Genomic DNA, 144,179 nt, shown 5'->3' with positions numbered 1-144,179 from the left:
TCATTTTAACCACTTGACCAAAATAACACAAATATCACCTGGAGCAGAATAGGCCTGCTTCCTAGAGAAATGCTTGCTGTCATGTAGGCTTGTATCACTATTTTCTGGAAAGATTTAAAGCAGAGTGTGCTCTATAGATTCCCTGAAAATTCCCTCGTTGTTACTGCTTGTTTTTATTAAACTTAAGCAGAGGAGACAAAATCCAGCACCTTTGTTACCTCACCATTCTGATTAGCCTGCAGTGCAAGTGGAGGCTGACATGTTAGTAGGGCTCTCAAATCCTAGAGCAGTAGTAACAGCAGGGTGTGGACAGAAAATGCAGCAGGTCATGGAAAGGGACACCCAGTTGGAGATGGCAGAGTGAAATCCAGGTGCCTCCCCAAGTTACTAAATGCAATCTTATGAGGGAAAGAGAACAGAGAACATGAGAAAGACTTCCTTTTTTAGCTCTAACCAGACAGTACCTCACCTGTCTGAAATCCAGGTCTGGCCAAACATGGAAATCAATCACATCTGTTTGACCTGCACCTGTCAGTCAAGAAGATTCAGGTTAGACAGAGCAATCTGATTGCATGTTAGCTGAATTTTAAAGCAACTCTTCATTGAAATATGTGTAAGATCTACCTAAGGGCATTTGATCAGCAGGTTCTAACATCTATTCCAAAGCTGTGGCACTGAACAGAAACAGTCTTCCTCAATTATGTTATTCCTCGAGAATTGGCTATAAAAGTATTTGTTACCCTAAGCACCAAGTAGAGCTTAGGAAATGTATGTGGTCTCCCCACATTGCCTTTTTACATACTTCTTTATTTTTGTCTGTTACTACCTCTGTATATAAACACAGTGTGATGTGCAAGATAAAAAAAAAGTGGGATGAAAAATGGAGAAATAGTTGAATGAAGAATCGTTACACAACTTAACTCTGTTTTATTAATATAGTATTCCAGAAATTCAATACATGAAATCTCAACTAAGGGCACTGTCCCTGAAACAAACAACAAAATATCTGTATAAACAGCTCATCAAGCTGCAATGACAGAATGAATAGCACCATCTAGCAATAAGGTCCAGCCTATTAACATTAAATTCTTTTTTAATTGGGTTTTCTCCACTTTTCAGATAGCAAAATTAATACTCCTCCTTTACCTTCACTCAGTCCCTAACTCAACACTCATACTTTATTTTAAGAAGATAAACCACAAACTGTGCATAGTGTGAGGGTGATTATTCTCAGCAGCAGTTCTGGTAAGAGCAGGTTATTAAGCATTCATCCTGGTTTTGGCCATTTATTCAATTAGACAGGTAAACAGACTATGATTTTTTAAAAATATGCCTATTCCAATGATGTGCTTGATTAACTCATTTGACATCTGCATAAAAAAAAATCAGTTTCCATTCACTAGAACCCCTGGGGAGGATCGCTTATAATTAGGCTTGGGATTTTTTTTTAAGTTTTTAAGTTTACACATAAAAGTAAATAAAATGGAATGACTCAAATTTGTGCTCTTCCAAACTGGTGGGACTGCTTGTTCATGCACATGCTCATGCACAGAACCCCGATCTAAAAATACTGGTAGAACTAATCTTTCAGGATATAAGGCTGTATCTTTTAAAACTGAAAGACAGAAGGCTGTTTCTATAAATGGCAGTTGCGAAGTGAAGGAAGAACAGGAAGGCTGCTATATAATGGTCCCACCATTAATCTTAATATCCACTGATTTAAATGTGTTTGTAAATCCAAGTAGCATAGAAAGAGCATGATTAGCATCTATGATAACACAGGCAAATAGCTACTGTTAAAAAGTAAGGCCTCAGAGATGTTTCCTCTATATTTTAATCATGTGCAGCATTCAATGGCCTGTTGATTTGAGGACAGGAGCAAAATTTCAGCTCTAAATTTAGGAAGTTCCAGTCATTTCATTTATCAGAGACGCTCAAAATTGTCTTCATTTCCCGTGGGTGGTTCTCTCTCCAAAAGAAATGAAATCAGAATGAAACCATAATCTGTTACCAAACATGGTGTCTTAAAGGACAGGATCTTAATCCTGTAATTAGGTCAGCTACTTCATGCTTAACCATCTGTACAAAATTTGCATCAGACTCTGGCACAGTGGAAGCTGTACCATATTTCTTACTGGCAGAGCTGTTGGATGCAGGGGCAGAGAGGTACTTTCCATTGGGAAAGGCACATCCAGAGGCACGTGCAGGTGTCTGGGAGCTGGAGCATAGGTCGCTGCATGAAAAGCTCAGTTTGCATCTGTACTGCCTTTCAGGTTATAGCTGGACCTTTGGCAGCACCACTCACTGCCACCAGTGATCAGGATTACTTACAGGAAAGCCACAGCTGTGGCTTTTCTTTTCTTTTCTTTTCTTTTCTTTTCTTTTCTTTTCTTTTCTTTTCTTTTCTTTTCTTTTCTTTTCTTTTCTTTTCTTTTCTTTTCTTTTCTTTTCTTTTCTTTTCTTTTCTTTTCTTTTCTTTTCTTTTCTTTTCTTTTCTTTTCTTTTCTTTTCTTTTCTTTTCTTTTCTTTTCTTTTCTTTTCTTTTCTTTTTTTCTTTTCTTTTACAGAAATTTGAGAGAGGAAGAATCTCCATTAATTGTAGGAATTAACTAGTATCTTGTTAATATTGAAAGTAAATCCTTATATCTCCTTCCAAGATATCTTTTGGAAAAGCCCAGGCAGTTTTTCCTGCTACTGATCATTGACCTGTTCGGATAATAGTCCCAGAGTCAGCAGAATTCATTCATAATTTCCTAAATTCATATAAATCAGGGACATCTTGCAGGCCACTTACAAACCAAGAAAGGGACAGATTCTTTTCATTATTACGGTACAGATTTATGGCACCTAACTCTTTAAAAATATACCTGTGATAAAGATCTGAAATGGGAGAAGGATAAAATTAGCGTTTACATTTCTGTATGTACTGAATAGAACACAGTAGCTGTACTGACACAACCAGTGGTTTTCTTCTGCACTCTGAAGATCTGTGCTTCAATTATCATGGCTCTCAGCAGCTCTTATTTCTAGCTCAGTGTTCCCAGCTTCAGCTATAGCCTTTAATTGACCCTCTCTGACCCTTTCACATGTCATTGGAACACATACACGTAAAAGATGGATTTCATCAGCCTTACTGACTGACATTCTGCCACCTTCAGCATAAGCTGAAACATAAGCTCAGTGTTTCACTTATGGATATACAAATGCAAGTAGATGTTATAAGGTAAGCATACATACAAAACCATCCACAGAATATGCCTATTTCAGCACAGACTGTTCCTTGTACGACTTCAGGCAGTAACTCAATTGCTCCACTCCACAGTAAATACAGTTCAGCAGAGGCAGGAGCACACAAACTAAAAAATGGAAGATTGTATAATGTTCTTTTAACAACAACTTTGAATCTTCCCTTTCAATTACACCTTCCAAGTCATGCTTATTTAGCCTTCTAATCTAATGTTACCTGCAGCAGACAGAGAATGTGATCACTGCTTAACCAACATCATTGTTAATGGGCATATTGGTAATTGCTGTAGTCAAGTTCAATGCTTATTGCTATAGTCAAGTTCAGCTGGTAGAAAGGCAATCAGAGCGGCAAACAAACCAGTCCATTTCATGAATTGACTAACAGAATCCGTTACTGTATTTCTTTTACAGACACACCTAGATAGAGTTTTCTGTAATATCTTGCACAGAGACTTCTTCAGATTTTTGGGTTTCAGTGCAGGTTCCTTGTTCTCTTTGTTAGAAGGATATTTGGGGGCAGAAGGAGGTGTAACTGTTAAATTTTTGTCTGATTATTCTTTTTCCACACTCAAACCATCCAACCTCATAACACATACCCCCAATTTAAACTAGTGAAGACAGATTTACCTTTTATTAATCACAGAATCACAGAAAAACCAAGGTTGGAAAAGACCTACAAGATCATCCAGCCCAACCATAACCATATCCCAACTAAACCATATCCCTCAAAACAAAATCCAGACATTCCTTGAACACCTCCAGGGTCAGTGACTCCACTACCACCCTGGGCAGCCCATTCCAGTGCCTGACCACTCTTTCAGAAAAGTAGTATTTCCTAATGTCCAGCGTAAATCTACCCTGGCGCAGCTTGAAGCCATTCCCTCTGGTCCTATCCCCAGTTAAATGAGAGAAGAGGCCGACCCCCACCTCACTACAATCTCCTTTCAGGTAGTCATAGAGAGCAATGAGGTCTCCCCTGAGCCTCCTCCAGGCTGAACAATCCCAGCTTCTTCAGGCGCTCCTCACAAGGTCTGAGCTCCACACCCCTCACCAGCTTTGTTCTCTGAACCCACTCCAGGGCCTCAATGTCTTTCTTGCATTGAGGGGCCCCAAATTGGACACAGTACTGGAGGTGTGACCTCACCAGAGCTGAGTACAGGGGACAATCACTGCCCTGTTCCTGCTGGCAATGCCATTTCTGATGCATGCCAGGATGCCATTGGCCTTCTTGGCCACCTGGGCACACTGCTGGCTCCTGCTCAGCCGAGCATCAATCAATACTCCCAGGTCCATTTCCTCTACACAGTCTTCCAGACATTCCGCCCCAAGCCTGTAGCATTTCCTGGGGTTGTTGTAGCCAAAGTGCAGGACCCGGTGTTCGGCCTTGTTGAAGGCCTTGTCATCCCACTGGCTTCAGCCCAGCTCTCTAGCCTGCCCAGATCTCTCTGTAGGGCTTCTCTACCCCCAGGCAGATCGATACCTCCAGCCAACTTGGTGTCATCTGTAAACTTACTGAGGGTGCACTCGATGCCCTCATCCAGGTCATCAATAAAGATATTGAAGAGGACAGGCCATGCCCAGCACCGACCCCTGGGGAACACCACTCATGACCGGTTGCCAGCTGCATTTAGCTCCATTCACCACTCTCTGTGCCCGGCCCTCCAGCCAGCTCCTCACCCAGCCAAGAGTGCACCCATCCAAGCCTCGGGCTGCCAGCTTCTGCAGGAGAATGCTGTGGGAGACAGTGTCAAAGGCTTTGCTGAAGTCTAGGTAGACCACATCAACAGCCTTTCCCTCATCCACCAGATGGGTCACTAGATCATAGAAGGAGATCAGGTTGGTCAAGCAGGACCTGCCCTTCACGAACCCATGCTGGCAAGGCCTGATCCCCCGGTCACCCCGCACATGCCTCATGATCTCCCTCAAGACAATCTGCTCCATAACCTTCCCTGGCACCGAGGTCAGGCTAACAGGCCTGCAGTTCCCTGGGTTCTCCTTACAACCTTTTATTAAAATTGTCAAGAGAAGCACATACTTTTCTTTTTTAAATAAGGATGAGATTAATGGAAAATGCCTTTTTTTTTTCACAAGGAACTGGAAAAATCAGAACTTTGGACAAAGTTTTATAGCTTTCTCCTATGAAAAAAATAATTTAAAAAAATACTTAAAATCAATCAGCATGAGAACAAAAATACTACAATGCTCAGGATGATCTGCAGAAAAGAATGAGGATTTGCTACCATTTTCTTTTTTCATTTCTCTTCTCTCTCAAATACAGTTTTTGAAAATCCTTATGTCACAGTGTACATTGTAGCAATCAGTGTTTCTGCATGACCTCATAAATATAAATACAGTAATTTATGAAAATGAGTTTCCTCCTTCTCAGCTACAGTATAACCCACTTTCTGGGTTATAACAACAAAAATTTAAATTAATAAATTTAGATTTTAGTAGATTTTACCTTTTAATGGCCTATCTCACGGACACTGCTCTGTCTGAATCTGTTATAAACAGCAATTTTTGTATTCTTAATTATGTAATTACAATTGATTTAACCTCATTGGGATTGAAAAGAGTAACGCAAGACAATATGGAAACACACTGGGGTCTTGGCATATAATGTAGCAGAGGACAAGGAAAAAAGTGCCTCTCCTGCAGACCATGAGAGCAGTAGCCAGAAGGTATCCTAGATACCAGCTCAGGACTGTGGACTGCTTTACTGACTGCTGGGAGGCCATGTCCTTAAGGGAAAGGTGAAAATCGACTGCTATCCATCCCAGCAGTTTGTGTGCTGGTCCTCATGATGGACATACCCTTTCTACAATTAGATTGTAGCCGCAGGCATTGTTTCTCAGTTTGTGAGAATCTATAGGATCCAGAGCAGGGTGTAAAATATCAGTGATCTGCAAAATGCAAGTATAAGCAAGATGGTAAATTGTTGGAAAATTAATTTTTAGAACTTCTGAACCATTTTTATTTGATTGGAAATGAGATCCATGAAGGCAGCACCACATCATTTTCTCCTTTTGTACATTTAAAGAAAAACTTGATAGCCCTGGGATTTAAAAAGTTCCAACCACCCTGCAGAATGAGTAGCAGCAGCAGTAGCAGATTGATTGTCATCTTCCTACATAGTTCCCTTTGTTACGGGGACTATTCATATAAAAATCTCCTTCCAGAAACTTTCGTTTATGCCCTTCTCTGAAACCACAGATCTTTAAATAGGGAAAAAATGCAGAGTCTGGTGAGATCACTTCGCCATCTCTAGATGCTTTTGCTTTCCCAGACTGATTCCAGGTACTCCCCCAGAAGGTAGAGCAAGGTCTATCATCACAAAGTTTATTTGTTAACAGATAGGAAGATGCAAAGGTACATGAGCTCCTCTCTGGAAGTAAAGGAAAGGTTTCTTAACGCCTCAAAAGGAACATAGATACAAAAGATTTTGGTTTTTGATCAGGTTGCCAAGAGACAACATTCCTCTTTCTCAGACATCGTCCCTATTCGAAGAACCAGAAAGATCCTTTAAATCTATGTTTAGAAGAAAATGAAAGTAGCAAACATCTGATTTAATTAATAGAATATCAAATGCTTCCACTGTCAACATGGTATAAATGTACAGTTTCTGTGAAATCAAGTTTTAGTTTGGAAATTTTGTACAGGAAAGTCTGCTTAGGGGAATGAAAAAAAAAAAGAAAAAAGAAAAAAAAAGAAGAAGAAGGGAAGAAAAAGCAGAAACCAGTTCTAAAGCTGTGTCTCCTCACTGTCATCACCAGGCAAATTAGGAAGATGTAACAAACTCACAATTAATGACATCCAAAGTCTGATTTTCTTCAATGAATTGAAAAAAATACACTCTTTATTAAAATGTGTGCCTTACAGTTCATATTGTTTACACCTTCTGATTAACTGGCAGTAAATGAGATTTACTAAAAGTGTTAATGAAAAGAGAAGCAGTCTTCCCAGCCTCACAGGTGGTATTCCTAATACATTCCCCTTCCCTCCTGTAACAGAGTAGGGCAAACACTGGTAGAGTTGCTTCTACTTGCTCCAGCAGAAGAACCTTTCATCCTATTTTGTGTGCTTGTTTATTTTTAAATGAACTTACAAACAGAAGAAAAAAACAGATTTTCCCTTCACTCCCTCCCATTTAAGCCTACAATTCTACCCCAGCGTGCACAAAAATGCCAGTAAATCTGTACTATAAGTTCTGTGCTTGGGAATTTTTTCTGAATTTCTTATGTTTCAGTCATGAGAAGATAAACATAGAATCAGTATAAAAGTAGAGCTGGAAGGAATTTCAAAGAAGTCATCCAATTACATTCCTTTGCCCCAAGCCAGGAACATCTTTCTGTGCTGTAAATCCATGCATTAATTGTGATCTATTAAACCAGACTTGCAAACTACCAAATGCAATGAAAAAGTAAAGCTGTTTCTGTGTGAAAGCACTTGCAGGTACTGCAGGACAGGCTTCATGAGCAGCACATGCACCAAATTAAATACATACTATCTTGACAGCCCTTTGCTGAAGAAAAGCAAGAATACCAAAAATTTGATGGATACTAAACAGTTTAATGGGGCACTTGCTCACTACCCTCATCGTAAACATCAGCAAATTCATAATGAAAAATGAAATTGATTTTTATGGCTATATCTATTACTTCTACCCGTCCATATTTTTGTTACATTATTATTTCTTCTGCACACCTCTTCCGTCCACTTCCCCACCCATTGGACAGGGGAAAATATTCCTAAGCACATAACTAATACAGCCTGTCTGCAGAGCAAGCAAATAATCTTTCGAGATCAATGACTATTAAACAACGGAGGCTACAGATCTGTACCCTCAGCTCCTGCTCCACCTACCTCTGACAGCCTGCAGAAAAGGATTATCACTTCATGATGACTTCTCACCTCTCAAGGAATAATTCAGTTCATCCTAAAACACCTCTGTAGATATTTCTCTTATTTCTTTTTATGGTGTTCTGCAAAAAGTATTCCTAATTTCCCTGGGTAGCTTCTTTTATTGTTCATCTATCCTTAGGGCAAAAAGTTTTCCCACAATCTATCTCCAAATCTTTTTTTCTTCTCTTTTGCTGGAAGCTACTTTTAACCTTCCCCTGTATAGAGGTCATAGAGAGTGGTTTTCTGCCATCCCTTACACAACAGTCTCTTAGTTCCAGAAGACAGGTATTGTCTGTCTCTCTCCCATTTGTACTTTCAAGATGAACATAACTAAATTATCCAACCCTTCCTCACAGACCCTATTTGATAATTTCCCTATATTCCTGGTGTTGCCTCCTGCACCTTCCCCAGTTCACATTCATCCAGTGCTGTGCCCCAGGCGGGGCACACTGCTCACCAAGGCCCAGAAGTGATTTCCTCCCACATCATACATTTGATGTTCCTTTTAATATACTTTTGAGTGTAACTGCCTCCCCCTCCTGCCTCCTCTCCAACAGCACAGCTGATTCAGACTCAGTCTGTGATCTGCTGTATAGCTCTAACTCGTCTTTTCTTTGTTCACTTCATTTTTTTCTCCTTAAGCATTACACTGCATTTGCACTCACTGGATTTCATCTTACTGATGCTGTGCACTTTCTCCAATTTATCAAAATCATATTTAATTTTAATCCCATTACCCATCATGCTCTCAGCCCTTCCTAGCTCACCATCTGGTTTCTCTAAACATTTCCATTTTGCCATTTAAGTCATTAAACAAGACATTATCTTCCTGCTACAACCTGCTACAATTAACCCTCAGGACATCAGTAGCAACGTCCTCCCAGTACAAGGCAGCAAATACATCCAAGGGAATCACATTTATATCATGTTCTACTGTGTTCCAGAGAGACTTGACAGCAGCCTTTCAATATCTAAAAAAGGGCTATAAGAAAGAGGGGGACAGACTCTTTACTGGGGTTTGCTGTTACAGGACAAGGGGAAATGGTTTCGAACCAGAAGAGGGGAGTTTTGGACTAGATATAAGGAAAAACAAGAACAGTCATGACACACTGGCACAGGCTGCCCAGAGATGTGGTGGATGCCCCATCCTTAGGGACATTCAAGGTCAGGCTGGACCAGGCTCTGAGCATGTGACTGAGCTGTAGGTGTCCCTGTTCATTGCAGGGGAGTTGGATGAGATGGCCTTTAAGGGCCCATTCCAACTCAAATGATTTTGCGATTCTGTGTTTCTCTTATGCCCAACAAACCAGATACAATGGCAGGGAAAAGTGGTGGAATAGACCTGATCTTGTATTTACTGGAATAGTTTGAGGGTTTCAACTATAGCCCATGGATGTCGGTGAAATGCTATGAGTGCACTCATTTCTGCTTTGTTTGGTGGAGTGATTTTGGTTTGCTCTTTTGTTTATGATTCACACATGATAAAGTCATGCCTTTTTGTGGATTTCAGAAAAATGGAACACTGTTTTCTCTGGGGAAAGCTCAAGATAAAGCAGCAGATAGATGCCTGTGAGCATCACCACACTGGAGAACACCTCACTTCCTCCTGCCTCTGCAAAATCCTGTTGCTGCTGCTGGAAGAGTGAAGACAAGGTAAAAATAGAGTCAAAATGATCAAAGATATTGCTAACGGATACAGCTTTCCAGATTTCATCACTGAGAGTCAAAAATACCTTGCAGGTGTCCAGGCCTTTTGTCTCCTTTCCCCACTCTGTTGCCATTTTTAACTGCCCTGAATTAAACTGAAAGTGCTCTTCTATATTGTTTACCATTCAGCTTTTCTCCACATCTCTCTGCCTCTACTTTATAGTCTCTCCATTCACCTTCATCTGCATGCCAGCTACAGGATGCCAGTCTACACAGATTTTTGATCTGATTCCAAATTTTCCTGTTTTAGTTTGTCATGGTTCCTCAAACTCATGCAAAGTGTTTGCCAGGAGATACAATTAGACATTTACATCTCAGAGAGGAAGAGGCACTGTTTTTATTCTGACACAAGTCGTGTTTAGTTAATACTCAATGCAATAACCAGCAAGGTCCAGAACTTTGCCCTGTATATCCCTTGTTTTTGCAGTCATTTTATCTCATGCCCCAGCTTCAGTATCTCAGACCGCAGAAATTAAGATGTCCCAGACATGTGTTACTTTGTTTTTCTCTGGCTCTCATGATTTTGATTCAATCACATTTCAGTGCATAGGTAAGAAGCATCAGCAAGAGCTGGCCACTAATTCTGTCTCTTACGACAAAACTGCTATTTGCTGCACCGTGAGCAATGAGCAGCCTTGCTTTATTCTGGCTCTATCTTTATGATGAGCAAGGGCTAGATTATCAACAAACAACCAAGTTCCTGTTCTCTCCTCTTTCTTTATGATCTGGAAGAAAATTGGCACTTGATATGTCTAAAATAAGTTCCATAATGACAGTAAAACCGCTTAAATATATGCAGTGTGCTGAAAATATCAGATAAATGGCAGGCTTGGCTCATGTTAACAAGCTTTGCATTTTTTGTATTCTTTTCATCTGTGACAAAATTCAGCACTTACCAGCCATTAAGGTTGCATTGTGCAAGTCAAAAATGCAGACAGATATTCTTAGAGCATTTTAATCATATAATCACTGTACGAAACATTCATTCAGATGCTGTGTGCTCAGATATTTTTTTTCTCCTCCTAATAAAACATGCACATTGACAAAATCAAGCACTCTAAAAGACAAGATTTTACATATGTTCATCAGCACAGCTGGTTTGAAGATGGCAGGATCAGAGGCATTGTAAGGGACAATACTAAACAAAAAGTTCATATCCAAAACCAGAAAGAAAAGAGGTATCTGCTGTGATTTTTTTTCAAACTCCAGAATTCTACAAATGATGCTACAGGTGACAAGAACAATGGCACTACAGCAACCTATGCAAGCGGGCTCCAGATACGTTGCTTTTTAACTTCTGATATTTAGAACAAAACCAGCCTGAGGTGAACACAGCAAATGTCCCCTCTTGCAGCTACTCCTCTTGTTCACACGCTATTGAGACAGTGAGTGCAGCAATACTATCAGCACTAGCTATCATGTAACTTAGGTCATGAGGCAGCAAACTCACTGTGCCAGGTTTTGGTTTGTTTATTTCTTTATGATTCACACATGATCAACTCATATTTTTCATTGCTGATTTCAGAAAACTGGAACACTCTTCTCTCTCAAGATACTCAAGGACAACTGGAAAGCTCAGAATCACCAAATCATTAAGGTTGGAAAAGACCACTAAAATCATCTAGTCCAACCATGAGCCTATCCTCACTGCATCCACTAGCCATGTCTGTCAGCACCACATCTACGTGTTTCCTGAACATCTCCTGGGATCATAACTCCACAACTTCCCTAGGCAGCCTGTTCCAATAAGAGCCTGTGCAAACAAGAGCTGCAGGTAGATGCCCAGGAGCCATAACTTCACACTTCTGTGTGTGGAGACCAAAAAAGGAACATTCAAGGAGAATATGGGAAAAGAGTCTGAGAGAATAAAAGGAGATATACACAGGTTGCTCAGCATAGATCCTCAGCATCCTGTCTTCCTGCCACTCTGCCAAGGGTCCACAGCCTCAAAGATTTTTCAAACATCCTTAGAAGAGCACATGTACGAAGTAGGAGAAAGGAGAGGGCATAGCGAGGTGAGAAGAAAAACACCACATCCAGTGTCAGCCATCTTCAGACCTGTAAGTTTTACACAAAACTAAGCTTTATCTCTACTTTAATCTGTTCATCACTGCCTGGAAGACTTCACTCAGAGGGCGGTGAGGCCCTGGCACAGCTGCCCAGAGAAGCTGTGGGTGCCCATCCCTGCAGGCACTCCAGGTTGGATGGGCCCTGTTCTAACCTGACCTGCTGGGTGGCAGCACTCCCATGGCAGGAATTTGAGGCTGGGTGGGCTTTGGGATCCCTTCCAACTCAACCATTCTGTGATTGTATGAAGACATGGAGGTGATGTCCTGGTATGCACAACGCAAGAATGTAAACGGAATAAGAAAAGTTGATGGCTTCAGGTTATCTTCAGTTCTGCTTTTCTTATACAAGTATCTGAAACTCAAGCCAAATAGAAAGCAATTTTAGATAAAATGTAAGAGAAAAAAAAAAGAATCTCCCTCATAATCTGAATTTTCAGTCATCAGAAACCAGGAAGAGTAAAGCCCACTCCATGAAAGCAGAACCAAAAAAACTCTCAAAATCTAAAATATTTTCTCAGTAAGCAGAAAGAATGAACACCAAAAAGCTGGCAATATAGGCTCTTACATATCATTTTCAGGCCAGATAAGAGTCAGAAAATTCTAGATTGAGGATTTCAGAGCATTCAATCTCTTCTAAATCTTTGATGGGAGGAGCCTAGTTAGTAAAAAATGCTCTTAAAATACATAACAATACATAATAATTCTTGCTGTTTTTCTCCAGAGTACTTAAAAAGTCAGCCACTTTGCCTAAGTCAGCAGCAGAGCTCCTCAGAGAATTTGTTTAGTAAAAGCTCAGGCTCTCTGTTAAGTCCAGATATACGGCCTGCACAACCCGGCACCTGCGACAGAAGCAAGAGGCAGTTCTTATCACCACATTTGCAAGACAAAGACCTTTAGCAACCAGAGGAACAGAAAGCCGGAGCTGTTAGATCCGGCCTCTGGCATTTAGGTGCTGTATTTAGGATTATTCTGTAGGGGTGCATTCAGTCTTAACTGATTAACAATCACAAGATACTAATATTGTGATAGGCAAGTGCTATTAGTTTCTAAAACATTAAAACTGAAGAAGTCATGAGAAATTCATTTTCTGCTGTGATTGCAGAAGTTATCTTTGTTTATCTTGAGCAGTAAGGCAAGGAGACATACTTTCTCCTTAGGAGTACCTTTTTTGAATCCTTCATAGCACTACAGCATGCCTTTGTAGGCCTGTTTTTAGTTAACAGCATGGGTTCTATCAGGTGTTTGTTTCATCCCCATTTTATTTAAATTGGATGATTTTTACTGTAAGAATTCCTAAGGAGTCCATTCACATTATTGTAAATGTCAGTGAACATACATAAGTCACTCATTTGTTCATTTTTTCTGGCTATGACCTCTGGCTATCTCAGCTCTTGACATATTAGCCACAAGAAAGTATTTGCTCCCATTCCTACAGCATTTCTAGAAACATGTCTTTATCTGACTCTTCCTGTTAACAATTTCACGTGAGGTTCCCTGTGAACAGGAAATGAATTTTAGCCCTGACACAAGATGCCCAGAGGCTGTGGGATCTCCTTGGAGATTTCCAGAAACTGTCTGGACGTGGTCCTGAGTGTCCCTGCTGGAACAGAGGATGGGCCTGGTGGACCCAGAAGTTCCTGCCAACCTCAGCCATGCTGGGTGATGCCCAGTCATGATCATGCCTAGTCATGATCAGGTGAAATAAAATGTGATGGCAATACAAGAAAGAGAACAACAGAAAGCAAAACATTCTGCCGTTCAAAGAGAAAATAGCAAAATCTATGCATTACACTATCTATGCTTAAAAAAGTTGGATTCTGGACTGGTTAAGAGCAGGAGGTAGTGGTCAAAGAAATGACTTGAAGGAAGTTAAGAGGAGAGTCTAAATATGTGCACTTATGACCAGCAAGTTGAGCCATGTGGCTCTGTGATCACATTTAGAAGCTTTATGAAAATCTAGGGAATAACTGAAAGGGCTTTTTTTTTTCTGTTAGAGGGTGTATTTCAACCCTGCCATTTTAATCTAGAATTAGCCTTTAAAAATGAGGAACTATCCAAGATGTACAAAAACTTACCTGAAACAAACGTACTGCTCTTTTTGTGTCTGTACTGTAAGAGTGAAAGCAATAACAACAACAAACACTGTGCAGTGTATATTGTACACTGATTTATAAATTCATTGAAAATTCAAGCTGATCCAAAGCAAGACAAACAAGGAGTACCATATTTTCAATTACTATTTTGTCTGAAATTCCTGGTTTAAGAACAAGGCTGAAGGAATTCAGAGAAGGCCAGCTTTAAAAATAAAATAAAATAAAATAAAATAAAATAAAATAAAATAAAATAAAATAAAATAAAATAAAATAAAGCAGTTTAGAAAATGTATAGTCCAGCTTTTCCATTTTAGCCTTATGTGTATGGGGCACTTATGTAAAGACTGAGTTTCTTCTATTCTCTGCCACAGTATGAGATCCAAATGGACTGGCACACCAGTGGTCAGAAGTTAATGATTTTAACTGAAGCAACTGTCCCAAAAAGGTATCAGCAGATGCTGTCAGAAAGCTTCCTAACTCACCATGACCTTAATAAGCTTTGCTGGTTGATGTGGAAATAGGGAAACCACAATTTTTGCCTGCTGTGGCTCTTCTCTGTCTTCAACTTGCTGGTCATAAGTGCACATATTTAGACTCTCCTCTTAACTTCCTTCAAGTCATTTCTTTGACCACTACCTCCTGCTCTTAACCAGTCCAGAATCCAACTTTTTTAAGCATAGATAGTGTAATGCATAGATTTTGCTATTTTCTCTTTGAACGGCAGAATGTTTTGCTTTCTGTTGTTCTCTTTCTTGTATTGCCATCACATTTTATTTCACCTGATCATGACTAGGCATAGCAAGTTGCTGTTTTCCCACCAGACTTGTAGTAAGCAAAAAACTTTCCTTTTCTCCCTCTTTATATGCTATAGTAAAAATTCTTAAAGTAAAAGAATGGCATTGGGTTCCAGTAATAGGCGTTCCAGAGAAAAAATGGATTCTGTTTTTATTTTTACTGCTGCCAAGCAAAGCAAAGAAAAAAGCTATCTGCAAAATTTATATTTAACTTTGGGTATGAGGTTAGTTCTTAATCACATTTAGCTTTGATTTCTGATTTCTAAGAAAAACTCTGTCACAATTGCTGTTACCGTATGCTTCAAAGAGCTCATCCCAGGCTGTACTCAGAGCTAATCACACAAGCCTGATGCACAGCAAATCCTCCAGGCCACTGTGGAACCCAGAAGACACTGTTTCATTGTGTTTGAACAAATTGTATTTCACCTGCCCCTGCGAAAGCAATATTTGATTAGCAGTGGCACTATCGCAAGGCAAGCCAAGTGGCAGAGCCCTCTCCTTCTACCAGCCCTAGATCAGACAATAGAGCAGGGTCATATCAGGGGAATGAGGATACCTATGCCATTCCCTAACACTTCATAGATATATAGAAATTTCCTCTCCAAATCCTTATAGCTGCCAATGTGATGCAGAGAATCCCAAGGCAAGAAGTCTCAGCACTTTGTTGTGGTCAACGATAATCTCCAAAATCACATCTTCGCTTCTCTGAAACTCAGATGTAGCCATCTTTTGTTAACTGCCTAGTGGCAATCTTTTTGATGGTCAAGAGAAAAGACCCATGAAAAGTAACAGGAAGAAACTGGATTTAATTTCAGCACTCGGCTCTCATGCAGATTTAATGCATATCTGTGAGAAATTCATTTATTTGCTCACCATGAGCATCACCTACTAGAGACATCATAATGTCTCTAGTATTAAAACATAAATAACAGGTTATTTCAGGCCTCACTTGTTCACATTTTACAAAATTTAATCAGCTTGATGGTAGAGTATTCAAAAAAAAAAACATTATTCGGACAGTAGGAAAAGAAATAGACGTGCTTTATTTTGATAATAAGGCTGGTTGATCCCTGAAACTGCAAGATGCAAACAATGTCAAATTATTGCAGGTCCAAACATACCAACCATTTATAGGAGAAATAACGAAAATGACCAGGTTAGCTTAATTATTCAAAAATGAAAAGAAAGAAAGAAAGCAAATCTGAAAATATAAGAAAAATTCCCAAATAGCTGTTTTAATATTGCAAAATCTCATTAACTTAAAAAGCCAGTCTTTCTGGCATGAATGGTGTGCCTGCTGAAATGTAGCTCCGACAAACGAGTAAGCCTGCTGCTTGTGAGGAGCTTATCAGACACAGAAGTTTGGCATTAGAACAGGACACTTGAAGACAGCAGATATTTTGCTCAAACATGCTAATACTTGTCTGCTTTGCAAATTATCATCATGGACAATTGTTCCTAGGCAAGGAGAGGAATATTCAGTAGCAATTTCACCAAGCCTGGCATCACTGGAATGGCTTAGAATATACTGTCAGTCTATTGGATGACTACTTAGTAGCAATTTTACCAATTCTTGACTTAGAGTGGCTTAAAATACATTTGGCTAGCTATTGGCTGCCTTGCTTAACCGACAGTTCAGGAAAAAAATCGCAGTGTGTGATCATTTAAGTCAAAGCATTTGTACTCAAACTTATTCTGTAATGCCCTTGCACATTTACTAAGCACAATAAACTGAATTTCAGCCTTTTGCCATAAAAAATATGGAATTTTCCCATCACAGTCAGAAGCAGTTTTAAGATCTACTGAAACATTTCATAGATTACCTCTGCACCTTTAGAATGCCCTGGACTTTGGAGGCACAACCACAGCCACACGGCCCTCTACACTGGCCGTCAGAAAACTGCTGCTTGCTCACCACACTCATGAGGTCATGGCAGAAAGCTACAGTTAGCCCATAAAGCTGTATGGATTTTGCAGGGCTGTCAGTTATACAGGGCAATAAACATGCATGTAAGGGAAAAACTTCAAGGTGATCCATGTTCTGAAAAAGAATTATAAAGCACAAGACAGTGCTGGAAGTTTAGGAAGGAGGCAAATAAAACCAACCAACTATAATGACTTATTGTTCACTTTTTGACACAGAAGATGTTCACCTTAAGTGACATTTAGTCCTCCCAAACAGGCTGCTCTGAGTTTCTCATAATGCAAATGTGTTATAGTAGCCATTTTTACCATTATGCTAACATTATTTTTCAAGCTCTTGTTCTCCTCTTTGCTTAAATGTGACTTCTCTCAAATCTCAACCAATACAAAAAGTAAGCAGTTTTCACCAGGAAATATTCTTGTTATGAGATAATTGAGATGAAAACCCTCAGCATTTGCAGAGCAGAGACAAATCTGGATTTACAACCACATTACCCAACACAAGAGAAAACAAGGTGGCCATATGTTCATAAAAAGAAAGGTCATGTAAAACAGAGAAACAACAAAAGCTCTCAAAGGAAAGAGCCAAGTCCTTGGCTAGTGTAAACTGCAGCTTCATTAAAGTCAATGGAGCTATGCCTGTGTGCACCAGCAGAAAATATGGCTCTGGATCTCTGCTTCTACTAGTGGGGGCCATATGGTAAACCTTCACATGACTGAGTCCTCTTCATAAATGAACTATTGTATCTAAATAACTTCATACATATGAGTTTCCTGTCTGAGACTTGAGTAACATGCCATGAATAATTCATGATGGAAAATTACAGATTTTCAGTGTTTTTCTATCATTTTACCACAGAGCTCATACTCAGCACACTGATAGCATTATTTCCAGAAATTTAACTCAGGCATACATACTTCTCATGTAAGAATAAAAATATCTGGTTAAAACCTGATGTTTGCAATGCTTTTCTCACAGATGTTCTTTATTTCCTTGAATTTTGAAAACACAGTAAAGGAGAAAAGACTGAGAACAAAGAGCATGTATCCAGACCCAGGTAACTTTCACGAAACCTTTCAGGAAAAGGGATATTCACCAAAGTACCTGCGCAGCCTTCAGATGCAGCAGTAGTCAGTAGTGGACTACGGTGTGAAGGAAGCTAATGTCATGATGTCTCTCTAAAACAGAGTCACTCTCCAAGTGGTGTGAGCCCCAGCCAGCGATCTACCAGCCTCCATGACAGTGGAAATAACAAAGACCAGTGCCTGGTCTGGATTCATGAAGCCCTCGCTAAGTATGAAGAGACATGGAATGCCGGCAAGACAAACACGGGACTAGATCCACTGCTCCATCCCGCTGCTTTGTTCTACTCCACTGACATATGGCAAATATTAAAAGCACAACAGATGTAATTTCTTTCGCATTTTTTCTCTGCTCTGTCTCCCATTCAATATAATCCACAGCAAAGGGCAATCCACAGCACTGCCCGACAGCTTCATCTTTGCAAAACAGTCATTTACTCCACTCAGTTACAGCAGACAACATAATTCTTACTACACGGTCTTTTAGACAAAATGCACAGGTGTTCTTCCTGTAGAGCACACCATTCTTCTGTCATCCATCACTTTCCCCTTTCTCGTACCATTAACCACATCCGTAAACCCCATCCCTGGCTACAAAATGTCAGTGTGTTTATTCTAAATTTTTAACTGCAGCCATTCTGCTGCTTGTTAGGCTGGCAGAGTAAATAAATAAATAAAGGAAAGAAATATAGGTTTGACTGTGTGATTTATAAATGAACAGTGACAAAGTGTTAATCTTTTTTTTTTTTTTTAATTATTTCTTTTTCTTTTTTTTTCCCTTTCTCCCTTTTCCTAAAATGTTGGCCTCTTCTTAGCAGCTGTCCACTTCTTCGAAACGTACTTCTGTTCTGGACTCTCCATTTTATTGCTTTCCATTTTAGATGTATCAAAATTACCTCACGTTGTGAAAAAGTTCAGCATTCAGCCTTGGAAAACCAGACTCTCAGAATAACCAGTTACTAATTCTCTCTTCTTATTTTACTTTCCAGTAACTCTGCTATAAACTTCTTATTTTAAAAAGAAAAAGAAAAAAAGGATTATTTTTGTTTCTTTATATAATACTCATTTACTCACACACACACACACAAAAAGTGAACTTGAGTGAGACACAAGAGAGACAATGAGTATTAGCAATGAACTGTGAGTCAGACAGTACTGAGCCGGTGAGGAATATCTGTCTGGAATTGGTGCTCTACTAACTCCAGTCCATTATAGATTGATAAAGAATACCTTCATTATGGCCTGCAGGAATTCTTCTAAGAGGATTTCAATCAAAAATTAGGATTTTAAGGGAATGAGCAAGTTGGTGAGCCATAAGGTTTTTATAAATAAACTTTGAGTATTTGCAGGATGATCGTACTTTCTCTTGTTTTGAATTAATGAAAGTGGCTGAAATGTCCTTGGTGATAGACCAACAGGTCTTCAAAATAGATATTTTAACTAAGACCTTTAAAAATGCCCATCTATTTTGCATTATTAGGACAAAGTAAAGCAGTGTTGATTTTTTGTCTTCAGAAATACCTGCAGAGTCTTTTCAGTCCGGGTGTGTGTGCTCAGCGAGATGGGGTATGAATATTTTATCAGGAAAAGCAAGAGTCTCTTTGCCTAAGTATGACCTTCAGGGAAAAGCAGCTGGCCAGAAACTGTCATCTTTTCCCTCTAGTTGCAAATTTTCCTCTAGGAAAAATATTAGAAGGGAAAATGCTTATCATGAAATATGTGACTATGAGAAAAATTCTGAGCAATATCTCAGGCAGATTTCACCCCCAGTGAATAGACCTGGGAAATCACCAACTGGCAGAACATCTCCAGAATAATTAATAGCAATCAGAGAGTGTGCTCAAAGAAGACATAATGGGTATTAATAGACAAACTCCTACTTCAAGATGTTACATTATAACGCAATTTGGAGGAAACAAGGGTGCCTAGGAAAACTCATTCAGAGCAAGGTAGCATACAGAGAGCAAAGGACCAATAAAGGGAACAGCAAATAGAAGTTGAAGAGATTTGGGTTTTGTCATGCAGGCTGGAATTCTCACAAAAAAAAATCAAGGAATAAACTCTTCAACATTTTCAAAGCTAGGGTAAGGTAGGATAGGGTAGATGAGGAAAGGGCAGGAGAGGGGGACGGGAGGGGAGGGGAGGGTGCAATATGATACAAGTTAGTTAGAAGAGACCTTCACAGACCAAATCCAACTGCCTGAGCACTTCAGGGCTAATCAGCAGTTAAAGCATGTTATTGAGCTCACTGCCCAAATTCCCCTTGGCCACTGACAGCTGTGGGGCATCAGTCACCTCTAGGAAGCATGTTCCACAGTTTGACTGCTCTCATGGTAAAGAGATGCTTCCCAATGCCTGGTCTCATCCTGCCTAGGTGCAGCTATGTGCCATTCCTTTGTGTTCTGTCCCGCAAGGAAGCTGAGCCCAGCATATCCCTCTGCTTCCCCTCAGGGTGCTGCAGATCAGTGACCACTTCTCAGCCTCTTCCACATAGGACAACCCAGGTGTGCCCAGCCTCTCCTCATCGGAAATGCCTTCCAGACCTTCTACTAGCTTTGTTGTCCTTATTTCAAGTATCTTAACATCCTTTTTATATCATGATTAGCAGCCCTGTTTCTACAGCAGGGAGGCTGGAACTAGATGATCTTCAGGGTCCCTTCCAACTCAAGTCATTTTATGATTCTGTGATTCTGTGGAGCTCAGAACTACACACAGTATTCAAATTTAAGCTTCACTGATTGTAGACATAGAAGAACCACCTTTTTTGATTGACTATTCTGTTTCTATTATTCAGAATGATATATTAAGAAGAAAATGGTGTTCAGAAAGTTATATTCTGATTCCTTAAATTCTCTTAAATTAATAAATTTAGTTTATAATAGTTAGCTTCCATCACCTAATGCCTTTATAGTATTGAACCATTCAAGGAACATCTGGATTGCTCAAGGAGCATTTGGATTGTTCAAGCAACGTTTGGATCGTTCAAGGAATGTTTGGATTTCGTATTGAGGGATATGGTGTAGTGAGTACTATTGGTGATAGGTGGATGGTTGGACTGGATGATCTTGAAGGTCTTTTCCAAACTTGGTGATTCCGTGATTCTGTGAACCAGCAGAAGTCAAAGTATTACAGTAGTATCTATACATACAGGTGAATGGAATTTCTACTGAGAAGGGTTTATCGTCCCTGGTAAAGGAAATAGGAATCTATACCCTGCTCGCTCACAACCCTGGAAGAGCTGAGTTCAGATTAATTAATTAATTAATTAATTAATTGATTAAAGGCCAAGTGGCTAGTCAAAGCTTGATGCAAATTACAACAGTAAATTTACCATCTTCATTGTTTTGTTGTTTATGATAGAAAAACTGAGAAGATGTTGGATAGAATCAACACAAACTGTAAGTATATGTTTTTAAAAGTTCATATCAGACCGAAAAAGAAAAATCATAATTTATAACTACGATAGTTAAAGTAACTGAAACAGTCCTGAAAGATGTCAAACCCTATACCATGCACAGAGGAATGGAACTAGATTGCAACTCAAGGCTTTTGAAAATCTTGCATCTGGACATCCTCTCCCACAAGTGCGGGGATAGGAGGAAGTTTTTAATTCAATCATCAGGGCTTCTCATTTTCCCAGTTAAGCACAAGGATAAGCATTCGAGCAAATGAGGGCTTCGCTGTCTAGCTAAGACAAAACCACAGAATCACAGAATCACCAAGGTTGGAAAAGACCCTCAAGATCATCAAGTCCAAATGTCCACCTATCACCAATAGTACTCACTAAAACATGTCCCTTCCTTTTTTTTTTATCAGCTCTGATCAATATCGATATTTCTTTTGAACTGACACATAGAAGACATAATCCTAGACAGGACTGAAATAGACATAGTTAAATCTACTCAAATAACAAAAGTGAACCTACTTGGGAAAAAAAAAAAAAAAAAAAAAAAAAGTGAAGCTTATACAAAATATGTTTAGATTTCTGATTCCAGTATTGAACAAGTTTAATATATCTGATACCCGCTGAACCGTAGGTTGTTCCAAGATTATCTGTGCATGTGGTTAAAAAAGGACTGAAGTATTAAGTAGACTTACATAGGTTGGATTGAAATAGAACACAAAACAAGTATCTAATTTTCATATAGAAAACACATCTTAGGAATTTGCAGAATTCCTCTTTCTCTTCTTGAAAACAGATTCAGGCCCACTGTCCCAGAATCGGATGACATTTGCCTGTCATTCCCCAGGGCGTTTCCCCATGCACTAAGACCTCAACCAACAGCGAGCAGCTGCATAATGATGTCAGCCAATTCCTTCAGTGCACCTCTGTGCTCCCACAGGTCAGGGCAGTCATTCCCCTCTTAGTTTTGCTGCTCTCTTCCCTCAGGAGATGAAAACCCCAATCTTCCCATGGTCAAGGCAGATGAGGCTGTGGATCTGCCCTCCACCACCATCCTTTCCTTGCTAGAAACAAGCTACTCAACATTCGCCATGCTTTCCTTGTCACCAAACACCTCAGCCAGAGAAGGAAGTATGTAGTCCAGTATTATTTGCTTCACTTTTTCAAACTTGCTGTCATGCACAAGTATCTGCTATCCTCATCCTCAGGAAAATATCAGTATCTGAGCCTTCTCAGGCAGCAATGCCCTTGCCTTTTTTTCCCTTTTTTTCTCATCTCCTTCTGTTTCCTTTCCTTTTTGGTTTTAAGCCAGTGTGTTCTCTCAGTATTTCACCTTGATTCTTGAACTTTTGCAGTGAATTCCATTTTTAGGTTGGCTGCTGAATGCTATCACTCAGCTACACTGAAGATAACTCAAGGAATGAAAGCTTCAAAAGCAAAGTATGAAGGTTGGGGTAGTAAAAACTTACTATAACTCTTTTAACATAGTGCCACTGTTGCCTTCTCGTAACTCATAGCTCTCTTAATAAAGTGGCAAAGATGAAACAGGAAAATTTTTAGTAAAATAATTAACAATCTCATAACATTCTTCTTATTATTGTGTGTTCTGATGCTTGAAAGTATTTGCTTGTTATTAAATCCCAGAAGTTACTACCAGCGTTCTTCCTCCATACATCTAAACATTGACTTCTAGGTAAAAATTTCTTAGCTTTTGGACAGTGTTCTGTCAGATTCCAAGGCAGTGGAAAGATGAAATATTCTGCCATGGTTTAAATACTATACGGTTAATTCAAGGTTCTCCCTCTTCACACACAAGAGGTGAAGTGCAAATTTTTATACTAATCTCTAGTGGGAAGGTTTTCTACAGGTTTTGCCTCTCATGACAGCCCCTAAGTACATAAAGAGTAGTATGTAGATCAGCATGATGTCCACAAGTGTAGCTCTTCTGTTGCCAGCAAAGCATTCTTCTTGAATTGTACAGCTGTGGTGTCATCATTCCTCTGACTAGCCTATTAAATAGGCCTGTCCTGTTAAACAGCCTTGTTGTTTAACCTTATCCACTATTGGCTAGGGATAATACCTTGGTAATGCCAGCATTCAACCCTACCTGGCATTTGTTATAAACTTGAAGGAAAACAAATCTGCTGGGACTCTGGTCATCTGCTAGGCCTCAGGACAGTCCCTGTAGTCTTGCATGAGCATCTCTCAGGGGATAGAGCTGCTTCAGCACCTTTGGGAATTTGATCCTCGGCCCTCTGAATGACACAGCACAAGCACTGCTCTAGCAGCCACTCCTGGAAAATAACACAGAGTGGGAGAAGCACATGCAACCCATTCAATTTTTCCACTGCAGAAAAGGCTTCTGTAGTGTGAAGATCGTTATATAAAAATGGAAGCAGAGAGGCACTGAGAGAAACAGGAAAACTACTGGAGTGTTTAAAGAAGCCTCTGAGATAGCACAGGGAAAATTGCTTAGATAAGCCTAAACATGCCCCAGAATAGGCTAGAAATAGACAGTGTTTACATCAGGAGTCCATTAGTTGCCATTTTGTAAGTCAATAGGCTTAGGATTGATTTTGCTCATGTGTCTTTCATGTCTAACACAATGTGTTAGTAGAACTAAAAATATCTTCTGTATAGTGTATTGCAGGCACAAAAGTCCTCCAGAACTTTTCATGCCACACTTCATACAGCTGCAAAAATTCCATGAGCGTATATTTGTCTGTGCAACTTCACTCTGTGTCACCTGCAGTAGAGTTATTAACATGGTGAAGGTTTGCAGTGTCAGAAAGTGGAGAAATAAGAGATGCAGACAACACAGGAAAATAAACACAACTGTCTGAGTGGTGACTACTGATGGTGGTGGGAGTGAGCAGAAGATTTTAAAGCAAAGCACTGAAAAATCGTAGTCTGTGGAGATTCAGACAATGACAGAAAAAGTGCAAAAGAGAAAGAAACAGAGGAGAAGGAAACAACAGGCTGACAAGCTCTACTACAGCAAGTCTCTGTTCTCAAAAATACATAAGACATACCTTTTGCTGAGCGAGAAAATGTTTGAACCCCACTCCCACTGAGGTGCTGCTGAGTTTACTGAGTTCATCGGATATGGAGTTGCACTGTGCACTTATTTTGATAATATTACTGATCTTACTTCAATCACTGACGCCCAAAATCTACATGTCTTGTTTAGACCCTTAGATCAAAGAACCCTGTGAATCAAGCAGACCTCAGCAGCTGAAGTTTAAAGAGTAATAACCAGCAGAGAGCAAAACCTGTACTATACTTTCATCTGAAGAGCAAAAAAATGCATGGTTCAGGGGATAAGTAAGATTTTTTTTTCCTTCATTTTTGCCTTGCCTTCCTCTGAGGAAGTATCATGCAGAACTTAATAAGGATGAAATGAAAAAAAAAAAAACTCTGTAGAAATCCACCAAGTTCTATAAAAGTGACATTAAACATACAGATGAAATTTTAATACGTAACTTTTCTTTAGGTCAAATGAGCACATAGCAATATATCAGAATTACTCAGACAACTGCGTTCACTAGGGAGCCAACATCACATATTCTTTGGCAATCTCTTACAGAAGCCCCCAACAGCTGCTGCTCTTTGATACCTCCAAACACAGCTCTGCCTGCCCTACAGAAGCCTGCAGAAGGAATACAGGTTGCTTATAAAGTTTCTAAGAATATTCTGAATCCCTAACAAAAGATTACTGTATTTTTTAAAACTCTGAACTTCATATGGACATAAAAAGTATCTCTACTTTATTTATAACTGTTAACTTAATTAGAAAGCTGCCCTTTATCTAGCAAAAAGAAAAGTGGCATTTGATGTATTTCTACGTCATTCGACTTTCCATTCACTCATTAGCTGCACACATTTTTCACCTGTATTTTTCATTATTCAGTCTATTTTTACAGGAGTATTTTGACAACTTCTTAACTGCAAACGCTCGCTGATTTTCTGGCAGTCCTCTGCAGAATTTTTAGCAGGATATGCTTCCCTGGCTTAGTACCAACAGAACTCAGTGTTTGCTCTTCCAGCAATTTAATTCAGTGTATGAAACTCCTTTTGGGGGGGTTCTAGTTCTTCAGTTAAATTACCCAGCCCTCAGCAGGTGCCATTAATTCATACAATGGCATTGACCCCGCTGGAGCAACAGCAAATAACACATTATGGATTTCCCCTGCTTGGTTTACCATTTTTACAAGTCCCTGCTGTTTCTGCTAGCTACTTGGTTCGATCACAAGGCCCTCTGCTGCAACAGTGTGATGTGCTGGGTGTGATTAACTCATTATTACACACACAAGCTTATTCCTCCCACAGCTGATGACTTCTTGCTGGAACAGTCACAGGGGGACCTGTTTCCACTGAACGCCTGTTGGCTTCAGATGAACAAGCTCTTTTAGCTCTAATATCACACCAACACATGATTCATCTGCATCCATGCTACCTTCAAACATGAGCTAACAAACTAAATCAAAGCCTAAAAAGCTCTCAGCAGATACTGTCAAAAAGCTTCCTAAGTCACCACAACCTTAATAAGCTTTGCTGATTGATTTGGAAAGAGCAGATTGACCACACTTTTTGCCTGTTGTGCCTCTTCACTATCTTCAACTTGCTGGTCACAAGAGCAGGTTGTTGGACTCTCCTCTTGGTTTCCTTCAAGTCATTTCACTGACCACTGTCTCTTGCTCTGGACCAGTCCAGAATATGAACATTCTCAATGCAGAAATTGAAACATGCAACGTGTTGTATAAATGTGGCTCACTCATTGTCTAAAAAACTGACAAGTACATGGCTTTATCTTTTCACAGCTGAGTATTACAGTTTTGCTGCTGAATGCAAGAGTAGTAACAAAGACATCCCAGTCTCAAATTACGTGTATTTGCTGCTATTCCAAATTTGTCACAAGTTTCAGTGAAAAAAATGGAAAGACTGAGCAAGGAAAAAATAGCACTATTTTAAATAAAAATGTGGTTTTCAAATGTCTTATTTAAAACAGTCTGGAGAACTGCATAAAAACACACATATTTTAGCCTGAATTCTGCTTATTTTAGATTAAGATAATTTCCCTTGGTGTTTGGCACCACTGTAACTAAACCAGTTGCTATATTAGGCTTAAGAGATTCATTTTCTTCCAGTAGGCAGGTTTAGCCCCTTGACAAAGCTGCAGTGCTCCTTAACAGCCACAAGCTGTTAACAAGGCAGGGATAGCATATCTACACCAGTAATTTTGAGGTGGGTTTTTATTATTATTATTATTATAATTATTATTCATCAGTGAATAATTCATAGCAGCCATTGTGAATGAGATTTCTTTTTTCTGTTCCACAATCAGTCTATGCTTCTTTCTGGAATGTTTGTTGCTCCCCAGATTGTCTGTCGAATGCACTCTCTCAGCCGGTAGATTCATCATCTGGCAGCTTCTTGCCAGTGTTTGATAGACAGAATTCAAATGCATGATAGGTTTCATTAAGCAGACAGGGCTCAGGACAACTTTCTAATTGCAAAATTATAACTATGAGATATGAATTTGAGATAGAACTCATTCATTTAATCAATCAGGTGTGTATGTATTTAGGAAACTAAGGATAGTTTAGTTTTTTTCTTCTTCCCACTTTAGCAATGCTTGATGCAATCATGCAGCATGCAAGCAATCAGTATCCTGTAGGACTCTTGTCAGACCTGAACTGATGAAATATTTATTTTTTACAAATATATTCAAACATTTCTATTGTCCTTATGGAATTGTCCTTATTTGATAGAATATCTGCAGAAACAAAACAAAGGGTGAAAGTGTTAATTTTATTTGTGTAAGTAATGATAGGGTCGAAAAATACTGAATTTGGACTAGCTGGAGTAGCTGAACTGTATTAAACAAAACTGGTCCCTCTCCTGTCGAGTAGCCTAAATGAAATCAGAAATGTTTCCTCAAAATACAATCTGCAGAAACCACCTACTATTTTCAGTTGGCTGAGATCATAGCAATTTGTCTCGAGGCTGCCTAATATTGGATTTCCTTAGCTTTCTCTTCTCCACTCCACAGTGCCTATAATCCTTTGTTAGAAAGAAATATTCTCTCTCCAGGTCATGTCAGATATTTTTTTGAGGACAGTAAATGTAATTCTGGTTTTGTCTTCTTCATTTGTTCAACTCCTATCCAAGCCAAGTTGTTAAGCACATCAGCTTTCACATTAGATGTCCCCAGTAACTGGATAAAGCTTTAGGACATTGAGTTATGCCAAGGGCTAACGTACAATTTTGAAGATCCTCCCAGAAGATCTGGGCTTTTCTTCCTGTGAATTTAGTTAGGCTTAGCTTCTGAACTTTTTATGTGCATTTGGCAAAAAAATCAGTTTCCATCAGCCTCTTTTCTACTGAAGATCCCAGACTCTGAGATGATAGAACATCTTTCCTGTTTATATTGAAACGTATCAACCACAATAATATTTTCCCAAGTGGTGTTTCCACAGTTCTTGTTGTCTGCAGATGTATGGGGCAGGAGCGAACGAACACTCTGCATCTGATCTCCATTCCAAAGAGCCTACACATTTTTCGTTTCTCATCAATTATAAAAGCAGTTTTCCATCAAAGTTTGAAGCAGCCAATGGCCAAGTTGCCTGCTGTCACTGATGAACCCACAGAAGTGCCCAGCTTGCTCCTGCTGTGTCATGCCTAACTGCACCAGTACACTTAAGGAGGTCGATGGGCAGGGGCAAAGCAGTGGTAGCATTTCAGTTGTAGGGACAAATTCTGAAAGTTGAGTCAAGGACAGAGCATAACTTTGCTTTATTAGAAGCAAGGAAGAAAAGCATCTGAGCTCACATTACCAGTGCACTCTGCAATTTCTGCTTTATTCCTAAAGGCACACATGGTGTATAGCACATTTTTCTTTCCTTACATCAGCTCACTTAGAGGAGCTGCTCTGCCGTGGTTAACCAGCACATCTTCCTACTAGCAGCCTCCCATCTGAGTTATCTATGGTCATAACAACCCAGCACACTTCTGACAAAAATCCTTTTAAAATGAAGAAAATAAAAATAAAACTCAAGCTATCTGGAAAGCATTATTTAATAATAAAGGCTTAATAATAAATAATAAAGGCTTCCTTTTCAATACTTCTAACAAAAAGCATATATCAACAATAATTATTAGTAATAATTGTATTTATTAGTAACTATTAATTACTATTGTACTTCTTTTCCACAGCTATTTGTCAAGGAGTAGGAACACACAAGGTTTCATCTACAAGCAAAATGAAGTCTCATTCCACGTGTTGTCATTATGTTGCCTTTTTAAAAAACTTTTTATGCACAACAGTATGTTGTCTCACCATGTTCAAGGGTACACCTTGATGCTTGCTTGTCACACTGCAAGGGGCCAGAGCAATACTGAAGTCTGCATCTTGTAACAAGGCACTGAAACTGATTAAGGACCTACACAGCATAGCTGGAAGGCACACCACAGTTTCCAAACCCAGGATCGTATCATAAACCCTGAGATATCTCTACTCATTCTTCTCATAGGATATGTCTATCCCCTGCTAACCATCAATACCTAAAAATACATGTGCTTACTCCAACGCAGCCCTTTCCTGCAATGGGAGTAATTTGGTGCTGGCGGTAGCACTCTGGATTTTCATGAGCATACTGTTAAAGGAAGCTTCTGTTTTTAAAAATATATCAGACTTCACTTTTCTTTAGCAGATATTTAAATTCTCCCATTCTTAGGTTGCTTCTGGAGCATGACAAAACCCATTTGTCATTTGTCATATGCACGTCTGATTTAACTATTGCTTCTTCTGTACTGCCTTACTAAGAGGGCATCCAGCATCACATTATTTAAAGGTTCTCTTGAACAAATGCCACATATCCAGTTCATCTATTTCCTTCTAAAAACATGACCTTGGGTGAATGCCATTCTCACTTGTACTTTATCTCCCATGTCAGCATTTTACAGTCATTTCCCTTTTGCCACCGTAATCTCCTATGTGAGCCTAATCCTGCCAACTTCTTCCATTGTTTTGCTTCCTAACAGGCTTACTGGCATCACAGATTTTTTTTCCTGATATCATTTTGAAGAGGGATTAATTGTAATTCAGACAACATCACAGATTACATACCTGCCTGTTGTTGAGCCCACATGTATAGGAACAAGCTGCTGAATTCCTTCTCAATGCATAAGATTCTTATCTCCATTCATGAACATGGCCTTATCAGGGTATTTCATCCAAATAGATAGGTTGACTAGAATCAGAGAATCATAGAAGAATTAAGGTTGGAAAAGACCACTAAGGTCATCCAGTCCTACAATGCTCACTGACCACATTCCTAAGAACTGCATCCACGCATTTCTTGAATACCTCCAGGGACAGTGACTCCACCACCTTGCTGGGCAGCCTTTTCTGACCACTCTTTCTGAGAAGAACTTACCCTAATATCTAACCTGATCCTCCCTGGTGCAACTTGAGACCATTCCCTCTCATCCTATTGCATCCTATCACATGTCTCTCATTATCTGTGTCATTTTATCTCCTCCTTCCCGGGAGAAAAGGCCAGCCTCCCACCTTACCACAACCTCCTTTCATGGAGTTGTAGACAATGATTAAGGTCTTCCTAAGCTTCCTCTTCTCCAGACTGAACAATCCAATTTCCCTCAGCTGCTCCTCATAAGTTTCTTCAGACCCTTCACTGTTTCATTGCCCTTCTCCAGACATGCACAGCTGACACCAGGTGCCTCCTAGGACATTTTCTACTGAAGCAGAGAGAGCAAGGTGCATGGTCACTCCCTGGGGCTTCCCAAATCACAAGCTCAGCACAATGCCTGTGCATACAACAGTGTGATTTTGTTTCTTTTTTTGTCAGTATGCCACATCTTGAGGGAAATTTCAGCAAGAAGCGGCTTTTAAGGAATCAATTACCTGTCACAAATACATGCACATCAGCGAGATAATGCTATGCAAAAGAAGCAAGTTGCTGGAGAGACCAACACCCTTCGAGCCAGGCAGGGGCTCCAACAGCAGGTGTGGTTGCTATTGCTAAAACATGAAAATGCAATGAAAACTACGAAGAACACAGCCCTCAGCAGATTCTCCCTTCTGATGGAAGCTGAGGTGGGGGCTTGTCCAGAGGCTGGGACAGGCGCTCGTCTCCTGCTAGACCACATCTCTCAGTGCATCCCCTTTCGGCTGTGCAGCCCCAGGCATGCCTAAGGCAGTCATGTCTGCAGCTGGCAACGGGAATCCTGTCCAACTCACTTTTGCTCTATTGGAAATTGTCATTAATGCCAGTTTGCACAAGGTTCTGACTCCTGCCATGAGGTTTGCAAATTCAGTGCTTCCAACAGGCAAGTGAAAGGGTTAAGCCCACACGGCTGCTGCACAGGAGATGAGGCAGTTTGCCAGTTTTGCAGCCCTTGGTAAACCTGACAGAACTGTTTAGCTGGATAAATTGGGTGAATTATCTCTTACACAGATGCTGTTGTGGCCTTTCAAGACTTGCTTATGCAGTCTTTTCCTGTTTTAACACAACTCTTACCATGTAACTGTGATAAGCACCTGTGATATCTCACTCCTCCCATCTCTTTCCCATCTCTAAGATCAGAGGCAGCAGCAAAAAATATGTTATTCTTCCAGGGCCATGTGCTGGGGGGTGCCCTCCTCCTGTGGTGGAAATTGAAGACTTTGCCTGAATGTCAAACGGTCTTCCTTCATCTTTATTGAGCATTTACAGTAAGTGGCCTTCTGAAATGAATCAAAGCAGCACAAAGGTTGCACACAGCCCATAATAACCATATATTTGGAGCAGGGGTGTGTGGGAAATCATGCAATGCGCAGGACACCATAATCCCGGCAAATCAGCACTGATATTTTCTTAAAAATGATGCATTTGCTCTGTTAGGAGGTAAGGTGCCTGTCAGACCTCCCTACTCAAACGACACTGACATTGCCCACAATTTCAATATGAACTTTGGAGAGCATTTTTTCTTTTTTCTCTTGTTGCTTCCTCAGTTTTTCACAAACACAGCTGTCATCCTGGAAAAGAGATGCAAAAGTATACAGACAAAATTGCATTAAATCCAAATTGGTCCTACATGCGTCCAATGGCATCCAGTTTTCATGAGGAGTACCTTTAATGAGGATAAGATAGAAAACCTCCCACTATGACAGAACAATTGGAGGAGGGAATGCCTGCCTGTCAGCTGACAAAAGCCAAAAAAAGTCACTGCATGCAAAGCAGTAGCATATGAATACAAGCACACAACACACTCAGAGCCACTCCTGTGCTCTCTACTCAGGGCTTGTCAGCACAGCAGAAAAGCTGGCCAGCAGTGGGGATGACTTTTCCTCCTTAATGACTCCCTGTGGATAATATTCTTCCTCTTTGACTCAGTTCTGACACATTTCTGGCACACAGTGAGGTTTTTTGATAGAGTTTAAGAGGCCCACGGTCAGCAAGTCGAGAGAGGTGATCCTGCCCCTCTACTCATTGATGGTGAGACCTCACCTGGACCACTGCATCCAGATGTGGAGTCTTCAGTACAGGAGTGACATGGACCTGTTGGAGCACCTCCAGAGGGCCACAGAAATGATCCAAAGGATAGAACAACTCTCTTACGAGGACAGGCTGAGAGAGCTGGGGCTGTTCAGCCTGGAGAAGACTCCAGGGAGACCTGGGAGCAGCCTTTCTGTATCTAAAGGGGAGCTACAGGAAAGAAGAAGACAGACCTTAGTAGGGTCTGTGGTGACAGAACAAGGGGAAATGGTTTCAAACTAAAAGAGGTGAGATTTAGGTTGGATATAAAGAAAAGGGGGGGAAAAAAAGTTTTTTACAGTAAGCGTAGAGAAGTACTAGAATAATTGCCCTGTGATGTGGAAGCCCCGTGCCTGGAGATGCTTAAGGCCAGGCTGGACTGGGCTCTGAACATCTGATCTCGCTGTAGGTGTTTGTATTCATTGCAGGGGAGTTGGACTAGATGACCTTTAAGGGTCCCTTCCAACTCAAACAGTTCTATGATTCTATGACTCCGGAACTGAGAAGACTGCAGGAGACTTTACATTAAACCAGCCCTTGGATCATCAGAAAAGCATCCCTCTAAACCAAGGGTCTCCTAAAGCCTCTCTCTCTGTGCTATACACTGTGCTGCTATAAGCAGTGGTGGGCCCATTCCTTGCTACCGTAGCTGCTTTCATCACCACCATATTAACCTAGAGGGAGCAACAAGGGAGATTTGATAACACAGCTGAAGAGACAAAAATAAAAGCAGCTCCAGGCAGTGGCAGAAACCTCAGGGAGTCATTTCCACAGGCTTAGTACTCAACTAGATTATTAGGGTGCTTTGGTACTAGTTATAGCTTTGCCCAGGTTTAATGTATCTCAATGGAGAGAAAACGAGGGGCTGCAGGCAGACCGCAAGGAAGAAAACGTGACGAAACACCAAACTCAAAACATATAGCATGAAAATAATACATGGCAATTGGGGATCTCATGAAGGTTTTACAGCTGCTTGTTTGGGAAGATATACACCACCACCTACCTCCACCAAGGAGCAGTAAAACGAGTCATTGGATCACTCACATTAACAGAGCACCTGCAAGGTGCTTCCCCCTTCTGGCAAAAGGAAATGGTCTGTCTCACAGTAAGAGCTGAGCCCACTGTAGGCACCTCAGTACCTTCACCTGACTTGTGAGCATCGCTTCCACTTCAGAGAGAGATGGCCAACAGCAAGCCTGCCTACCAGGAAATCTGCAGGCATAAATCTAGAGCGGCCGTGCACTGTAGGTTCATACCAGGCCAGCACGAAGGCAATGCAAAGCTTTTCAAGCATAGTAGCCTACTTAACATGTTCAATGAAGTTTTGGGTATCTGAAGGTATCTGCAAGCTCATAAATACTGGTTGGAAAAAGATTAGTGGAGGGAAAAATGTAAAAAACTAAAAAACACTGACATTTTTATTTTGCCTCTTCTTTTCCATCTTAAAATGGCAATTAAAATGAAAAACATGGCATGTTGAAATGTCTGTAAGTGTATTTAGATAAATTTGGGCATCTAAATAGAAAAAAAAAAGTAATTTACTCTTTGTTGGTGAGAAACTCACTTTTACATTAATTTTACGTGAATATTTCCCAGAATCCCAGAGGCTGGCAGAGACTCCTCTGAGACCACCAGGTCTGGCCCCTTCTCCAGCAAGGACACCTGGAGCAGGGTGACTGTGTCCTGGTGGCTTCTGGGGACCTTCAAGGAGGAGACTCCACAGCCTCTGGGCAGTCTGTTCTAGGCTTTTCCCTAATTCTGATTTCTCAATGATGGTTATCATCACTGGGGGGGGAAAAAATAGAATGTCAAAGAATTTCATTTCAGACTGACAGACTGACCCATAATAAGTCTCTTACGCACTCCAGGGATAGAGGTAGTGTGTGATACCCTGCATCTCAGCTGGTGACTTCAGCATTCTGAATAAAGCGGTGGATGAACACCAGTGGAAGCATAGGGATCTCACACTCTGCTAAGTGCAAGCAGCCTGCCTTATTCCAATGCCCTGGAGGGAACAGGCCTTGCAGAAGAATGCTGCGATACACAGAGGACAATTGTTCTGCATCCCAGAACACAAACAAACAAAGAAATGACAATGAACCAAACAGCTGGAGAAGTAACAGCAAGAGAAACGTGAGCAGTGATTTTAATCACATTTCCTGAATGCATTTTTCATTGCTAACGGGTTCTCCCCAGCTTTAAGGGATGGAGGCAGAGTGCTTTCTGTGGTTGCAGCTCCGCAGCAGGAAGTGCCACCAGTGCTGTGTGCTCAGGGTTACCCAAGGGGATGGCTGACTCAGAGCGGGCCCTCCCTGATCTGCCTGGTCCTATTTTAGCTTGGAAGGGAGAGCAGAGCAGATGCTGTGGCTGAGCCCAAAGGAGAAAGGGGAAAGCAGAAGGCAGTTCTGAGGCCGGAGATGAAAAAAGTAAATCAATCACCTGTCAAAATTTTAAAAATGATTCTGCTTTGGAAGAGGGACAGCTAAAAAGCAGGGTGCCATTGACTCTGAGTGGGCTCAAATTCCTTTTGTCAAACCAAAAATGTTGTGCCTCTTTTCCACATGCATATTTGTATCTAAATAAAGTCATGCAAAAATTGACTGTACAACTTTCCAAATGCTGCGTGTGTACATTCTGACAAAGTTTGTATCCTTTCTCAGATCAATTTCTACAAATATTTCAGCCCCTTAAAGAACAGCACATATAAGGGTTAGAGCATTCTTCAGACAAGCCCATGAGTAAGCCCTTGGTTTTGTGTAAAACTTTATTAATAATCAGGAGTGTCTGAGTAAAAATTAAGGCTACAAAGAAAACCAGTAACAATTTGTTGCTATAAACAATAAGTCTGTACAGTGCTAAAGTAATTCAACCATCGTAGAATCATTAAGGTTGGAAAGATCACTAAGATCATCCAGTCCAACAGTCGCCCTTCCTCCCTCCATGCCCACTCACCATGCGCCTCAGTGCCACATCCACACATTTCCTGAGCACCTTCGTGGACAGAGATTCCACCACTTCCCTGGGCAGCCCGTTCATAGATACCACCTCCAGTCTGCCCACTGTGCTCTGCTGAAGTTTCTGTGCGTGGACACTTGCTGTGAGCTGCTTGGAAATGAGCTCTGCACCAGGAATTATCTATAGCAGAAGTCCCAGCCGTGGTACCCATGGTCACCAAGGAATTGGCACCTGCTCTGAGATCATCCACAAACAAGCAAACACACAAATGGATACAGTGATTTCCAATTCTTAATTAAATTCTTCTGTAATTTTCAGAGCTTTTTCAATATTGAGCTTGATGACGTTTTCTGAGAAGCTTGATTTTTTAACTAGCACAGCCTGACAAAGATCCACTGCAATGAAGTCTCAAATAAACAGCAATTTAGGCTGTCTGTTAAGAGTTATCGTTTCTTCTAAAATGGATAAAATTGATGCATTTTATCCAGTAACCAAACTTCAGCCCGTGTACTTCTGAAACCTAATTACTTTAAATCTTAGACTAGAAATCATGGGATCTAAAAGACTTGCTGGTTCCACTTGTGGCCCACAGAAACATCCTCTCTCGCACTGGAGCCAATGCTACATGAACCAGTAATAACCAGTTATTACTGAGCTATACAGCAGAGAAGTTACTTGCTAAGCAGGCATTTCCAAACCTGAGAAAAAGGATACAAATACAGGTAACTCTAAAAGCCAGCTGTTGTGGCCTTGGGGGTGAGGGTGGGGAAGTAAATAAAGAAAAAAAGAAAAAAAGACATTTTTCTCTGCGCCATGTGAAATTTTCTATATTCCAAGCCAGTTCTCCCAGCCAATAATTCTTTATTGATAAAAGAGGAGCCTTTGAATACTCTGTGAATGTGATCCATTCCTGTGAATGTGAGGAAAGAGTTGAGTAGAGATAAAAATGACAAGAAAAAATGTGATTCTATGACCAGAAGAAGGAGGAAAGGGAAAAAGGATCAATGAATCTCCTTTAACATACAACTATCTCACTGTTTAGAGGCAGCAGTATGTATTGGCATGCACACCACTGCCATTTGTGGCTCCATACCATGCAGCCACACAAGTCTAAAGGTGCAGTATGAAAGAAGCAGGGCTCTGACACTCACTTCGGCAATGAAATGTGGCACATGGGAATGAGAAGGTGCTGAAGTGATGGATCTGAGGGCATAAGAGGTGAAACAGGTTTTGTAGAAATGCAGAAATATCAGTGAGACCTTGCTAAGACAACACTGAGTGTTGTGTACACCTCTGGTGGACTCCTCTCACAGAGGATGGATTTAAATACGTGTTGCAGAATTATATTAGCGCAGAACAGTTTGAGTTGGAAGGGATCCTTAAAGGCCATCTGGTCCAACCCCTTGCATTGAACAGGAGACCAGCACTTCCATCAGGTGCTCAGAGCCCCAGCCAGCCTGACCTTGAGTGTCTCCAGGGACGGGGCATCCACCTTCTCACTGGGCAACCTGTGCCAGAGCCTCACTGACCCTTTAGAGGGCAAAAACCACATCCTTTTGATAATACAAGATCACATCCTTCTTATAACACATCTGAGTGTTTCCTTTAGATGGATTTTTTGCCTGTCAATTAAATATTAAAAAAAAAAAAAATGAAAGAAAGACATGTACACTGGGAGTATACGTCTGGGAGTAAATCTCAAGAAAAAAAAAAAAAAAGAAAAAAGGGAAGCGGGAAAGAAGGTGAACATTCAGCGAGAAAGCTCTTTACGCTAAGTGTGAGGTGGGGGGAGGTGAGCAGAGGCTGCAGGGCGATTTCTGACCCTTCCAGGAGCAGAGTTACGGGCGCAGGAGGCGGCAGCGGGTCAGCACGGAGCTGGGAGCATCCCCTCTTGGGTCCTGGGGCTGAGTACGGAATGCGGACGCACGGCGGGGCATCGCACCTCCGGCTTGCGCGGCTCTGAACCAAATCAGCGGCTGTGAGGCGAAGCGGGGACTTTCCCCAGTGCCCTGCAGACGCGCAGGCAAACGCGCATCTCCTCTCTGTGTTCTCCCGGGAGAAAGGTGTTCTGTCATAGAAACAACTGAAGAAAGTGCTCACGCCTCGCTGAGCGCAGCGCTCGGGTCCCACGCGCTGAACAACACGCGTCGGTGGAGCGGTCGCACGCAGACGGAGACACCCGGCGCTGCTCCCGAGGTGCGCCCGCGGGGGGGGGGGAGGTGGGGGGGGGACGGGAGCTGACACCCCCAGCTCCGCGCCCTACGTCTCCCGCTGGCCCTTCTCCCTCTTGCGGCGCTCGGCGCCGTCCGTCGGGGCCGTCCCGGGACGCGCCCCCGGGGGAGGGAGCGGGCGCTCCCGCAGCTCTCCATCCTCCCGCCGGGCGGGCGACTCCCTGCCGGCGGGGGCGGCGGCGACTACAAGTCCCGGCTGTCCGGGGAGGAGCCGCTCGCCGTCCCTCCCGGTGGGAGCGCAGCGCAGCCCAGCGACCGCCCGCAGCCCCGCCGCCCGGCAACTTTTCTCGCTCTCTCCGGAGCCGGGCAGGGGAGTGCGCCGGTGGCTGCGGAGCGGAGCGGAGCCGAGCTGGCAGACGGCCGGGGGACGGCACGGGGAGAGGCACCGCGCGGAGAACCGCTCCGGGGGCGGCGCGGGGGCCGCCCCGGGGCCGTCCGGCTGCAGCCCGGGCTCCGCGAGGGGCGGGCCGGGGGCTTAACCCCCCCCCCCCTCCCTCCGGCCCCGGGGCGGGGGCGCGGCGGCGGAGCCCCATGGGCGGCGGCGGGGGCGGCTCTGCGCCGGGTTCGCCCGCCGCGGCTGATGCCGCTGCCGGCCGCGCGCGGGGCGGCTGAGGCGGGGTGGGCCAGAGCCGGAGCCGGAGCCGGGGGAGGCGGCGGGCGGCGGCGGCGGGCCATGTGTCGGCCAGGGGTGCGCGGGCTCCTGGGCCGGGCGTGCCTGCTGCTGCTGCCGCCCTGCGCCCTGGTGCTGGCGGCGGTGCCCGGCTCCGCGTCCCACCCGCAGCCCTGCCAGATCCTGCGGCGCATCGGGCACACCGTCAGGGTGGGGGCCACCCACCTGCAGCCCCGCGGCCCCGCCGCCGCTTGGAGAGGGGAGGCGGCGGGCGGCGGCCCCGAGGGGGAGGTTGCGGCGGGGGCTCGGGGCCGCCGGCCGGGGGGCGGTGGGGAGCGGCAGCCGGGCCCCGCTCCCTCGCCGCGGGACGCGCTGCTGCTGGCCGTGGCTAACCTCAACGGCGTGGCCGGGCTGCTGCCCTACAACCTGTCCCTGGAGGTGGTGATGGCGATCGAGGCGGGGCTGGGCGACCTGCCCCTATTCCCCTTCTCTTCCCCCAGTGCTTCGTGGAGCAACGACCCCGTCTCCTTCCTGCAGAGCCTCTGCCACACCGTGGTGGTGCAGGGGGTCTCCGCCATCCTCGCCTTCCCGCAGAGCCGCGGGGAGATGCTGGAGCTGGACTTCGTCTCGGCGGCGCTGCGCATCCCCGTGGTCAGCATCGTACTGGGAGAGTTCCCCCGGCGGAGCCCGGTAAGGAGGTTGGGGGTGGGGAGGAGGGGGTGCAGCGCTATGCCCGCATCCCGGGAGCCCTGCGGGGTCGGGGCGCGGGGAGCGGTCCGGCATGGGGAACGCGCGCCGGTTTCGGGGCTGCCGGAGCCGTCCTGTACACTCTCCCCCTTCCGGCGTTCTTTCCCAGTGGTGGCAGCGCACGAGCATCCTGTTCCCGCACAGGAGACGGCGACTCGGCGGTGAGAGCGAAGTTGAGAGCGCGGCGTGGTTTGCCGTGCGGAGTTGCAGGGCTGAGATTAGATAGCAGCTCTTGCGGTGCAGCCCGTGCGGTGTAAGAGGCGATCCTCTGTAGAGGCTTAACTTGGCTTTTGGAGAAGCTTCCCACACCAAAAGAGGGTCGTTAGCGAAAAGGAGGGGGAGAAGGGGAAGAGAGTAATGTTTTTATTTATTACTTTATGTATTTATTAGTGGTCGAAATGCTTTGCAGAGTTCGCGTGGGGTAGTATCTATGGACTGCTCACCCGGTGACAGTTTTCAGGGAAGTTCTTCGCTCTTGGCTTTTCATTGAGCATTTCTGTTACTTGTAGCTCATGCATCACTGCTAGTTCGATTTGTGGAGTATTGTAATGCTTACTTAAAACAGTAGAATGGCTAACTCTGTCTGTGTTTCATTGTGTAGCTGAAGTCATAGTATCAGAAGTCAGTGCCTAACTGCCTGAGGCACAATCTAAGGCAGCATCCCAGGAGTGCTGAATTTTCTGCCATGCAGAGGTGGCATCCTTGTGTTATAAGCTCTGGGAAAAGGTGATGGTGGTTCAGTATGTTGCAAATGCAGGCTCAGTGCCGTAAGTCACGTCCGGGCAAAGGAGTGGGAAGAAAACACACCCTTCTGTGCAGCCCACATGAGGGAAATTGTGGTAAGATGGCAGAAGCTGCCATTTAAGTAGCCAGGTGGAGCAGTTCCTTTATGTAGAAGGAGATAGCACAACTTTGCACTCAGAATTTAATTAGAAAAAAAAAAAAAAAAAGATTACCAACTGAATTTTCTTTGCAAAAGCAAATAGAAATCCCAGCCTGGATCAATATTTTCTGTATATTTTTTGGTATTAAGACTGTAACAGAAAAGGTAGGAAAAGAGCTAGTTTGTAATTGGAGGTGTGATCACTGTGTGCTGCTCTAAACTCTGCTGGTTTTCTCTTGCTTGGCAAGAAAGGTAGCGGGTTTCTCTACAGATTATGCATAAACTCAAGGGTGATCCATACTTCTGAATGCCACTTGTTCATATGTGCTTGATGCCAGTAGCACCCAAGTTAGCTGAGTGACACCAGCCTACCAGTTACATTCCCTGTTGTACCTGAGCCAACAACCAAAGTTCCCTGAATACCAGAGACTGAACCATCTCATTGCTCTGTTAAAATCAGAATTATTTTCTCTTCCATGCCAGATGGGACTAAGTTCATCTGGAGCTGCCTGAGGACACAGCATATGTTAAACGCATATCATGCAGGACAGCAGTCATTGTTCCTTTCACAGACTTCATGGTTCCTGCTTAACTTTCACGCTCTCCTCAGTGTGGAGCCAACTGTTTTCATTGGATAAATCTGTCCAAATCAGGACTTTGTTCCTAAGCAGACGTTTAAATGTCATTGTCGTCTATGACAGTGAAATCAATGCCTGACTTTAAATTGTATTTAAGTGCTGAGGAGATTCAGGGTTTTTTTTTTCAGATCAGCTTAAAAAAAAAATCACTCTTCAAGGTTTTGTGGATATTAAAAAAATCTAATCTGTATTTAAAGGCCAGTATATTTGGCCATATATTTAGTAATACAAATCTATTCATCTCCAAGATCGGCTTGGAGAGCCTGCACATCCTTCTGAATACTGCTTCATACTTATACTTAACAAACACCATTCAGAAGCTAACTCACGTCATGTGTTTCCCAGAGTTGCAAGATTTCCAGCACCATCTCAGACCTGGGAGAGGCAGAGCGGTTGACCTGGGCAGCTCTGATGGCTTATTGCCCCAGGCAGGAGTTTTGTCTGTCCCTCCATCTCATGCTAGCATCTCATGGCCTCCAGACCTAAAAGCCCCAACACTGCTAGCTGACTGCTTTGGCACAGGCAGCATTAGAGCAGAAAGTTGTGGGTGGCACAGTGGTTAGGTGAGATAGGCTTTGCCACTAAATAGGCTGAGCAGCCAGTGTTTTAGAAGAGGAAAGAAATGAAAGGTGTTGAGGGCTGCAATCTCAGTCTTCCCCCAGGAGGGTGGTTGGGCCCTGGAACAGGCGCTGAGCTGCTGGAGCTCATGGATTGTTTGGACACCACTCAGACACTGGGGTTTGAATTTTGGGTGGTACGCTCTGGAGCCAGGAGTTGGACTCTGTGATCCTTGTGGTCACTTCCAGCTCTGGGTATTCTGTGACTGCGTTTCTGGTGTGGGAGCTGTCAGCCCTGAGAAGCCTCCCGTCCTGCTCTGCCTGGCGGAGCTCACTCTGCCTGTCTTCTCCTCACTCCTGCACAGCAGCATGGCCCAGGGCACGGCCTGCAGGCCTATGGCTTTCCATCCAGAATAGCAGTGAGCCCCCAGCGTGTTTGTCCTTGAAGTGCATTGCCTATCGCCTGTCCTGTTGGGAATGTTGCAGATGTGCGAACAAATATGGCATATGCTAGGTGCTGTCCTAACAGCCCATCTTCAGTATTAGTTGGAGCTTTTGTTAGAATTGTTTTAAGGGAACAGCAAGGTCTAGTTTTCCAAGTTATGCCATGATGGGAACGTATAAATATAACACCTGTGCTGAACATCAACAACCTTATTCCTTCATATGGAAGATTATAATAAGCAGCTATTCATTGTAATTGAAAAGTACTTGGATTTTTGAGTAAGTCTTCTGTAACGTGGCACAAAGCAATACTTGAAATGAAGAGGAAGGCTAGGATCTGGAACTGAAATTTATTTTAATAGCACTGGCTGTTGTCTTCATCACATGTGACGGTGTGCTTCAAACATGTGACATCAAGAGGAGGTACGCGGTGTCAGAGCTTTGCATCAGAAGCCAGTTGGATGATTAGTGCTTTTGAATGCTGTGTCTAAGCATCTTTTTAATGTCTGTTCTTCGTTAAATTCTTCTCTTCCGAAGTTCAGAGAATGACAAAGCTAACAGCGCTCCTCCACAACAATTAACAATGACTTGGCAACAACCATCACAGAGATACAGCATTGAGGGTTGTGTGTGTCAGAACACACACACAGCTTCAAGGGATGCTCTGCAGAATAAAATGTGGCATATTTTTCTTTCGTTTTGATTTCTATATGTGATTTAGTGACTAACATAGACTGACAGTAAATCCAGACACTGTTGTGACCTGAAAAAAGCTGTTTACTTTTCTGAGTTTACTGTCAGTCCTGTAAATTTTCACACTTTCAGTAAGCAAAAATAACAATTTATCACCATCATTCAGCAAGCAGAAAACCACTGGATTCCTTTACACGAATGCAGATCACATTGAAGCTTTGAAAGATCATTATTTTGGAGACGGCAGCTCACGAGCACTGATGTCATTAAGGCAGGATTTACCTTGTTAATTTTTTCATAACATACCACTTTTTCTTTTCAGTACTGCTAATGTCATTAGCTGTTTCTCCGGAGAGGAAATAGTGAACACTGCTAGGGAACATGAGCCACAAATAAATGCAGTGATAACAGAGCTAGGAGTTTGGGAAGGATAGCCTGTAATTTTATTTTACAGGTGATAGTATCAGGAACACAAGGGAGATAATGTTTGCAGCAGCTTTTGTCTGAACCTCAGAGCTAATGGACTATTTTCAGGGGGCTTCAGATAAATTGCTAACTGTAATGTTTTTTAACATTAGAAGGATCCTTTCCAGAGCAACAAAACAGAACAAAATAAATCTGAATCATCTTGGTTCCTTGGTTCCTGAAGTCCATACTTCATCTGGTTTCTGGAGTGACTGGAATTGCCAACACTTGTGATCACTGCTATGACTTCAGAAAGGGTAAAAAGAATACATAAATCTTGTGAAGAGTGTTAGTTTAAACAGTGAGTTTCCTGACAAATTAGCAATCTCATGCTCAGAGCAGAGGCTCTAAAAGAAAATGACCATTAGTATTTGACTTTAAAGGGATTAAGTTCTCTTTTGAAAATAAAAGGACCATGGGGGCGTGGAAGAGCTGTGCAGCTGATAGCGCAGGCACTTTTCCTCCTTCGAGCTATAATTGCATCAGAAAGTTATTTCTGATCTGCAGGGAAAAAAAAAAAAAAAAGAAGAAGAAGAAAAGATATCTCATTGTCCAGGGGAGACTGCAAAACACATGCCTAGCTGCAGCTTCTCGTACTTCATACTATCATCTCTAATCTGACTTGTTCCACATGTTGGAGTTTCTACCAGATGCTGAACAGATGAGCAGTAAGTATGCAGTCATCCCTGTGATCACCAGTCACCAGGAGTCACCTCGCTGCATAAATTGTGGCACACAGTGGCTGGGCACCTCAGGGGGGTTTGTGAGAGATGGAGTTGGATTCGTTGGTCTGTACAGGTCCCTTCCAGCTCCAGGTATTGTGATTCTTTGAGGTTTCCTGGGGGAAAAAAAAGGAAACAAAATCTGGAAATGGCATGAAAACAAATGTTCAGTTGGTGTCAGGTGAAGGTCTCAGTGCTGTTCTGTTCTTAAAACTTCATAGTTTGGACCGCAGATCTGCTATTAAGTGAAAGTCTTTTTACACTGCCTCCTAACGAAGTACCTCCTGTGGTCAGCTCTCCTAGAGCCATTCATTCTATCAAACACAAATTTCAGAGGTGTAATTCACATTTTGCTAGCAGTGTTGTTGTCGTAGTGCCATGAGTGAGATTTCTGTGTTGCAGCAACCCTCTGTTAAACGACAGCAGTGCCATGTTTGCTGACCCCATTTCAGACAAGGTGACCTCTGGTACCTTTTGGGTGCTGCCATCTCCTGCCTCTCGCTTGCTCTTCCTCCCTGGTATCCTACACTGTCCTCAGATTGTTACTTTAAGAATGGTTGAGAATGGTTTTTACCTGCGGCCCGGCATGTTGTGGAGCATCACAGGCTGAGACAAGCACAGCTTCAGTGTTTAATGAGTTGTCAGCTGAGGCCAATCTGTCTGTTACCATAAACTTGGCAGATGCTTTGTGCTGAAGGGAGAAAGTTGTTTGTATTCTGTCCCATCATCAGAAACTCCCAGGTTTTCTGAAAGTGGTGATGGCATAATGTTTGAAAGTTGCATTGGCATCTGATACATCGTGAAGTCTTCTTGTTAGTGCCATAGCTCAGGGTATATTTGTTTTTTTGAAATGCTGAGAAGTGGTGAAAGTTTATTTACTTAAGCTCTCTCCCTGAATCCTTAATTCAGCATCACATTGAAGTGCGCTGAGGTGCACTTTTCCAAGTCTCACCTTTCAGTGCTATTTCCAACTCCTTTAGAAGGAAGCCTCTCAGAAAGCCATTGAATTTGCTATCCTGCCATTGGGCTTCTGGAATTAAGGGATCTTGCAGCTTACAGTATTTTAGCATGATATATGATAAATGTACTTTGAGTTTCAAGAACGCATTTTCTTAGCTGTTTTATTGCTTGTGGAGAAACAGTGTTATGAGGTGAAGGAGTGTTTTCAGAAGTACTATTTCAAGACTTCACATTCTCTGTAACCATAGAAGCTTACCTAGTATTTCTTACCATCTAAGTTGCCATGAAATATTTCAGCAGGCTTCTTATCATCTAAGTTTCTTAAACATCTTTGGTGCATAGAAGTGTTCTTGTTTTCTAGCATTTGTGGTTTCATCAACCAGCCATCCCAGAGTTATTCACAGCCTTATTTTATTTTACTTTTTTATTTTCCTTTTTCCAAACAATTGTTACTTAAGGAAATGTTGGCCATGCCTCATTCTGAGTGGCTGTTTATTTCCAAGTTGGAGGGTATAAGTAGTACATACCAATCTAAGACACTGGAGACTGGGTAGTGCAGCATTATTTGAAATACATATACCAGAGATTCTCTGTTCTAGTGGCTTCAGCTCAACAGTGGGAAAACTGTCTCAATTACAGCAATGGTTTATTACCCAGATGTTATTACCCAGAATGTTCACTGAGTCTATAATATTCAAGGTATTTGACTTCGTGAATCTTTAGATAAAATTATGTCAATGATCACTTTGTTCTTGAAGAGCATCTACTTTTGTCAAGTTTTATCAAATCACATAGTCAAGTTTACAAGCTTTGTTGTGTTCTCAGTTATATCAATTCCATTTGAAAAGGGTATAGAGGAGCTGCAACTGGGGAAAGAGGTGGGGGGAAAATGATTCTCACAATTGAATATTGGAAGGCACTTACTACATAAACTAAGAAAATTATCTTTCTTGAATTAATACAGAAACTAAAAAGCAAAGGTACCTGCCTTGTAGTCTAACATGCATTTATCTCTCAGTCTCCTTCCTTGCTGTACTGATCATATGGTACTAGATTTTTGAGAAAATATCTGAGCTGTCTAATAACAGGATTTCTGCATTCCCCATCATGTGTTGTTGCTGTGATGCAGGAAACACTGAGTTAACATCAGATTCAGTTGCAAACTTGGTGTTTTCTTTTGTTATGGATATTTATAAAATGGTATCTTCCTAACTGAAGAGATCTTTCTCACTGTTTCTTACAGTGTACAAACTCATGTTGGTAATGAGTGATTAAATTATGACAGAGGTAAGTGGTTAATCCTTAGTGGGCTTAATGACACCTGCTGACAGAAGAAACACCCATATGGCATTCAGTAAGTAAAAACTAAAATTTTGGCCAGGCAGATTTGCTAGTAGATACTGTATGAATACAAAATGTAGGCCATAAACAGAATATTAACAAAGAAAAGATTCTCTACAAATGTAAATCGGGATGTTCAGTGTAATTTCCACCAAGAATTTATTAATCACAAAAGCCTGAGCAACCCATATTTGCACTAGAATATATGGCAGACCTCAGTAAGCTGTTGATCAATTCAATGTTCACAAATTCAAAGACCACTTACAAACATTTTCATTTAGATACATTTAATGAGTTGTTTATTATTTAAACCCATGAGATAATGGAAGCATTAGAACTCAAATCTGTGTTGGATTTAGTTACTCATTTAAGTTATCAAATAAAAATGTTTAGCCTGTGTGTTCTATTCACTTCCTGCTGAGACTTCCTTATAATATTTGAATGTGAAAGAAATCCAGGTTTAGCACAGATAAAATTTATGTATTTCTGTTAATCCCTAACGGTAATCAACAGAAAACTGGAAAAAGCAGTTTCTTTTCTCATTCCAGCATTGTCTTCCCAAGAAGAATCATGTTTCCATAGATCTGAAAAAAGATCTTTTAAATAGTGTAAGGATTGTGTTTTCAGTCGAACAGAAGAGCCCACCAAATCACCCTGCAGTTCTGATAGCTGTTTATTGCAGTTTATACTGAACAGCTAAAAGAAGCCAGAGAAAAGAAAGGAAAGAAAACAAGAAAGCTAGAGACATAAATGCAAGTGACACAAGAGCAGATAAGGAGAAAATAAACTGAATCAGGAAAGGAAGGAGTCTCTTTGTCTCTTAGTTTCTCTGACTCCAGAAGCATAAAAACAGAGTAATAGAGTTTTATGTGAAATCGCCATATGAGGAGCCAGGGTCACCAATCAGAGAGCCAAGAAGCTTGCCAGGGTTGAGTTGGCAGGGCTGCCTTGCTCGCTGGATAGGGACACTTGTCTCCAGCAAGCTGTACTTCCCAAATGAGTCCTGCAGACATCTTGGGGAACTGCTAAGCCAACAGCATCGTCATGGGGGATGCTAGGCATCTTGTAGTTCCAGTGTGTCCCTGTATCTGCAGGTAGACCAGGATTGTACCAACATATGCAACATGAGACCAGTAGGTACCCAACAGGATGGGAGCGAGTCCACAGCAGCTCTGGGATTGCATCATCTGGCATCAGTGGCTGTTCTGTACATCTGATCCGGTCCTGAAGTTCTGCTTGTTTTTGCATGTATCCCATTAGCCAAAGTGGTCCCCACCACCATGGGGAGAGGATGTACAACAGCAGAAAAAGAAGTCTTTAAGCTTGAGTAGACAGCAGTGATGGATGATTCATTTATTAAGGGAGTCACACTTGAGCAAAGCCATTTGTGCAAGGGACTCCTCAGCAGCGTGACTAACAAGTCCACAATCTGGCCCCAAGTGCTTCTCAGCTGTCACATCAAGCTCCGATTGTTACTTTTGGCAATTACTGACAAATACACAAGAACTGCCAAGAGTGGGGACGGACACCACAAACTGCAGCAAGCTGTAGTGGGTGTCATCTGCCACCTGTTCAGAGCACTGCTGGGACATGGCTTTGGCTTCGTGTGGGCTTTCAGGACGTACCTCTGTTTAGACCTGACATTCAGTTCTTCATCCTGAGCTTACTGTGTCGTTTCCCCACAGAGCAGTATGATACAGCATCTTGCAGCCCTGTGTTGTATATATAGCCTATGCAAGAAGCAGGGACAGCAAGTGAGGCGGTGGTGCTGAGTCTCTTTCTCTCTCAGGGCTGTACCAAGCTGCTTGCTTGGCTTTCCCATTGCAGAAAGCTTTTTGCTTGGCACCTGGGGGGAAAGATCTGCTCACCAGCATGCTGGCTAATTAGCTTTTATCAAGAGTGCCGCAGTCACCTGAATATGTCCAACTGCAGATGGGGAGGTCAAGATGAGGGGGGAAAGTGAGTGTGATCACAGGTGCACCCTCTGCTGCCAGTAAAGTGCAGCAAATGGGTAAATTACTGCAATATTTTGATTGTTGCTGTTATATAGGAGAAGTCAAATGTCAAGAAATGCAGAGACAGGCATCATTTTCCTTTTCTTGCTACAGTATTTATTAGTTTTTATTCACCAGATTTCATATGTGATGATAGCTTGCAAAGCCTATCTTACAATGTGGAAATGGTTTGAAATGCATTATAAAAATCTGTGGATATGCTGCACAGGCATATTTTAAACTCTTAGTATTTCCCTAAAGGTGTACTATTCCAATTTCAGCTTTTTTAAGAATGTGAAGGAAATGATTGCCCATGCTGTTCATCAGACATTTTACAAGGCTTAACTTAAGACAAGGTTAAAAGTCAAGATAGATCTTCAAGCAAAAACTGAGATTTTGAAAATGAAGCCTTGCATTTGTTGCAAGGAAAGAACTATTAAAACTAGCAATTAATAGCAGAAAAGAGCAGCCGTATTATGCACCGGGCTCTCTCAACGATGTCACTGATAAAGCAGTTACATTACACTTGTTTTAATAGCATACTCACTCAAACCAGCTTAAAAAGAACTTTTTTTTTTTTTTTTTTTTTTTCAAAGATGTAAAAATCAGTATTATGAGTTCAGTTTGATAATTTTTTGGTGCTATTTTAGATGAAAGCATAATTATCACTTTCTCAGCTTGTAAGGCTCACTCATATATTTCAGTTAAACAGCTCTCGGTAGCGGAACAGTGTCTAAGAATTTACTGTACTTGACATAAGCATCAATACATGGGAAGAATAGATCTGAACATTACTTGGAGCTGATAGCTGCCCTGTGCAGAGCGTACTGGAGCTGTTTTAGCTGTAACTTACTTTTTGTAGCACACTAATATTGCACAGTTAGTTTTGCTCCTACATTAGAAGGGCAACAGGGTGAAGCAGTTACTTGTCTGGGCTTCCTCAGCTTAAATTGCTTGTGATAGGTGCTGAAATGTAGAGCTCTGAGAGGATGAATACATGCCCAGTAACTGCCTTGAGGGAAACAGAGGTAAGCAGTTGAATCAAAACACATTGGAGCTTTTGGTTTCAGCTTTGGGACATGAAAGCTTTTAATGTCCTTGCAGCACATTGTGCTGGGCAGATGGGAGTATCTGGGGGCTTAGTACGAGAGCACAAAATCAAGCAAGGCTGCAAGAGAAGGTGCTGCTTTCCTGTTCTTTGCTTCCCCTTTTCCAGCTGTTCTGATGACACTGGTTATGCTGTCTTGCCCACGACCCAGAAGAAAAAGACGTGCCCAAGGGAGTCTGGTGCCATCTGCAGCAGAGCTTGAAGTAGTTGAGATTTGGTTTTCATGAGGCATGGGATGCTGAGTTGAGCAGCACAGCCTGATCTGGTGCTCATGCAGTGCTTGAGGCTGAAGGCAGGGAGAAATATAGGGAACAGCCTCCCCTTCCTGGCTGCCAGGCTTGTTCAGGATGTGAGCAGATGTGTGATCAGTGCAGCTGATAGGCTCCGTTCAGCCCTGTGCATTTCTCAGAGAGAGAGAAAAAAAAAAAAGAATATGATCAAACATGGCATCAGTGTTCATTTCCCAGGGAGTCTGGGGAAAAAAAGACTATTAATCAGCTCTTTAAAAGTTCACGTTAAAATGTATCAGTATGGAAACATGCTGGATAGACTGGTACAGCTAATGATACCCTACTGGCCTCTAATGAAGTATCCCGCATCCAACAGTCAACCCAGGGAATGCAAAATGATCATTATTCAGTCACCCTTATGATCATCCTTTTATACGCATGAATTATTTACTTAGTACAGGCTACTTACACACTTGTTAATGGAAACCAGCTTTTCCATTGTAAGACCCATAAGATCTCTTCAGAGCATGTAATCCTTCTAACCATGTTTATTTCAGATTCATTATCCTGTGTTTTGTGTAATGTAATCTGTTATTGTATAAATAGAACATTCTTCAGAGCAGAAAACGTGTGGAAAAGGATTCCTTAATAACAAAACTTCCATTTTTTATTTTTTAATGTTTTTGAGAGCAGGATGGGTGAGTTGTCTGTTTCAAATATTGATGCCCAGAATCTCCAGGAACCCCCAAATTTAGTTCAGCTGCACTGTTCTGTACCTACTGTTCTGTTTTCAGTATATCTTGCTTCTTTCATCCTCTTTTAGTCTTGCCCACCAGTCTTTGTTCTGAATACTGTATTCCACCGTAGGATAAGACAGATCCTAAATTAACAGTCTTGACTCCAGAAAAAGACCACGAGGCTCTATTGTGATACAAATGATCAGCGACATAAATTGCTCATCACTCACTGTTCGTCACATTTTCTGAAGAGCACCAAAAATAAGACACTTATTTATAAATAGCTTAGCCTGCTAGTTTCCAGTGAAACTGATTTTTTATCTTCCCACCATTTTGACAGTGCATATAAATATGTAACACGTAGTTATGTGAAAGTTAGCTGTTCCACAATGTCCTCTGTGGGCATTCACAAGCCATCCAGGTTCGCAGCAAAGGAATAAATGGCAAAACGAGGCTTGTGGGATGCAGTGTGTCACGTTATTAGCAGAAGAAATATGCCTTGCTTAGAGAATGGGAGCTTGTTGCCCAGATCATACTGTTCTTGTATTCCTCCCCAGAAGTGCACTTTAAAAGGAAAATGAAATAAGAACTTACATCGAATAATACATCTGATAATTGCAGCCATTTTTTCTGCATGAAAAATACCTGAGATTTCTGGAACAAGGATGAACAATAAAGGCATTAGGTATAACTGCATCCTCAAACCTTCCAAAAATTTATGTAAATTCTTCCTTTTACTTCACTGGCTTTCAGTAGGAACTGAAGTTTGAGATATGGTTTTAGCTGCTTGGCTAAGCCACATGGTATTTTTTTTTCCATCCAGTCTGATGAGCATGAGAACTGAGATATACTTGGAAACTGAAACTTGAAAATACTGAAAGTGTTAATTTCTGCTGTTCACTTTCTACAAAATTCTGTCCTGGTGCAATTTGGTTGCTCAAATGAAAGGAAACGTTGACTACAAGAAGAGCTGTGAGGGTATCTACAGTTGTTTCTGATGTATTTGCTATCAAATGCAAGCTAATATATTCAGACTTCCAGTTCTCTTAAGCATGATCTGGCTATACTGAGGTTAAGGAATTAGTATAACAAATCTGTGGCTTGCTACTGTGATATTAAAACTATATTCATAATTGATCTCAACGTGGCTATCAACTTTGACCTTTAATTTTATATGTTTGTATCTTGTTTTTACCAGAGATTTCCTTCACTTAAAGACGTGTAAAAAGCCATTCACAGAACAAAACCAAAGATAATAGAGACATTCCATCTTATTGTGGATCCTACATACTCTAGTGTTATAAGAGCAAATGCATGTCTTCCAAGGGCTTTGCAAAATTATTATTGATCTTATTAGTGAATCATGACCAACAGGATGGTTTATTATTGTCAGTAAGAGGGGAAGAAATATGAATTCAATGTGACCATTGACCAGAGGACTGTAACAGGAAATCCAGCCTTATGCAACTGAAGCTTAAAAACCTGTAGAGAAATAGAGTGGGGTAAGGTACTGGACAGCTAAACATCCTTTGTTGGAAGTTTAGCAGTCTGCAGCTATTTAAATCAGTGCTCCTACACACGTACTCAATCTCCAGTCGATTGAAGAATGGTCTCCAAATAAACACTGCTTACTTTACCTTCGTTTCAGGAAAGATCCAGAACAGACCTTCGAAGATGCTGCTCTGTGTGTCTCTCCCTGCCTTTTATCCTCTCAGCTGGCTAGCTGTTTCACTCCTGTTTATTAATAATGCATCCTAGTGTTCTGTATGATACCACCGAGGGTTTTAAGCATGGAATTTCACAGAATATTTTAGATCCCTTGCTCAGATGGGGCAGTGCTGCCTTCGTGTTGATGCAAAATACCAAAATTCAGAGCTTGCATTATTTTCACCTTCTTTAGTTCCATCCCAGATCGCTGAAACGTGTAGAAGTATAATCTTTTGAAAAACTGACCAAGACTTGCATTCATGTGCTGGAGCTGTGTAAAGAGAAAGAGAAAAGTGAAATAGGGAAGAGAGCATGTTCCTATTTCTCTGGGAAATATGCTGTTTTTGTGGTTTTAATTATAGGTTCCCTCCTCCTGAAGCAGCACTGTTTCCTGCAGCTTCCATCATATGTTCTTGTCAAACACGTAGGAGCAGTGCTCTGTCATCCCTTCCCTTCAGGTTGTCTGAGGGAATTAGGTGTTTCTCCGCAGCGCTAGCAGTTGTTGAGAGAATTACGAAGACTTGCTGAGGCAGAACCCGCTGACGTGTATTCCTGATCCCTAAGCATGGTTCACCACCAGGCTGCACAGTTGCCATGCATTGTCTGCGTGCAGATAGACAGACATGAGTGTCTTGCCGGGATTAGTGAGACATGACGCTCTTGTATTTTATCACAACTGCTTACCCATGTCAGAATCCCAGGGTGTGCTGCATTTTCACTGGTTCTTATCCTCTCTGTTAGGAGGATACAATCACCCACTCAAGAAGCAGAAATAGTGCATGACTAACTATGTCACGGAACAAATGATTAGCACTAAGTAGTTTGTGCTAGCTGTTTGCAAACAATCCACGTGCCGACAATTATACTGAAGCAATTTTGTGAATACCTAACTCTGTGCGTTTTGCTAAACTCAGGATGGGCTCCCATATCATTAAATCTGTAACTTTCACTAAAATTGCCGGTGCACTTCCTTCCTTGGCCATTGTGCTGGGAGCGTGGACCACAAAGCCATCCTTAGCGAGGGTGGTGAGAGGAACGGTGCCTCTCAAACATGTTGCAGCTGTGGTGCTGTGGAGGTTTATACACCATCGAGTGCCAGGGAGTGCAGCCACTTGCAGGCGGATCCACAGAAACAGCCAGTGTTTGTGGATTTGCAGTTACGCAAGACAAGATGCTGATTTGCCCCAGCTGTACCCTGCCCACATGCAGAGATTCCAGTCTGGCTGCCATGCGTCAGAGCACTTGTTGGGCTCATTAGTGGGAGATGAGGGCCAGCTTGTCATCCACCTGCTGATGTTACTGTTAGGGAGCTGACCTAATGAGCGCCTGATGCTCGATGCAAGACTTGTGGTGAGTAAGAAGGCATCTCGTGTCGGTACAGAGCTCAGTGCTGACAAGAGCTTATTGATTCCTATGGTGCAGAGTATTTGAGAGTATTTTGTTTGATGGAAATGTGCAGCCCTTCTGGATCCTAAAGCACAGAGCTCTTAAAAAATAAATACCCAACATGCTTTGGTAAATGGTAGTTTAAAGTGAGTGGAGTGGTTGTCAGTTGTCGCAAGGCTGTGCAAACAGGAGGAGATGCATTATTTTATAAGAGGGGGATACTGAAGTAGTGGAGATTTAAAGGGGCTGCAGCAGAAGGGGGGAGTCAGTATCGAAAATGAGATTAGTAAAGCCTTTCACCTTGTTCCTATGCTGCAAAGCATTCTGCCCATCAATAATACCCAGCCTGTTAAATGAACACTATTACTTCATTACCTTCTCGTAAATGAAGCCGATCCCAGTAACCTGCCAGAACAACATCTTCCATTTCCCCCTCAAGAAACAAAAAGGAGCAGTGCAAATACGTTTTTGCTTAAGTAGGCAGGACAATGACCCTTATTTACAGTGAAGCAAAGTTCACATGTAATTCCATCACAAATACTTGTCTAGATTCTCCTCACTAGTCTTCTTGTGTAAGGGTAAGAAGTATAAAGTCTGCTCTGAAAATAATGCTTCTCATTTTATTGTGATGGCCTTTGTTATCTGAGGCGGATGTTGGTGGTATGGCTGTAGAGGCTGAACCTTCATGACAGTATCCCATTACATGCTGTTAGCATGTGACAGATGGCAGCAGAGGGGCAGTCTGACAGAATGGTGTCTGAAATGGAAGTGTGTATGAAGCAAAGGTTTGTCACTGAATTCTTCCATGCAAAAAAAATGGCCCCCATTGATATTTGTCAGTATTTGCTGAACACTGATGGAGACCAACCAGTGGGTGTGCAAGCAAAGAAATGTGATGAGTGGTGCATTTCAGCAGTGTTGGCAGCAAACAATGGCTCACTGCTGCTGGTGCAGTTTGAGTGTGGCATGCAGGCTCTTGTTCATGCTGGTGAAAATGCATAACTAATGGTGATGACTACGCTGAAAAATGATGCTTTTTATCTGAGGATTTGCTCTATCAAACAGTGTTCTTATGCTCTTGGTAATTTCCATGGTAATAAATAGGATGCACTACTTTTGGAGTGACCTATATATATTGAACTTCTCTATCACCACAGGCCTTGCTAGTAAGAACATTGTGCTGAATCACTGTTGCCCATACGCTAGTGAGTTTCTCTTTAACAGCAGAAGATCTAATATTTCTTTGACACCACACAGACTTCCTTTTTTTTTTTTTTTTTCCAACTCTTTGCAGTGCAGAAGCATTCATTTGGATGCGTACGCTGATGGGAGCTGGAAGCTGGAAGTGCCACTCTAGGGGGAAAAGCCTGGCGGAGATCCTCAGACTAAGTCAGTGACACTCTCCAGAAAATGAGCTGTGGCCTCCTCAAGCCCCTCGTAATGCATGCCAAAGGGTGGAGGCTGCGCACTTGTCTTGCGTACTTCTCATTTTAAGGTCAATAGACCCAGTCCTGAGTCCTCCAGCCTTGCTTTGGAGCCACTCTTGCATGACCAAAACAGGTCTCGGCTTCCTTTCCTGATGAACATTTTGGGTTCCATCTGGAAATCAGTTCAGACGTGAGAGTCCATCTTTTCCCATCCTTTGCCTCCAAATTTGCGAGGAAAGGCTTGTCCATGAGGAGTGGTGCATGGTGGATCTCTAGTCTCAGCAGAAGGCTTGTCCTCTGCTGGACATGTGGGACATACACAAAAAAAAAACAATTAAAGGAAGGCTGTAAGGCAGGAAGCTCTCTCCTTGTGATAGAACCATAGGAGTGCAGCGAAACTCAGGGGCCACGGCCACCAGCACTGACCTGCCCTTGTGGTGCTTTCATATTGTAGCAGAAAGAGGTCTGCAAGGTAAAGCTGATGGGCTGCTCCTGATGAAATACTGGAGCCAGTTGCACTTGCCATGGGCACAGCCATACAAAGAGACATATTTACGTGGCCAGTGCCAGCATCCTGTGATCAGTACTAGCTGCTGGAGAGTGGTGGTGGCAGACACATAGTACAAGCCTTCAGTACAGCCAGGTCATCGCACCAGCTTGTGTGTTGTGGTTCCCAGCATGCATAGTCATATATTTATTTTTTGTCTGTGCACACTATCACATATCACATGTGTAAGGATGGCTTAAAGGCTAGAAAGCATTGATGCCATTGTTCCAATGAATTTGGACTCAGTGCAAAGGAAACAAAAGTTGGAGTCATTAATATCTCCATGCTGTCACTTTGTTGATGGTCTGAGCGTCCATCTTAGGTGCTGGTAGCTGTAATCTGTACAAATATTTGTGCACAGTAGAGAGATAATGCTACTGTATATGTACTGTCAAGTATTCAGATTAGAATACTAGATAGATTCAGAAGAGTAGATCACAAGGAGCTGTAAATGTCCACCTGATCGAATATTATGAATCACGGTCATGGCTGTTGAGTTCCGATGAATTCTCCAAGTCCCATCACAGCACCAGGTGTAACTGCTCTGCAGGCTACCTTTACAGTAAGGTCTGCCTTTATCACGTTATGATTGTTGGTAAGTTGTTTACGCACTTAGAATTAATGAAGAAGTCAGAGTATCCAAGTGCTTGGCAGGCATCACTGAGTCAGTAAGGAATCCAGAAAGACAAGCCAGTGTGCTGCGAGTAGAGCAGTGGTACTAATATCCAAAGTACTTAACAGTAACTCATAAAATAAGTGTATTTGTAACTTCACACATTGTTTTATCTGTTGAGGCAGCTTTGTCTTGCATGGGTAGAACGGGAATTTTGAGCATTAGATTCTGCTTCTGGCAAGATCTTGGTATATCCTCTAAGATATGTGACTTAACCTCTTTTTTTTTTTTTCCTTGTCCCTTCAGATCCCTCTCTGCGCAAAGGGATGTGAAATATTTATCTTGCTGTAAGCTGCAGGACTTCTAGGGCAGAAAGCCACTCCACAAGGGAGAAACTCAGACATGCTGTGGTGTTCGTATCCTTTGGTGCTCACTTATGCACTGTACTTCAGCAGGGCCATCCTTGTCTTGCAGAGAGGAGCTTACATGCAGAGGGAGCGCAGAGCAGGGCAGGGATTTCAAGTAGGATTGCTCAGTTGCTATATTTGATGCACAGCCAGGGTATCTTCCTCCTCCTCTTTTATCTCCTATCTCTCTCTGCCTTGGTAACAGCACTGTGCAGTCAGTCAGACACTTCTGTGGGAGGCTGCTGTGTGCTTGGTTGGAAGCTTAAATGCTTCTGCCTTTGGTGAAGAGGGAATTCTGGATTGCAGAATCACACCTTGTTTATCTTCTGCATGACCAGAAGAGAAATTTGCAAAGAGCATGACAAAGCTGCTAAACTGTACACTTGTCTTTTTTTTTCTTTTTTTTTTTTTTTTATGTTGGTGGCGGTTGTGTTTTTTGTTTGTTTGTTTGTTTTGCCGGTTTGTTTGTTCATGATCATGAATTCAGGATTATGAAAAAAAGGAAAAAAATGAAAGTAAATATAAGTCACTGAGCTTTGCTGCATTTTCAGAAGTCATGCTTCCATCTCCTATTGAAGGAATGTAAATTTGCAGCCCAGAAGCCAACAAACAGAATCATAGAATGCGTTGGGTTGGAAGGGACCTGAAATCTCATTCAGCTCCAGTGCCCTGCTCTGGGCTGGTTGCCACCCACTGGATGAGGCTGCCCAGGGCCCCTTCCAACCTGGCCTGGAGCACCTCTAGGAATAGGGCACCCACAGCTTTCTTGGGCAGCTGTGCCAGGGCCTCATTACCTTCTGAGAAAAGAATTTCTTCTTAACATCTAAAGTGAATCTCCCCTCCTTGTCCTACCGCTACGAAACCGTGTAAAAAAATGATCTCCCTCCTGTTTAGTCGCTCCCTTCAAGATATGGAAGGCTGCAGTGAGGTCTCTCCACAGCCTTCTCATCTCTGTGCTGAACAAGCCCAGCTCCCTCAGCCTGTCTTCACAGGAGAGGTGCTCCTGTCCTCTGATCTTCTTTGTGGCCCTCCTTAGGACCCACTCCAACAGCTCCTCATCTTCCTTGTGCTGGGGACCCCAGAACCAGATGCAGGACTGCAGGTGGGGCCTCATGAGGGCAGAACAGTTGGGGACAATCCCCAGTCTCTCTCTGCTGCCACCCCCCTGCTGATGCAGCCCAGGATACTGTCAGCCTTCTGGGCTGCAGGTGGACACTGTTGGTTCATGTCCAGCTTTTTGTCCACCAAGACTCCAACTTTGTCCCTGCAGTGCTGCTCTCAATGAGTTCTTCTCCCATTCTCTCTATACATCATGCCTCCCTCTTGCTCCTGAAGTTATTGCAGGCTTTGGCTGACATATCTCCCTCTGATATTTCTTCTGCTGCTGGGATGGCAGAGTCCTACCATGCACTCAGGGATACCTGCAGGGGTGCAACCCGGCCAGCTGCCTGGCAGCAAGCCCTCACTATGCCACCCACACAGTGCCTCCCCACTGCTTGTGGCCCCTGGCATTGTCCAGGCTTATGTAGGGGGGAGAAATCTTGCAGAGGTGAGGGCTGGTGTGCTCCCATGGAAACCTCTGCATCTAGTGAAAAAAAAATGAATTTGCAGGATTTGTTTTTTTGGAAGAGTTGCTTGATGTAGTTTTTTCCTTCTTGACCCCTTCCCCTAAGAGCTAATTATAAGTCTTTCTAATTTCCCAGCTTTCTAATTAAATCCTTGGTGTATTAAATAAGAAACCTCAAGCAGAGATTTTTAAATGCTATTCCTGATTTTAAGCCAAGCAAGTACACACAGAATTCACCTTAGAGCCGTGATTTACATGTCTAGCTTCATAAAGATGAACTACTAACTTAATTCACCCTGGCCTCTTTTAATGAAGTTAAAGAGATTGGTCTTTGCAAGCTTAATTTTCAGCTTTCCTTCATACAAAAAAATCAATGTAGAGTAAAATGCACCTGCAGGTGAAATTAATCCTGTGCAACATGCCCAGAACAAGGCCCAGCACAGAGGATCGATGGTGAGCTGGTGCATAAAATCATAGAATCGTTAAGGCTGGAAAAGACCCATAAGATCATCACATCGAACCAACATCCCTGCTGTGCCCACTAACATAACCATTCAGAGTCACATGTACACATTTTCTTGAGGAACCAGATCAGGGTTAATTTTTCCCACTGTGCTTTGCCATGAATCTTTCAGTGACTTCTCCATGCAAAGCACGGCAGTGTTACAGGTGCTAACCCAAGGCTGGTCAGTGTGCTGGAGGAGCAGCATCCAGCATTCTAGTTTCCTGCAAGACATGGCCTCAGGAAGAATAGGAGAGGCTTTTTGGTTGAATTGTCCTCCCTTTCCACATTTGTTTCCAGGAACAAATAGCTTAACTTTACTCTGCTGAGCTGCAACCAGTGAGTGGGGCTGCAAAGCTTGTTGGCAGGCTTGTTGTCATCTTTAAAATAACAAGACATGGGACACAGCTCCTGTGAGCACAGAGAATGCAAATACTCTGGGCGGGTTGGAGATATTCTAAGCCAGGCTGGAATTGGACCAGTGGGTGGAAAAGGTGCTCCAGTTTTTGTTCTTGCTGCCTGTGTTAATGGTGAATAAGATCTAATTGGATAAAGTGCTGCATGGGTACATGGGGTACTTACCAGCTTCTGTAGACTGAGATAAAACTTCTTTTACCTTCATAGCCAGAACCAGTCTTCTCTGTACTCACTGCCCTTGTATTTTCTTTTTCTTTCTTTCTTTCTTTCTTTCTTTCTTTCTTTCTTTCTTGGGGAACCTGGCACAGCTGATGTGCCAAGGAGCACAATGGGGAGCAGCACTTGGCAATGTGTATCATAATTACAGACTTAGTTGCCAAATTCTCTGTCAACTTTCACGTTGTGTTAATGGTAGTCCTCAAGAGCGAGGCATTAGAGCAAACACTGTGTGCAATTAGCGTGAGCTATGGAAATATGCAAAGCCAAGAATTTGCTGTTAGTCTAATTAAAGTCCTAGCAGTCTAATCAAAGTAGCATTATTGGTCCCGCTGCAACAATACTTACAGACAAATTATCCAAATAGAACAGCTCGTTCTCAGCAGTGACACAGTTCAAGTTATTTTACATGCACTTCTGCTATCTCTTTTCACACCTTTCTCAGCACCTTTCCATTCATCTCTTGGTACTGAAGTCAATATCAGAAATCTTTTAGGGAGCAGAGCAAACGCGTTTGTCTTTTCAAAGGGTTGATGAAGTCTGCCAGTCTCTAAAGGTAGGAGTATTACGTTGGTGGTGGGAGTCTTTTTCTCCCCTGAGTTTGCTTTTGGTCATTTTTATTTGTTTGCTAATATTGTCTGCATATCTGCTGTACTTAGCTGCCGGTTCCCTATTCATTCACAGTTACACCTTATCTGCACATCTGTTGTAGGTGTAAGCTGGATACTTTGTTCTTTGCTCTCTCTAGAACAAGCTTTACTCTGCTCTCAAAGCAGTAATCTCTTAGTGACCCTTAACTGACCATCGGTGAGTTGTGATTTTCGCCCTGACACCTCTTGTGCCATGCTGTGCTTGCAGCCTGCTGTGATCCTGTGATAGTGCTTATGGAGGTCCTTGATACGGCCTCTGCTAATTTTTTATCAGCAGCCTTTGAGGTGTGATTTCTTCATAAATCAATTGACATTTTATTACAGCAGCCTTATCTGGGGTTGCTAGTAATCACTCTAAAACAATACTAAGAAGAGTTCCTCCATTCAGAGACACTCATGGAGTGCTATGACAGCTTCCTAAACCATTATCTTCAAGGTAAGACAGCACTTTGAGTGTGTTATAAGAACTGCTTTACAGCAACCTGGCCTTCCTGTGTTGCACTTCAAGGACCAGGACACGATGCAGGTGTGTAACTTCACAGCCTCAAAGCTCATGCGCTGTGCTCTCTTTGCGCTGCCAGAGTTTTGGCTTTTCTGATGGTGTCACTGCTGGACACTCAGCTATTCTTGCTGCATCAGAATATGCCACATTGCTTTAAAGGAATGAATAATTTTTACTAAACGCTGTTTTGAAACTTCTGTGCTTGTAGTGCTGTTCAGACAAACTCCTGAAAGGTGTGCCTCTCTGGAGCTGCCCCCATAATTTTCATTCTTCACAGGAGTGAAAAACCTGTAGCAGGGTGGCTGCAGCACAAATACCAGATGAGAAATACTCTGCAGCCTCGATGAGGTCAACTGTAAGAAAATGTGTTACTGGGAAATCACACTGCAAACAAAGCCTGGGTAGAGCTGGCAAAGATCAGCGTACATTTGATTGAGTGTGCTCACCTATCAGTCACAGCTGGATTCTGTAACAGTGCTGAACTTACAGAAAGCAATGCCGAGCTGTATGGAATTGTCCATTGTGGCTAATACTTGCATTTAATACCCCCTGGCATCTTTTATCCAAAAGCTTACAAGGGCTTTGCAGGTTGAAGATTTGGTGATTATGAATCACATCTTCTTTCCCAGAAAAGCAGAATTCCTCAGGTAACTGTTGAGGCAAGAAAGGAACAAGCAGTCATTTACCAAATGCTACGAATTAATAGCCAGGTTAAGAGAAGGCAGTAATAATTTGGATTCTCTGCAAGGAGTGTTGTGTAAAAGGAAGCAAATACATTGTCTTCCACATTTCTGTCTCCCACTAACATTAGTAGAGTGCTTGGGAGCCAGTCACAGACAAAGACCCAGCCATTTCTCCCATAGGGAACATGCCACAGACCAGAGGTGATCCTCTAGAGCACTGCATTGGCATTTTAATGATGGGGGAAAGCCTTTTATGGAGAATTAGTGCTCCCTTGATCTCCCTGTGTTATCAATCATCTGTCTTCTAACATTAGTGACATGTTTTAGGGAAAGAAAAAGTGTTTTGGCTCTTGGCATCTCTATGAAATATTCTCAGTTGAACTTTAAATGTTGGTTTTTCCCCCCGCTGAAGCAAAGAACACCTTGAAGTTTTTGAAGTAGTATTACTTACGATAATTTATAAATGGCCATGAAGATAAATAATGGGTCTTTCTTTCCAAGAACAGCTGAATGTTCTTATTTTATACTGCCTGTTTGACCTTGTAGAGAGCTGTACTTACTCAGATTAGTTTGAAGTTCTCGAATGTAGTCAGTAGAGATGTTAAGCAACCCGAATTCTTGACTGTCTGGTCAAACAAGAAAAATCATTTTGAGGACAAACTAAGACAGTCCTTAAATTAATGCTTGTTTTTGTTGTTGTTTCCTTTTTAAATCAGCAGTTAGTGCCTCGTTAGGATCTGCTGATAAGTGTTGCCTGGACAGTTGCCAGGCTTGTTTTGCTGTAGGAATAAGGATGGTTTTAGCTAGTTTGAACTGGCTTTTCTCTCTCAGATTTGAAATTGTCTGCAAAAAAGTAGCCTTTGTTTGGGGATCTGCATTGTTTCAAATTATAGTCTTGTTCTAACAGGTGCATGTGTGGAGAGACAAGATGTGCAAGACTATGAAAGAGAATTAGTAAAGTCATCCTCCTCTTCTTGGGCCAGTGGGGGAGAAATTCCTTGCTCACATTGGCTTGTTTTACATAGATGAATAGTCCTAATCATCTGGGTCTAGGATTTTCTTCCCCAGAGGAACAAAAGATGAATTTATTCTTCTTTTCAAATAGCAGAAGAAATTGGTATTTTTAATCATGCTGATGCTATGTAAGTAGATGTTTAAGTGTTTTTCTGGATGAAGGCCTGAAGGCTGAATGTAACACTTAGTGATGTCCATGAGAAGCCTTAGGGAGTTTAGCTGGGGCTGGAAAAAGGCCAGAAGCAGCATTACACCACGGTTCCAGCATTTGATACCAGAAGCATGCTGGGCTCTTGGGACTAACGAGTGAGGCACAGAAATGAAATATCCTTGGCTGAAGGTATGGAGAGCTCTAAGCTCCCCTTCTCACCATACGTGGTGTGAGACAGTCAGTGACCCTGGTGAAGTGAGAGCTGCTCACACTTTCCTAACTCCTCACCTGTCTCCAGAATGCACCAGCAGCCGCTCTCCAGCTGGTTGGGCCAACAGTGGGACCTTCCCATCCAGAGCCCTTCCTGCACTCTGACAGGTGCCACAAAACCTCTGTGAAGCATTGCAGTTTCAGCAGCAAGGAACCTACAAAGGAAAAACAAAATATTTCACAGCATCTTTCTTTTTGGCATGTAAAGAAAAAGCAATAGGTAGGCACTTAGTCTGTAGGGAGCTGGGTATTGAGCCTAAACTTTGTTGTTTCAACCATGGAAGAAATAGCTTCTCAGTTTTTGAAGCTCCAGCATCAGCTTGCTCACAGCTGCCGTTTAACTCTGTTTGTAAAGCTGTGAGTCCCCACAGCTGCACTGAAAGCCAGAAGGCTTTTTTTTCTGTTCAGCAGAGGTTTCTCTAGTGTAATTATGTAACTTGTTTTCTCTTTTGTTTCTTATCATAAACACTGCCATGAACACTGCCTTTGCCCCTTAGAATCAATGGGGAATAATATTTTCAATATGTTATTTAGTTCTACAGTTAGCAAAAATTATTCGCATAGTGCTTTTAACTCTGCTAATGGATCTACCATAATGTCAGATAAAATGTCACCATGGCCATGTGTAATTAGCATTACAAATTTGGTTGAAGAGTTAAATGGTCAGATCCTGCAGGGTGCAAGTCAGTCTAGCTCCAAGCATTATGTTCACAAGATTTTCAAGATTTTGCTTTACCGAGAATGGGTCTACAGATGACTGAGACAGCCTTGAAAATGATGTAATTGATGAAATGCAAGTCATGTTTTGGGTGTTAAGTGGACCTGCTATCTCAAGTATCTCAGGCAATGAAAGGAAAAATTGCTCTGGTTGCAGTACAGAAAGCAAATAAGTAGTTACTGTCTCTTTTTGTGTAGAGAACTGAAACACATCAGATCATATAGAGTTCATTGTTCTGGGATTGGCTTGGTCTGAAGCCCACTGGACGTCAGTGGAAAGACCGTCGGTATCCAAAATCCAAAAGTGATTAATCAGAAAATAAGGATTCTAGGTTCGTTAGTTACCCAGAAGTTGAAATCAAGTCATACTGGCTGGTTTATAAAACATGAGCTAATTATGCGCGGTAAGAAATTAAGTCTTCATAAACATTGGAAATGCTTTTGCTCGTTGAGACTTTGTAAATGCAAACACATTAAAAACAAATTCCAATTAACATTATTCAAATGAGTTCTAATTTTCTGTGCAATGCAGAAAAAAATTGATGCAAAACATTCTACCTTTAATAACAGCTTAAAGTAAAATAGAAACAAAACGATTGATTTTCCATACAAGAATTAATTGGCGGTTTAACTGAAACAGTCAAACTTTACTGATTTCCGAAGTCAAGTAATAAAGGTGTCTGCCTAAGAGTTTTGATAAGGATGGATAGGCACAGTTCAATACACTGATATTATCTCATACATCTTCTATTTCCTGATAAGTAGAAAGTTACACATATCTAAACTATCATTTAAGTTGTCAAAAGCCTTTGCTCTGAAATTATGCAGCCTCAATAATTGCTATTGAATTACTGAATAGGCAGTTTTTGGAAGTTCTTCATTATAAAGCAGTAATTTTTTATTTTATAGAAAAATGAATCATCAAAAATATATAAAGGCTCATCAAAGATGTATTCTGTATGTATACATGTGACTTTATCTGTGTAATTTTTTCAGCCCCCACTAGGCTCAGTTGCAGTCTACAAATGACATATAAACCTTTCAAAATAAAATTAAGAAGGTATTAAATCCAAATATCTTCAAACATCACTGCATCATTTCTTGAAAGGTTTTTTGCATGTAAAAACAGTAAGGTCGACCAATGTTTCTCTAGATGAACCCTGTGATTGAATGTGTTGTGAATGAACCAGCCTGACCCGTCAAGTGTCCCAAAGCTAAATCCCAAGCACAAAGCAGATATAAATTGGTAGTAAAACAAAGTTGCTTGTTGATTCCCAAAGTCAGTAGGATTGTTTGCATGGTGGGCTGAAAATTAAGCAGAACACAGAGGCCTTCTAATTGGTTTTCCTGTATGTCACTGTACCAGAAAGGTTCTGAAGGCACGTTTTTAGTCAGTTCCCTTCAAATTACCACTTGGTCCTCATGCACTTCATGCCACTTTTTCAGGGCTTAAAGTTTACCTTTCAAGCATGCTAACAATGAAATAAGCAGTTAATCACAGTGCTGGTAATTGCTATAGTACAGGTACCTGTTGATTATAGAGAATGACAACTAAAACCTGCTAACAACCTCCTTTAAAAACATGTTTGATGTAAACAGGTTATGCCAGTTCACATCCACTCAGTGAATCGTAGAATGATAGAACTGTTTGAATTGAGGGGAGCCTTAAAGGCCATCTCATCTAACTCTCCTCCAATGAACAGGGACATCTGTAGCTAGATCAGTGTGTCCAGAGCTCTGTCCAGGCCTGACCCAGAGTGAAGTGTCTCAATGCAAGAAGAGTCTGTTGCACCACAATGACACATCTAAGTATTTTCACATTAAAAAGGGACCACTGTTAGAACTCCTCAGAAACAAACCTCTGGCTGCACTACTGTAGGAAGTCCATCTTCCATCTGAGACTACCCACAAGTGCAGTGCAGTTTGTCTTCATCTGCACTGCTGAATAAAATTAAAACCAGTTTTCTAGCCCCAAAGGAAAGTTTCTCTATATGTGTTCAGTGCTGTGTTTCCTGTGGGTACAGTGTGAACCCCAGTGACCCCAGCATGTAATTTTTACCTGTTCTGTATCTTTTTTGCTTCAAAACTGCTTTGATACATGCAGTGTTTGGAAGAACTGTGCTGTGGACAGGAGGGAATCTTACTTAGTGTGCAACAGTGCATTAGCACTGTGTTTAGCATGGGCGCATATAGGTCTAGAGATGTCCGAACCTGCTGGGTAAGGTGGAGCACCAGTTCTCATGCACTTGCCCATACTGTCTAATGAGAATAATCCCCTAAATGTACTGGAACTCACACTGACACACATAGAACACCAAGGAGAGCTACTTGTCGTGGACCAAACCCAGTGTGGGAACAAATTACAGAGCGCAAATGCTCATGTTTGTTTTCTGGAAGCTTTTTTTCAGAAGTATGGATACAAATATTCTTGCTAACTTCAATCATTCATCAGTACAGGGTGGTTTTTCTGTGTCCAGTGTATTTTTTCTTTGGTATCTGCATGTACACTGTAATAGCTGTGAAGCTATGATTGAGATGCTATTCTTCTGAATGAACCAGAGAATTTTGAGCTTCCTGATGCAGTATGTACAGGTTGTACGCTATCTCTCATATGTGCAAAATGTTCTATTTATGGTGAATAACTTACTTGTAAACTGGAAAATTAACTAAGTCAATAGGCTTGCAAGGTTGTTTGGAGGCCAGACTTTTACTTGATCTTGGGCAGAGGACACAAGGAAAACTTTCTATGCCCTTCTGTTTCAACTGAGGGACAAACTAAAGCTAATTTATTGTATGAGCTCATAATTTTAGCCAGAAAAGTTTGTCTTAATTGAGTTTTTAGACACTAATTTATTCAAATCAGCTTCCCAAATCCAGGTATTATGTGCAAAGCTTTTTTTTTCTGTGCTAATCATGTATTTCAATTAATAGGCAATGTTTAGCTTAGAGCTCACAGAGTCTGCACAGCTTAGCTTCTTGTGCATTCAGTAACTTGTCCTTTATCAAAGAGTCAATCCTCTTGTGCTTTATTGGCAGTACATGATGTGCATTGATTGTGGACACTGATCTGTTCAATTAGCTTATTTATGAGTCTGTGTAAAAACAAGACACTGGTACCAAAACCAGGAGGTAACGAAAGAGCTGAGAGCTTCTTCATTTAAAGTATTCTCTCACAACTAAACTCTGAATTTAAATGATTTGCTCAGGAAAATGCATGATGAGTTCACGTAGCTGCAAATTAACACAGTTAAAGCTTGCTGCTTTTAAATGGTGTTTAACTCTTCCACTTGTTTGTTTGGGGTTTTTTGTTTGGTTGCTTTTTTTTTTTGTTTGCTGCATTCTACCTCTTACATCCAAAGCGGAGAGCCAGGGTTTTATTTTAGTGCATTTCTGATTATTTCAAATTTAGAATACTGTTTCTAAGATCCATCCAAGCTGGAGCCTGTAGTGATCACTAAAATATTGCTAAAATCGAAGGACAGCATTTTATACTAGCTTTAAACAGAGTAAAGGTCTGATTCCCTCTCGTGTATTCTACTTGTTATCTACCTAAAATGTAAGAGCATGAGGAACAGACCTGAAGGGCTGAGCGACTTAGGAGTGGATAGAAAGATGATGAAATTCAGGAACCTGTGTAGGATAATATATAATTTGAGGGGGCATGAATACCGGCAAATGTTGATATGAAGTCACAACAAAGATCTTACAAGCCAAATCAGATCCTGAAACTGACTTCTTAACTGACTTCATAGAAAAGCTATACCGAGGACTGTCAAGTTCTGAGCTGAAACCAAGCAGATGAATTAGCCTCATATCCTCCCTCCTTTCCTGGAAAAGATACAGCAAAAGGCAGTGTTGCTGGGAAATGTAACTGATTACGTTCTATTCTATCATCAATGACTTAAAAAATATAAGTATGGAATGCCTATTTGTCAAGTATTTTCCAAATCAGATAGCACAGAGTGTGCACATCTTAGCCCTTTGCTTATTTAGTACCTAGCCCTTTACCAAGGAATTAATCTTCTCAGGTTTTATTAGCAGTACATGATGTGCGCTGGTTGTCAGTGATAATGTTCCGTTAGCTTCCTTCATGTATCTGTGTAGGAAAAGTCCACTACTACTCTCTCACCCCCCCATCCCAGCCCCTGAAAAAAAAAAGGAGAAAAAAAAAACAAAAAAAACCCTGAAATTCCTTTTTTATCTTCATTTACTTTTTACCAAAGCACTTGACAGTTTCCATTGAATTTAAGCATTATTGCCATGATTGAATGCAAATAATAGTCTTACTTTCTCATACGCTCTGTTAGAAGAAAATGGAATTCAGTGATCGAGAATGACAAGAAATCCAAAAGTACAAGTGGATTTAGAGAAATTTGAATTATTGGAAACAGACCCTTTGATGATTATTGAAGTTGACTCAGGTTCTAGCCCAGAAAGCCCTTGATTCACTGTAAGTTGGGTAGATCTAAGTCTCAGTTTCTCACACCGTTACCTAGATCAACAATTGATTACTTGGAACAACGTAACTGAACATGCACTCCTCACATAAAAATTAAGAAAAGGCATTAACTTTAGTGCTAACTTATTTCTAATTAAAATATTTTGTATTTTTAACTGCAGAATCCCCTCCATCTGCAAATGAGTTTAGAAAACTCGTTGAGCTCTGATGCTGATGTCACATTCTCAATCCTTGCAATGAACAACTGGTACAACTTCAGCTTAATGGTATGCCAGGAGGAGTGGAACATCACGGATTTTCTCTTCCTCACACAACAGAGCTCCAAGTTCCACCTGGGGTCCATTATAAACATCACAGCAAATCTCACTTCAACCAAGGACCTTCTGAACTACCTACAGTTTTACCTGGAGAGCATCAAAGACACAACATCTACCATGGTCATGTTTGGATGTGACATGGAGAAAACAAGGAGAATTTTTGAAATAACTACCCGATTTGGTGTGATGCCTCCAGAACTTCACTGGATTATTGGGGATTCACAGAACGTGGAAGAACTGAGGACAGAAGGTTTGCCACTCGGTCTCATTGCTCATGGCAAGACAACACAGTCTGTCTTTGAGCATTATGTGCAGGATGCAATGGAGCTGGTAGCAAGAGCTGTAGCAGCAGCCACCATGATTCAGCCTGAACTAGCTCTTATTCCGAGTACAATGAATTGCATGGACACAGATGAAAAAAATATAACCTCAGGACAGTATTTGTCGAAGTAAGTTTGTTGTTGCTGTTTGCAGCTAGCATTTCTGGTATCAAATAACATCTTAGTTTTCTTTCCCTTCTCAGCCCATCTTTATAGCATGGCTGTAATGCTATTCACCCTTACTAATGCATGCATTTGTTTCAGTATTTCTTCCTGCTTCACTCTACTGGAGACAAAATGAAGCTTAAACTTAGCCATAGAGGGAGGTGAGGGCAGTTGTGGAAAAAGATCCTGTTCCACAGAGGCAGAGATAGTACAGAGAGTGTGTAGGCTCAGCTGCAGCCTAAGCACTGAAAGTATCTTGTAATTATATATCTGTGGGAGAAGTCAAATTCCCTCAGGTTTTGAGATATGTGAGAGAATACAAAACACAAAATGAGTATTTGTGCTACCAAAGAAATGAGTATAAAAACAGGTGTGTGTTTTCAGGCCCTTGCTAGTATGCTTCCTTGGGTCAGGAATGAGCAAACAAAAAAACCCTTGGCCATTTAGACACCACTTGTGCAGGCTGAGAGTTCTCAAAGCTACAAGAAGTGCCAGAAACCAAATCTTCTGTAGGTTATAGTGGGAAGCTCCTCTTGCAGCTTCTAAAACTGTAGACCAATTGTTCCCAAAACCACTTGGAGATCAATGTTTACAAATATTTGAGGCTTTAACATCTGAGAAAGATGCATGATTCCTTTTAAAAACAAACAGAAGAGTCCTTGTTATGTGTGTGAAGTCATCAGCTGTTCTACATTTAGTGACTGCTGCAGATTTTTACCCCCTTACACCTGGTTTTTAGCCTACAGATGTTAATGGATGGGGTTAGGATAGGAATTCTTGAGCCGAATGTTTGAGTGTTACAATGTTTTGAGGATTAAGGAAGAGTCAAAGAGAAACAAAAGCTACATCAAAACACTTCTGTGTATTCCTCCGTAACATTTCTTCATTGTTTTCTTCAAAAAACTAGTAGCACTTACATGATGAACATGGACTGCTGTCATCAGATTGTCATATTTGCCACAGCTATGAAATATCTTGTCCCTTCATCTTGATTAAGATACAGTGGAAGGCAAGAAGGTAGGGAGGAATCTGTCCTCAGAAGGAATTACTTGAATCAGCTGGGGAAAGAGATGGTTTATGGGGAATCTGTAAAGATGTACAAAGTCACTAGTGAAATGAAGGGAGTAGACACAAATAAATCATTCATTGTCTTTTTGCCTTAAAGAAACAAGGGAGATGAAGTCAACAAGGTTCAGAACAAATCAAAAGCAGCACTTTATACCACTGCACTGTGGTACAGTACAGTACAGAGAGTATGTTTGTAAATTCAAGGAATACTAGCATTTTAAGTGAGTTCAAGAGGAAGGCCGAATGAAGTGCTTGCAAGAGAATTCAGAGGGAGCAACACCACACTGACAAATCACAGCAGGCTCTGGAAATGCCTGGAACTCAAAATGGTTGAGAACTGTCAAAACATTAGGAGAAAATGTCATACACTTGGCCTGCTTTTCCCTAGGTAGCTGCTGGTGGACTGTGTTGAGGAGAACAAGGTTGATAAACCCTTGGTCTGAATCACTGCAGTGCATAGTGTATGCAGACACCTGATGGCCAGTCCTTATGTATTTGAGTTAGCAGCACAACTATTAATTCCTAACAGCAACAATGATTTATGAGTCACCAGTGGGTGGCTTAATTGTGACCAGAGCAGAGACAAAACTTCCGTTTGGTAACTGAGTATTTACTGACAGGGGTCCTGTCTGAGAGCTCATCTGTCCTGGTACACTGCCTTAGAGCTGCAGTGGCTGGGGATGGAGAGATGCAGAGACATGAGCATTGTTTCTGCAGCTGCAGCACGCAGAGTAAAAGCACATCTCTGCAGCCATTCAAGTGACACCCAAAGGCAGCACAGCTGTGAACAAGGCCACTGTCCAGTCCATGGCAAAACAGGCTTTTATAGATACGAGTATGGAATTGGAGGAAGACATGCTTGTTGTAAATCTCCCATCTTTAATTCCTCCTACAGCAAGTCTGATTCCCAGATCTATTCCTGTTGCTCCTGGGAGCATCCTTGTTGCCAGAATAAGATACTAAAATTTAAGAGCTTCATCTTTTCTTATAGCCTAAGCTAGTCTCACAACTTTAATTTGCCTTGGGCAATTTCTCCAGCCTCCTGTTTGTCTGCCTGTTCTGGCTCTTGCTTCTGGTAGTTTTTCCAAGACAGATACAGAGTGGCCAAGCCACTGAAATTGAGTGGAAGTGAAAGCATTAAATTAAGTCATTCTACAAAGAGGGTTTTGCTCAAGTATAGTAACAACCAGTTCTTAGAACAAAGCACAATAATAAAAGCAGGAAGAAGGCTGAAAAGAGCAAGTGGCACACCTGGGACTTCTTGGTCAAGCTAAGTAATGCTAGTAAAATGTTGAGACAGCTACCACAGTCTGTCAGTGCGATCATCAGCTTACAGACATTGACACATCAAGGAATTAATTCACAGAGGATCTGTCCCTTTGCCTTCTGAAAATCTGTACATGTCTTTATGCATGAACCTGTCCATAGCCCTTCTGAAGAGGACCAGCTCAGTATATCATATATATATTGATACATATATATCAGATATATATCATATATTTCCATTGTGTCTGTGTGATATGTGACACTTGTAAGTCTCAGAGGTTTCACACTAGAGACTGCTGGTCTAAATAATGGGGTCAGACCCTCAGATCTGTTTTTTAAAGTGACTGAGTTCTGCTGTGAAGACTGTGGCATGAGTTTCACTGTTGCTGCACACAGCACATGCAGAAGATTAGGAGCCAGAGCCACTTACAACTTTTACAAAGTGTTGTTAAAATGTATCTCCCACATGGTTCCCCTCACTTATTTTGATTAATGTCCTGTCACTACCAAAAATATGGAATATGCAAATGAGCTGCAAAAGTAAGCTACTATCTCGATACGGTAGCAAAGTCTAAATGCTACTAAATCTCTTAGGCAAATGCTTCTAACACAATTCAACTACAGGACAGGTACAGAGTGCCTGGTTCACTCTCATGGGCATGCTTATTTCTACACTGAAAGTCAGAGAACGCAGTGCATAAATTTCACTGTTCTCATTCTACCTGTAGAAAGTAAATCTAATGCATTATTCCATAGCTTCATCTACTCTCCAAACTCCAGGTTTGCAGCTTTCTAATATTCAGGTTGTGCTGCAATGGAAATCTGGGGCCAAATCCATCAGAACCTTGCTAATTTATTCCTCTTATGAATTTGTGTCTGTCAATTTTGGCATTGTTGTTAACACTGATGAGTTGTTAACACTATTTTCTACACTGCTTCTTTCATAATGTTGTACACAGGTTCATTTATACCTTCAGTTATTGTCATAATGATGACCTCAGTGTATAAACACAGCAGTGCTTGTAAGGAAGAAGTTGCACTTTTTTATTTTATTTTTATTTTTTTTAACAAAGACTGAGGAGAAGAGAGACAGAAAACAAACATGTTCATAGATCTGTGAACCTTCCTTTAGTGCTCAGGATTGCCTTCCTCTGTAGCTGTTGTCTTGATGATGTTTGCATTTGCAAACATGCACAGATCCTGCCAAATAAAGAAGCAGCCCGGAAGGAAAGCACCTGTCACACATGACAGACACCAGTGGTTAATGAAGTTACGGTTACATTTAGCTAACACTAGACTAAGTGGAAAAGGACTTCTAGAATGTGATCCACAATCATGCATCAATCATGTATATTATTAACATTTTTGTGTATTTTTGGGCACAATTCTTAGACTCGGGTAACACGTGTACAGATTTGTTGTTCTGGACAGTATAGGCTGCATCATCTTGGACTGTGTCATTTTTTGGGTTGGTGGTTGAACTAGATGATCTCAGTGGTTTTTTCCAACCTTAATGATTCTGTGATTCTAAGGTCTTTCTCTGAACTTCACGCACAATAGACTGCTTGAGAGTAGTTTTGAAGCCATCACAGAAAAGGCTTTCACACACACAGCTATATTCAAATTGTATTATTTAGTTTCTTAAATTTGTTCTTAGCTGAGGGCAAATGTTAGTATGATCTGCACATATACAGAACTTTTACTGCTGAAGATACATAAAAATTTAACAGATTTCGTTGGTGCAGTGCAGTCAGCAATGTGCATGCACAGACACTTGCTGCAGGTTTATCCTTTTTTAATCTATTTAAGGTTAGTTTTTCCTTCCCCTCTAGCTATTGATAAACAATTAACACTACTTAAAGTTTATGCCATGTCTATTGAGGCTGCAGTGACAGCTATACACTTTATACCTCTTTCAATACTTGCTTTCATCTAATTCTCAGAGCTATTATGACGTGTTACATTCTACTGTGACAGCTAAATACTCTGTCATCTGAATGCCTCTTACTGAAAAATATGTGCTTCACTTACCTTATACCATATTAGCAGCGATATAACTCTGTTGTTTTTAATGGAATCACTCTACCAAGACTTTCATAGTCGTAACAGAGTGCCTCTGCAGTCCCTGCAAAATGCACAGCAGCTTTCTCATTAACAGCAGTTCAGTTGGTCATATTCCCACTTACTTCCCTGCTCCCTTATCTGTATCATTTTAGCATATTGAATAATGAGTTACCAGAAGCTGTATTACACATAGGTAGATGACAACTACAGCAAATGTTGCCAGCCCAATGCGAAGGAAATAATTTTTACTCTGACGATGTGGGATAGTAAACATCCAAAGACGAATGTGCAGTGCAAAATTGGTATGCTTGATGAGATCGGCTATGTCAAAACTGCACTTTTCAGAACATTGCTTTTGCAGGTATTTTAATAATAATTTTTTTCTTTAAAGAATTAAAATCTTTTTCTAGGGCAAAGTTCTTTCGCTGAGTCCTTTCCTCATTCTGAAGTGGCTGTGACTTACCAGTACCAAATGGGCATTTAGAATCTGGGTTGGTTCACTTGAGAGTGCTTGAAACATGTTGACATCACTTCAGTAGCCTCTCTTACATATGCTACATCTTACTAAGATCACCAGATTTTTCTTGGAAGGGCAGTTCTTCATTTGCATTCTTCCATTTTCATTCATATTTTTGTCTGGGAATCTGGCTACTGATCTCTTTAAGTTCAGTTGAGAACTAACCTATGTTTCATTTACTTACGAAGCAAAGGGCAAAGGCAATTGAAAAAAAAAATTATTTCATTTTTTTATAGTAAGTAAATAAAATATCTTTTCTACATAGTTTCCATTTACACTACTTAAAATATGCAGGAGACAGAGCATTCCCAAGTATTCTAATCATAAGTAGGTTATTCACTGTGCTGTAGGAAAGCTATGAATATCTAATGTTTAGCCAGATTTTCTAATCTAACCCCTTAAACACAAAATTCATGGCGTCTGCATAAGTTTCAGCGTATGGCTTATGATATCTGCTTCTGATTACTCTGCTCTCTCTCTCCAACAGGTTTTTAGCTAACACAACTTTTGATGGTCTCAGTGGCCACATTAAGGTGAAGGGTTCCTCTGTTATCAGCTCAGAAAACAACTTCTTCATCTGGAACCTGCAGCATGACCCTGTTGGGAACCCTATGTGGACTCGTCTAGGGAGCTGGCAAGAAGGAAAGATTGTCATGGACTATGGGATATGGCCAGAACAGGCCCAGAGACATAAAAGTCATATGCAGCACCCCACTCGGCTGCACCTCAGAGTGGTAACTCTTATTGAGCACCCTTTTGTCTTTACAAGAGATGTAGATGATGAAGGTCTTTGCCCAGCAGGGCAGCTGTGCCTGGATCCTTTGACCAACGATTCAGCAGTGCTGGATAACCTGTTTGAAACTCTTCAAGGAGGAAATGACACCGTTCCCATTGAGCTGAAGAAATGCTGCTACGGCTACTGCATTGATCTGCTGGAGAAATTGGCTGAGGATATGAACTTTGATTTTGACTTGTACATTGTTGGTGATGGAAAATATGGAGCCTGGAAGAATGGTCATTGGACTGGGCTGGTAGGAGACCTTCTTTCTGGGACAGCTCACATGGCAGTGACATCATTTAGCATTAACACTGCCCGCAGCCAAGTGATTGATTTCACTAGCCCTTTCTTTTCCACTAGTTTGGGGATATTGGTGAGGACCAGAGACACAGCAGCTCCGATTGGAGCCTTCATGTGGCCACTTCACTGGACTATGTGGCTGGGGATATTTGTTGCGCTCCACATCACTGCTGTTTTCCTCACCTTATACGAGTGGAAAAGTCCTTTTGGTATGACCCCCAAGGGAAGGAACAGAAACAAAGTCTTCTCTTTCTCCTCGGCCCTGAATGTCTGCTATGCGATCTTGTTTGGAAGAACAGCTGCCATCAAACCCCCCAAATGCTGGACTGGAAGGTTTTTAATGAATCTATGGGCTATTTTCTGTCTGTTTTGTTTGTCCACGTACACAGCCAACTTAGCTGCTGTCATGGTTGGAGAGAAGATCTATGAAGAGCTTTCTGGAATACATGACCCAAAGGTAAAGTGTGTCTGTTGTTATTAGCTCAGCTTTTTCTTTTTCCCAGTTGAAATTCACTGCTACATAATTTATGGTTTCTTAATAAAATCAGAAAGCGACCTGTCTGCAAAACAGCAGTTATCCTACAGTTAATTATCATCTGACAGCACTTCAGGAGGAAACTCCAGTGAGAGAAGGTATTTAAAGATCCATTAAAGTGTATGGAGTGATTTCAAAGGTGTAAGGTTAGAGGTTAGTCAAGGATTTTTGTTTTGCTCACAGCAAAGATTTTAAGTGGTTTCTGCATGCAGATTTAAGGTTAGATTACAGTTCTGAAGTCCCTTTGGCTGCAGTTGTTTGGATGAGTTAGGTGATTTAGATCATTCTGAGATTTACTCAGGCAAAATAACCACACAGTGTGGAGACAAAAGCATGGACACAAAACCTGATATTCTAGGCAGCATTTTGCTAGTATTTCAGAGGCCTTAATGGTGTTATTGCCAATGCTTTCCATGAATATTAAATCAATTGGAGAAGAACTGAAATATTTTGAAAAACTACTTTTTGTGTCAGAATGACAGAGTACTTTATGAGTAGTCAGTTGATTTTCAGCGTCACTTCTGCTGTGGAACTGTTCATGCGGGAACTGGATTGCATAGTAGACAGCTTGTATGCAAGCTGTATGTATGTATGTATGTATGTATGTATGTATGTATGTAGCTCAGAGAGCTTGATACATATTGGGAAGGCATGGAAAAATGCAGGAGTAGGACTGCTCACACACACTCTCTCCCTCATTCTCAAGGTGGCTGAAGGGAAAAATTTAAGCCTCAGCCACATTCCATAGTTCAGCCATTTTAGAAGACTGTCATGATTTTATTTGCTACTAATTTGTGGTCACAAATAAAACTGAGCAGAAGGGCTTATGGAGAGAATACACAGCTGCAGGTGGCACAAAAGCAGGCATCCTCTTCAAGTGACAGTCCCTCTAGGGAACAGAATGCCAACAGAAAATTTCTCTTGTTTATCTGAAGCTTTCACCAGCAAAAGTTTGATTCATGGTATTGTCCACAATTTTATACTCATAATTTAACTGCTAGTACACAGCTGCGAAACTATCTACCATCAGTCTCAGGTGGCTGAACTGATAAAACATTATGCCAGTGGAACAAATCACCTCAAGAACTCCAGAACCAATCGCTTGTTTCGCTTTCATAAAATTTATTAATAAAGGTTATATACATACCTCCAAATAATACAGGACAAGCTCTATCTTTCACATCAGTAAAACTTTGTGTTTGGGCTGATGACCGTCCACTTTTCACTTTGTGAATATGATTTCTGAATCACTTCTTCCAACATTTAGAACAGTAATATTTTTTTTAAAGAATATTATTTTCTATGGTTAGCCTAAGGCACTGATTTATGACTTAAAGCTTGTGCTTTTCCCCCTACATAAAGAATCAGACATAGTAAATCTGTAATTTCATCAAATTAAGCTTCAAGACTGCTGGAATTTCGTATTTGTTTTGTTCAGAGCATACTGGATGAGTAATTGGGAGTGTTTCAGTCCTTGTTTGGTAGGCCTCAACATGGACTTGAAAATGAAGTTAGTCCTCTGTTTTTTGTATGGGCATTACTTAATCCATTACCTAATCACATCAGATTACATCCTAATTTTCTGCGTCACTGTTACGACCATTCAGGCAGTTCCTATGAGAGATATTGGAAAACTTCTGCAAATTGTAAGAAGATAGAATTATTCTAAAGCTGCACTGTGAAGCTTTGCCATCAAGTTACAAAATTGAGCACAGTGTTGAAGCATATTGCACACTGCAAACACAGGTCTTAGGCCTGAATAAAGCACTGTTGACTAATGGTTTGGGGTTAATCACCTCAGGGATCAGGTAAATCAGTGGCATTATTGGTCTCTCCCAGACAGACACTTCTCTGCTTCATGGAACAAGGCTAAGATTCTGAATTGTTCCCACTTTCCAATGTAGAAATAAAACAGATAGGTTTTATGAGGGAGGATTACCTCATGTTACATGAACTACAGAATATTTGTAGATATTTTGTTCTCATGATTGCTTCTGAAGTCTTTGTATGATCAGTTATAACAGAAAACGTACTGCTTTAATCTCTTCTCACACAGAGCTTGAGCTGCGCTCTGACAGAGTTCTCTCTATAATATAAAGCTCAGGTTTGGAAAACGTCTGGAGCACAGCAGTTGTAGAGGTACACCCACCAGTTTGATTAGTTCTTTAAATATTTTTAGGTGATTTAAATATCTTACTTTCTTTTTCAGATCTACCTGCCTCTTCATCTTTTTGAAAAAGATGGCAATAAGATGCTGAAATAATCTTTTTAATATTAATGTGCTTTTAAACATTCCCCTGCTGTTCCCCAGGCAGATACACTCTTGTACTGTGCTTCTGGAAAGTATTTAAAAAGCAAAACCCAAAATAGATGAGCAGCCTGTTTGAGGTGGTGTAAAACGTACGATTTCCCCAAGCTGGCACCACAGACAGTAAATCCCATGTGAGACTCTAAGCTGGGGGGGAGGGATGGTAAGATGGGAAAAAGAGAAAGTCTTTTTTCAGCATGAGAAACCTGGTTTCTAAAGTCAGTATTGACAGGAGGATCTATGCTCTTTTATCTGATTAAAAAAAATATCCAAGGTTAGCTATGGCCTGAATAAACAGCATTTGCCTTTGTGGAGAAATACATGTTGCAGTGGTGATGTGTAATTGACCAAGCAGCACCGTGTTTTAGCAGTTGCTCACTACAGCTCTGGAAGGAGAGTCTCAGAGGTACAACCTTCTCATCAGAGATCAACAGAAAATCAGTTGCAGTGATGGTGCTACCCACAGCAGCAATGGGAGGCAGAAGAATGTTGTTTTGGGAACAGGCCTTGTGCCTCAGGTTCTTGGTGAGCATTCTCTGAGTGAGACCTGCGCAGAATCTTAACAAGGGCAAGCCAAATGTCCGGAGCATCCATCCAACCAGGTACTCCACTGACTCGTGTTTTCAAACCTGAAAGCCCTTTTGATGCTGAAGGAATTAGAAATGCATTTTATCTAATGTCTGTCTTCCAGTCCTTCACATCACATCTCGTGAATAGTGAGCTAACGTATCCAGGCTCTGATCAGCCACAGGTGAAGGCCTGCAGGAATGCCGGGTGGTTGCTCTCCAGGAAGCTCCCACCTCAGAGGCAGCTAGCTGCAGCCTGACTGCACACCTTTCTTTTAGCAGAAGCTGCAAAATACACACCATCGCTCAGCTGCAGAAATATGTTAAAGTGATTTTCTGTCACCTTAAGACCTTACTCTCCTAAGAAGATGGGCAGCTGGGGGCCACAGCTGCCTTATCTCCTCCTGTTTTCTAATCTTACACATTTTATACCATCGTGTCTTCTCAGTACAAACTGGCAAACCCATCTTTCGGGGAAAAAAACCACAAAAAAACATTCACTTGAATGAATCCAGGCTGCAGTTTGAGCAGTAGAGGGTAGCTGCAGCATGAATGCAGTTTCAACACAGATGAAGGTTGCAGCAGTGTCCTGAGCCCTCATCTGAAGCAGCAGGCTGCTCTCCGCACCATGGGCAATGAGTTTATAAGCTCACTTGCAGGCAGGAGACAGCAAACATTTAGTTCCGATCATCTTCTACTGCTTTCATCCCTTCTGCTATCTGAATCCTAGGATGTTTTCCTAGTGTCAGATCTCTGGGTGCATAAAAATTCATGGCATTCCTGGTTTTCGGACTGCTTGGCAGACTGTCTGTTGTGCAGACCTGACTTCCATACAAGGTCAGTTATTCATCCTGTGAGCACGCAGACCAGCAGGCTGCCTTGGAGCAGGTCTGATCATTTGTCCTGCCTTCCTGTCACAGCCTGGAAGACACCTGGCACTATTCCTGACATCTCCCCAATCTGCTTGCCACCTTGTTTGTTTTATTGCTCCTTAGTCCCCTGGCCATGACATTATACTAAGTCTGAGTTGAAAAAGCCACCACCAAAAGCTTTTATCCCTTGCTGTGGCTAGGCCAGTGCATATTTTCACAGAGACTAGATTGCAAAAGGTAACCAATTAAAAATGCTGCTAGAGAGGCACTGAGGTGTGCAAATGGGAATAGATGGGGACAAGACAGGAGGCTGCTCTATCTGTTCCCTTACTGACAGGCAGCGACTGCATTACTGCAGTGCAGCAGGCAAGGGCTGAGTAGAGAAGGAGCATGGAGATAAACAAGAGACTTGGGGTACAAAAAGAGAATTTGCTACCAGGTTGCTTTGAAAGCCTGTATCTCTATGGCTTTTGTCTGTTCTAGCCAGTCTTGTGACAAGTTCTAATATTTTATGTCTTAGTTTCCAGTATGGTTTCTGTAAAGCATTACAATCTGCTTGCGAGTGATCTATATCTCAGTGCCACAGTCAGGGAAAAGAAGAGATTATAAGTACATAAACAATTCCCATTGCCTTTCTTTGCTCTTTAACTCTGCAGTCTAAGGCCTGGATGCAGGAAAATTTCTCTGTCAAATCTAAAAGGAAGGCTCTGGATTGTAGACTCTCCCCAGGGAGCAGAGTTTGTCAGTGTCAAGTTCTTTGAAGCAGGGACTTTGCTTTCAGGCTTCTACTGTATGTCACATGTTGGAAATGTACTGTAAAAGTCAGGAGCATATTGAGAAGCCCATATTATCTAAGGAAAAATGATTGTGGCCAGAGAACAGAAGATACACTGCAAACTTGTCAGTAAGAAAGCATCCATCAGTAGAAGCTGAAGAGCAGGGAGGATCTTCCAGGTGGTGGTCCCACACCTGGCTTTTCTTTCTACTAGTGAAGGTGACATGCTTTCAGCAGTACCATGAACTTTTCAGGTATTGCTCTACCATTGTCACAGCTGTAAAAGATTTCAGCTTTTCTTTGCCAAATTCATGATACATTTTTGTATCTGTGTATGCTAATTTAGTATGGTGGTACTTTGATCTCTCTGGATCACTTTGCCTTCACAGTGCTCAATGGTAGTGGCAAAGGAACTCTCCATGCTGTATCTTCACAGAAAATACCATACCTGTTGAGATTCATTTAAGAAGTGCTAGAGCTGTGAGCCCCACCACCTGCAATTTCCTTGCTTTATCTCACCCGAGATGTCTGCACTGGGGACATTATGTGTGATTTACTCAATCTGATATGCTTTCACAGATGGGAGAGGTAGGCACATCTGGCTGTGAGTCCTCTGTTGAAGACACTTCGGGAAAAGATCACCAAAACCGTTTCCTGAAAGCATAAGCTTCTCTCCATCACATGTGATGGTGTGCTAGCACATCCAGCACTGATGTCTCACAACACTGTAGAAGCCCTGGGGAACACACTGCAGACACCTGCAATCTGACAAGTCCCATCTGCTACATCCTTCCAACCACCATGCTTTAGAATGAATCCTCAGAAATCTCTGATGCTCTCCCTTAGATATTTCCAATCCACCTTCTGACATGCCACCAGAACACATGCTTTTATGAGCTATCTCTCTGTAGCAAGATTAAGTGCTTAGAATAATCGAAGCAAGATGTTTTTGAGAGTATTTTATCCATCAATTCAGCATTAGCAATCAACCAGACTTTTGTTTCTAAATTTAAAGTGTAGTTTGTGTGGTTGCATACTCTTGTTTCTGATTTATGGAAATCTAAATTAATTTAGAGGCATTATGTCTCTAACTGTGTATCAGCTGAAAACTCCCTGCTGTGTATAGTATTAAAACAGCCCAGAAATAGTAACCAGCTAGTAACTGCAGGTGAGCTTTAGCAATATCAAACCACAGAAAGGGAAAGCTCCAAACACTTTACAAGCCTTTTTCACAGTTAGCAGTGTGATCCGAACAGAACTGCATTTATTGAGATTTTCCCATGAGTCCAACAAGCTTAATAGTGAGGCCATAACTGTTATATATTCAAAGGGAATATACATATGTATATATGTATATATACAAAGGTTATATATAAAAAAAGGAAGTCTTGTAAGAATTACACTTAAGCAAATGGACTTAAAGTGCTGTGATCAGCTGCAGTCACCTAAGAGAAGTCATTGTCAGGAGCACTGCTTGAGCTGCTATTTTTAAATAAATAATGAAATAGCATGTATTTAAATATGCATTAAATGCATTTAAATTGTATGGCAAAAAAATAAGCACAATCTCAATGGAGTTAACAGAAATCTTACTGCTGCTATGATATTTTGTACTTCCTAGGACTGTAGAATTCATTTGTTTTTAGAATTCCAAGAAGTAGGCAACAATGTCTGTACAGCATACATGTCTGTGCTGGAAGATACTGGACACAGGAAGGTCATGACTGACAGCATCACAGCCTGCTAATTGGCGTATGGTGCTTTTCTGAGTATTAATGAGTCAGTGAACTCAAGAGGACTTCAAATGTCATGGAGTCCAGACAAAGTGCAAAAATCTCAAATGGAAGAGAAATTAAGTATATCATACTGAAGGGTCATATGAAAAAGGGCTTTGCAGACTAGTCTGATATGGGGATGAAGACATCTCCTGTCTGTGGAGGTGAAATCCTAGCTTCCTTAGCTCTCCCATGCAGTTTATAGCAGTGAAAAATGTACTTGTTTAGCTTTCCGTTCACCTTATAAAAGATGTCTTGTAAAGTTATGGCTTTGAAGCCTCAGAATCCTGCTAATTTGGATTTTTGCCATGCTAATATTCTATCAGTACACTGTACTGGCCATTTTCCAAAGAACTCTCCTTCTTCAAAACCTGCTTTTTTACACCATTTTGTCAACAGTCATCCTTGTGGCATCTTTACATGTTATCCTCCTGCTTCTCCAGGTCTTTGTCTACATAGAATGAGTTTTTCAGTCACCTGCTGCCTAGGCTGCTCTTCACTATGCAATTTGACCCAAAACATGTAGGTAGGGGGATAGAAGGGGGTAAGTTCTGCTGTCTTTGCTCCTTTTGGTGTAAGTTGTGAAGGTTGTTCTTTCAGAACTGGAAGGAGTCAGTGTGTTCTGGGATTTTCCCAGCAGTTTTCACATCAGTATCCTACTCTAAAACTGCAGTATACCTTTATGCCATGTCAGGTAAAAGCAGTGAAAGTGAGCCCACCATCAGAAGCAGCAGCTTATCCTTGATGAGACTGAGATCCTTGCAAGAAATAATGCAGTAATGCGAGCAGAGAAAGACGACAAGAAGATACTACTGAGTAACTGGCAAAGAACAGAGGACAGAAAAGACACATAATGTTGATCTTATCCTGTGGCAGATTGAAGATCATTGTACAGCTGACTTAGCAGGGTGAAGGAAATTTATTACTGCTCACAGCCATTGTGGTCTATAAAAACACACCTGGATGCCAGCCTGTTTCATGATAGCAGTCCTCGCTCAGCACCAGCATCATTGGATTTCAGGGACACTAAGGGATCACACCTTCTGAAAAGAACCAGAAGTTCTCACCAAGTGCAACAAGATTCGTCTGAACACCAAGTGAAGTCAAGTACCATTGTCCATATTTCACTGTGCAGAAAGTCATGGCCTCCAAATGAGCCCATCGTTGTATTTTACACCTCGGGCTTAACACATGTTTCACTGTTAAAAATTTCTTCAATTTCTCCAGTCACCCCACTTCCACCATGACACTGCTGTCTTCCCTTTCCCACAAACTGCAGAATGCTGTCCTTGCCACACCAGTGTAGTACAATGTAGGGATGAGTGCCACATGGCTGGGACTGACAGCATGGCTCTGACCAACCAGTGTGTGACAGCTGGAGCAGGAGGAACTTCTAAGAAAAATGATTTAAAAGATGGTTGCTTTGAAACTTGATGAGGAAGCTACCCTACATGATATGCTACTGTGATATTAGGTGTGCTCTTCCAGCCCACAGAATTGGAGAGCTCTTCAAATTCTTTCCATCAGCAAACATTATAGCCTGGGTGGAAGGCGAAGGGGGACTATAGAACCAGAAATGCCCCATGGTTTTTTTGGTGTAGAAAACATACTCAGCCAAGCAGCTCTCTTTCTGTTTGGGAAGGACTTGACATTAAAGCAGCATTAACCCTATTTACAGAAGAGGGTTATTGGGTATTGGGTATTGGGAACAGAAGAACACAGGCTGGAGCATTTTTATGGTTTATGCTTTATGCCACTAAAGTTAACTGGAAGCAGTGATCTATTGTCTGCTGGGAATTACATCCCTATTTTTTCCCTCAGCCTATCAACTTGGCTTATAAATGTTTACACATACTATCATGCAGTTGTCAACTTTTCTGGAATAAACCTTATCTGAAAGATCTCTCTATCCAGACCAAAAGGGCTGTTAAAAACAGAGATGAACATACCCCTAAGTTTATATTCATCACTGTTCTGTTCTTACAGAGCTTATTGCACTAAGATATTGCCCAGAAAACTCAATCAGCAGAGCAATCCTCAGAAATTAATACCTGCTCAGACTCAAGTCCCACTCTGCACCCTGTAGCAAAGCAGTTTCTGCAGCACACAAGAAAGTAAAGCAGATCTTAAAATTTATTCTTACCACTCACAGAAGGAGCCTTTATGTTTTTAAGAGACCTACGTTTGACTTTGTTTTCATTTGCAATCATGTTGATATATAGGAGAAAAAACTCAGTACTGTGCATTGGTTCCCAGATTAAATCTACTCGTTTACTTTAGTGGAGCTATAAAGATTTATGCCAACTAATGACCTAGTCAAGCTGAATTCAAAATTACAAAAATATTTAACAAAATATGGCATTATCCTGGCAAACCAAGAATCAGCTCTGCTGACAGTTTACTCAACAGGGAAAGGATGGTGAGCTTTCAGACATATCCTGCATACACCATCTCCTGGAGACCCTGGGAACACCTCCACATCTCAAGCCCGGGACAGCTAAACAAAGCTTATGCTTCCAGAAGTTCAGCTGTGAATTTTCATCTGCTAAAACATGAAATTTATGTGCTTCACTATGAATAATTTCCTTTCATCCCCCTCTGCAACCCATAAATATTCACTGGAGTTAGCTTTCAGAAATTCTTATAGATAAGTAGGGAATAGCCCATGAACTTGCAGATAAGTTATACCGTGTAGGTATCCTTTTAAATTTTGTTTGTTTTGTTCTTTTTACTCTGAAACTTTGGTTAGTATCAGCAGTTGCATTTCTTCTGTCAGCAGTCATGAGAAATCTATCATGAGAAGCTATATGACCGTGTAAGTGTGTGGGTTATGTAAGGGAGAATAAAAACCTATACTGCTTCCTAAAGGCTTGCAGCAAAGCAGCAGAACTCTAAAAGCGTGTCAGTTTTTCACAGCAGAGCAGAGCACTTGATGCCACCACTCTCTAGCAATTAACAGCCGAAACTGAACATTTTCTCCAAAGTCTGCAGCAATTCCCTGGTGCAGATTGTGCTGGCACTCACAGCACAGCTGCTGATGGATGCACTGACCATTAAACACTGCAGCAGGTGTTACACCAAGCAACTAACAATAGTATGGGGCAGAGCTACTGAAGCCTTTTTACAACAGTTCTTCCTCAGAATTTTTTTATGAAAGTTAGGAGAATGCTTTCAGCTGTGTTCACCCTTTCTGTACCCTCTTAAAATTGAAAAGCAGTATCACAGGTGGCACTGAAAGCTGAATCTGTGTGACCCCCGCATCTCTCACTCAGGGTGCTGTCACTACCACTGCATCCCACTATATGTTGTCCTCATCTTCATGGAGGTGTATTTTGGATGAATGATGAAATCACATTGATGATTTAAGATACTAATTAGAAACTGAGCTCCAGAAGCATTCTTCCTCCCACCAGCTATCAAGGTGCACAAAACAGTCTTGAATTAAAGTTGGTGAGATAGGTACTGCATCCCATTAATCAAATGCTGGGAAGGCATTTCCTAGATGTCAGTCATGTATGGATAATGTTGATCTCTCTGCTTGTTGGAGATAGCCACGATTTCACTTCCCAGCAGTTTCTCTGGAAAAGAGAGTGTTAAGAACTTCCTTATCTCTTTACAGTTCCCTGCAAGCTCAAACTCCACTGAATCAGAAGGAAGCAAAGCCAGAAATCCGCCTGGCCAGTTCATGCTTCAGCGTAACTCCTGTCACTTAGAGACCCCACTGTGCTCCATTCGTTAAGTAGTCTTGACACAGTCTGGCATCTCGGTAACAGGCTTCTATTAAAATTGACAAATACGGAAGAAGCATTGCAATCAGGCAATCAGTGTACTTCTCTCCCTAATGTACATATGCAGAAAGCTAGTTTCTCAGGAGAACCACAAGGATGTGATACAGAGCTCCCTCAGGAAAAAACTGCTCTTCTCACCGGGTAGGTTCACTACACCTATTCTATTGTTTGCCTTTCTGGGACTGAGGTAAATCTTTTCACTGTATTTATATTCTGAACATGTAAGGTTTCCTACATGCAGCAAAAATACATGACAACCAAAATGTGATGCAAACCTCAAAGTGATGGTAGATAAAGTGAGCAGGGCACCAAAGGGGAAAAATCTTTGAGCCCAGTCTAGTTATACAGCAATGAAAGCTCATTCAGAAGCCAGAGTCTGCTATAAAGGCCCCACAGCCTAACAGCCAAACTTTGGATTATGTCAACTCCTGGCAGTATCTCAAGCATTTTCAGTTTTAAATCCCAACTTGAACAGGACATTTCTATGCCTAAGTATTTCCAAGTCTAAGTCTAGGTGATCTCAGCCTGGCTGATGGTACTGAATGCAGTGGCACTGTATTACATAAACTGGAATGTGCCAAGTAATTCAAAATCCCTGACATTTAGGATTTTATTTTTCTGTTTCTGCTCCTCTGGTTTTATCACATTGGTATTTTCATGCATAATTGGCACCCCAAGGCATAGATGTATGTACATACCCAATTCCTCTCAACATCTTCCCAAATAAAACACAAGCTCTCCACTTCCCACTCAGCAGATGTTTTAACAACAAGACGAAAACTAAGAACATGCAGAAGTAAGGTGGTAAACCAGTGGAACTGGTGTCTGCAGTGAGCAGCACAAACATCATTTTTTAGTAGCACAGTGTTATACAAGAAAACTCAGAGGCATCCCAAAGCTTTTCCTGGAGCTTTCATAGAGGTTGAATGTTCTGCAGAGCTCTGGGTTTTTCTTGGATGCTCCGTGACCTCCTTGCCTCAGCACTTAAGTACTTTACCTCCTCAGCACTTGGAAGCAATCACATTACCCCTACCTTGGATACCGTATTTTCTTACACAGTGAGATTTGTCCTTAGAAATACTAGCATAACCCATGAACCCTACAGTAGATGAATATCCTCAGGAGCCCCAGGTACAGAAACCCTTCTCATTTCCAAAGATCTTTAGCCTTCTGCACCTTTGACTTGCTCTTCCCAGCAGCATTTCATAGGCCTCCCAAGAGTTCTGTCTTCATAGAAGATGAGTCATCTTCCTGATCTGTCTGCCCTAGATCTATGCACCAAGATCGTTAGGTCCTGTATTTCACAGCCCTGCATCTCTGCAGTCAGACTACAGACTGAAGAAGCCGAGTACTCAGCTCCATCTGGTTCTGCATCCCTCTCCTGCAAGGGCTCTCGTGGCCATATTTTCTTTCTTGAGTTGGCCCCAGACACTATCCAGGTCTGAATGGTAGGCACCACATGTCTCACAGCCTCACATGCAGTAGCTCTCATAGCATAAAGGAGATGGTTTACAAAATCTGGGAGAAACCGAATTAGCATAGCCATTCATGGTATGCACCAGTGCTTCATATATAAAACAATTAATTTTAGTAATGCAAAATATGACAGGAGATTTGCTTTAGCAGGAAGATTGGACTCAATCTCCAGAAGTCCCTTCCAACACCTGCAATTCTGTGATTTTGTGAAATCCTTCATCTCGACCATTTCAGCTGCAAAAGTGCAATTGTTAGCTGGCAGTATTCAATATTCCTTTTTTTAGGAGAGCAACTACCCACCAACACGAAATAGCTTTTTAACCCAGGAAGTATTTTAACTACTCCGTAAATCTGGTTTTATGCATACTGTTCCATTGCCAGGCCAGCACAGATGTCATATTCTAATGGAATGCAGCCTAGAGCTTTAGTTAACCTCTGGGAATGTCAGGTATCTCTTATGTTCAGCTTTTAAGGTGATAATCCTACCAGCATTATTTACAGAACGATTCATTTTGGAAGGACTCAGTCTGAAAGACTGCAAACCATCCATCTCCCTTCAGTTCTCAACTACGGTTAATGCACCCAGATCCCTCCAGGCGCAGCAGGGCTCTGCTCCATCCTCCCGCAGCTCCTGGTGGTGCTCTTCTGCTTCTCCAGATCCGTCGCTCTGCACTGCAGCGTGCAGTTTGTGATGGTGGTCTTGCTGCCTGACATCCAAATGCCGGCTCACAGAAGGCAGTCCCATGCGTGGCAGCAATATTCAGTTCTTGTGCAGTGCATGGAAGTGCACTACTGGTTGAGGAGTCCTTACATTCAGGAGCAATGATCCTTCTGGAATAAAGAGTGATTTCTTTTTCTCCCAGGCCTTTAGAAGGGAAGTATGGCTGAGAAAGAGATGAATAAAGAGGGATATCTTTTGTATCCTTAACTGTCTTTTTAGTTTGTTCAGTGCATTATCAGAGTGGGAATTTCTTGCTTCATGAAGAGGATGAAAGCTTCTCTCTAGATGAAGACAAACTCTGATCCTTTGATTTCTTACAGCAATAGATAGATACCTGATTTTGGAGGGCTCTTGTAACATTAGCTGAGCTGAGTGCCAAGAAAGCTCATACCACCACTTGGAGATGGATCTGCAGTCATTGCATTTATTTATTTTAAACATAGTAGCATCACCAGCAGATCTCCAGGTCAATACACACATTTTGCCCAAGGTGTGCTTTGTGATGGTTATTCACCTTAAGTACCGGCTAGGCTTAGAGTAAAAAAAACTCAGTGGAGTTTACACAGAAATGCAGTCTCTGCGTATCTAGAAATTCCTATAATTTGGACAGCTTTATCTTCTGAGTGAAACAGCCTTTATATTTGCTATTAGTGATACCAACGCTAAGTAACTGTCTCCCACAATCACCAGTTTGAAAAATAAATCCACTCCTGAATCTCCAGATTGTGATTCTTCAAATGCGGATTTGTTTAGAGTCAGGTTTTCAGGGATTTCTCTAAGTCCTAGGCGTTAGGATCCTGTTATCTGTTTTTGGAAAGATCTGGTTTTATTACAGAACTCATCAGGTCTGAGAAACACAGAAGAAACAGCATGAGAAACAGGAAAGAAAAATCTAAAAAGACAATTACTAAGGCAAGACTCACACAAAGACTGCCATTTACCTGTACTCTTAGCATATAGATACTTTGGTTTCCGTCTTTTCACAGAATCTTCCCAGAGATGACTACTGAAAGTAAGAAAGCAACAGTGACACCACAATGAAAGCCGAAGAGCCTTGTTTCAATCCTGAAGTTTATCTTCCACTGAAGCAAGTAGCCCTCAGGAGCCTTAGTGGATTAGGCAGCAAGGATAGTGCAGGTAGTCCATTATCTGCTTTTGGCAGCATTTTGCTTTGTTAGTCTGCTGCTCAGTATAGCTGAAAGTAAGCCTTTTCCTCATGTGAATAAGCAGCAGTAAGAAGAAAGCAGAAGTGACAAGAAGCATACAGGATTAGAATAGTATTAAGATTTATCCTTCATAAAAAGAGTCAAGAGTCACCAAATACAGACTTGCAGACGCATAATTATTCTTAAGAAAAAACATAGAATGCTGGAAGCAGGAAGAGCACTGTGTTCACTGTGTGCACTGCACAACTTTCCTATACAGACTTTTCCAGACTTCCCACCAGACATATGGTGTTGCTGGAGACAGGATATTAAGCCAGATGGACTTCTGGTCTAATCCATGTTCCTCTGTTGTTATTATTTGTGGTGAAATTTGACAATATGCCCAACATAGAGCAAAGCACAGAGAGTCCTACATAAAACTGTTGGGACAGAAAATTAAATTGAGATAGGCTCAATTATTTTCTCTGTTCCTGTCTTTCCCATGGAGTCTAGAATTGTTTTGCTGGTGACAGAGCGAGATGCTTTCCAGTGAGCTCAGGCATCAGCCATCTCTGTCTTCAGATCAGTTGTTGCACTACAGTTGCCATTACTGGGTGGACCACAAATGTCACAGCAAACACCTAAGCTGACTTGGAAGGTTAATATAGGTCAGAGTCTAGACCTTGTGATGTTGTTTCTTTCTTCACTGAAACTGACAACAAATAAAACCTGAAGAACTGACATTTACTGTGGTGATTACTTCCTAGAACAGTGTAAGTACATAGAGCCTGTCCAAGTTCATTCTTTATGGAAGTTATCCTTGATGTGTGGAAGCTAGACTAGACCTAGATGGACAACATTGTGCTGGAAAGCTCCATGATGTATTGTCACAAAACCACTCTCTGTTATTTATGTCTTCTGGCACTTAAATGCTGCTTCCACACTTACAGGCAAGAACATTTCCCTCTGCGCCCACAGACCTTCTGGCACAGTGTGCTTGGTGGCCAGCTCCTGATGGAGGCAGTCCTTGCGTTGTGCATCCTCATGTCATCCAGGCCAGGACAACTCAAAAAACATGTTCAGACTCACTCCATGCCCACAGATTTGCAGGGCTTATTTCTGGGTTGCGACACAAGAGCCAGGCCAGCAGAGCACAGTGTGGAAAAAGCACCTGCCCACTTTCCAGAAATAAACTACAGGTTCCACGATAATCAGAATACCATTGAAATACCCTTCCTATTCCTTTCAGACTGAACTAGATGATGATGAGTTTACATCATATGTGTTATTTTTCTAAAAGCCAGGAACAGTCTTTTATCCACAGTGTCATTGAAGAGTGGGCAAAGTCTTCTGTACAACTTTGTGTTGCTCTGCACTCTCTTTTGCATAGATGATAATGCAGGGAGACAGATGGATTGGCAGAATGCCCCTCTGCTTGCTCTTTGCAAAGCAGAGCACGGCCATGGTGAGATCATCACTACAGACTGCTGTGGAGACCTTCAGCTTCCTAGGAAGCAAGCAGAACCCATCTTCTTCAGCCTTAGCTTTACTGAGCTCTGAAATCTTGACTTTTCGAAGGCAGGCACGTTGCTGAAGGCCTTCCAATTAGCCTGCTCTTGGCAACATGCAGCTATCTTGGGGCAGTGTTTGACTTACTAGAGGGCACTGCCCGAACCATTAAAATTTCATTTTCAGGTGTATTAAGTGCTCCCAAGACAAAGAGGATACTGTAGAAATACAGGTCTCTGAAATTTACGAACATCTAAGCAATTCCAGACTTTAATACAGATGGTATTAAACTGCTTGCCAGTTGTGAAAAGGATGCACAACTGTGTCTACGTTCTGTACAAAAATTGTATGTATAACTGGCTGTACTGTGGGTGTTCTTCTCCTTTCAGCCAAGGAAGACTTAATGTCCACAACTATTCAGTCTCAGTTTCTCTGCAGAGAATGATAATAAAGACAGAAGTGGTCTGGGACTTGATTTCCCAGTTTCTAGAAATGAAAAGGTGGTGTTACCCTTCTGCAGAAGAGTAAACTTCATTCTTAAGGAGTCAGTATTATTCCATAACACAGACTCTGCTGTCTAACCAGAGCTTCAGGAAACGGGTCCTAGCATGTATGGAAGGTTGTCCTGATACTTGCTGAAACTTTGACTGACAAATTATACCACACTTAGATTGTGGGGTCCTAAGTGTCTCAAGGGAAATATATTTCATGGTGTGAAGAAAATCCTGAGTACATAAACAGGCTGATGAGTGATCTGGTAAGTCTGTGTGTACTTCAGTGAAATGACAAGCTGGCTGTAGGAAAAGATTTGATACAGGCCTATGAGCACTGAAAATTTCTGACAAACGTTCACAAATAAGACCAAGTTACCCTGTGTGAATGATGCTGCTAATCTGTCATTTCACCTCCTTAGCTCCATCACCCGTCCCAAGGGTTTCGCTTTGGAACTGTGCGAGAAAGCAGCGCAGAAGACTACGTGAGGCAAAGCTTCCCCGAGATGCACGAGTACATGCGGCGGTACAATGTCCCTGCAACCCCAGATGGAGTAGCATATCTAAAGTGAGCCTCTGCATGCAACAGCACATCTGGTCCATCGGCCAGAACACAGGGCAGTGAGGTGGTGATGAGCTTCCCACTTTCACTTCAGCAAGCATGTGGTCACCTACATGGAGGGGTACTTGGAGAGCACAGGAAGTGGTATATTGCGTTAACTGCTAGGCTGCCATCAAGCATAGGCAGTGTTTAAATTCTGGCAATCTTCTGTGCATGGGAGACCTTCACCAGGCAGTGATAAACGCTCAGAAAAAAAACATTGCTGTCCAGGCAAAAGTTGAGAATGAAGATCCTTAGCATCTTCAGCAGCTAGTAGGAGAGTTTGTCAGGGAGAACCCTTAGAGCGTTTGTCATTAAAATGAATAAAAGTATTAGACATGTAAAAAGTAACTGAAACTTGCTTTAGGGAATCATAATGTCCTTATGTTTCAAAGACAGTTGTGGCTATCAATCTGGAATCATACAATTGATTCTTTCTGCTAGGACACTGCAGAAGTGATGACACACCTGAAATACTGCATTTTACGCACAGAAGTTGCATAATGGATGGACTCAGGAATTTCCACCAGAAGTTGCTTCTTTTTTACACGTTTTTCCCAGAGCCATCCTAATGATAAAATACAGGCAGTCCTTTGCTTGAGTTAAGCTGGAATCATTCTATAAGATCAAAAAAGTAATGTAACTTTTTGTCAGGAGAACATCCTGACCCTTATAGACAAGGATGAAGATGGAAGGTGCAGCCCTTTGGTCACATGAAAGCACGCAGTGCAACTGTTCTTTTGTACCGTCAGCTTTTGTAGGTGTGCTATTCACTAATTATTAGGTTAGTAAAATTGAATCCTCTGCATTCACGAAGGCTTAGCACAGAGAAGAGCTGATCTGAGAGAAGGAAATTAATTTACCACATGCTCAGGAGAAAGGAAGAGGAACACTTTTGTATGAGTTACCCTCTTGCATTTTTGCTCTAATGATCTCAATTTTGACATCACAAAGAAAACCAAGACAGCACAAGTGTATTAACAATTTTGTTCTTCTCTTCCAATAATGTTGTGTGCTGCTTTTCAGCTGAGCCAAAGTCTGGCTTGTAGTCTTTTCCATTTTTCAGATCAGGTATTTCATGAGACTGAAGTAAGCCCTAGCCCTGCTGCCCTGCTTTGGGTGCACAAAGGTTGTGTCTTTCATGCACAGTTCCCTCCTTCAAAATGTCTATCAGTTTAGCATTTAAAGTACAAGTTCCTGATTCCCTTTGCTATGCCTCCAGAGAACCAGACAGATAAATGTTCAGTGTGCACCTCTGAGTCTTGGACTGTGAAGTGTTTCTGTTTGTGACTTTGATGCTGAATGCAGGAATGACCCAGAGAAACTTGATGCCTTCATTATGGATAAAGCTCTCTTGGACTACGAAGTATCCATAGATGCCGACTGCAAGCTTCTAACTGTGGGAAAGCCCTTTGCCATTGAAGGTAATAATGAATTTTACAGCATGGTGCTTTATTTCACATATGTTGCATTTGCTATATTGTAATTTGGTATTCTGATTGAAACTGCTTATGCGAAACTGAGGACCCCTTTAAGCTAATGGGTAGCATTCTGAGTGACTAAGCAGAGCCAAGGCTTTGCCCTTTTTTGTGTATTTTTTGAGCTTTCAGATCACTCACACCATCTGTTGCCATACTCCGTATAGGAATTATTCAGTACTCATGTGGTCTGTCTCCAGCAGGCAGGAGGCACAGCCCATCCCACTGCTCGCACTGAAATAAAGCTGCTCCTGAGATAAGGCTTGCTTCTCTAGGCTCGCTTTTCAGAATTCAGTGAAGTGCATTCAGAATGCTGTTCCACAATTTCACCATTCCCTTTCTAAAGGCCAGGTGGGATCCATGCTGGATCTGTCACTAAGTGCATCCAAATTGCAGAGCCTTACTGGTCCTGCAGCCCTGCTGTATTCAGAGGGGCAGAGCAGAAGGCAGCATGGAAGCAAAGCTGGTCAGGAGCCACCTGCAGCATGAACAAACACTTAGCACTGTTAATCTTCAGGAATCACTTTTGCAATAGATGGGCAGTGAAAACGATTGAAGTTCCTCCTTCCCTCCCTCCAAGAGCAATTGCTTTGGCTGGCTGTTCCCATTGCACATTAAAACAATCTAAAGAACTGCTGCAGCTGAAAGAGGAAGGCAAAAGGAAGGAAGACTGATGGAAGCTGAGAGATAAATTAATTTCAGCTACAAGCCAACAGCTCAAGAGATTTTCTAGAATGTTTAATTTCACTCTGTCAGTGCTTCCTGTTTGAATTCGCACCAGAGACTTGAAAGCAATACGTTTTCTTCCTGTCTTTGTGTTACTGAGGAGGACAGATGCTCAGAGCCCAGACTGTAGCAGGACGTGTGCGCAGCAGCATGTTCCACCATGCACGTGTAGTTATGTAAGTCTCAGGTCAGCTCTACTGAAGGAAACCACCAGCTTTCACAACTTTGAGTCAGTTACAGAAGGCAGAAAAAAAAGCAACCCTCAAATATACATTTTAAAAGAGCTGGTCTTTTATAGCACCCGACTGAGAAACAGTTAAAAGTGCCGAAAATGTATTAACGAGCCCTAGTTGTGCTTTCTCTGAAACCATTTCTTCATTGTTAGCAGATATATTCAGCTACAAATATAGGCATAATATACACCCTTCTCTAAAGCAGCAGGCCATATTTATAGTTCCTGAACCCAGCTGCACTTAGTCTGAGTCCTGTACCAGCACCCTGAAGTGGCCAAACAACACATAATAATTAAATTCTGTCCAGAGCAGAACAGCAATAAAGGAAAGCCCCAGCCCCTGGGGCTTAAATTTTGGTGAAAAGAATACAGACTACTCCCATGGGCATGTGTGCAGCTTCTCATCAAAAAATACACAGGAAGAAAAAATGTCACATCTGACACCACAATCACATCCACCGCTCTAACAGTGTAAAGGGATACATAGTCATTTGCTTGGCATTAAGGCTCCTCTGCAATGTTAAAGCAGTGTAAACCAGAAGAACCTATGGTAAAGCAGTGTGAAGGCTGTGCTTCTGGACACAAGACAGATTTATTCATCTGTCTGTACTGACATCTTAGGTTTTTTGAATCTCCATTTTTACATACTACTTTTGTGACTGCAATCATTTTGAAGCTACATATCCTGTTTGTATTAAGCTACTTGCACACGAAGAAGTCTCATCTCAGCATTTTCAGTCCATGGAAAGCATCCAGGTTTGAACACCAGCCTGCTCTGCCGTGCTGGCAGTTGATAGTATAAAACAATGCACTTCAGCAAAAAAAGCCAGTAAGAGAGATGACTGTTGTTTTTCCTTCCAGGATATGGCATTGGTCTTCCCCCCAACTCTCCACTCACCTCCAACATCTCCGAGCTGATAAGCCAGTACAAATCCCATGGCTTCATGGATGTTCTGCATGACAAGTGGTACAAAGTTGTTCCGTGTGGGAAAAGAAGCTTTGCTGTCACAGAGGTAAATGATGAATGATGTGTGACCTAATTGAAAGTGCTGAGGTTGCGCCCAACTTGCCAATTATTTCTCTTCATTCTCCACATGACACAGACATAGAGATGGCATGCAGCTGCAGGGAAGCATTAAGCATTAGAAGCGTTACTCTCAAAAGCATTGAGGTCAGAGCACAAGGAAAACATCAGCAAGGCCGTGCTGCTATGTTAGGCTTGCAGAGCACGCGTCAGAGAGCACATATGGGGACAAACAGGATATGTAATGTTGTGTTAGAAAATGTGATCTGCTTGCTGTACAACAGATCTGTGTGATTCCACTCCATTATGTGCATCACCGCTGCCATGGATTCTGGACCATCTCACTCTGCAGTGGTGGCTGCATACGCAAATAATGACAGGAGTGAAAGAAGCAGAGACAGCGGGAATTTAATACACCCCAAGTTACTGATGTAACCCTAGCCACTTCCTAGCATAGGTAGCAGGCTGTTATACCAAAAACAGTTCATAAAAGAAATGGCCCACCAAAAGACAGTGCTGAGTACTGACAAGAACAAGAAGCAGTTCTCATGTCGAAGTACAGTTACAGGAAATGGAAGCAAATCCTCATGGATTTACAGACTGGTATTAAATCAGAGGAGTTATGCCAGCTTGTGGCAGCTGAAGATATAGGCATTATTTATGAGAAAAAAGACTGCTCTTATCGGAATAGCGGTTTTTCTCAAGTTCTCAAGACTGTCAAGTAAAAAAGATAAAGTACTGAGAAATCAAAAGATCCAGCATGCCTGCCAGTCAGAACATAGATTTTTAACTCAGAGGTGTTCCAAAAGACATCAGTTACATGTTCTCACAAAACACACGGCTAGGAGTTTGTTGTCTCCTCTTCAGAGCAGGTTTAGCCGAGTATTAAACCAACCCTCCTGTTGTCCAGGGATGTAGTAGCATGGCCAGTTTCTCCTGTAAAGGAAGTACAGGCTCCTAGAGCTCTGAGTCCTGCTCTTCAGTGGTCATCTGAAAATCCAGTTTATTTTTATTCAACCTACTCAGTTTTTTGTGATTGCTTCAATATACATACACACACAAAAGTATAGTTAAATGTGCATTCACTGCTATTTTTGATCTGGGTTATCTAAAGATTAAATGATCTAACAAGACTGTTGTTGGAGGAATTTGCTTTTAATGGAGCTTACAAATTTGTTCCTGACAAGCACTTCATTCAGTGGCCTTTAATTCTGCACTTTAACACACTCTTTTGAATTACATCACATGAAAATTACCAGATGGTAATTATATTAATTACCCTAACTGTCTTAAAGCTGGAGAAACAGACTTACTTTGTTATTAATTCCCAGTGAAGCAATTAAATACTTTTATTAAGTGTTTGCATTTTAAAAGAGGGCAGAGAGGTCAAAAATTTGCCAGAAAACTATCTTTTGGAACAACCTAAAGTCAGAGCAAGGCAAAGCCCCATGTCTTCTGAATTAAAAGTGTCCCTGCACTAAGTGTGAAAACGTAACATGAGCCTCTGTGGTTCAGAGGCTTTAATCACATTGGAAGGCAGCTTTACCATGTTATTGTCACTTACATCAGCATGTGACACCTTTACCCAAAAGCCTAACTGCAGCAGCCCCAAAAGATGCTGTCAGAAGTTCCAGTTAAATGTGTCATGTGTGTTAAGTGCTTAAGATTCTATTAGTGAGAGCTCAACAGTCACACAGACAAAAGACATGAAGGGAATGCTCCGTGTCCAAGCCTCTATCTTTCCCTAGCTTCTTCCCTTCTGGATACCAACAAAGTCTCGAGATGATTCAGACTCCACCTTCCTCCACTGTGAACATTTTGATACATTTGCATCTTCTGCTTCCTTTCCTTGTTCTTCCCTTCCCTTCTTATACTAGTATTTGCACCAGGGAAATGCTGATCTATCCATCTCCTCTGATGCCAGACCCTAGAATTAGAACAGAATTTGTTACTTTTGTGATAAGAACAAGCTTTTTATTGCCCAGAAAGCAGTAGCTGGTAACCTTAACTGTTCCCACTGATGGCTGATCAGTAGCAGTACCACATGAATACTCCTTATGTAAAATTGCAATGCTCTAGCTTCGAACATATTTCTTTGTGTGCCTCTACCTGGAGCACAGCATTGTGTGGAGGGGTACACCTGGACCTAATAATTGTGGCATTTTCAGTTTACTTGTAATACATTTAGACATTCCTCAGTCTGCTGTTCCTCTCCCATTGCCATGTCAGCATGAATCATAGAACAGCTAGTCAAGAAAAGGATGAACCAAGGTGGGACTGTAAATTCCTTCTTCCTATGGAACTTTTGGGAACTGGCAGCTTTGCAGCTTCCTGCTCACGGGAGCGGAACAGCTTGAGCACTGAGCAGTTGTTACCACAGGCAGTGGATAACCTGAACAGGAAAGCTGCACATCAGTTAGCAGTGGTATTTACTGTTAGGACCAATTAGCAGTGATCAAGGTAGAGCACTCAGAAGGTGAGTTGGCACTGAGAGGTTTCTCAGGAAAGTATGAAAGAGAACGGCCCGTTATGGTCCAGGGGATGGTCAGCTGCTGGAGGCAGCTAGCTATATATACAGACTTCTTAATAGCTCTTATGGGACATTTTCAAAAATGTTATTATTTAAATTTTAACTTCCATTTAATTGGAAAGGTTGATTATTCTCCATTTATAAATGTAATATAACTGAAGCTCTGGAGCTTGAAGACTGACTGGCACATGGACTGGCAATTCAGTCCTAACAAATAATAGAAGGAACAAAAAGTCACGCTATCCTGTATTGCATGCAGTGACAGCATGGTCCCTTCATCCTTTCTCATCAGTGGTGGAATCCACCAATGGCTGTTCTCTGGAATCTTGGAAGAAATTGCCAAAACTTGGTTTGCTGTGTCTGGTGCCCACACTGGCGATCCTTGGCCTCAGTACTGCACAGGATACATCATCACAGAATCACAGAATCACACAGAATCACAGAATCACCTGGGTTGGAAGGGACCTCAAGGATCATGTAGTTCCAACCCCCCTGCCTAGCAGGGCCACCAAACATACACATTTAGATCAGGTTGCCCAGGACCCCGTCCAACCTGGCCTTGAACACGTCCAAGGACGGGGCATCCACAACCTCCCTGGGCAGCCCGTTCCAGGGCCTAACCACTCTCCTTGTAAAGAACTTCCCCCTAACGTCCAACCTAAATCTTCCCTCCTTCAACTTGGATCCATTTCCCCTAGTCCTGCTATTGTCAGCCCTTTTGAAGAGTTTACTCCCCTCCTGGGTGTAGGTTCCCTTCAGGTATTGATAGGCTGCAATGAGGTCGCCCCGCAGCCTTCTCTTCTCCAGGCTGAACAAGCCCAACTCCCTCAGCCTGTCCTCATAGGGGAGGTGCTCCAGCCCCCTGATCATCTTAGTCGCCCTCCTCTGGACCCTTTCCAAAATCTCTATGTCTTTTCCAAAATCTCTACGTCTTTCTTGTACTGAGGGCTCCACACCTGGACACAGTACTCCAGATGGGGCCTCACAAGAGCCAAGTAGAGAGGGACAATCACCTCCCTGTCCCTGCTGACCACCCCTCTCCTGCTGGAGCCCAGGATCCCATTTGCCAAGTCAGACAGTGCCTTGTTCATCCTGCCGTAATTTTATCCCATTGTCATCTGGCAATCAGTCTTTGTGCTCTAAGTTTGACCAGTGTCCTCAAGGATTCCATTTTGTTGCCACTTTACAACAGCTGGGTTTCTCCCCATCTCCCTGAAGCTCTGGTTTACTTGCTTGTCACTGGTGCACTGCAGATGTCAGGGAGGCCCCCCACAAGAAGAAAAGCAGTGCTTGTGTTTATTTGGCTAATCAAGAAAAGCCTCCATCAGTCACATGTGGTTATATCAGTCCATGTAGAACTATACAAAGAGTAGGAACAAAGTTACTGCTATCAGGATTTCTTCAGCCTGCATGTATACTGTGTGGGAGGAGAGCTGGCCCTTGCTCACTGCAGGACTGGAAACTTGACAAAGGTTGTCATAAAACCACAGACACTACATTGCAAAGGGGTTGTATCTTTGTGGAATGATCTAATGACATCTGCACGTGCTCAAGGAAGAAAACTGCTTTCCACATGGTCCTTGGGAAACAAGTATGTGAGTATTGAGTCGTGCAGCACAGTACGGAAAAGTGTTTTTGAGCTCCTTAGAAAATGAATATCAGATTTAGATTTCACCTGTCCAAATGAAGAAAAGAGTTGTGTATGTTAGGAGGCAGAATTATTACTCCCAATTCGTCAGCCTGTAATGTCACAGAAACAGACAGCCCACTGCCTAATTCTGATGGTATTTGTGTTGTTGTTCTCCCTACTGCTGACAGGAGTTGAGTAATGTACGAGTTAAATGAAAAGGATTGATTACAGAAGAGAGTTTTATCCAGTTCTGTGCAGAACTTTTCTCAGGAGGGGAAAGGAACTTGTAATGTGAGACAAAGTTATTTACAGTATCTTAAAATTTGACACTTGACACCCTGAAGCTATAGTCACCAGTCTTTGCCATGGACAATCCTCTAAAGAGATTAAATATATATTAATTCAATGCTGCCACTTCTTTGAAAGCACACAAAGCCATAAGAATAATAAATGAATGAAGAATGAATGAATGGATGAATGAACGGATGGGTGAATGCCTGTCTGCAGCTACAAGAAATGCTACAATGTGGGGACAGGGACAGCTTTTAATACTGTCTGCTTACCTAAATATAAGCATCAGTGTCAGCAGGATTTTGGAAATCTACAGAGGTGCCTGAATGTCTTTAAAAATCTGCTCTTTATATCCATTTATTCCTAGTAAAGCTGGAATTAATTCTTTCTTCAGAGGAATTTTACAAAGGTGCTGTAAAATCTAACTGCCTGATCTCACTAAAGCTTTCTAAAATCTTTGAGGGAAAAACACTATCAGAAAGAGTAGCTTATTTTACTATTATAGCTAATACAAACATAACATCTCTACTTAGTGTTGTGTTCAGCACTGTATAGCATTAATAGCTGTGCTGTGCTGTCAACCTGCAGGGAGTCCACAGTGATATTTAGAAGCTTTTAACTAGTCAAACCTCTAGACCTCAAATTATTTGACGGCCTATTCACTGCTCTCAGTACAACGAAGGAGAGAAAATTATTTGTTGTCTCTTGTAACGGGGGTAAAGCAGGAGTTTTGCACATTAAATCCAGTAATGAAACACTGTGTGCTGTTTTTGCATGCTTTCCCCTACAAGCAGAAGAACAAGTATTGAGCTTTCTGCATCACCTCCCTTCTCCTCAGTGCCCAAAGAAAAAAGGAAACAACTCTGAAGAGGCAGCGCAGACTATTTAGGTAGCAATTGGAGATGTGGGCCAGTGAATAAGAAATGTGTCTCTGAGGATATATAAAAAGGCAGATACCTTCACAACCATTCTTGTATTTGTTGGTTTGCACAAATTGCCAATTTCCCCATTTGTAAGCAGCAGATGACTTAGAGGCTGTTGCCAGCGTGTCCTCACCGCCCATCACATGCAGTTATCACAGGACTGCCTTTAGTTGCTTATTGCTTCAGAGCCACCACACAGGCGTAATTGAGTTGCTTCTGAAAGACAGGGAGCTACCTCCTCAATTTATGGTTACAAACGTGGAGTCAGAACCGTTCTTTCCCCTTCGGTTAATAGAGAATACAGCACATTATGAGCTTTTATTGTTAAAAAGTTCTGCAGTATAGAAAGTGTTTGCTGTTTTTATGTTGTCAGCAAAGGACTTAGGCACCTGACCACTTCAGCAGAGAGGAATGCAATTGTATACAGAGAATGCAGTGAATTGCTGCTCTTTCCAAATATAATCTATATACACCACAAATGTAAAAGAACTACACAGAGAAGTATTGGAGCTTGCTGCTTTCATATTGATCAGCATGATGCTATGAAAAGGAGGGGCACCCCTACCAGGTGATTTCATCTATTATGTAACATATGTGTGCTTCTTGAATAACTGTGAAGAGCTGATAAATTGCCTTTTTACAAGGGTATGTAAGTCTGCTGACTTCAGTGTAGATCCTCACTCAGACTGTCAGGCACACTGTGTTATTTCTCCTCTAACTCTTTGCATGCGATTTATTCTCAAGATTTCCCTCTGATGTTTATCAGGCAGCTCTTTCAGAGTGTTATCTTTTTTATTGCTAGATGAAATACTATTGAAGCCTTGTTTCAGTACTGCCCTTCCCAGTGAAAGATGCCTTGTTTGGGACAATTTCAGAAGCTATCCATTACAAGTGAAAAACACATCTGGGATGCCAGGGTTGGAATTTCTTTCTCCTGTTTCCAAGGAAGGTAGAAAACTATTCTGCAGAGCTGACAGGACAGTGAGTCAGAACCTCATCAGCATAAATCAGCACACTTTACTGTAGACAACAGAGTTGTTTTTTATGTGAAGAGCTGGCCAACTGTTCTTTTTGCAGCTAGTGCTATAATGGCATCAATCACCAAGCTCAAGCTGGAGGAGATGTCTGAGGTGTGCAGGAATCCCCACTGCAGTTGCCATGGTCTATTGCCAGTGCAGCATAGAAGTGTTCATACTACTGAAGCTCTGTTCTTGTTAAAGAAATGTGTTACACTGCTTCCTTTCGTTGTGTTCTAAAGAACAGAAACCAAGCATAGAAACCAGGAGAGAGAAATAATGCTGTCAGAAACTCAGTAAAAAAAAAAAAAAAGATTGCAGAGCCTTCAATTTCAGTGAATTCATCACAAATTAGCTCTTTAGCTTAAAATAACCTCTTAACAAGATTTATCAAAAATTGTGATTTATCACAGGTTGGATATCAGGAACAATTTCTTTTTGTGGTGATGCATTGAAATGGTAGTGGAGTCACCATCCCTGCAGGTTTTCAAGAAACATGGAGGTCGAGCACTGAGGGACACGGTTATTGGGCATGGTGGGGATGGGTTGTGGTTGGACTTGGTGATCTTAGAGGATTTTACCAACCTTAATGATCCAATAATTCTGTGATCTAACTTTGAACTAAATCCAATTTATTTTCTAGATTGCACAGTTGTTGTGCTAACAAAGCACAGTCCCTGTGCTCACCACACAAACAACAAACTCAACAGGTCAATTATTCAAGGTGTGACAGCATCATCCAGGTGGCGTGTCCTGGCATATAGCCCTACTACCCATGCAATTTTTACCAAGAAGGCAAATAAAGTTCTTCAATAGAAAGACAAGAGTAAACTTTGTATTCTTGGAAATATTTCCCAAGTATTATTTGGGCAGTAATTATTAGGGAGAGTTTTTAAGTTGTTGATAAATTCATAAGTGGGTTATGGTGGCATGAAAATAAAAGTACGCGATACTCATGCCTGACCCACACATTGCAGTTCAGGTGTTTCTGGTATAATTGCTGCTGTACATGATTCCACAGACTTCAAAGATGATTGAAGACAAGAAGAGATCCAAATTAATTAAAGACTTCCTACTCTACATGAAAAGGGTGGATCAGGGGAAGTCAAGGTGAGGGTGCCTCTGTTTTTCATAACACAGTTACATTAATGTAACAACTGGAGAGATGCTGTGTTTATGCTACTACTTCAAAACATTTTTTCCGTGACCTTCCATCAAGGGCAGAGCATGAAAAAGGCAGTTAGTGTTCGGTTCTCAGAAAATAGGAATAGTCTTAGCTCACTGCTGATGAAAGATTTGCTCTACAGTTCATTGACTGTATTCCTTGAAGCAGTATTTGCTTTCACAAAAGCAAGTGCAAAGACACCGTAAGTACTGGATTCTCCGATGTTCAGCACTTCATCTCATTAGCAAGACAGCAGAGTGATGACTCTCTGTATGGCCCGAATCTCACTCCCATTTGCTGTGACATAACACCAAGTTCTCAAGTAGCCATGCAGCATGGAAAGGCTTTGTTGTGACCAGGATCCAGACTGCCGTGTATCCGCTCAGACCACATTTCCAAATAAGAAAATATAACTGTCTGTTAAAATTGTTAAAATAAACCAAATTAAAATAAAATAATTAAAATTTGTTAAAATAAGCCAGCAGCTTTCTTCATTAACTTCCCCTTTTGATTTTATTCATAGACACTACAAATGGGCATCAAGCATTTTTCTGGGCTCTTTGTGATGTTGTGCATTGGGTTTGTTCTATCCATTCTTACTACCATTGGGGAGCACATAGTGTACAGACTGGTGCTACCACGATTCAAGAAGAAATCCAAGATGAAGTACTGGCTCCACACAAGCCAGGTAAGAATTCAGCAGTGACCCCATGAAAGTCATGCTGGAAAAGAGCAGTGTATAAAAAGTTGTAAGAAGAGCAGTGATGAATGACATTGGAAGGATGGCAGCAGCTACTGGAATTTGAAATCAGAAGTATATAGGAGTTGCTAGAATTATTCGCAATTCACAGAAGGGAACTTCTCCATTTGCCCTTTTAACCTTACATTTTTTTGGACACCCAAAATAATACTGTTATCCTAGTCTGAAAGATTTTATCTTACTACAGCAGGTCCCAAATTTTGATGTGTGCAGGAGGTGCTGGCTAGTTTATGCCATTATTCTAAGGAATATAATAGAAGAAAATTGCTCTAGGTGTTTGCTGTAAAGGAAGAGGTTACGTTGCAGAAAAAGGCAAAATAAGACTTTCTATTGCTTTCAAGCAGTACAGTGAAAAGAGCTTCTTTAGAAAATAACACCGTTTCCTAAGACTTTTCTTCAGAATAATTATAACTCCAAGGATTGTTTGCCAACTATCTATCCACCTTTCAGAGTAACCTTTCTCAGGAAACCATGGGAAAAATAGATTGTTGTAATGACAAAGCACAGACATTGCTTGTATCCTTGAAAATGCAAAATAATTTATGCTTAAGTCCATCACACAAAGCCCAAATTGCTTATGTATTTATGGAGCTATTTTTAATCTTGCTTTTAGTAATTTATTTCTTTTCCCTCTAGAGATTACATCGTGCCCTGAACAGTTCATTTATTGAGGACAAACGCCAGACTAAAACAAAACGAGCAGAAAAGAGGTAGGAATTTTTGAATGCCTTTGAAACAAACTATAGAAATTACTGTGATATGAAGTACTCTCTGCCAGAATATCTATTTATGGATCTAATACACATCAAATATAAGAACAACAACAACGAATAGAAATAATGATGTGACAAAGGAGTGAAGCAAAAATGAGCTGTTTCCAACAAAAAGCATTAAATCTAGAAATCTTGTTCTTTCATGATTTCCTTAATAGAATAAAAGCACTCCGTTCAGAGCACAGGCTTTTCACATTTTTAGGTCTGTTGCTGTTGGTTTTCTTCAGATAAGAACCAGGAGATGAATATGCCCTGTGCAATAGCTTCACAGTGAATGCCAGATCAGGTGGTACATATGTTTAAAAAAATTTCAACTTTATTATTTTTCAGAATAAGTACTAAAAAATCCTGAAAAAATGCAGTCCTTTCAAAAGCCTTTGTCTTAACTCTTGTTACTGAAAAAGTAGGTGACAGACTTGCCTTGTGTTCATAGCTTGTGTGCTGTGAAGAGCAGACAGTCTGACTAACCTATTGCAATAAGGACTACAAGGCATTCTCTTAAAACTAAACATTTGCCCTGGAACTCAGAGCTATCGGTGCACTTTTTAAAGACACTGGCATCAGTAATTGGTTTTCTGCAGATGGGTAGAGACAGAATCCAGAAAAGAAAAGTCTTCCTGGCTGCTGCTGTGTGTTTGGTATGACTGAAACGCCACATAACGTCACTCTGTCCAGAACACATAAATGTACGTTTTGTTCAGTTCGTTACTGCAGTGCCAGCAGATATAAGAAGAAACATGTATGAGCTTCTAGACTGAACTAGATCATCTGTTTGTATCTTTGATGATTAAAAAAATGATGGGCTAAACTATTTGCCACATACTGTGCAGTGCAGAAATTTTGCAGGTGATGTCCAAAAGCCCTACAGAGAACAGCTCTGGGAAAGAATTGCACAAGTATTCTTTCATCATTCAGACTGAGCATGTGCTGCTGCCCCAGAAACTCTGCTTGCACAGCACCCAGCCCATGTGTGTTTCTGCATAGTAGTCTGAGTGTGGTCTGAGCTGCCATTTGCACAGAATTGTGGTGAGTTTAACTCAAAACACCTAGTGGTGTGTAGTAGCTTGTAATCAACACTTACACAGCAAGATGCAACCCAGAGGTTTCAGATCAATTGCATTATTACACTTCATGTTGCTCCTGCTGAGGATTGTGTAGTTACTACAAGCAGCAAGGTACAGAAAAGAGGTGGAAAAAAATTGTATTATGGGACTTATGTTTACCTCAATAGAGGGTAACTACTCAGAGGGGAAACTACTCAGGTTGCAACTCTTTCCAGAACTCCTGAAAATCTGTTCTGAAAGAGAACTTGTCAGCCTCAGTAGCTGAACTCTAAAGGTTTTCATTTGCTTGTTGATAGCCAAGTGCTAATTTTGGTTTGGGGCCTTTGTCAGAACCAGCTCCCCAGACCAGCCAGCCACAAGCAGCAGGAGCTATGGCAGTAACTAATGCTTTATCAAAGAGCTTCAATTTGTGAAAGAAAAATACATCAGAAATGACAGTGATAATAACTCACACTGGGAAGCTCATGTTGCTGTGCTGCAAGGTTATTAAGCCGGGTCCATTCCTTCAAAGCACAAGGAGCTTTCAACAAGAAATCAACATGTTTTCCCCTTTGTCTCTGCACACCAACTCGAGGCACCCCCTCCCCCCTCCATGAGAACAAATTACAGCACCTTAATGGTGCAACAAACTTTGGATATTGCATCCACAAAGCTTTCGGAGAGCTCTGGAAGCAGGCTTAAGTCTTCCTATGCTGGAGCTGAGAGTACTGCAATTCAACAACTAAAATAAAAATGTTGGGGGAACTTGAATTTTAGGATTCAAGTCTCAGCTGCAGTTTACCATAAGCATTTGGCTATTTGTGTTCATAAATTGTGCTGTCGAGTAATAATAATTAAAGAAATAATACATACAATTGATAACAGAAGCATCATATTTCTCCAGTGGGATGGATCACAGGGAAGAGATGCATACACATAAGAGGAGGCTCTGATTTTGTACTAACTCTCACACTTCTCTGTTCAGGTCCCATGTAGGGAACAGCCAGCATGCCGTGTGGAATACAGCCAACACAGGCAACTGTCACCGGAAAAAGTACATCTGCACTGACGAAGGGCAAAACGAGGTGACAGTCCGACAGCACCAAGACATTCCTCTGCCACAGGTGAGGAGGGAGACTCTGGCTTCTTTAACGACCAACGGAAAAGCAGAGTCCCTCAGTATTGCTAGGACCTCAGTGATGCAAGAGCTCACGGAGCTGGAGAAGCAGATCCAAATTATCAAGCAAGAGCTGCAACTCGCCATGGACCGGAAATCAGAGCTGGAAGAATATCAGAGGACAAACAGGACTGCAGAGCCCTAGGCCAGCACACTTGGCCCCTTTCCCCTGTCCTTCCTAATTCCCCTTCTCTGTAAAATTTGTAACTTGCTTTTGTAATGCCAGAAAGAGGCATGAAAATAAAGCAGGCAGTATGCTCTTCATGAGAGCAGAGTTGCAGCAGCCCACAGCCACTGCCACCATCCTGAGTCCTCCTCCTTTCATAGCAAGTTTCTCGTTCTCGTGGCCAACACCTGCCATTCCCAAGGGAATGGACAAAAGGTCCATAGGGAAACAAAAAGTGTCTGAAAAGCAAGAGTCCCTGATTCCTTCACTTGTCACTACAGTGAAGTTTCCTCTCTTTTAGCCCTTTCTGTGCATTAATTCAAAAGGAAACAAAAAAAGAAAAAAAAAAAGAAAAAAATGAAAAGAGGAAAAAAAAACAGAAGGAAATCTAAACTGCTCATTGGAAGCATGTCCCTTGTTCATATGTTTTTGTTGTGGTACCTATGGGTTTAGTCTCTGTTTATGCTAAGGCTCCTTATGGTTGCCTCATTACACCAGGTGCTAGTTCTGTGTTGGCAACCCCTTCCCTCCTGGCACAGGCTGTGGTTCACGAGACATATTCTTGGTGGTAGTCCCAGTACGCAGCGTTCCCTTAGCTCCTCAGCACAAACGCAGACGTGGCTGTTCTGTGACTGTAAGAAAGAAACTTCACCAGCTTAAAAATAACTTTGCATAAACCAAACCGTCACCTCTGTCTGTGTCTAAGCCCAGGTTCACTTTGCACGTCCACACAGAGAGAAGCCATGCAAACAGCTGCACTGGCGAGTGTGAGGGATTGGGTTCACAGTGGCACAGGGTAAGGATGAGAGAGGAAGGGAGGGGGTAGCTGTGCTGCAGACCACTACCTGTGCCCTCTGCTGAAGGTTTACCACTGTGAAACCACTCCCTTAATATTCTCTGTCTACAGCAGACATTAAGGTTCTTCCTTACAGTCAAAATGACATAAAGGGGATTTATTCTGACACCAAACTCCCACCCAAGTAGGAGGGAGCTTGGCACCAAAGCGTCCTTGTGGACCAGGGCTCACAGTAATGGAAAACGAGATTTGCTGTTTCAAAGACAATGTACTGAGTGGAGCTCCCTCCCACCTGAATGATAAGTAAAGGGGAAGGAAGGGTAAGCTGTTCAGCATTTGAATAAATAATACATCAATCCAAATGACTGTGTTATGTATACAGGATTTCTGTGAACTGTTGAACACTTCCCAGCACATCGTGTGTTGCAGAGAAAAAGAATGCCTTAACATTGTCAGAATTATCAGTTCTATCCAAGATCCGTCACTGAGGTCATCTTTTCCCTCTTTGTATCTCCAGCCAACCGTGTGAATGTTGCCAAGGGTGATGTTCTCAGTAGGCATGGTTAAAGGCTACAGCTAGATCTGAAACTGCATTCTAGGGTTTGAATAAAGCATACTACCTTTCTGCACCTTTAACATTTGAAAAGCAATTGTTAATGAAAGCTCTATATGGACAACTAAAAGCTGGCAGCAGCAACGTGCGCAGCAGTTAGCCCCATCAAAACAAGTTCATCCCTGCTCAGTCTTTGCCTTCTGCTTTTGAGAATTAAGTCTGGCTGCTTCCTTCAGTGCAGCCAATTTCTCAGAAAATTGTGGATTTGAACAGAAAACAGCAAAATGGGGCAGGGGACCTGCACCATCAGAGAGGTCTGAAAGACTCAGGTGCCTCGTCTTCCCTGCTCCTAACAAAATAAATGACTGGTCAAGTCACATTGTATTTATTGCCTTTCCTTAGCTTTACCCACCTGACTCATTTAGATTCTCAGCTAATTTGGAAGAGCTTTTTATGTGAATAGCACCCAGTCTCTTCCAATCTCTAACACAATTTGGTTAGAACAGAAAAACACTTTAAAAAAAAAATTATTATTAGACAAATAGTAGGAAATAAGTATTCTAAGCCAATTCCAACCTTAACAACAGGCTTTTCTACTTCTGTATCTCTGCATGTGTGAGTTCAGGAAAAGACCATCAAATTCAGTTTTAAAAAAGGTGAAACTAAAAAAGCTAATAAGCTAATAGCATCTTAAACAAAAATGTACATGTTCTGTTTCAAAGTTCCAACCCAAACATCTAATTTTTCAAAAAATTACTCTTCCTTTAAAGACAGAAGTGTGAGTGAAGAAATGTCAGCCACCTAATAATGGTAAACAAAAATCTCTTTCTGGTGGGTGCCCAAAGGGCTATCCTATGGCAAACACAGAATAGGGATTATTGCAAATTATTGCAGTAGTAACCAGTGGCCTTTAGAGAAGGGTCAAAGTTCTCACTGCACATCAGAGACATTCTTTGGCTACAGACAGCACTAAGTATTTCCTCTAAACAAAAATGTTCTGGAGCATTATCAAAATGGTTTGGAACAGTCAGACAGTCACTCAAAGCTGAAAGCTTCCTTACAATTCAAGGTGAAATTAAGGTATGTGGATTCCCTCTTATCAAAAAATTAACCTGAGTTACACACACAAAAAGGAAACACTTTAAGGTTCTTGCAACTTTTCACCAGACTATGAATGTATACAGGGAAGAATGTGTTAAAAAAAAAAAATACAAGATAGGAGGATTCAGAGAACATCAGATCTTCCATATCTTATCACTTGTCCAGTCTTGAGTCTTGCCAACTCTACCAAGAGAAGAAACCAGGAATAAAAACAAAATAACAACAAAAAAGGATTTTTTCCAGTCAGGTCTATAGTTCCAGAACCACATTAATGGCCTTGTTGCGCCAGGATAAGTTTAGGTTGGATATCAGGAAACACTTCTTTATAGAAAGGGTTGTTAAGCATTGGAATAGGCTCCCCAGGGAGGTGGTTGAGTCATCATTCCTGCATGTGTTAAAAAACTATTTGGATGTGGTGCTCAGCGACATGATTTAGTAGTATGGTTAGGTCATGGATGGACTCCATAATGTTTGGGGTCTTTTGCAACCTCAGTGATTCAGTGATTCTGTAATCTATTCAGAGAGGGGGGAGAATCCAGCCTGATTCTGCCTGGAAGTTTGGAGATTGCCATGTGAAAAGGCTGCAGAGATCTGTCCTGCCTATATATTTTTTGGGTCCAAGGTAAATTCTTCCCTCCTCAGATCATGGCAGATTGTCTTCCTCAGGGGCTTCATTCTGTTTGGATTCTACAAAACCCTACGCACATCTATAAAGGCAACAGAAAGAAGCCAAAAAAGGCATTACTTACCAGATGGCGGTCAGTAGATTGGAATCGGAGTGCTACCCTTAGAACCAGCTTCATTTTAAAGAAAAGGTGGGCAAGAGGTTTATAGGACAGTTCACATGCTTTTTGAGCTTCACTACCTCACAAGCAGGGCATAACCTGAATTCACAGATTTGAAGAACAGATGGTATCTCAATCAAGAAAAGAACACGGATAATGATCTTCCTGCCTAACACAAGGTCAAGCTAGTGATATAAGTAGCTCATGGGCTAGTCCTGAGACTTTTACACCACATGTAAGATGCGTAGCAAGAAGGAAAATCCAAGGAAATTTCCAGACTCCACAGTTTTCCTTCTTTCTGATTGATCTGCTTTCTGGGATGGTTGTTCTGTTCTTTGTTGTTGGTGTAGCTTTGATTTTATAAATAGTAATACTTTCAGGTCATCAATCCGTACTGGTTTGTTTTGCCTATGACAAACAATTGTCACCTTTATAGGCTGCCTCTTCATAACCACGCTCTTCAGAAATCATATTCCGAGTTCCTCTAAAAACACTCCTTTATACACACACACACTATGACATGTGTACGTGCACACAGCACCTCTTGGTAGTGCTTGAAATGTTGTTTTTTTTTCGTTTATACTTGACTACTCTATCACAGTCACTGAATTTAAATGGTTTTCTCCGGAGAACATTTGCCTCCTTTCCCTTACTTTTCACCAAAATATTTTTAGTTCTGATAAACTTTAAAGTAATTTTCATTCATTTTGGAAGTCAAAGCACTATGTCTTTCACCATTTCTCAGTGTTTAAATTCTGATCCTGAAAATATAATCACTTCCACAGTAATAAGATTAAACACTACTATTATCTTAAAATAAGAAAATATTTTCACCTTGGGAAAGAATGAGAAAAAAAAAGCAAACCTTATCTGTGAACCAAGTCAAGACTGCTTCAGGTGTTTGGTTACTACAGTGCCTAGAGTAAACCTGCACTGTTAGCATATGCACAAAAGTTCAAGCTTGACTTTCAGTAGAAATGCAGAGCAACTTTGTGAGTGGATGGTGGTAAAGGACTAAGGACACCCATAAAGGCTGTGCTGTTTTCTGCAACTGTGAAAAAATACGCTGTTACTGCAAAGCTGATCAAAGACACAGGCAACATTTGCTGGTGAGTCAAGTCCTGCTTTGGGGAGCAAGTATGTGTACCACAAAACATGTAACATGAGCATTAGCATTCCAAACACATGCTCTTATTTCTCTGACACAAATCACGAACTGTAATCCAGATAGCAACTTAACAGAAGTGAAAAGGCTTGGTTTCATTCCTCCTGCACAGGCTGAGACAGCACAGAAGCCTTACCACAGATTGAGCTCCCAGCCTTTTCTCGCAATGTGTTCCTTCTGAATTTTCAGGACTTACAGTTAATTTACACAGTTCACAAATTTTCAGTCATTTATGTGTTTTCGGAAGGGTAAAAATAGTCCTGCACGCTACAAGGCACTGTGTGATTAATTACTTTCACTTATGGTTTTGTTTTCTTAAAGTGAATATAGGAAAACAATTCAGATTTTTGGTTTAGGGAAGGCACTTGGACAAGGCAACTCTCTGAGAGTTTCATCTTACAAGTAAATGAAGTTTACAAGAAAAACTCCATCTTATGGAAGAATGTTTCAAATAAATAACTTAGCTTTTCATATTTAGGGGCAGACTTCAAACACAGTTTTGCAGCACAGGTAGTACAGAGACTACAATGTATGCCACGTCCTTTCACAAGATTACTGTCAGCTATGACAGAATGGCTGCACAAACAAGCCAGCATTTTGGTCCTACTGTTACGTCAGGAATAAGGTGATTAAGGTACAGCCAAAATGACAGAGGTTGTTCTAGTTAACTTTTTTTGAAGACTGAAAAGAAGAAATTCCTCTCTACTTTAGAAACTTAAAGCCTGGAAAAAACATTTCCATTAATTGGACAAAGACAGAAACATAGCTAGATACTATCAAAGTTAATACAAACAGAAAAGCAATCCAGACCAGAGCTTTTATTATAGCATGTGCGTTACAAGGTTAATCTTTGTGGCAAAACTGCACCAAAGTAATCCTTACAAATTAATTTCAGGAAACAAAGAGCCGTGTCTCAGCCTAGAGGAAGATGTCCACATCAACAGGATATTATTTTCAAAGATTTTCCATTGCCTTATCTTTCTCATTTTCCAGATGCAAAGATATGCATATGCTTTTGGTGACAGAGGCGTGCTTACTAATGCAGCAGCCTTCACAGATGCTTGGCCTGACATAGAAAGATGTGTGCCTCAGGAGGCCTGGGGACCTTAGACCTGAACACAGAACTCCAGATGGGGCCCCTGCTCAAGGCATCCAGCACAAGAATGCAGAGCTGTTGGAAAGGGTCCACAAAGGAGCCATGAACATAGCTCCTCTCCTACAAAGAAAGGCTGAGGGAGCTGGATTTGTTTAGCTTGGAGAAGGCTCCAGGGAGATCACACTGGGCCCTTCTAATAGTTGAAGGGAGCTTCTCAGCAGGAGGGAACCCAACTTCTACACAGTCTGATAGAGACAGGACAAGGAGGAATGGCTTTAAACTAAGACAGGAAATTTAGGTTAGATATTAAGAAGAAATTCTTCACTCAGAGGGTACTGAAGCACTGGAATAGGCTGCCCAGAGAAGCTGTGGGTGCCCCATCCCTGGAGACATTCAAGGCCAGGTCCCAGGATGGGGCTGCAGGCTGCCTGGTGTGGTAGAGGGAAACCAGCTCATAGCAGGGGACTAGACACAGGTAGGCTGTAAGGTCCCTTCCAACCTAAGTTATTCTATAATTCTATGAGTCATTCCACTGAAGTCTACATACATACTACCACTTCATTCTTTAGTTGGTCTTTTAATGGGGCAGCTATTCACACTCAGCAACACCAGATTTGAAACTCAAAAAACATAGCAAATTCTTCAAATAAAGACTTCATTTATTCTGCTACAGAGAGCTTCCATGCCATTCACACAAGGCTTCAGTAAGATGTTCCCAACTTGACAGTGTGAAAGTGATAAATGGAAAATGTCCTCTCAGTCATAAAAAAAAAAAAAAATCCACAAAAACTGAAGACAAAAACAAAACAGGGACAAGATAGGAACTGAGATCCTCTACATTTGTTTGTTTTGTTTTGTTTTTTTTTGTTTAAATAAAAGGCATTCCCTAAGAACACTGCAGACTGCCCCAAAGGTGCCAGTTAGAGAAGTGAAGGAGGCTGGGTGGTCAGCGTAAGCAGCAGGTTTCAGATTCCAGAGGAAACAATCAACCAATGTAGATCCTATGGAAATCATTGGCACCAAAGGCAGCATTACACTTTGGGCACTTACGCTGCCGGGTGTCATAGCGTGTTTTCACACACTCGAAACAGAAGACATGAAAACACTTTGTTAGGACAGCATCCTTTTTGCGCATGTTACAGCATGGGCAGGTCAGGCGGGCCTGAAAGATGGAAACATTACAGTTAGGGCCTGCTGGATTGTGGAAGTTATGTTAAAAGATGACTAAAGATAAAGGTCTTTCAACTTCTGCTAAGGAAAGGGTGCTTTTTTCAATGCAAAATAAATCTACAGTGCCAGAGTTCAGATAACAAAAGTCAAATACTCAGAAGTGTGACTACAAAGTTTTCTGACTAAAGCAGAGTTCAAGAGAGAAGTGTAGACAGCTACTCACCTTGTAATCCTTGATTTCTTCCATCAGTATCTCATCACAATTTGGAACCATGTCAGGCTTCTTAGTGGTTTCCAGCTTCCTGCGTAACCTAGAAATGTCTTCCTGCATAAAAACAAAGAGACCAAATAAATGAGCAATGTCTTCTTTCCACAGAAAGAAACAGAAAGTTTTCAAGAAACAGAAGTAGCCCCTGACTAACTGTGCATCTAGCTATATCACTCTATCTATATTTTTATCCCAAGAGCCATACCTATCATCTGGTGCCACTTGTATTGTCAGTTTTCAGTGCCCAAGATCTGAAATAGTCAAGACTTTATCAAGCAGAAACCCATGTAAATGCACAAAAAAGTGTTAACTAGGAAACAGGAAATTAATGTATTTGAAACCTACTCTGACTTCAATGCACAAAGAGCAGACACCAGATGGAACATATTGAAGGATTATGCACGGGGAGTATACCTCAGCCCTTTTGAAGTTGAACATCTCTTTCTCTCTAGTTACTCTGCTTTCCACTATCTCATCCTGGAAATCATGTAGCTTCTTCTGAGCCAATTCTAGCTGGGTTTTCAGATCATCCGCAAGCTGGGCTGCATCCATAGCCTGAAAAAAGTAAACCATCATAGAATTAACAAACACAAAAGAAGTTCTAGTGATTTCTGGTCCCTCTACTTGTAAACTCAAGACTGCTCACAAAATATTTCTATAGCTACTGGAGATGAATTTTCTTTCAAGTCTGCTTTTGGTAGATTCAAACTGAAGAACTGAAATCATTCCCTAAACATTACTTCAAACAGCAAAATATCTTTCTGCCCACAAGCTCTAATAATTTAGTTGAATTCTCCTCTTTAACAGAGACAACTTGTTAAATAACAATGCATCTCACTTGGAAAATATAAATGCCCCCTCAAATTCCCTGTTACTATCAGTATTTTTAGCTTTCCATTTCCACTTTTTCCTATTGAATCTAGAAGCAGATCTACAGAGAAATTAGACAAAGCTGCAAGATAAGGCTTTTTTTTCGCTTTTTTTTTTTTTTAAGTCATTTTCTTTCCAGAGCCATTCTCTTACCACTTTCTGTTCCTGCACTAACAAATCTATTAGCTGAGTTCCCTCAGAACTCAGAACATAATTGCACTGAATTCCCCTCTCTCTTCTTCAAAACAATGTTTCTGCTTTCCTTTCTACCTGTTTTGATGTAATCTCCATATTTCTACTACAGCCTTGATAACAATGGCTGGATCAATCATGACATTCAGTTTTAGCTTACAGACCAACTTCATTTAGGTATCTTACACATTTAAGAAATGTTTCCATGTTCCCTAATCATCATTTTCTTTTACTGACCTAATCTTTCCTATGAAAGCTTTAACTCCTCTCAGTTAACACGTGGCTGCTACCTCTTTTTCCTTAAGTTCCCCCACCTAATCAAGACTTCCACAGAAACAACTACACCTTGCTTATCTTTATAAAAATAAACATCACTCTATGACACTTAAACTAGCACACCCTTCATTGCTCCTCAGCCTTCTGATATTCTAGTTCACAAGCAGGGAATATCAGGTTCCATAATGTCAGTGAAACCCCGGAGATTCCCAAAAGACAACAATTCCATCTCCAAAAAGAAACATTCACCTTGCGTTTGTTCATTTCCAGGGCCTGTGTTCGGAGACCAAGTTCTTTCTCGCCTGTTCCAATACTGCTTTGTAGCAAGTGTTCCTTCTCTTCCAGCTTACGTACAACCTGCAGCTGGGCATCCACCTTTAGAAAAGGAGAAAGACAACAAAGAAGGACTGAAACGAATGCTCTACAGGTCTTCTTAAAACTACATGCAAAACCTATCCCTACCTCCCCATCACTAAAGATGGTGTCTCTTTATCTTCCCCTTTTCTTCTTGGATACAGACACACTGGCACACCCACCAGATCTACATATTCAGATCTCTCTAGTGAATGCTTTAAAAATCTAGCAAACACCTGCAACAAAGATTCATCTTTTGGTGGGTGGCTTACAGAATTGCTGCTAGACAGTAAGCAGTTTTGCTTTGGTTTCAAATATGGCAGAACACATACGTAGAAGAACTGTAACCACAGGAAAGTGGTTCACTGCTTCTTTACTGCCTCCTTCCACTTGCTCTTCATAACAATGAACCTGCAGGACAGTTTATACTCATACAGCAGTTTCTTACTGAGACAGACGCCTTGAAGTTCAATACAGAATACTTCAGTTGATGTGAGGAACATTTCCTTCTGTTCTAATTCCAGCTGAGACAGAAGTAATTTCCTTTAAAGCGACTTACATGGCACTGTATTTTGAATTTTGGGCCAATAAACAGCAACAAGGCTTTTTCTGCATCTCATGCTACCTCACTCTCGCCAGTGTAGACATGGGGTGCACAAGCAGCTGTGGAATAGCACAGCTGGAACTACTGCCCTAAGCTGAACAAACAGATATTCCATACTGTATGATGTTATGCTCAGCAATGAAATCTGAGGAAAGAAGGATGAGTAGGAGAACATGTTCAGAGTTACGTTGTTTGTCTTCCCAGATGACCAGTATGTAGCCCTGCTTTCCTGGAAGTGGCTACACATTTGCCTGCTAACATCAAGTAGTGAATTAATTTTGTGCTTCTCTTGCATATGCAACTTTTGCTTTACTTAGTATGTTGACTTTCTCAACCCATGGACATTCCCACTTTTACCCCTCTCTCCCCTGTTCTACTGGGGAAGACAGGCAAGCAGCTGTGTGGGTCTTAGCTACCCACCAGGGTGGCTGGTTTAACTTGCAATAACTTCACCCTCCCACATCTGGCTGTCCTCTTTCCTTCTCTCAAGTTACCTGTGTCTTCAGTGTCAAAACTTGATCTGCCAGCTCCTCCTTCTCTTCTTTCAGCAGCTTGTGAATCTGGTTGGACTTGATACGTTCTGACATCAGCTTGAAGTTGGCATCATCTTTCTCCCGTAGCTGCTGCATCAGCCGTATGTTCTGCTCCTGCATGTCTTCAAAGGCTTGGCCTGTGACATCCATTTCTGACAGCAGAGCCTCCTCCTCCTGCAAGAGAATCATTGGCTCTGGCAGAGCTGTTTCCTGTACCACTACAATTATCCTGAATATCCTACAGAGACACCAGAACTAACACAGATCAAGGAAAACGCATCAGTCTCCAGGGCCTGAATTATAAACCGGAGGAGAGAGGCTCATCTTCATAGAAACTCACAGATGCTCGCTTATCTGGTGGGAAAAATGAGCTGCAGTCATTGCTAGAGCTGGGCAGAAACCACCTACCAACTTCAGGCAGCTACCTAAACAGCTGTCACAAACTAGGCCAATTAATGCCCTAGGTTGACAACTCAACAGCTTCCAATTAAAAGGCTGTCAAGCCCTTTATACTCACGATGCTTCATCATTAAAGGAGTAAGTGACAAGACAGTGTAATTGTGTACTAAAAGTGAAAAAAATTTAAATTCTAAAAAAGAACACATCAAATTACTCGCTTGCCTTGCCTGTACTCAGGTCAGTCCTTCCCTATTAACATTAGATTATGTCTTTTTTGTGGAAGAAGGTATATCACAGCACCACACAGATGTATTAATTATATGAACTGTACACGTACAAATATTATTAAAAACAAGTGTCACCCTACCCCTCTAGATGCTGACCCAGCCATTTCCCTTCTGTACTTTCCACCCATGCTTCACGAACAGCTGAATTTTCCCTACCACTTCTGCCATGAACTTTGTCATAGTTGCTGTTAAGATTTCATTTTTCCCCCTTCAACACACAAGGATAAGTAACACACATCTTTGAAACATATGGCAACAGAAAATCTGTCTCCCTAGCAGTAAACTAAAGACACTTATTTCCCAAATGCACAAGCCATAACAGAAGTTACTAGAAACTCACCTGTTTAGCCATGGCTAACTTCTTCTGTAAATACTCAATCTGTTCTTCTACTGCTCGGATCTTCCGAAGGGCATCCTCATCAGCCATCTTTTTACTCTCCTTTTTCTCCTTGTCTTCCAATTCTTTCACTCTCTGCCTTAGTTCTTCCAGCTTAAGAAAAGACAAGACAGAAATGACACTAAATACAAGAATGTGGCCTGAGCTTTCTCAAGTGCTTGTTTTCCCCACAGTTCTTCAGAACATCAGAAAAACCACCTTCTAAGCATGGGAAAATAAAGTCTATTTCATGTCAACATGACACTGTAATACTGGCAGACAGACCATTAACATGGGCTCTAAGATTAAGACCTTTATTTCAAAACCTTGGAAAATTCAACAACACCTTTATGAAAATAATGACACTTGTTTCTAGCACTTGTATACGCAAGGCTACGTGGAAGAAGAGCATCTGCTCCTTCAAAGGCATCTGGTCCAGCATCTTTTTCAGTGCAAAAAGGGGGAATAAAGGAAAAAAGAAGAAACCATCATATGAAACACAAACCTGACTGACAAAACAAGGAAACCAAACCTGGTAAGTCATGCTAATTGATGAGGGAATATGAGAACATTTAATCTAAGAAGGACTAGGGACCCTGCCAACTAGGAAACTGAGGTGAAAGAATAGGAATAGGCCAGAAACAAGATACACAGAGGCACTGAACTGAGAAAACAGACATGCATACAATAACAACAAACCAACCTTGTCTGTCACACTAATTGTTAGGCTTTCAAAAAACTAGCGGTGCTACTTCTAGGAAGACTAAGTTGGGCTTTGCAAAGGAAAAGACTAGACCATTGGGGGCCTGAGCTAAGAAGACTATAGGAATCAGAATTCTGAACACCACTGAGCATTAGGAAGGGGAGCAAGATTAACAAAGGGGTGTAGACAGAAAGGACTTGGTTGTGCATGAAATCAGGCTGGTCAGCACAGTCATCAGGCTGACCGTTGCAGTCTGGCTTATCTTCTTACACTACCTCCATGTATCTTTCTTAACTGTGATCACACTATCCAAGCCTCACGTATGTGTGCTGCAAGGACTAAGTGCCAACTTTTGGTAAGACAGTTTGTGAATTGGGTAAAGAGGTCTGGGATGCAGGCAGAAGTGCCAGACTGACAGAAGGGCTGTGCAAGTACTGGAGGGATCTGCTAAAATACGCACACGTGTGAAACTGGACAGAGCTGTGTGTGTATGTGTGTACCTTCCACAGTGGATTTTTACCCCTACCACGTGAAGAAGATATAGGGGCATGTCTATTCATGTTAATGTTTTGAGCCCAGTAAGTGGGCATTGCTGAAGGCAGCAGCTTGTCCATGGCAATCTGCTTGACTGCCAATGTCTGTGTCTTGTATTCTCTGTGCATGTCCCTGACACATGTGCTTACCATCTACTGTCCTGCACTCAGGAAAGCAGCAGCCACATCTCTCAGCCTAAGCTGAGACCTTATGTCCCCAGCCTGGGCTCCAGTGGCTAGGCAGAAGAAAGTCCTGAAGCAGGGTGGTTGGAGGAGGAAACCATACTCACAACACCTCTTAACATCACACTGTAACTTTTTTCAGTGCTCTCTGCAGCTTCGCTCATATGGAACACTTCAAAATTTCATTTCCAAATCACTGTCCAAGACCCATTTAAAATATGTGGGGTGATGTTCCCTGCCACATCCACTAAAAGACCTGAGACCACACTCTACGTTTTCCTAATAGCACACCTAACTCTATCTTCAGGTCTTTCTAAATTTTTAATGATCTAAGGCTAATCTACATATAATAGAAATGGAAAGCTAAAAACAGCTTTGAACAACCAACCTCCTTTAACACCAACAATTAAAACACTGTCCTTCAAGAGGACATATCAACATTTCTTCTCAACTCCAAACCAATTGAGCCTCTATTGTAAGTGACAAATGTGAGAAGAGAAATAACCTCTTTTGACAACAAAGGCACCACAGTTCAGATACAGAGTATTTGAAAAGAAGTTTTAAGGAGAATGTGATTGAGGAAAAAATGGCAAGAGAAACAAGCTTTACCTCTGCTTTAGCCTTCTTCTCAGCTGCCATGAGCTGCACTTTGTCTCTCTGCTCTTTGGGGGCAGAACGGTACATATCTAACAACAGCTTCATCTCCTTCTGGCTCTCCTGGGCCTTCCTGTAAACACAGAGATAGAGGACTGTGAGAACAAAGCAGAAAAGCTACATTATCATATATTCAGCAATATTTTCTCTGTATTCCACACTGCAGCCCAGTAGTGTCTTCTTCCATGGCTCATTTCACTCTACTAAGTGCAAGTCAAAAGCTGCAAAGAAGAGATTCAGGTACACACAGGTTGAAAAGCTAACAGAACACAGAGGGTGAAGGAAGCATGCAGCCTAAAAGTAAGCAATAGCTATCCGTCTCTGCTTTGGTACTGATCTAAGAAGGAGAGACCACTGTGCCCTTCATTAGTAACATCCTGCTGTAGAATTTTACGCAATTGTAGTGACAGCAACTTGACATGTAGCATGAAGTACCTGGTTTGGTTTTAAAGCTTCATGGTATTCTGAGTGAAATGTTACTATGCTTTGCAAAACATAATCAGACAGAAGGTGTTAGAAACTTCTAATTTCAGGAACAAATTACCTAAGAGCTGCAAGTGATCTCATATAAACACCTGAGTTAGGGCATAACTCACACAAGAAAAGGAGAAACAGCAACTCTTACTTGAGCTCAGCCTTCAACTGCTTGATCACTTCAGCCTCCTTCTTTCTGCCATCTTCATGCTTCCCTTTCTCCTTCTCTTTGGACTCTCTCTCCTTCTCAGATTCCTTCTGTTTCTGTTTTTCTCGCTCTCGCTCTTTTTCTTTCTCTTTCTCTTTCTCTCTCTCCCTCTCTTTCTCTTTTTCCTTTTCTCGTTCCCTCTCCCTCTCCCGTCTTTCTCGCTCCCGTTCCTCTTCATCTCGCCTGGCCTTAACTTCACTAGCTTCTTCAGAAGCAGCTTTGGGAGCAGATGCTTGGGCAGAAGGCTCATCAGGCTCCTGTTTGATCTCTGGAGGCTCCTCCTTTGTGTCTTCAGTGCTGGACTGGGATTGCAGAAGAGCGCTACCACTGCGAGAGCGGATCTGTCATGGAACAGCAACAGAGAAGACAGAGATGGAAATATTAGGTTATCAGCCAAAAACCTGTATGACAGTTATTTGCCTACACTAGTCTTCCCAAACTTCGTTCGCATATTTCCTCCGACGCTGCTAATACTGTTCACAGAATTCTATAAAGCTACGAAAGGAAGACAACTAATCTGTTAAGTGGAAAGGAGGAGAGCATAGAACTCCATCATAAATTACGCTGCATCTTGCACATCATAACAGAAAAGCCGATACTACAGGTAAGGAAGGACTGACAGCATCCACATTTTCACTAAGCATTTTCTGCTCTTTACTAGCATTTTCTAATTGGATACCTTGCTCAAGTCAGACTGGGCCTCCCTCAGTTTGCGTTTGTACCTCAATACCTCTCCCTTCAGCTGGTGGTTATGATTCTGGAGGCTGCTGATGAGATGACGCATCTCCCGATTAATTGGGCCTAGAAAAACAGAAACACAAATGTAACAAAACACACTTTCACTCATTTCTATAGACTTCAATGGTGAGGGAGTGACAAGAGACAGAAATAGGACTATAATCATTCCAGTGCACAACATACCATCACAGCACATTCAAAGAAGACCTCTGGCCTGAGGTCTGCTGATGGGAATTGCTTGTCTCCAAAAGGGAGACGGATACTTGCCCAGGAGCTGGCAGGACTTGTAGAGAGGGCTTTAAACTAGATAGGAAGGGGGAGGGGGATAAAGCCAGGCCTGCTAGACAGCAGCCTGGGGAAGTGGTAGTGGGATTAGGTGAGAGGCGAGGGGCTCAGCTGAGGTGCGTCTACACTAATGCACGCAGCATGGGCAACAAACAAGAAGAGTTGGAAGCCATTGTGCAGCAGGCAAACTATGACCTAGTAGCCATAACGGAAACGTGGTGGGATTGCTCCCACGATTGGAGTGCTGCAATGGATGGCTATAAACTCTTCAGGAAAGATAGGCAAGGAAGGCGGGGTGGAGGTGTAGCTCTCTATGTTAGGGAATGCTTTTACGCTACTGAGATTATGACTGGGGACGATAATGTTGAATCCCTATGGGTAAAGATCAGAGGAAGGGCTGACAAGACAGGCACCCTGGTGGGCGTCTGTTATAGACCCCCAAATCAAGATGAAGAAACAGACGAGGTATTCTATAAGCAGCTGGCACAAGCTGCACAGTCGCCTGCCCTTGTCCTCATGGGGGACTTTAACTTCCCTGACGTATGCTGGGAGTACAGCACAGCACAAAGGAAGCAGTCTAGGAGGTTTCTGGAATGCGTAGAGGACAACTTCCTGATACAGCTGGTCGGAGAGCCCACGAGAGGAACTGCCCCACTAGACCTGCTGTTCACAAACAGGGAAGGTTTGGTGGGAGATGTGGAGGTTGGAGGCTGTCTTGGACAGAGTGATCATGAAATGATAGACTTCGTGATTCACGGTGGAGCCTGGAGGGGGAATAGTAATACTGCTACCTTGGACTTCAGGAGGGCGGACTTTGAATTGTTCAGGGGACTAATAGGGGGAGTCCCCTGGCATTCAGTCCTAGCAAGCAAAGGGGTCCAAGAGAGCTGGTTGCTCTTCAAAAAGGAAGTCTTAAGGGCGCAGGAGCAGGCAGTCCCCCTGAGCTGCAAAATGAGCCGGCGGGGAAGAAGACCGGCGTGGATGAATAGGGAGCTATTCCTGAGGCTCCGGGAGAAAAAGAGAATCTACCGCCTGTGGAAAGAGGGACAGGCCACTCAAAATAAATACAGGGAAGTTGTTAGGATGTGTAGAGGTGAAATCAGAAAGGCAAAAGCCCAGCTTGAATTTAACCTAGCTGCTGGTGTGAAAAGGAATAAGAAACTCTTTTATAAATACATTAACAGTAAGAGGAGGACAAAGGAGAATATCCACTCTTTGCTGGATGAGGCTGGGAATGTGACCACTGAGGATAAGGAAAAGGCGGAGGTTCTGAATGCCTTCTTTACGTCTGTCTTTAAAAGTCAGACCAGTTATCCTCAGGATACCCCTCTCTCTGACCTGGTAATCTCGGCCGGGGAGCACACTAACCCCCCTGCGATTCTGAAAGAAACAGTCAGAGACCTACTGCTCCAGCTGGACTGTCACAAGTCGATGGGGCCAGATGAGATCCACCCGAGAGTGCTGAGGGAACTGGCGGAGGTGATAGCCGAGCCGCTTTCCATCATCTGTCAGCACTCCTTGTTGACTGGTGAGGTCCCAGATGACTGGAGGCTTGCCAATGTGACTCCCATTTATAAGAAAGGTCGTAAGGAGGATCCGGGGAACTACAGGCCTGTCAGCCTGACCTCGGTGCCAGGGAAGGTTATGGAGCAGATCGTCTTGAGGGAGATCATGCGGCATGTGCAGGGTGACCGGGGGATCAGGCCTTGCCAGCATGGGTTCATGAAGGGCAGGTCCTGTTTGACCAACCTGATCTCCTTCTATAATCTAGTGACCCATCTGGTGGATGAAGGAAAGGCTGTTGATGTGGTCTACCTAGACTTCAGCAAAGCCTTTGACACTGTCTCCCACAGCATTCTCCTGCAGAAGCTGGCAGTCAGAGGCTTGGATGGGTACACTCTTGGCTGGGTGAGGAGCTGGCTGGAGGGCCGGGCGCAGAGAGTGGTGGTGAATGGAGTCAAATCCAGCTGGCGACCGGTCGTGAGTGGTGTTCCGCAGGGGTCGGTGCTGGGGCCTGTCCTCTTCAATATCTTTATAGATGACCTCGATGAGGGCATCGAGTGCACCCTCAGTAAATTCGCAGATGACACCAAATTGGCTGGAAGCGTGGATCTGCCTGGGGGTAGCGACGCCCTACAGAGGGATCTGGACAGGCTGGAGAGCTGGGCTGGAGCCAATGGGATGAGTTTCAACAAGGCCAAATGCCGGGTCCTGCACTTCGGCCACAACAACCCCAGGCGACGCTACAGGCTTGGGGCGGTGTGGCTGGAGGACTGCGTAGAGGAAATGGACCTGGGGGTATTGATTGATGCTCGGCTGAACATGAGCCGACAGTGTGCCCAGGTGGCCAAGAAGGCCAATGGCATCCTGGCTTGCATCAGAAACAGTGTTGCAAGCAGGAGCAGAGAGGTGATTGTTCCCCTATATTCAGCACTCGTCAGGCCGCACCTCGAGTACTGTGTCCAGTTTTGGGCCCCTCACTGCAAGAAAGATATTGAGGCCCTGGAACGTGTTCAAAGAAGGGCAACGAAGCTGGTGAGGGGTCTGGAACACAGGCCATATGAGGAGAGGCTGAAGGAGCTGGGAATGTTCAGCCTGGAGAAGAGGAGGCTCAGGGGAGACCTTATTGCTCTCTATAACTTCCTGAAGGGAGGTTGTAGTGAGCTGGGGGTCGGCCTCTTCTCTCGTGTCATTAGTGATAGGACCAGGGGGAATGGTTTCAAGCTACGCCAGGGGAAATTCAGGCTGGACATGAGGAAGTATTACTTTTCAGAAAGGGTGGTCAGGCACTGGAATGGACTGCCCAGGGAGGTGGTGGAATCACCGACCCTGGGGGTGTTCAAGGAAAGACTGGATGTTGCGTTGAGGGACATGGTTTAGTAGGAGCTATTGGGAATAGGTGAACGGTTGGACTGGGTGATCTTTTAGGTCTTTTCCAACCTTAGTGATTCTATGATTCTATGATTCTATGAAAAGTCATGCCAGCTATGGTAAGTCTCTGGAGATTTCCAGCCTTAGTTTCCCCTTTACTTTTTCCCCCCAGCATTCCTTAAAGGAAAAACGCGTCTTTTTAATTTGATCTGGCTGTGATAGAGCTAATTTTCTCCATAGCAGCTCATACAGTGTTGTTTCAGATTTAGGAACCAAAACAGTGATGGCAACACACAAATGTAGTGGCTACTGTCAAATAATGTTCACATGCTGTCAAGGTCTTTCCTGTTTCTCACTCTGTGCCCCCAGTAAGCAATGTAAGGGTACAAAAGAAGTTGGGAAGAGACAAACAAAGCAGATGATCCAAACTGACCAGAGATACTCTATGCTATGCAGTGTCGTCAATAAAAACTGAAAAAGAAGGGGGATTTAAAAACACTAGCCATCTCAAGCTTGTGAACTGACTTGCCATCAGTGAAGGGGGGGGGGGGGGAAATGGGTGAGTGACTACTTTGCATCACATTTTTATTTCTGTTCCACTTCTTGCTTATCAAACAAGGGTTAGGGTTTGCCTACTAATAATCTTGATCTGTACGTTTTCTTGCTTTTACTCTTCCTTTCCTTTTTCTCCTCTACAAGGGCAGGCTGAGAGCTGGGGAGTTTATAGCTGACTTCCAATACCTGAAGGGGGCCTTCAGTACCTGAAGTTGGGGAGGGATATTTTATAAGGGCACGTAGGCAGAGAACGAGGAGAAATGACTTTAAACTAGAACAACACAGATTCAGACTTGATGTTAAGAAGAAATTCTTTACTGTGAGGGTGGTGAGACACTGGAACAGACAGCCCAGGGTGGCTGTGGGTGCCCTCTTCCTGGAGGTTTTGAAGGCCAGAGTGGCTGGGGCTGTGAGCAACCTGTCTACTGGGAGGTATCCCTGTCTGCAGCAGGAGGGTGTGAACTAGATGATTTTACCCTTCCAATTCAAACCATTCCATGACTCAACAATTCTATGAAAATGAAACATTTTGCAGCACCTAAAAGGAAGTCAGATAACATGCAACTGGCTTCTGAAACTTGTCAGGACAAGTACTTAAGAATAACAGAAGAAAATAAAATCATGTCAAGTGTTTCGCTGCAATGCAAGCTCTAATGGGGCTGATTTTCTTAAAAACAAACAAACAAAAAACTATAGCAGAAGAACTCCATACCTGCTTGTTCATTGGCAGCAAGCGTCTGTTCAAACTCAATCCTCAACATCTCATACTCTTTGCGGACTTGTGCCAGGGTGTCCTCTAACTGAATTACTTCTGTGCGTAGTTTCTTGTGAAGGCTGACCTCATCCCTCTGAGGAGTAAGAAGGAGACAGAACTTGGTGCTGTGACCTGGAAGTCTCTCTCACCTCATCAGCAAAGGTACAAGAACTGATGAATTACTGCCAGGAAGCCAGTATTTCTTGACTTCCATTTCTTGAGCATACCTGGGGCCACTCAGATCAACAGCAACACTCAATGGGTGACAGTGTTCTCTAGTTTAATGGAGCAGAAGTACTACCTCAATTAGTTCCACCTGGCGCTGGTGTGTGGTACGAGTGCCATGAAGTAGAGTGCGGGCCTCATCAAGATGTGCCTTCAGCTGCAGACTCTCATTATACAGAACAGAAAACTGAGACTGCATACAGCGATATTCTGGAGTCTCCTTCACAGCTTCTTCCACCGCTCGTCGCAGCTCAACCTGGTCAGGATACAAGACGTCACAGAAAGTAAAATCATCTCCTTGAGTTAAAGCTGCCAGAAGCAACTTTTCAGTGGGAACAGAACAAGTATCTTAAAAACAAGAAAGAAAACAGTGTAGAACATTAATAGCATTGCTGAGAAATGGATGCAAGTGATGCTTAAGTTATCAACTAAACCAGTCTGTGCTTTCTCTCTGCTGATATATACAAAGCTGTTTCTCTTACAGAGTCACACAGTAAGTTTTTTTTTTTCATTTTCAGGTTTTGCAACAATTTACCTCAAATATATGAATTTGGGAAACACAATAAATATCTTCAAATGATTTATTGCAAAATCACAAAGATATAAATGAATTAAGACAGAAACACAGAAAAATACAACTGTAAATTAGAAAAACTAAGTGCCAGTGAGAAACACATTAACAGAAAGCAAATGAGAGAAAGTACAGAATTTGAATTTTACTACAAAAAACTCAGGAAATAGGTGTGACTTGAAACAAATATATAGATACATACACACACAACATGCTCAACACTAATAAAAAGAAAGCTGTACGCCAAATGGAGTTCCTCTCAAAACAAGCTCACGTGGATAAACAGTATTTACTAGTGCCTCAAGTCAATCTCTGGTGTCTCATCTCTGAAACTTAAATATCAGCTCAGATGTTCCCACTATCAGGCTAAGCTAAGATAAACAGAATCTAAATTTTATCTACAAATTTATCACAAATTTTAGTGTTACTTCCACTAAGATATAAGAAATTTGTATGTTGTTTCCTCTCTATCCATAAATAAACCACAAATAAAAGGTTTAAGTTAATCTATTCTTTCCAGAATCTAGAATCTCCTACTCAAGTTCCCTGCTTCAACTCACATGGGGAGGGAAGGTGAAAGAGGGGAACTAAATAACCAGATACCATTAAAACATTCTAAAGGAATGGAACACAACTGAGAACAGGAAATAAAAAATTAGTACAATTCCCACTGATGACCACACGATGTCACCAATGCACTGAATTGCAAGCTTAAGTCGCACAAACACACTTATTTTGAGTACACAGCCCGACTATAAAACACACAGTTTGACTTGGCAAGAATCTTTTAAGAGTACTTAGTTCAATGTGCCCAGCATGGACAGGGACATAGAAACAGAGAATGGCTTGGACTGGGAGTTTCAAGCCCAAACACTTCCAACCTCCTGCCACCCACTAAATCAGGTTCCCCACAGCCTAGTCCAACCAGACCTTGAATATTTTCAGAAATGGGGCACTAACAGCTTCACTGTACAACTTGCTTCAGCCTTTAAGGAAAAAAAAAAAAAAAAAAAAATCATATTTTTAAACTAAGAGGATAGTTGGTGTATAAGCATTACCCCTTGTCCTGTCAATACAGGCTCTGGTAAAAAAAAAAAAAAAATTTCTTCATTTTTCAATAAGCTCCCTTTGAATATTGAGAGGTTGCAATAAAGTACTCTAAAAGCCTTCTCTTCTCTAGCTCTGAAGAATTCCTACTCTCAGCATTTCCTCAGAGGAAAGCAATCTGGTCATTTTCATGCCTCTCCTCTAGATCCAGCCTAAAAGCTTCTTGTCTTTAAGGGGCTCAGAACCCCAAAGCTGGATGCAGTATTCCAAGCAGGGTGTCACAAGAGTGAAGCACAGAACGATCTCTCTCAGCCAGCTAGCCACGCTTTTTATATGGCTCAGGATACAAAGAGCAAGTACAGAATAGAAGAGTTATTAATAAGGATTCCCAGAGATACAACACAGCATGACAGATGGGAACAGGCTACAGAAACATCTTCATCTCAGACAGGTACAGACATCTCACCTTGAGTTTTTCATTCTGTGTTGTTACTTCCTGAAGATCATGGCGCAGCTCCTCTAACTCGTTGAGGCGGTTCCCAGCAAGCTCTTTATTCTCTTCCAGCTCTGCATTCATCTCCTCAAACTGCAAGGGATAAATCACTTTTAAGTTCCACTATTCATGTACAGTACTAATCGAATGATCATTTTTACAGTAAGGACTACATAATGCTACTGAGTAGGACAGACCCTACTTCCCCCAGGCCTTTTTATACCAGGAAACTTATAAGGAAATGCAATGGTTTGTCAAGGCCCCCCAAGGAGATTTGTAGTAAAGGAAGTTTTTAATTCTATAACAAACCAAGATCCTACGCGCAAGCTCTCTTTGAATATATCCTTTCCCATGAACAAAACTGAGGTCCTGACTTTACCTTACGGGCATTAATGGTGATTGTGCCCCCATAGAGACTGCTTCCTGCTCCGTACACCTTGTAACCTTTGGAATTCACCTGCAAAAAGGCAACAAATTTCATAAATGCTTGATTAAATGCATAAGTGTATAAAGAATATACAGCAGCACATTCAGACTCTATACTAGAGATTCTAACTTCTCGCAACGCAATACACTAGGAAGCACATCACTCAAAACTAAACCCGTTTCTCCGGGTGGCGCTCACCCGTTCTAGAACATCTGCCAAGTGCCGGTTAAGTCGCTGCTCTCTCTTACGGATCTTGTCAATATTCCACTGAAGGTCATCAATCATAGTCTCCAGAACAGACACTCGAGACTCCGCTGTCTCCACTTTCTCTTGCAACTTGGAGAACTGCAGTCAAGAATATTTTGGTCACAATATTAGATAGAACCAACAATTTTTCAGAGTGCTAAGAATTTTTTTTTCTTCATATTCATGATACACTGCATTCACACTCTTTGTACACTTCGTGGTTGTCTTTTCCTATTCAGATAACTTATTCCAAGATTACTCTCTGAAGAAGAAAACAAGTCTGTCAGCACAGCTGAAATGTCTCTACACCAATGCATGCAGCGTGGGAAATAAGCAGATAGAAGCCATGGTGCAATTAGAAACGTATGGCCTAACTGCTGTCATGCAAATGCAGAAGGACAAATTGCACAACTAGAGTACAACAATTAAAGAGCTGCAAGCTTTTTGCAAGCAGGGAAGGTGTGGGGGAGTCGCCCTCTATGTTAAGAAGTGGACAGATTGCAAAGCAATGGCTCTGAGAAACAGTCATAAACAGGTTGAGAGCTGGTGGGCTGACATTAGGGATCACTCCAACAAAGGACACCTGGTGGTCAGCATCTATTACAAACCACCTGATGAAGAGATTGCTGACAAGGCCTTACTGCTTCAGCTACAAGCAGCAGCATGCTCACAGGCTCTCATCCTGACTGGGGATTTCAACTATCCAGTTATCTACCCACAGTTGCTGGCAACTTGATGGGCTGCAAACAGCTCAGCAGACTGCTTGAGTGTACTGAAAAAAACTTCCTGGTCCATACATTGGGCAGACCAACAAGAAGAGAAGTATTACTGGACGTGGTGCTCATCAACACAGAAGAGATAATTAAAGGGCTTAAGATTGGAGTTCATGATCTCAAGGAATATGGGTCTGACAAAAAAGCAAAGCCAGCACCCTGAAGTTCAGAAAAGTGAGTTTTCAGCTGTTTAAATAATTATTGGAGGAGATCTCTGGGAGGCTACCCAAAGAATTTGTGGACACCCCATCCATGGAAGTGTTCAAAGCCCTGGGCAGCCTGATCTCACAGAATCACAGAATTGTAGGGGTTGGAAGGGACCTCCAGAGATCATCGAGTCCAACCCCCCTGCCAAAGCAGGTTCCCTACACCAGGTCGCACAGGTAGGCATCCAGGCAGGTCTTGAACATCTCCAGAGAAGGAGACTCCACCACCTCCCTGGGCAGCCTGTTCCAGTGCTCCGTCACCTCACTGTAAAGAAGTTCTTGCGCATGTTTGTGCGGAACTTCCTATACTATCCTATCTCATGTGTGGCCACCCTGCACACATCAGAAAGGCGTAGAACTGGGTGACCTTTGAGTCCTTTTAAACCCAAACCCAAAATAAGAAAGAAGTTGGGAATATCAGGCAGAGTGCAACGGCAGCCACCTCACCTTATTCAAAGGTGTTTGGGGCTTTTTTTGTTGTTGTTGTTTTGTTTTTTGTTTTTTTGGTTTTTTTTGTTTGTTTGTTTGTTTTTAATCTTTTAAATCCTGCTCTATAAACCACTTATGTGCCTTCAGACAAACACTGAACCACGCCAGCATTACCTCAAATGATTATGGATGCCTTGTAAAGCATTCCTTAATTCCTGAATTCCTTAAAGACTGTATTCATCCTACAATTAGGGCTGTAAAACTTTCACACACAACCCAGAAAAAAAAAAAAAAAAAAAAAAAAAAGAGGTGAAATGACAGAACAGCAAGCGTCACAGACAGATTAGCCATCATCTTACCACCTTCTCTGCTTCATTTGCTTCTAAAAGTCATATCCATGTAACTTATTAATCATTATATTCTGTCCTTCATTATAGGACAATAGTCTAATCCATCCAAATTACACAGAAAAAAATCTACATACAACCATTCTTTCCATAACCTTTGTTCAGAATCTGAATTCCCATTCTTCTTCCTGCTGCCTTTCTGTAAGGCAACAATCTGCTTTGCAAACAGATTATTCTAAATGGAAAATAATCAAGTACAGTCTCCAAAACAGATTTTTTTCTCTCTTCTTTTTATACCTCCTGAGACATTATTCGGTGCTTCTCCTGAAGAAGATCAGCCAGTTCCTGCAGACGTCCATTCTCATGTGAAAGGTAGGAATTAAGTTCCAAGACTGCTTCTTCCATCAGCGAAATATCTGAAACAACCAAAAGAAAAAGAAGCAAATAAAGAAGGTAGGTTCTATTCTTAAACAGTAAAAAGAAAAAGAGAAGAGTTAAAAGGAGATTCTGTTGTTAACTGCTTCTTATTACGGCTCTCCTTGGAGTAATATCTTGCACTTACCAAGCAAAAGGCTTTGCCATTTAACATACCATTCATTCCCATTTGTAACCATCTCTTAATGCCAGAGATCATTCCAATCACATCAATATCAGCAACACAGAAAACACTCTTCTATTACACCAAAATCCTATTGCAGGTCAAACTTACGTGCAAACCTATTTCAACACACGCTAATAAACCAAATGACAAATTGCAACTGAGTACATTGTTGTGTGAGTACAGGATCACACGACAGCACTGGCATTACAACAACAGTCTGAGACTGCCAGCTCAGCATGGTAGTTTTATACCACATCAGTGCTGCTTCTCAAAGCTCTTTTATCAAATCATGGAGCGCTCTGGACATCAGGGAAAAAAAAAAACAAAGAGTTGGTAATTCTTCCTAAGTTTTCCCTCAGAAAAGATTAGAATTCTGCCCTGAAACCAACAGTTTTTTTTCAGAGGTTAACCTGAGCATAAAACTACTACATCAATTTTTGGACTCTCATCATTTATGTTTCTTCTGCAAAACTGTCTTGTGTTCAAAATTAACAGTCACACTGGATACACAGTGATATTAGATGCTTCCCAGTGGGCTTAAAGCCTACAGAACACTGAGAAGACTGTTACTCTATGCCTTTTAGTGAACTGCAAGTCAGAAGTCCAGCATCAGTTTGTGATATTGTTTCATTTCCTTACTGGTAAGCCTGGTAAGGTTTAATCTGTAGACTCTCAGGTGAGGAAGCACACTACAGGCAGAAACAAACCTCTCTTCAGCCCCATGCTGTGGGCAGAACTCTCAGCATTCATATTCAAAGGCAGTTACCACATTCTTCTGATACAAAGCCTTCACTGAAGGTTTTGATAATTAGGCATTAGAAGAGGTAAGCAAATTTATTTTGGAAACTAAATGAGCTTAAAGCCTTGTCATTCTTAATTCTTAGAATGCAAGATCACGTCTAAGATGGAATTAGACAGGAATCCTTGAGCATCAGCCAGGGATCCACCATTTTGGACCTACCTCCACTATTCAGCTTGTGTGACAGCACATCCACTTTCTCCTGCAGTTTGTCATACATTGTCACAATCTGGGCAACAGCACGCCGGGAGGACTCCACACGCTCTTGCAGCTGAGATTCTATCTCCTCACTAGTGCTACTGGCTAAGGTTGCTAGGAAGGAAAAAGCTGGCTCCAACCCTTCACCTGGGAACAGAAAGAAGTGCAAAAAGTAAACATGCTCTGGCAGAAAAATAACGCTACTCTTCATAATCAGAAAGCCTGTGACAGCTTTTAGAAAAACAAGCCAGTAGCATCCACAGCTGAAATTCATCTTTTCCACTGTCCCCAGCCATGTGCCTCACCTCTTTCCCTTTCATCTTTTCGTTCCTGATTACTGTCTGAGTCTGGTTCAGGTTCTGGTACAACAAGTGCTTTTCTTTCGGACAGGAGGTCTCCAAGGCCTTGATCCAGGTCAAAACGTTTAAGGATGATGCGGATATTTTCATCAAACTGAGTAACAAAGAAAGACAAGACAAAGGATGAATGTGTAGGTGAACAGAAGGCACGAGGAGAACAGTATTCATAAAACACACACGTCCCTCCAAAAGCAATGCCTCCTATTTACTTCCACTGAAACTGCAACAGATAAAAAGAGCACAGTGGCATTATTTGATAGAGAATACTCAGCTACTCAACTCTATTTTTCAACACAGTCATCACTGTTAGCTATGCATCTTCACCAGCAACAAACTACAGTCTGCGTGCCATATGCCATCCCAGTGGAGGTCTCTCACTGTTTCATAGCTGCTATGGACACACTTGCCTCATAAGCACTTCCATGTCAGATGCCATTCTGCCAGACTGCCCCTCTGCTGCCATCTGTCACGCAGCAACAAAACGGAATATCAAATTTTACTGCCATACCACAAGCATCTGCCTCTAACATTGTGGGCCAACAGAATGAAATAGGAGGCATTACTTCCAGAGCAACCCTCGCATATTACTAACTTGATTCCAGTAACGGTTGATAATCAGCAGAGAGGCATCATCAGTGGCCTGCCGACGCTCCAGCTTCTCAATGTGCTCCCGCAGCTCATCCTCAATGGCCTGCCGCTGGTCAAGCATCTCTGCTAGTTTCCGGTTCTTGGTCTGTAGGGTCCGAATGTCCAACTCCTCCTGTGCAGAAGCACAAGTTCAGTGGCGCGTTCCTCACAAACCAGTTCACTAGGCTCATCAAGGAAGAAAGACAATTTGGTTCCCATATAAGAAAAACCAAGAGCTTGAGAGGCAGTAAGCAAAAAAGACATACCGTTGAAGAAACGCCACCAAGCTTAATGGTCTCTACTGTGGTCCCCAAGTCTTCAACTCCTGCCTTTTTCTCTGGAGGCGCAGAAGGGCCAGGCTCTCCAGCTGCCCGTTTATTGCCAGCTCCAGACATCGTGGCTGAGACATACAGGCTCCCCCCTTCTCCAAGTTCTGCCTGGTCATTAAAGAACAACATTAAAAGAAAACAACAACACCAACCTAATCACAGCCAATTCATTATGGTAATAAGATACACAACACAGTACAGAATAACTTCGGTGGCTTTGGAAAACATTGGTCAAAAGTTAAGTCTTTAAAGACGCCACTGGGTTTCGCACTGTGAACAGCAACTCATGGATATTACCCTCCATGAGAACCACCAATCTGTGATGTTGAAATGGACACACCAATCAAGTTGCTTTTATTGTACCAACATTCAAAGTCAGTTAAAGCCAAGGGAAGCAATTCCTTGAAGACGAGCTCTCAGAGATTTTACAAAACAATATATATATAGTGAATATATATATATAGTGAATATATAGCTATATATATATATAGTGAACTGAACAGCAGTTCCTAATAAAGTCTTGCAGAACAGTTCTGTGTTTCATCAGAGATATAGACACATTAGAAGCATACTTATGACCAAATTAATGGAATTTTAAAAGTTCTGGACTACTAGTTACAGAACTGAGGCTAGAAAGGAGTTCTGCTGATGACCCATTCAGTGCTCTCATATAAATCAGATTCAGCAGGAGCAGGGCCAATGGCCTTCCTTAGCCAGATTTCCACTATCTCCAGGGACTCCATAATCTCCTTGAGCAATCTGTTCCAGTGACTAACAAAAACTTTCACTACCACAATATTTTTTCTTACATTCTCTTGAATTTTCCTCACATATTAATTTGCTAAACCAATTAATGCTTCCTTGGAGGGTTCCCAAAACAAACACTGCAGCTAGTGCTGGAAAACAAAATATATCTTCATTACACCTAAGCAGCATTCTTGTCCCATATTCAAAGGTATTGTGCCAGTTTAATACTCAGATAACTACCTCTAAGCTACATGAAGTCCAGAAAGCAATGAAATGCAGAGTATACAAATGAAGTTAATATTGTCCCGTTTTGATCCAGAGCGGCATTTACAGAACAACTATGGGTTACAGGCTGAACCAAACAGTTGTTATATGTTTGAGATCTACTGAAAGTAATAAGGCTATTGCATTTTTAAGATACAGGTGATAACACTGATAGATAACACTGACAGCTTGGCCAAACCTTTTTTCAACAAGCGTTTTAGCATGGCAACGCCTTTCACCCTATACAGAACAGCAACTCCTTCCTAGATGAGTTAACGAAATACCACAATAGTCCTCCGTTCCTGTAACCTGCCTCGAAATATAAACACTAAACAAACCTCAAGAATTACCACAAATAACCAAAGAAAACTCCAATTTAACTGTTTTCTCTCTCTCAACAACTCCCTCCCACAACACGCACTGCTCCCCTGCTACCTCCGGGCATCCACAGGCCTACAGCCGCCCACCCCACGGCGCACCGCTCGCTGCCCTACGGGAACCGTCCCCGTCGCCACGGTCACTGCCGCGCAAGCCGCCCGCCCACCCTCACGCACTTCGCCCGGTGCAGCCTGACCTAGTCCAGCCGCTGAGCAGCCCGGCCACCTTCACCCACCCTAAAACAGCCCACCGACTCCTACCGCCTTTCCTCAGGCCCTCCGGAAACCAAATACGCGCACGGGCCAATCCTAAACGCGGCTGAAGCAGTGGTGCTCAGCACCTCCCTTAGAGGCGGCCGCCCCTTCCGGCGGCCATTTCGCCCTCACTTGTTATGGACGCTTCGCTGGCTGCCGCTTGCCCTCGCCTAACATGGCCGCCGTTGCCATGGTGCTGCAACCGGCGCCTGAACGCGACGCCCCTGCCCTTATGGAAAATGGCGGCCGCCGAGTAGGCGGCTCTCTTGCCCTTAAGAAATATGGCGGCCGAGCGCTTGGTGATGTGAAGATGCCGCTTGCCCAAAACATCCCCTATCCCCCATGGCAGCCCTGTGCTTCTGCTGGCAGTATGCCCTTATAGCTCTCCGGAGGAAAAGCAATAAATAAGCCGAAATTGCGACCCCCCAGCTGGAGCTGGAGACTGAGGAGATGCTGCTTGCTGGCAGGGTGCTTAAAGTACCACCTTCATGACTACCCATCTCTGCAGAACATGAAAAGCATCAAACAGAAAACCCCTCCCAGGTGGCATCAGGCTGATAACAGTCCTATCTCAATGCTTACAGGAAGTTTGTGGCCTTCAGGAACTGATTTCTTGTTTTACCATCTCCCCAGCAGCTGTCTTTGCTTCAAATACCAAAGATGTCAAAATTGTACACAGAACTACACCCAAGAGTGATAAGCTACCAGGGAGAAAATTTCAGGCTCCACAGATTTTGCTTTATTCTTATTTTTGTTCCACTACACATATTTTTTCCTCTGGTGCTGATCCTATGGGGATTTCAAACATTCACAGCTTTACGTCATTACAGAAGAACTGTAATTGAAACACAGGTAATCACAAACTTATATTTCACTTTGTCTCTTACCTCTATAACCTTGGTGTTTTCTTTGTAGGAAAAGAGAAAACCATTTCCATCATCAATTACCATGTTTTAGATACACATTCTTTCCTCTGGGCAGCTAAAAACACTTGCTCATCTCCTTCAGAAGAAATGCACTATTTTCCTTTGTGATGTTTACTGCCTAACTCCTTGTAAACAGTTAGGGGCAGGCAGTAGGCAGTACAGGACAGCAACTATGGATGAGAATGTAGCCTGTAGGCTTTGACCATCCTTATCTAGATGCAATGTCTCTATTCACTGCAGGGAAGTGGGACTAGATGACCCTTACAGGTACTGCCAACTCAAATGATTCTATGATTCTGTAATGCAAGCTTAAGTATGTGTGCTAGGGAGAGAAAAGAGGCATTTAATACATGAGAAAGTTCTGTAAAGAAACTATGAAAGTTGTACATTTTAAGAGGAACTGTACTGCAGTTTTAAGAGAATGTACTGCAGAAATGCATCAACTTCTACAGTCTGTTAGCAATGTCAGAAGTAGAACTGCTTCTTCATGAAACAAGCAGTTCAGCAAGTCTTTCCTTTCTGAAAGACTTTCAATTTCTGAAAGAAAATTGAGCACGTACTTCATTCAAAACTACAGCTTCTTAAGAATTTTAATGACTAGGGCAGATATCTTCTTGGAAAGTGTGTGCACTTGCTTTTGTATGTGAAGAGAGAAGGCTAATATGAGGAAACACATCAGATATCCAGAGATTAAATGAAAAAAATAAACCTATCCAAGGAATAGCCTACAGAGGACAATTCCAGGTGTTAACTGTACTCTGGAACTGTGACCACAAAACGGCTCTCAGAGTGACTTATTCTCTGTGTGTAAGCATGAGCTGCAGTCCTGCAACCATAGTTGTGCTGAGGGTCCCCAACCCTGTTGGCAGTTAATCTCTATTACAAGTCAGAAGGACCTACAAAGTCTCAATATAGGCTCTCCCTCAAGTTGCAAAAGCAGTAACATATGCCAAAATTTGTTCTGAAAGTCTTATATACTGGCTTGAAAATTCTTCTTTCTGCCAAGATACAGAGGCACAGTGTTATGAACTATTCAGTTATCATCTAGGTACATCTGGGCAGGCACTATATAGCTAGGTGGTGAAATGTGGAAGTGTGGCACACCCAGGTCTCTAACTGTAAGATCTTTCATCCAGCAGAACTGTGCTGCTTCTGGGACAAAAAGGCCATATGGAAGGCAGTATGATTGCTGATCTTGATAAAACCTGTTAGAGAAACTGTCTTAGACAATGGCTAGCAGAAGGCTTTGCCCTAGAGCTTCTATGCCCTGGAATCTATTGAGGGAACAGAAGACAGATTTATCCCTAAGACAGAACAGGAAAGCTTCAGCCAGACAGTCCCTGATGCCATCAGCCAGTGACAGATGGAGAAGGGGATTGCAAGTTGCAAACACCAGGAAACAGGCCAGAAAAAGGACCTCAGGAATTCACTAAGATGCAGCTAGCTTAAGGTAATAAGGTGGAAAAAATCATCTTCAGGCAACCACTGTAAAACAGTAAAGCAGAGCAGTATGCAGGCACAGCTGATTAATTGACCTAAGAGAGCTAACCTGGGGCCTAAATTAAATGAGCAAAGCCCTTCCTATAAATTATTATTTGAGAGGAAAAAAAAAATCTCTTTCATTGTCAGCACAGATTAGCATTTCATTTGCTAGGTTGCAAACAGGAAGCACTGAAGTTATTTACCCAGAGACAGTTACCACTGAAGAGCCTATATGAAACATAACTCTTAGTGTGTCCTGTGGTTGCACCTGCTCACAGCCTGCTACACTGGGTCATGTTCTCTCAGGAAGTTGTCCTACAATGTACAGCTCTAGAACTACAATACTTATGATACATCTAGGAAGGGAGATACAAATTATATTTTACTTGATTAAGGAATAAAATTCCATTGTCATCTGACTCAAACTGATTTGGGCAGAAATGTAATTATACACTGTACAGAAATCCTTACTTATTTTTGCCTTGCAGGCATTTTACATCCCTAATTGTCTTGCTCCTGCAGAGAAACACTTGATGCTGTAAGCTAAGTAGAGAATACAAGTATGAATACAGGAGGTCATTAGATGGCTGTATTTTATGAAATAATGAGTTTTATGAAACATGTCTTACATAATTCCTTCTCCTGTTTAGTAACCCATAAGAATGGCACTTTATGCATATTTCAGGCATTAGCAATGTATATGACAACTTCTACACAATAGCAGTAACTTCTACACAGTTCAGTAAGTAACAAATGTGATATCCTACAGTAACCCAAATTTTTGCTCACACCAGCAGTGCCTGAAGTACCAGACAACCCTAGAGCTACAGGAGGATAATTGCTAGAACTGGCCAATTAAAAGGGAAGACCACACAGAAGAGAAGTGCACATGCTTGCACTCTTGACCCAAAACATCCTGGCAGGCAGTCCGAAGAAAGAAGAAATGGAAGGCATCAGTAAGTAAGGCAAAGTGGGCACTCAACAGGGATTAGTACCTGCTCATATAATTGTTTGAGTTGGAAGGAACCCTTAAAGGCCACCTAGTCCAACTCCCCTGCAATGAATAGGGACACATTCAACTCCATCAGGGTGCTCAAGGCCTGGTCCAGCCTGGCCTTGAATGCCTCCAGGGGTGAGACATCAACCAGCTCTCTGCATACAGCTGGTTTCTGGGCTGCAAGGGCACATTTATGGTCACATTCTCCTTACCATCCACCAGTATTCCAAGTCCTTTTCACCAGGGCTGTGCTTAATCCTTTTGTTCCCCAGCTTGTACTGATAGTGGGGGTAGCCACAATCCAGATGCAAGACCTTGCCATTGGATTTACTGAATCTTATGAGATTCTCTAGGACCCACTGCTCAGCCTGTTTAGGTCTCTCTGAATATCTCTGAGCATCCTGTCCTTTGGATGTGTCAGCTACACTGCACAGCTTGATGTCCCCACAAAATTGGTGAGGGTACACACACAGTTGCCTCGTTATCTCACTGCCTAGTTGCAGCAATGATAGAGAGAGATGAAAAAGCCCAGCAAATGGAGCAGGAGCTTGAGTGTTTTCTTTCTGTTTTTGTTTCTAATCAGCTTAACTCCGTAATTTGCAGTCTGTATATGGAGAAATCCTGTGCACATAAGATTTTGGAAACCGTTATGAGCCATTTCCCCAACTTAAACATCTGTTTACTACTCATACTAACAAATGTGCTTATATTTTTAAGAGCTGATATTCAAAAATTTGTTGGATCTTGGGGAGTTCTACATGTCGTCCTGTAAAATTGGGAAAACAGGATGTGTCTGCAAATACTCATTCCTATCAACAGAGAAATTTACAGAATAAGTTCTAGAAAAAACACTCAGCTTCAAGCTGAGTTCTGGTTAATATAGCAGGTATAAGAATTCTAGACCTCGAAGAGGTCTAAATATAGAATTCTAGACCTCGAAGAGACACTCATGTCTCATTCATGGACTTTTCTATCACAGTTCAAGTAAGGCTTGTGCCTCTAGCTGGGTTTCTAAGACTTGTCTAAACATTCAAGAAAATTTATGTGTATTAATTAAAAATATGTACCAAAGGTGAACCATTTAGTCTTTGTTACATCCTATAGAGATGCTATCATTTAGAGGGAAAAAAGCTTAAATTTTATTTATTTTACTTCCATAAAACCATTCATCTAAACTGAATTAAAACTACTTCAATTTCAAATGATGCTCTTTGTCAGAGATTTAATGCAGTGTAAAAGTAGCCATCATTTGATACAGTTTTCCTGACAGTCTTTGTATGGTTAAAACCACACTCCAGTGTTACTCAGATTATCTCACCCCAGCAGCAGAACTCTAGTTCCAGAAGTGCACACCTGGAAATTTGCCATTGAATAGAACAACAACAATTATCTGTTCTCCATACTTCTCACATAGGCATAGAATTTTTGTGTGCCCAGGAACCAGGCAAAATAACTTTGATTCCCTTTTGCAAGAAGAAATTGAAGTCTTTCTAGCAGTCCAGGCGAATAGTTCTTGTTTAGAAATTGTCTGTTTGGAAACCTTGTGTCTAGTCAATTTACCCCATTCCAGTTTTTAGCATTGCAAAATGTTCAGTTTCAGACTGTTCTATGTTACAAAACACAGCAATTAACTGAAAGCCCATGTATTCCAACAGCAGTTGGAGAGCCACGTGATTCTATTTCTTAACTGACAACTTTGTGTTTTGTGGACTGCAGGACTCAAAATGCTGGAGCTTGGCAGCCAAGTTATTGGGCCATAGAGCATTACAATTAAGCTGATAAGATACATCCATTTCTCTACAAGCGATCATGCTTGTAGTCCTGAAATCTTGCCATCATTTAACACCTTGTGGTGTTGCCTCCCATCAGTATTTTGCTGTAAACAGCTCCAATTGATGATTTGATCAGAGAAGCAAAGAAAGCACAGAAAAGCTGTGTGTGTGAGTGACATGCAATAGTCTCTGAAAAGAACTGGGATTGCAGTTAGCAATAATTGTGTTCCTGTCATCTTCAGATATGTAGAGGTAGAAGAAACATAACCTATGTATGTAGGTAGAAGAAACAGTAACTAACAGTAAAAACAGTAAATAACAGTAAACAGTAAATTCATATGCAAGATGAATTAGTTATAGAAATAAGACTGAAATGCAATTATGTACTGCAGATCTCAGGCCTGGGAAGTGTATGAAGAATACTTAGTCCTTAATGGATAACTGAATGTACAGACTCCAGTGAAAAGAATCATACAATCATTTGAGATGGAAGGGGCCCTCAGAAGCCACGTAGTCCAATTCCCCTGCAATGAGTAGAGACAGCTACAGCTCCATCAGGTGCTCAGAGCCCTGTCTAGCCTGGCCTTGAGTATCTTCAGGGATGTGGCATCCACCACCTTTCTGGACAACCTGTGCCAGAGCCTCATCACCCTTATTTTGAAAGCTTTACCCTTACATTCAAAAGATCAAAAGATTCCAGGCTTTTCAGAGAATGTTCGTGTGCCCTGGATAGCTAAGGCAGCTAATTTGTCTGCTTTGCAGCTACATTTAATCTCACCACTATTGTCTAAAGTCAAACACAAAAGCTCTCACATATAAGCTCACAGTTTCTGGTGTACAATAGGCTATGGTGGACTGTGAAAAGTTTCTGTTTCCCCAGAGATCAACACTAACTCTAAAAGAAAACCAGAGAAAGCCAATGTACATTATTCAGTTTTCATCAGTATTCATCAAATTTCTATTAAAAACTGCCAAAAGAAATGTCTGCTGCTTCTTACAAAGCAGACTACAAGCAGGAACTATTACTTGATTTAGCTTGTGGATTTTTTTTTTTAAGAGAAAAAAAAATACTTTTAAAAATTTAGCTGTTGAATTGAATAGCAGATAAGATACCTAGTCAGGAGGTACAGGAATAACCAGGAAATTATTGTCATCTGTTAGCTAAATGTAAATGTGTAATGTAGTCACTGCACCACAGAACTTCACCCCTTGTGCAGCCAACCAGGTTATACACGTACTGGCACAACATGTTATGTTAAACATACTGTTCATTCCTCTGGCTGGAATGCACTTTCTTTGGATTTTATCCTGAGGGCATTAGGGTTACAAAATCTTTCTTCCTTTCTTTCTGTCTGTCTGCCAGTCTTTTCCTGGCCTTTCACAGCTACCTGTGTGACCCTAATACATTTTGAATGTTTGTTAAGTTTCACTGCATCTGGTTGAAGGAGGTCAGTTTCACATGTAAGTGTGCTGCTGCTTTAGACTTCATGCTGTCTTGTGCAGAGCAGAGACCCACAACCCAAGAGTGGGGCCACAGGGAAGATGAGACAAGTACTAGAGGTGTTTCTGAAAGAGATGCCCAGACACAAATGACACAGATTCATCAGAGAACAGGGTTCTCAGTTCAGCTGCCTCTACGACCAGGAATTTCTGCTCTGCTGTTTGCTGGGAGTACTGAGCACATTGTGCAAGCCTCTGGACACCACCCTGTTAGCTTATCCAGCTGCTAATAAGCATGTTTTATAAAAAGCAAGAGCTGTACCTGATCTCAAGCAAACTACAAAAAATAACTACTTCCACTTGCACAAAATGTTTGATGCTGTGAGTGGCCAGTTGCATGGCATAGAAAAGATTATTTTAACAGAAAATTCTCTTACCTCCGTGACTGCTCTGAACTTCCCCTGCTTGGACCCAGTTCTCACCACATGTTTTGTTTTGTTTTCTTTTCTTTTCTTTTCCTGGTTATAACTTCAAAGGATTGTCCTGCCATTATGAATAAAGATGAATAACTTCAGAAGGGCATCTCAGGTTGCATATAAACTACTGCATGCTCTGTCATGTTCCCAAACATTCATTTCTGCTCTCCAAGCCCTGCCTGCCCTGCAAGGCTGACATAATCATTTGGTGGGGTGGGCTGAAAGTGATCCGGATAAGAAATAATCCATCATAAGAAAAGGTTTATTTTTCAGCCAGATCAGCCTCTCTCATGCCAGCACACAGCGGGGAACAGAGCACTGTGATGGCAACAAGCAGTCAGGGATGGCAGATGTGCTGCTGCCCTAGAATTACCTGTGACTTTTCTCCCTTCATCTTTAAAGTGTAATAGGAGTTGTTTCATAGGAGTAAGTGTTGAAGAGTGACTGTCAAGCACTCAATGAGAAGCAATCAGCTGTGTCAACTAGCAGCAGAGAGGACTATAAAGAAAGGCTTTATACAAAAATACAATTACCCAAACTTCCATCCCACAGAGAAGGCCTTGTGTCCCATTCTTATTAACTTACTGCTACCAAACTGTTCTGGCATCTGAAACCCCATGTGAATAAACACTGGGTGCACTACAATGTGTGTTTTGACTGATGTCACTCAACAGCTCTCCCACACACATACTGTCACAGGAGGGAGCAAAAATATTTTGTGTTTCTCACAAATTTTGCAATTCTAATCCAGGGGAAAGGACACTAACAGACCTCTTATGAACATATAATCTCTTTTCTACCCCTCTTCCTCTGTTTTGAGCTAGGATCTATCATGTTTCAAGAGCATCAGTATTTGGAGGTCTGAGGACATGTAAGAGGAAGGTGGAGTATGAATCACTGTCATTCAAAATTGGCAGGAAAAGTGAGAGGTGATGGAAAATAAAGGATTCTGGGAAACAAATCACTTGAAAAACAAGCAAACAAACAAACTATGCTTTCTTCTGTGAGCATCGCCGTACCTCTGGCTTTTTGCCCCTTCATCCACATTGTCTGCCAGTGACATGAAGTGAGAGCCCAAAGGCTAACTTTCTTCATAATGTTTACCAGAGGAAACAGTGTAAGTTGTAAAGTTAAAATTATAACAAAACATAAAGCCATAGAATCATTAAGGTTGGAAAAGACCCTTAGGATCATCTATTCTAACCATTAGCTGACCCTCACCATGCTCACTAACTGTGCCCCTCAGTGCCACACCTCTACAGTTCTTGAACAGCTCCTGGAACTCTCCTTGCTGACTCCACCACCTCCACCACCTTTTTTTTTTTTTTTTCCCCTGCAGGTGTAGGCACAAAGTGATGGAGTCTGTGAGTCTGTGCAAAAGGCAACTTTCTCAGTGGCACACCTCAGCTAGCCGCGGTGAGGAGTAATCGGCAGAACGAAGGCTTAAGGCGGCACTGCGGGAAGGTGCGTGGGCAGCAGGGGAGCACAGGGGGCACAGCGGAGCGGCGCGGGGCGAGGCACTCCTGCGCTGCGCTGGGGCGGCCGCTGCCCCCACGCACTGTGGCCCCCGCAGGGCTGCGCGGGGCGGACCCCGCGCAGGGCGGGCAGCGCGGCTTCTACAGCGGGGAGAGGAACAGCGCTGCGCAGCCCAGCATAGGTACCCGGCTAGCGCCCAGAGCCTGGCGAAGGACTGCACAGCTTCGGCACCGGGCGGGGTAACGCTTCGTTGCTCGTCGGGCACCGCTGGGGGATCTCCATCCGCTCTCCGCCTCCCCTCTCGTTTTCTACTCCCGCCCGCTCCTTGCACTCTTTCGGATCATTTAATCTCACCTTCACGGCCCGGAAGGGAGAGGAGAGGGAGGGTAAAGAAAAGAGAGATTTTGGGGAGCGAAGGGAGCAGCGAACGGAGCGGAGCGGGGCCGGACAGGAGGGACAGCGCTGCCCTGGGGAGCGCACGGCGGGGGGGACGGGGCGCGGCCGGGCCTTGAGATGGTGCTTCCCATGGTGAATGAGAATGGTAACCGGGGGAAAACGGGAACCTGAAAAAAAGAAGCAGCTTCCTTCCTTTCTTCCTGCGATCGGTGCCGCCCTCAGCCTGAGAGCGGCGGGGGCTCGGCGCAGGGAGAGGTCCTGTCCGGTCCGCCCCGAGGGGGGAGAGCCGCTACCCCGGGGCGCTCCCGAAGGGCGGGGGGAACCTCGGCAGTTCAGGGGCTGAAGTCACCAGCATGAGTCTGGGGAGGAAGCTGCAGCCCGGCTGGTGGAGCTGCTCAACGTAACGAGAGAGAGGCTCTCTTCTTGCTTCTTGCATTCACTCTGCTGCTGAGAAAACCTCTGTGTATGCAGTGATGGGCTGCCATAAGGACGCAGCAGGTTAAGCAGGCGTAGGCAAGGGCATAAAGACTGGGAAAGCTGCACGTGTGAAATCTGCTGCTTTCAATACTAGCCATATCCCAGACTGTTTCTCAGCTACTGCATTTATCCCGTTTTTTTTTTTCCCCTGGGGTTCCCCAGTGTCATCCAGAACCAGAACTCACTCTCACTGCTCTTTTCAGATGTGGGAGAGAAGGAGGAAGCCTCCAAATCCCTCATGGTACAGCTGCATCATTGACCCCAACAGGTAGTGCCCCAAGAGAAGTGCTGCTTATAGCCAAGCAGTTCTGCTGTGGTCAGAATCAGAGTGTTGCAGCTGCCACGTGGTACAGTTCTGTGGTTTTATTGTTACATAGAAGTGTAACAGTACTCCAACATTCCTCACAGGAAACCTGCAGCCTTAACAGCCAAGGCCTTTGCTCGCAAAAGCCATGTCCTGTTTCCCTATTGCTGTGTTCTACTCTTTGCATTCTTAGTGAGCAGCAGCAAGGCTGCACCACTCTCTAAGCTGAGCAGCCCACACCACACCCATTCCCTTTACCCTGCTGCATCCCTTGCCCTGCAGATCCTGGGTTCTCAGGGTGCTGACCAAAGTATGCCACATTTAGCAGCTGCTTTTCCAGTATCTACCTCGGATTACTTACCTGTGTGAGTTGCCAGTACGATTAAACCATAACATGCCATCATGACATCCAAACCAGACAGATCTGGGAAAAATGGCCTCCCTCCTACCTTTTATGTTCGTAGGCTGAGGATCCATTACAGTGGAAGTTGTCTCTTGCTGTGTTTGTTTCAGTATCTTGCAGTCAGCTCTTATTTTAGCAGAGCATTGTGACACAAAGCTGTAAAATACAAATGATCTGCAGCACCTCCAGTGAGGCAGAGTACTTGACTTTGAGCTTCTGAGAGCAGACAGCAAAGGGCAATAGCTGATGCCATTGTTAGCAGCACCTTTGTCTAATACCACTTCTTTTTACCAAATAGGGATGCAAACTTGATAATAAAGCAAAAGTGAATGCAAATAAAAATCTGCTGCTCAGATTTTGGAGGGCTTCAAGCAGATTGCTGTGAATATATGCACCTGTTTTTATACAAAGCATTATCAAATTCTGTTACATTTGTGTCTGTGTGTTTACTTCAGGCACAGAAAAAAAAAAAGATTAAAAAAGTAGATTAAGAAAGGTACGGATTGCATAAACAATCAAAAAAGTCACATCAACCTTCACTGTCATCTTCTAAAAGACAGCTCTTTGCAAAGCTGCTTGCCTTGAATCTCTGTGTGGAGCTATTATTTCATAGAACTCTCTTCTCCAAGCTGCTTTTCACTCCCACTTGATCTTAACACTGACAGTACTGCTTGATAGCAGTGGAGGAAAACATCACTTTCCTGTGGCTTTGCACAGCAGGGAGCAGCCAGCTGAAAGCCAGCAGGGACTGTGAATGGTACCCTTTGACTGTGTGGAAAAGGAAGATGGAAGGAAAAGAGAGATGAGGAAATAACTGCAGTTGAAATACATTCAGTTTACAGCCTGTTTTAATAGTGGCATCTTTTTACTTTATTAATTCAAGGAGAGGGGAGAAAGTGTCTTGCAGCATCCACATACTTTGCTTGGTAGTTCAGTACCTTCTAAACCGTGGTCCCTGGATTTCCAAGGATTCATGAATGATTTGTTAACTGTAGTTTGAGGAGAAGAATAAGCTTACCTATCGGAATGCATTCAAGATGGAATTCTACAGTTTTTGGGTTTTCCTAACAGGGTTATAAACCGCTGCTTTCTGAACAGGCTGTACAGGAATGTGGTGGAGTCACCGTCCCCTGAGGTGTTTGAGAACCCTGGCGATGTGACATCTGGGGATATAGGTTAGTGGGCATGGTTGTGATGGGCTGGTGGTTGGACTTGGTGATCTTAAAGGTCTTTTCCAACTTTAATGAGTCTATGACTGTATGATTCTGTATATCTGTGTATTGTCATTCTTTTAGAAATGCTTAAATGCTAACTCCTTTGTCAGGAAA

The 144,179-nt window shown here is 42.1% G+C and overlaps 2 protein-coding genes across 2 annotated transcripts; one reads left to right on the top strand and one right to left on the bottom strand.

Annotated features, from left to right (window-relative positions):
- Positions 1–37,524: 37,524 nt before the first annotated feature.
- GRIN3A (glutamate ionotropic receptor NMDA type subunit 3A) lies at positions 37,525–104,578 on the top strand (the record flags this gene model as incomplete). The annotated part of the gene is made up of 9 exons (XM_079548621.1): positions 37,525–38,244; positions 66,470–67,074; positions 72,513–73,560; positions 89,487–89,632; positions 90,974–91,089; positions 92,963–93,114; positions 101,204–101,368; positions 102,077–102,150; positions 104,242–104,578. 9 exons carry the CDS (start codon positions 37,525–37,527, stop codon positions 104,576–104,578), a joined length of 3,363 nt encoding a protein of 1,120 aa, XP_079404747.1.
- Positions 104,579–111,080: 6,502 nt separating this feature from the next.
- On the bottom strand, positions 111,081–131,125 carry RNF20 (ring finger protein 20; the record flags this gene model as incomplete). Its single annotated transcript, XM_079548354.1, has 19 exons — positions 111,081–111,257; positions 111,489–111,590; positions 111,948–112,088; positions 113,121–113,246; positions 114,324–114,536; positions 115,389–115,538; positions 117,453–117,570; positions 118,123–118,520; positions 118,859–118,980; positions 123,341–123,476; positions 123,684–123,863; positions 125,692–125,811; positions 126,098–126,175; positions 126,344–126,490; positions 128,444–128,562; positions 129,709–129,891; positions 130,050–130,197; positions 130,696–130,863; positions 130,997–131,125. The coding sequence occupies 19 exons, from the start codon at positions 131,123–131,125 to the stop codon at positions 111,081–111,083; spliced, it is 2,955 nt and encodes a 984-aa protein (XP_079404480.1).
- Positions 131,126–144,179: the final 13,054 nt, after the last annotated feature.

This window comes from Tetrao urogallus, assembly GCF_951394365.1.
Source record: "Tetrao urogallus genome assembly, chromosome: Z".
Classification (NCBI taxonomy): Eukaryota; Metazoa; Chordata; class Aves; order Galliformes; family Phasianidae; genus Tetrao; species Tetrao urogallus.
Note: the sequence above shows the minus strand (reverse complement) of the source record. Positions and strands in the feature narration are given on the sequence as shown.